Source organism: Pristiophorus japonicus, chromosome 1 (genome assembly GCF_044704955.1).
Source record: "Pristiophorus japonicus isolate sPriJap1 chromosome 1, sPriJap1.hap1, whole genome shotgun sequence".
In the NCBI taxonomy this organism is placed as follows: Eukaryota; Metazoa; Chordata; class Chondrichthyes; family Pristiophoridae; genus Pristiophorus; species Pristiophorus japonicus.
In genome coordinates this window covers 480699059-480843237 of record NC_091977.1, presented here as the reverse complement: position 1 = coordinate 480843237, position 144179 = coordinate 480699059, and the positions used below count along the sequence as shown (strand labels likewise).

Genomic DNA, 144179 nt, shown 5'->3' with positions numbered 1-144179 from the left:
AGGAACCCATGTACCTCTGCCCAGTCACCTATGATGCGTGGAACAGACCACGTGTCATGATGGGGGTTGAGGGGGTCCGGGGGGAGTATCTGCTGGACACAGGAGCCTCGTGCATCCTGGTTCATGTAGATGACCCGACTACCTCACCCCAATCCAGTGAGATCCCCTACTGCCTAATCAGCTTCACTGGAGAAGAACGTGAGAGCTTCTTCTCCAAACCACTGCAGATACACATAGGCACCCTCCACACCATGTGGAAGTATGTCCTTCTGCCGTGGGAGGGAGTGGGTAAAGGCATCCTGGGGACAGATTTCCTCACTGGCCAGAAAATTCTGGTCGACCTGAGGAACCACTGTCTGTAGGGCACAGCTGACACCGGGGAGGGGGAAGGTACAGCAGTCATCCAGGGGAAGCAAGGGAAGGGTTCCCTCTGCACTGTAAAGCCGAAGGAGGGATATGACCTCGGCGCTCTGGTAGATGGCACCCCGATGATCTATCAGGCTTTTGTGCGGGCCAACCTGGCGACATTTGCCAGGCATAAGCACGACTGTGGACGGGTAAATGGGGTCGCGGTCAGAGTAGATGGGAACCCCATGTCTAAGCTCCAGAAGCAGTATAATTTTCCCAGGGAGGCTGAGGCAGACCTACACATCACATTGGGATCTCTAGTAAGACAGGGAATGTTGAGAGCAATAGCCACACATGTGAATTCTCCACTTTGGCCGGTTAGGAAAACGGACAATTCTTGGAGGGCCACGGTGGACTACCGAGTCCTCAATAAAAATATCCCTGCCTGTGTGCCCACAGTGGCAGCCGTAGCCGACCTAGTCACAGCCATCCCCGTGTCCGCAGCCATCTTTACGGTGCTGGACATCTCGAATGGGTTCTGGTCCATCTTGCTGCAGCGGGAGGACCAGTACAAATTTACCTTTACATTCAAAGGACAGCAGTATACCTGGAACTGTCTTCCCCAGGGCTTCCACAACAGTCCGAGCATTTTTCATCAGTGTATGGCCAACTGCCTGAAAGAGTTCAGCAGACCCAGACAGCTAGTCCAGTATGTGGATGACCTGCTGCTATTCTCCAATTCGGAGGAAGAGCACGGTCCCATGCTGGCAGAACTGTTGGGACTGCTGCACGAGGAGGGTTTTAAAGTAAACCCTAAGAAAGCACAGATCGGCCAGACAGAGGTAAAATTCCTGGGGCTGACTGTGCAGGCAGGGGAGAGAGCCATTGATGAGGCTAAGAGGAGGGCAGTTCAGGAGTTACTGGCCCCGACTACAGTTACAGGGGTGAGGTCGTTCCTGGGTCTGACCGGATACTTCAGGGACTTCATTGAGGATTACGCAGCCATTGCAGCCCCCCTACTCCGGCTCCTGCACAAAGGCATGGAGTGGGAGTGGGATGAGGACTGTGATGCAGCGTTTACCCGCATCAAGGGAGACCAGCAGAAAGCTCCGGCCCTGGGAGCGGTAGATGAGGGCAAGGAATTTTTCCTGGAGGTAGCAGCCAGCGGGGATCGCTTAAGTGCTGTGCTGATGCAACAGCGGCACGGCCAGCTGAGGCCGGTGGTCTACTCCTCCAGGGTCCTCACTGAGGTTGAGAGGGGTTACTCAAACTGTGAAAGGCATCTGCTGGCCACCCACTGGGCTGTGAAGCGGTGGCAGGTGTTTACAGGAGTGTCCCCAATCACCCTCCTCACTCATCACACCCCCACTCAGATGCTGCTGGATGGGAGAATTAAGGATGGGACAGTGAGCAGCACACGCATTGCTCGCTGGACCCTCCTGCTCTCACAGATGGATTTGAGAGTAAAAGGGATGTGTGAGCCCCGACTGGCAGCCAACATGCTGTACCCCGGGAAAGCCCACCGTTGCTCCATTGATGGGGTCTGGGATATAGACATAGGGCTCCGGGCGGGGATCCATCCCCACGGCCGGGAGATCTATGTTGACAGGTCCAGCACGGTGGTGGCGGGGGAAAGGCTCACAGGGTGCGGGATTTATGATCCCCAGACAGGCATTGCCAGGGCCATAAAGCTCCCAACCATCATGAGCGCCCTGCATGCTGAACTGTCGGCAGTCATGTATGTAGTCACCCACCCCGACGAATTCCCACGGCCCTATACCATCTGCTCAGATAGTATGTTCACCTGCAATGCCTGCATGGAGTACCTAGCCATCTGGTCCCGTCACGGGTACACATCTGCAGACGATAAGCCCCTGGCCATAAAACCCTTACTGCAGCACATCATGCAGGCAGTAGGGACCAGGGCAGACATTTGCATTCACAAAGTAAAGGCCCATAACAAGCATGATCCCAGGGCTGCAGGGAACCAAAAGGCAGATCAACTGGCCAAAGAGGGAGCCCGAACGGGAACCAAGTGGAACCCGCTCGAGGCAGTCCCCATAGCAGCTATCCGGGGTGGACAGGGGACACAAGGGAGCGCAGGGGTGGCTTTGGCCCCGGACCTCCAGCAGGTACAGGCGCGAGATCCCGTCCTCAAGTCCGTCATGGACAAGCTGACTGCAGGAGAAAAGGTCGAAGGACCGTCCGGAGGCACAGGCATCCATGTTAGGGAGAAGATGTTGTTTAAAGGAGAGCAGTGGATAGTGCCCCAGCAGCACCAGAGGGAGTTCCTTCAGCTGGCCCACGCAGGCCCTGGAGCTGGACACCCCAGACCGGAGGTCACCTGGCAATGGGTGGAACAGGTCGGGTGGTGGCCCCAGCTCCGGGAAGACACTCGTGAATTTTGCACGAACTGCCTTGTCTGTGCAACCAATAATCCAGATCCTTAGAAAAGAAAGGTGTCTCTAAGACACGCAAGGAGGGTAGAGGGACCATGGCAATCGATACAAATCGATTACATAGGGCCCCTACATGTGGCTAAGGGAGGGTACCGGTACTGCCTGGTTTTGGTGGACACTTTCACAAAGTGGGTTGAAGCCTTCCCTTGCCGAACAGCCACAGCAGCGGGGACCGCCAGGATATTGGTTAGGGAGGTGTTCTCCAGATGGGGGCTTCCACAGTATGTGGAGTCCGACCAGGGGAGCCACTTCACGGGACAGGTCATGCAGGCAACCCTTAAGGTGCTGGGGATTGAGGGGAAGTGGCACATCGCCTACAACCCCCAGTCCTCGGGCCTAGTGGAGCGTATGAATAGGACCTTGAAAGAAAAACTCAGGAAGGAGACTGGGGATTTCCCGCAGAGGTGGGTGGAGAGATTGCCCCTGGTTTTGATGGGGATCCGGGCCAACCAGCCTAAAAGCACGGGGTATTTCCCATACGAGCTCATGACTGGAAGAGCCATGCGAGCCCCCATCCATGTACTTGCCCCAGTCCTGACGGTAGCTCAGGTAATCGCGGTGAATAGGGACCGCTTTACCAGGAGTCTGTTGGAGCACCTCAAGCAGGTTCACTGGCATGCGGCCACTAACATGGGGAAGCAGCATCAGACCAACCGATTGCTGCTGGAACTGAGCAAACACCACAAGTGGCAGGTGGGGAACCAGGTCATGGTCTGCAACTTTTCCAGGGTGGGAGTCTTTGAGCCACTATACATGGGGCCTTACAGCATTGTCGCCAAGGCAAGCCCCATGGTAAACGCGGTCAAGGTGCCCCGCCGGGTTAAATGGTTTCACATTAACCAATGTAAACTGTTTAACCCCAACAAAGCAAAACCTCGTGGGAAAGGACAGCCCGGAGGGATAATCCCGATGGGAAGCCCAGGCGCCCAGGCCCCCAGCCCACCACTGCAGCCCCACCGATCCCACCACAAGGAGCAGTGAGTTGCTTCACAGGTACAAACTACCCACAGATTTGGGACCCACAGGAAGGGGGATTCCCACCCTACATATGGGACGAGGACTCACCTCCACCCGTTAGGAGATCCGCTCAGACTCCGCAGCCAAGGGTGCCACCATCCCTAGCAGCCTGTTTTACTTTCCCGAGAGGTACTAGGGGAAAAGGGCCGTGCAGGGCAGGCAGCCAGTCACTGGACGTGACCCTGCAGCCAAGGTCTCCTGACGGGGAAGGGGTTGGACCGGAGACAGGAGCCGCCGACAGTGAGGAGCCTGTCGGGGATAGCCTAGCCTACGGTGCGGACAGCCCAGAGCCTGCAAGCAAGATAGTGGCGGCGGGTCCCAGCAGTGAGTGGTCCCTGGAAGAACGAGAGTCTCCTGACAGGGAAGGGGTTTTACCGGAGGAAGGGGCCGCCGACAATGAGGAGCCTGTCGGGGCTAGCCTAGCCTTCGGTGCAGACAGCCCAGAGCCTGCAGGAGAGAGGGTGGGGGCGGGTCCCAGTAGTGAGTGGTCCCGAGAAGAACAGAGGAAACGCTGTGAGAGTATCAGCTGTGAGTGGTTTTGGGTGGAACCCTTGTACAACCCAAAACCCCCAGAGGATACGGGAGTCCCCGTCAGTGAGGAGCCTGCCAGGGGAATTTTCGTTGCTCCCAAGGGCAGTGAGCCATCCCTGGAGGGGGCGAGGGGCTGTACCAGCCCAGTAAGCACCACCCGAAGCTCGGGGGACACCTTGGCAGGGGAGACAGAGGGGCCGCGGAGGTCGGTCCGGCCCAAGAGGCCAAAGGAGAGGTGGTCTCCCCCCTACATTCCCCCGCATAAAAGGAAAACCAAGGAGCATCCCAGGGATTAGCACAGCCACCCGGGAAGGGTGGCAAGAAGGTTAAAAAGGAGAGCAGTAGGTGTGTACAGATATATATATATAAAGATTTCTCTAGTGTAGTGGGGCTCAGGTGGCCTCTGCAATATAAGGAGTATAACAGTGAGGTTTTTGGGCCAATGGGATGGGGGAGCCTGGAACCTCTTGACTCTTTCTCACTTCCTCTTTTTGTGTAAGGTTGTTTTTTTAAGGGTTTGTTGCGGTTTGCGGTTAGACCAATTAGTTGAAATGCCTTGACTTCCACAGCAAAAAAGGGAAAATGGGGGAGGGACGAGCCAGGGGGCTCTGGGTCTTTAAACCAAATGAGGTTTTTTCTTTCAGAAGAGGAACCGTAGATGAGGAAAATCCGGCTCATGTGCACCTACAACAGAATGTGCATCGGCTACCGGGGAAGAGACTGAAGAAGCCATTATTTTTGGGTGCTCAGTGGGGCAGGCACCGACCATCACCCACAGAGGAAGGTGGCCAGGGTGGATGGGGTCCAATTCCACTAGATACTCCAGCCACCCCGGGGTCACGTATGGGGAAGCATCAGTCTCCTGCCCCAGCATTGAGGTGACCACATCCCGGGTTAGGGTAGTGGTTGGGAAGAGGGTTCGCCTGACCTGTAAGGGGCACATCCCGGTGGGAAGGTGGTGATGGCTCAGGAAGCTGAGCAAGGACATGGGAAACCCAACAGCAGATTGGGAGAGACTGGACAACAGCACCTACCGGACCATCATGGGCACCCGGAGGGGGGGGAGTGAGTGTGTGTTGGGATAAATGGTGGGAGGCGGAGTTAGGAGTGTATGTGTGCAGGTGGGGATCAGAGAAGATATGCCCGGCAGGCATCTCCATAGCGTTCTCCCGACAGTGGCGGGATGAAGGGGAGGGGATGGGATGAGACCAGAGCATGGTCGCATGCATTGTAAGCCACCCCAGCTCCATCCACGCCACCGAGTTAAGCGCACACCCCAGGCAGCCCCTGCCCACAGCCCCGACCAAGCCAACTGACACGGACAGATGCCCTACCACCATCGAGGGACCAGGGAATGGTTTAGTTTTGGTTCCCATGGACAAGCTGCTATACCAGGGGGTCCACTACGCCGTGGCCTCCATCATCCTAAACCTTACCGAGATGCACCTACCTGAGTGGTGCCCAAAAGAGACAGAATGCCTCTACCAGGCTCTCCTTCGAGAAATGTTCAGGACATTCTACGAGCTCGATTTTGGCTATTTGAATAAGACTTTGCTGTACAGTCCACAACCCAGAGACAACATTAAATCGAAAAGACACAGAAGAGGGATCTGGAATGATGTTTCTACCGGTTTCAACACCGGGGCATCAATGATTTATAGCATGGACAATTATGTAGCACATTTCAGATACCACATTACATTTTTTTTACCAGAGCACCTGACAGATCTGTTCAAAGCAGTACAAAATCCCAGAAACATTACTTCACCCTACAACAACAAAAAACAGTGTAATACTATGATGTGTGATATTATGTGCTATTATGATTTTGGTGAAGGGTATTGGTTGAGATTTTACATTTTCAGTATTGTATTGATTCCAAATGTATGAATACCATTGGTGTATTTTAATGTTTATCGTGGGTTTAGGTATGATTTGGGGAAGATTGGCTCTGTGAGAGGGAAAAGGTTTTGCTCCATGTTCTGAAAACTCCCTGAGACAGAGTGTTTTAATGGGGGAGTGTAAGGTTCGAAAATCCACGGCCGCATTTGAAACACCGTAAGGACAAGAAAGCTAACATGGGATCGTTCCATACACTAAATGAACATTTTTGGCCAAGTAAAAGCAGGCTGGGAAAACGTGTGGGCGGATACAGACATTATGGAGTCTGGGCTCACAAGCGACACCGAGGCACTGGCCAATGGGGGAAAAGTGCATTCTGGCAGGCCAATCAGGGGTCGAGTCGGGCCTGAAGTGGGGAAATCTTCAACCAATAAGGACTCCTCGGCCCAGTTTGAAAATGACTTCTCCCCCCACTCCCCGCCCAAATCAAACTACGAATGTGGCCCATTATCTACCTAATTAATATGGACAATAGCTCTGAATCAAAACTACGAATCACTGCAGGAATGGCCCACTGACTCCCAGGACTATAACAAAGGACCCACAGATGTTCAGGCACCTATGTGCACTGAAACAATACCCTGGTCCTCACACCTGTGTGTACCTGTGACATCTTCTGATTAAATATTCAAAGCTATCTCCCCGCCCAAACTTACACAATGGACCACCCACTGAGCGCGAAAAGACCAGAACTGAATTGAATACAAATATAGGACACAGAACCACCAGAAAGACTGTTGTGGAGAAAACAGTTGTGGAGAAAGACAGTTATGGAGAAAAGGAGTTGTGGAAAAAGGGAGTTGTGGACCAAAAAGGAGCTGAGAGAGTTTTGCAAACTTTGATTTTGGTCGAGACTAAAAACCCACGCGCCAACCTCCTGGTTAGTAAGTGACAGCAGGTGCTGCTGTTAGCCCTGAACACACTGGACAGGGTGAGAATAGCCGAAGCATCAGGCTGGGGCACGCAGAGCTGTGCAGACCTGGACACCTGGTTCAATAACCGGGATCCACAGCTGTAGTCTGACGATAACCGAGAGGCAGATAGAAGAAACCGACACAACTTTGAAGAGGAAAACCGAACAACAACATAAAACCCACCCCAGAGGGACCCCGAGCTGAAATAAGTGCCCCCCAGAACCCCGGAGTTGATAGGATTGTGAGTGTAGCCCAAACCCCCTCACAGACTCAATTTAGGATAGGAATTGGTAAGAAGGGTGGGAGTGGGAGGTGTGGTTGTGTGTGAGTGGAATGTTTTAACCTCTTGTTTTCCCCTTCCCTGTTGTGAGATTTTTCGGGTTGTTGAATGAGATTTTGCCATTACTGCCATTTTATGACCTCTTCCTATGCCTTCTATCTTTGTGTTTGCTATTCTAAATAAACAACATTAGCCATTTTGTACTCTTACCCACTGTGTCTGGTGCCTCATTACTCACCCACCCTCATAAATCGCAGGTATAGAACCCAAGGAGAGTGTGAATTCGAACCCACACCCCAAGCTCCCCTTCGATTGATCACTGGACGCAGTGAGACACTTAAAGAGGCCAATCATGATCATGCCTCAAACTTACGCAAATTCATGCAGAGATGCTGAGAGCGAAACATCAAACTTAACTTTGATAAGTTTGAATACAAGAGCTCCCAAGTGAAATACATACTGTCTAGTGATGGACTCAAAGCCAACCCAAGCAAAGTGGTCACAATCAACAAAATGCAGAAATAGCAGGATTTCACAGGTGTACAACGATTTGTCGGCATGACAAAATACCTCGCAAAATGCTTGCCAGATCTTTAGACCTCAGCGAGCCGCTGCGACGACTTACTAATAAAGACACAGCCTGGAAATGGACTGAAGAACAAGATAAAATGTTTGAAGCTATCAAACAACACGTGACAGATTCTCCAGTGCTCAGGTACTTTGACCATAAACTTGCAACCGAAGGTCAAGGAGATGCTTCGAGCAAGGGTCTTGGGTTCATCCTTCTGCAATAGGGACAACCAAGATGAGCGCTCACTCCAGCAGAAACGCGATACTCTTAAATCGAAAAGGAGCTGCTTGCTCAGTCTTCAGAATGGAACGAAACCATCAATATGTATACGATCACAAGATCACACTATGACAGACCATAAGCCTTTGGTTGCTATACAATGCAAGCCGTTATCTACAGCATCCAAGTGACGACAACGTCTGCTCATTTGGCTCAACCAATATGACGTCGAAATAAAGTATCAACCATGAAAAGAAATGTACCTAACAGACACCTTCTCACGCGCATACCTTGAAAACGTGGAGAGATCACCGACAGAAATTGCAGTGGAATGCATCCACATGGTGGACTTTCTCCCACTCTCCAAACAAGGACTGACTACCATACAATGCGCAACTGCAAGCGACTCCACACTACAACTGGTCATACAACAAATCACAACGGGATGGCCAGAAACGACACATGAATGCCCGCCTGAAACGTATGCATACTTCTACGTTCATGACAAACTCACAACACAGGATGGCATAGTCTTCAAAGGCTATTGCTGTGTCATACCAAAATTCCTGAGATCCGACATTGGTCAGCGACATCATGCTGCTCACACTGGCGTCGAGAGCACTCTTCAATGTGCCAGAGAATCCGTTTACTGGTCAGGACTGAACAGTGACATAAAAGACCATGTTTCAAAGTGTGAAACATGTAACACCTATCAATCGAGCCAACCAAAAGAACCATTAATAAGTCACGACCTCCCTCAGAGACCTTGGGAAAAGATTGGTTGTGATATATTCACACTCGATGGCAAAGACTACTTACGCACAGTGAACTTCTACTAGGATTATTTCGAGAGAGACAATCTGCATGGAAAGAAAGATGCCACTGTCATCATCAAATTCCTCAAGAAACACTTCTCTAACCACGGTATTCCAGACAAGGTTCAATCCGACACTGGACCACACTTCAACTCACAATAGTTCACAGAATATGGATTCGATCACACAACAAGCTCACCAGAATATCCACAAAGCAACGGAAAGGTTGAGAACGCAGTTAATCTTGCAAAGTGGTTAATCAAGAAGACAAAGAAAGACTGTGGTGACTTCTACATGAACCTTCTCATCTGGCGAAACACACCAACTGAAGGCCTTGATAGTTCGCCAGCACAACGCTTGCTCGGTCACCTCACAAAGACAAACATCCCAATCGCAAATGAACTACTGAAACCAAGAATCATACACATCATCAGCAACAAAGAAAGGAACCATGCCAAACAAGCACACTACTACAACAGAGGTGCTACACTGCAGGAAGGAGAAACAGTGAGACTCAAACAAACGCGAGAAAGCAAAGAATGGCAAAAAGATCAGGTTGAGAAATAAGTCAGCATTCGTTCATATCAGTTCATTACAGAAGATGGCCGTGAGTATCGCAGAAATAGGAAACATTTGAGAAAGAGCATTGAGACATTCATCGAAACTCCAGCGATCTCAGTGACACCCACAGACTGCCAACACAGCCAACTAACACGCGAAACAATACTTCAACAACAATGTGTGAAAACAGGGATATGTTGCCTGATATTTCTCCTCAGAGCACTGATAAAGGGACTAAAGCGATCAGTGCACAGAACACCACTGAAACAACCAGTTTGAGGCGAAGGAACAGAATCTGCACAACACCAAAATACCTGGAGCATTATACACAGAAATAAAATATCAAGGACACTGGACACTTGGATAAATAATTAATAAGACAAGAGTTTTATATAGAAACATAGAAAATAGGTGCAGGAGCAGGCGATTCGGCCCTTCGAGCCTGCACCACCATCGCAGGAATCGACGAATAGCTCAGATGAATACGTGGCTTGAGGAGTGGTGCAGAAGGGAGGGATTCAAATTCCTGGGACACTGAAACCGGTCCTGGGGAAGGTGGGACCAATACAAACCGGACGGTCTGCACCTGGGCAGGGCCAGAAACAATGTCCTAGGAAGAGTGTTTGCTAGTGCTGTTGGGGAGGAGTTAAACTAATATGGCAGGGGGATGGGAACCTATGCAGGGAGACAAAGGGAAATAAAATGGAGGCAGAAGCAAAAGATAGAAAGGAGAATAGTAAAAGTGGAGGGCAGAGAAACTCAAGGCAAAAAACAAAAAGGGCCACATTACAGCAAAATTCTAAAGGGGCAAAGTGTGTTAAAAAGGCAAACCTGAAGGCTCTGTGCCTCAATGCGAGAAGTATTTGGAATAAGATGGACGAATTAACTGCGCAGGTAGCAGTTAACGGACATGATGTAATTGGCATCACGGAGACATGACTCCAGGGTGACCAAGGCTGGGAACTCAAAATCCAGGGGTATTCAACCTTTAGGAAGAATAGACAGAAAGGAAAAGGAGATGGGGTGGCGTTGCTGGTTAAAGAAGAAATTAACGCAATAGTAAGGAGGGACATTAGCTTGGATGATGTGGAATCAGTATGGGTGGAGCTGCGGAATACCAAAGGGCAGAAAACGCTAGTGGGAGCTGTGTACAGACAAAGAAACAGTGGTAGTGAGGTTGGGGACAGCATCAAACAAGAAATGAGGGAGGTGTGCAATAAAGGTATAGCAGTTATCATGGGCGACTTTAATCTACATATTGATTGGGCTAACCAACTGGTAGCAATGCGGTGGAGGAGGATTTCCTGGAGCGTATTAGGGATAGTTTTCTAGTCAATGTGTCGAGGAACCAACTAGAGAGCTGGCCATCCTAGACTGGATGATGTGTAATGAGAAGGGGCTAATTAGCAATCTTGTTGTGCGAGGCTCCTTGGGGAAGAGTGACCATAATATGGTAGAATTCTTTATTAAGGTGGAGAGTGGCACTGTTAATTCAGAAACTAGGGTCCTGAACTTAAGGAAAGGAAACTTCGATGGTATGAGATGTGAATTGGCTAGATTAGACTGGCAAATGATACTTAAAGGGTTGACGGTGGATAGGCAATGGCAAACATTTAAAGATCACATGGATGAACTTCAACAATTGTACATCCCTGTCTGGAGGGTCGAGTGAGAAGGAGGAACTGAAGGATATCCTTATTAGACGGGAAATTGTGTTAGGGAAATTGATGGGATTGAAGGCCGATAAATCCCGGGGCCTGATAATCTGCATCCCAGAGTACTTAAGGAAGTGGCCCTAGAAATACTGGATGCATTGGGGAAGGTGGCTCAACCGTGGCTAACAAGGGAAATTAAGGATCGTATTAAATCCAACGAAGAGGCATATAAATTGGCCAGAAAAAGCAGCAAACCTGAGGACTGGGAGAAATTTAGAATTCAGCAGAAGATTAAGGGTTTAATTAAGAGGGGGAAAATAGAATATGAGAGGAAGCTTGCCGAGAACATAAAAACTGACTACAAAACCTTCTGTAGATATGTGAAGAGAAAAATATTAGTGAAGACAAATGTGGGTCCCTTGCAGTCAGATTCAGGTGAATTTATAATGGGGAACAAAGAAATGGCAGACCAATTGAACAAATACTTTGATTCTGTCTTCACGAAAGAAGACACAAATAAACTTCCGGATGTACTAGGGGACCGAGCGTCTAGTGAGAAGGAGGAACTGAAGGATATCCTTATTCGATGGGAAATTGTGTTAGGGAAATTGATGGGATTGAAGGACGATAAATCTTGGGGCCTGATATTCTGCTTCCCAGAGTACTTAAGGAAGTGGCCCTAGAGCTACTCTGGATGCATTGGTGATCATTTTCCAACAGTCTATCGACTCTGGATCAGTTCCCATGGACTGGAGAGAAGCTAATGTAACACTACTTTTTAAATAAGGAGGGGGAGAGAAAACGGATAATTATAGACCAGTTAGCCTGACATCAGTAGTGGGGAAAATGTTGGAATCAATTATTAAGGATGAAATAGCAGCGCATTTGGAAAGCAGTGACAGGATCAGTCCAAGGCAGCATGGATTTATGAAAGGGAAATCATGCTTGACGAATCTTCGAGAATTTTTTGAGGATGTAACTAGTAGAGTGGACAAGGGAGAACCAGTGGATGTGGTGTATTTGGACATTCAAAAGTCTTTTGACAAGGTCCCACACAAGAGATTGGCGTGCAAAATTAAAGCACATGCTATTGGGGGTAATGTACTGACTTGGATAGAGAACTGGTTGGCAGACAGGAAACAGAGAGTCGGGAGCTCTGAGCAGCACGAGTCCAGGGTCGGCGAGAGGCCTATAAAGGCCAGCGGGAGTCGAGCACTTCGAGCAGTCAGTCGAGGAGGCGGGAGCTCTGAGCAGCGCGAGTCCGGGGTTGGCGAGAGGCATACCGGTGCAGCTACAGGGAGAAGGCAAAAAAGAAGTAGAAAGAAACAGAAAGGTGACGTCACAGCCAAGGGGGTAAGTGATTGGCTGGATTGGTGAGTAGTTTTTCTTTTTTCTCTTCTATAACAGTGAGTAACTTTTAACATTGTTGTTGCCAATTTAAGTGTATCTAAGGGTTAAGTCATGGCAGGGGAGCTCGGTCACGTGATATGCTCCTCCTGTACCATGTGGGAACTCAGGGACGCTTCCGGTGTCCCTGACGATACATCTGCGGGAAGTGTATCCGCCTCCAGCTCCTGACGGACCGCGTTGCGGAATTGGTGCTGAGGGTGGATTCACTCTGGAGCATCCACGATGCTGAGAACGACGTGAGTAGCACGTGTAGCGAGTTGGTTTTACTGCAGGAGAGGATCCACAGCCAGCTAGGGAATGGAAGACCAACAGGAAGAGTAGTGCAAGGAAGGTAGTGCAGGGGTCCCCTGTGGTCATCCCCTACAAAACAGATACACTGCTTTGAGTGCTGTTGAGCGGGATGACTCATCAGGGGAGGGCAGCAGTAGCTAAGTTCATGGCATCGTGGCTGGCTCTGTTGCACAGAAGGGCAGGAAAAAGAGTGGGAGAGCGATAGTGATAGGGGATTCAATTGTGAGGGTAATAGATAGGTGTTTCTGCGGCCGCAATCGAGACTCCAGGATGGTATGTTGCCTCCCTGGTGTAAGGGTCAAGGATGTCTCGGAGCGGGTGCAGGACATTCTAAAAAGGGAGGGAGAACAGCCAGTTGTCGTGGTGCACATTGGTACCAACGACATAGGTAAAAAAAGGGATGAGGTCCTACGAAACGAATTTAAGGAGCTAGGAGCTAAATTAAAAAGTAGGACCTCAAAGTAGTAATCTCGGGATTGCTACCAGTGCCACGTGCTAGTCAGAATAGGAATCGCACGGTAGCGCAGATGAATACGTGGCTTGAGCAGTGGTGCAGCAGGGAGGAATTCAAATTCCTGGGGCATTGAAACCGGTTCTGGGGGAGGTGGGACCAGTACAAACGGACGGTCTGCACCTGGGCAGGACCGGAACCAATGTCCTAGGGGGAGTGTTTGCTAGTGCTGTTGGGGAGGAGTTAAACTAATATGGCAGGGGGATGGGAACCTATGCAGGGAGACAGAGGGAAACAAAAAGGAGACAAAAGCAAAAGACAGGAAGCAGATGAGGAAAAGTGGAGGGCAGAGAAACCCAAGAAAAAGAACAAAAAGGGCCACTGTACAGCAAAATTCTAAAGGGGCAAAGTGTGTTAAAAAAACAAGTCTGAAGGCTTTGTGTCTTAATGCAAGTAGTATCCGTAATAAGGTGGATGAATTAACTGTGCAAATAGATGTTAACAAATATGATGTGATTGGGATTACGGAGACGTGGCTCCAGGATGATCAGGGCTGGGAACTCAACATCCAGGGGTATTCAACATTCAGGAAGGATAGAATAAAAGGAAAAGGAGGTGGGGTAGCATTGCTGGTTAAAGAGGAGATTAATGCAATAGTTAGGAAGAACATTAGCTTGGATGATGTGGAATCTATATGGGTAGAGCTGCAGAACACCAAAGAGCAAAAAACGTTAGTGGGAGTTGTGTACAGACCTCCAAACAGTAGTAGTGATGTTGGGGAGGGCATCAAACAGGAAATTAGGGGTGCATGAAATAAAGGAGCAGCAGTTATAATGGGTGACTTTAATATGCACATAGATTGGGCTAGTCAAACTGGAAGCAATACGGTGGAGGAGGATTTCCTGGAGTGCATAAGGGATGGTTTTCTAGACCAATATGTCAAGGAACCAACTAGGGGGGAGGCCATCTTAGACTGGGTGTTGTGTAATGAGAGAGGATTAATTACCAATCTCATTGTGCGAGGCCCCTTGGGGAAGAGTGACCATAATATGGTGGAATTCTGCATTAGAATGGAGAATGAAACAGTTAATTCAGAGACCATGGTCCAGAACTTAAAGAAGGGTACCTTTGAAGGTATGAAGCGTGAATTGGCTAGGATAGATTGGCGAATGATACTTAAGGGGTTGACTGTGGATGGGCAATGGCAGACATTTAAAGACCGCATGGATGAACTACAACAATTGTACATTCCTGTCTGGCGTAAAAATAAAAAAGGGAAGGTGGCTCAACCGTGGCTATCAAGGGAAATCAGGGATAGTATTAAAGCCAAGGAAGTGGCATACAAATTGGCCAGAAATAGCAGCGAACCCGGGGACTGGGAGAAATTTAGAACTCAGCAGAGGAAGAGAAACGGTTTGATTAGGGCAGGGAAAATGGAGTACGAGAAGAAGCTTGCAGGGAACATTAAGACGGATTGCAAAAGTTTCGATAGATATGTAAAGAGAAAAAGGTTAGTAAAGACAAACGTAGGTCCCCTGCAGTCAGAATCAGGGGAAGTCATAACTGGGAACAAAGAAATGGCGGACCAATTGAACAAGTACTTTGGTTCGGTATTCACTAAGGAGGACACAAACAACCTTCCGGATGTAAAAGGGGTCAGAGGGTCTAGTCAGAAGGAGGAACTGAGGGAAATCCTTATTAGTCGGGAAATTGTGTTGGGGAAATTGATGGGATTGAAGGCCGATAAATTCCCAGGGCCTGATGGACTGCATCCCAGAGTACTTAAGGAGGTGGCCTTGGAAATAGTGGATGCATTGACAGTCATTTTCCAACATTCCTTTGACTCTGGATCAGTTCCTATCGAGTGGAGGGTAGCCAATGTAACCCCACTTTTTAAAAAAGGAGGGAGAGAGAAAACAGGGAATTATAGACTGGTCAGCCTGACCTCAGTAGTGGGTAAAATGATGGAATCAATTATTAAGGATGTCATCGCAGTGCATTTGGAAAGAGGTAATATGATAGGTCCAAGTCAGCATGGATTTGTGAAAGGGAAATCATGCTTGACAAATCTTCTTGAATTTTTTGAGGATGTTTCCAGTAGAGTGGACAAGGGAGAACCAGTGGATGTGGTGTATTTGGACATTCAAAAGTCTTTTGACAAGGTCCCACACAAGAGATTGGCGTGCAAAATTAAAGCACATGCTATTGGGGGTAATGTACTGACTTGGATAGAGAACTGGTTGGCAGACAGGAAACAGAGAGTCGGGAGCTCTGAGCAGTGCGAGTCCAGGGTCGGCGAGAGGCCTATAAAGGCCAGCGGGAGTCGAGCACTTCGAGCAGTCAGTCGAGGAGGCAGGAGCTCTGAGCAGCACGAGTCCGGGGTCAGCGAGAGGCCTATGAAGGCCAGCGGGAGTCGAGCACTTCGAGCAGTCAGTCGAGGAGGCGGGAGCTCTGAGCAGCGCGAGTCCGGGGTTGGCGAGAGGCATACCGGTGCAGCTACAGGGAGAAGGCAAAAAAGAAGTAGAAAGAAACAGAAAGGTGACGTCACAGCCAAGGGGGTAAGTGATTGGCTGGATTGGTGAGTAGTTTTTCTTTTTTCTCTTCTATAACAGTGAGTAACTTTTAACATTGTTGTTGCCAATTTAAGTGTATCTAAGGGTTAAGTCATGGCAGGGGAGCTCGGTCACGTGATATGCTCCTCCTGTACCATGTGGGAACTCAGGGACGCTTCCGGTGTCCCTGACGATACATCTGCGGGAAGTGTATCCGCCTCCAGCTCCTGACGGACCGCGTTGCGGAATTGGTGCTGAGGGTGGATTCACTCTGGAGCATCCACGATGCTGAGAACGACGTGAGTAGCACGTGTAGCGAGTTGGTTTTACTGCAGGAGAGGATCCACAGCCAGCTAGGGAATGGAAGACCAACAGGAAGAGTAGTGCAAGGAAGGTAGTGCAGGGGTCCCCTGTGGTCATCCCCTACAAAACAGATACACTGCTTTGAGTGCTGTTGAGCGGGATGACTCATCAGGGGAGGGCAGCAGCAGCTAAGTTCATGGCATCGTGGCTGGCTCTGTTGCACAGAAGGGCAGGAAAAAGAGTGGGAGAGCGATAGTGATAGGGGATTCAATTGTGAGGGTAATAGATAGGTGTTTCTGCGGCCGCAATCGAGACTCCAGGATGGTATGTTGCCTCCCTGGTGTAAGGGTCAAGGATGTCTCGGAGCGGGTGCAGGACATTCTAAAAAGGGAGGGAGAACAGCCAGTTGTCGTGGTGCACATTGGTACCAACGACATAGGTAAAAAAAGGGATGAGGTCCTACGAAACGAATTTAAGGAGCTAGGAGCTAAATTAAAAAGTAGGACCTCAAAGTAGTAATCTCGGGATTGCTACCAGTGCCACGTGCTAGTCAGAATAGGAATCGCACGGTAGCGCAGATGAATACGTGGCTTGAGCAGTGGTGCAGCAGGGAGGAATTCAAATTCCTGGGGCATTGAAACCGGTTCTGGGGGAGGTGGGACCAGTACAAACGGACGGTCTGCACCTGGGCAGGACCGGAACCAATGTCCTAGGGGGAGTGTTTGCTAGTGCTGTTGGGGAGGAGTTAAACTAATATGGCAGGGGGATGGGAACCTATGCAGGGAGACAGAGGGAAACAAAAAGGAGACAAAAGCAAAAGACAGGAAGCAGATGAGGAAAAGTGGAGGGCAGAGAAACCCAAGAAAAAGAACAAAAAGGGCCACTGTACAGCAAAATTCTAAAGGGGCAAAGTGTGTTAAAAAAACAAGTCTGAAGGCTTTGTGTCTTAATGCAAGTAGTATCCGTAATAAGGTGGATGAATTAACTGTGCAAATAGATGTTAACAAATATGATGTGATTGGGATTACGGAGACGTGGCTCCAGGATGATCAGGGCTGGGAACTCAACATCCAGGGGTATTCAACATTCAGGAAGGATAGAATAAAAGGAAAAGGAGGTGGGGTAGCATTGCTGGTTAAAGAGGAGATTAATGCAATAGTTAGGAAGAACATTAGCTTGGATGATGTGGAATCTATATGGGTAGAGCTGCAGAACACCAAAGAGCAAAAAACGTTAGTGGGAGTTGTGTACAGACCTCCAAACAGTAGTAGTGATGTTGGGGAGGGCATCAAACAGGAAATTAGGGGTGCATGAAATAAAGGAGCAGCAGTTATAATGTGTGACTTTAATATGCACATAGATTGGGCTAGTCAAACTGGAAGCAATACGGTGGAGGAGGATTTCCTGGAGTGCATAAGGGATGGTTTTCTAGACCAATATGTCAAGGAACCAACTAGGGGGGAGGCCATCTTAGACTGGGTGTTGTGTAATGAGAGAGGATTAATTACCAATCTCATTGTGCGAGGCCCCTTGGGGAAGAGTGACCATAATATGGTGGAATTCTGCATTAGAATGGAGAATGAAACAGTTAATTCAGAGACCATGGTCCAGAACTTAAAGAAGGGTACCTTTGAAGGTATGAAGCGTGAATTGGCTAGGATAGATTGGCGAATGATACTTAAGGGGTTGACTGTGGATGGGCAATGGCAGACATTTAAAGACCGCATGGATGAACTACAACAATTGTACATTCCTGTCTGGCGTAAAAATAAAAAAGGGAAGGTGGCTCAACCGTGGCTATCAAGGGAAATCAGGGATAGTATTAAAGCCAAGGAAGTGGCATACAAATTGGCCAGAAATAGCAGCGAACCCGGGGACTGGGAGAAATTTAGAACTCAGCAGAGGAAGAGAAACGGTTTGATTAGGGCAGGGAAAATGGAGTACGAGAAGAAGCTTGCAGGGAACATTAAGACGGATTGCAAAAGTTTCGATAGATATGTAAAGAGAAAAAGGTTAGTAAAGACAAACGTAGGTCCCCTGCAGTCAGAATCAGGGGAAGTCATAACTGGGAACAAAGAAATGGCGGACCAATTGAACAAGTACTTTGGTTCGGTATTCACTAAGGAGGACACAAACAACCTTCCGGATGTAAAAGGGGTCAGAGGGTCTAGTCAGAAGGAGGAACTGAGGGAAATCCTTATTAGTCGGGAAATTGTGTTGGGGAAATTGATGGGATTGAAGGCCGATAAATTCCCAGGGCCTGATGGACTGCATCCCAGAGTACTTAAGGAGGTGGCCTTGGAAATAGTGGATGCATTGACAGTCATTTTCCAACATTCCTTTGACTCTGGATCAGTTCCTATCGAGTGGAGGGTAGCCAATGTAACCCCACTTTTTAAAAAAGGAGGGAGAGAGAAAACAGGGAATTATAGACTGGTCAGCCTGACCTCAGTAGTGGGTAAAATGATGGAATCAATTATTAAGGATGTCATAGCAGCGCATTTGGAAAGAGGTGACATGATAGGTCCAAGTCAGCATGGATTTGTGAAAGGGAAATCATGCTTGACAAATCTTCTGGAATTTTTTGAGGATGTTTCCAGTAGAGTGGACAAGGGAGAACCAGTTGATGTGGTATATTTGGACTTTCAGAAGGCTTTCGACAAGGTCCCACACAAGAGATTAATGTGCAAAGTTAAAGCACATGGGATTAGGGGTAGTGTGCTGACATGGATTGAGAACTGGTTGTCAGACAGGAAGCAAAGAGTAGGAGTAAATGGGTACTTTTCTGAATGGCAGGCAGTGACTAGTGGGGTACCACAAGGTTCTGTGCTGGGGCCCCAGCTGTTTACACTGTAAATTAATGATTTAGACGAGGGGATTAAATGTAGTATCTCCAAATTTGCGGATGACACTAAGTTGGGTGGCAGTGTGAGCTGCGAAGAGGATGCTATGAGGCTGCAGAGTGACTTGGATAGGTTAGGTGAGTGGGAAAATGCATGGCAGATGAAGGATAATGTGAATAAATGTGAGGTTATCCACTTTGGTGGTAAAAACAGAGAGACAGACTATTATCTGAATGGTGACAGATTAGGAAAAGGGGAGGTGCAACGAGACCTGGGTGTCATGGTACATCAGTCATTGAAGGTTGGCATGCAGGTACAGCAGGCAGTTAAGAAAGCAAATGGAATGTTGGCCTTCATAGTGAAGGGATTTGAGTACAGGGGCAGATAGGTATTACTACAGTTGTACAGGGCCTTGGTGAGGCCACACCTGGAGTATTGTGTACAGTTTTGGTCTCTTAACTTGAGGAAGGACATTCTTGCTATTGAGGGAGTGCAGCGAAGATTCACCAGACTGATTCCCGGGATGGTGGGACTGACATATCAAAAAAGACTGGATCATCTGGGCTTGTATTCACTGGAGTTCAGAAGAATGAGAGGGGACCTCATAGAAACATTTAAAATTCTGACGGGTTGAGACAGGTTAGATGCAGGAAGAATGTTCCCAATGTTGGGGAAGTCCAGAACCAGGGGTCACAGTCAAAGGATAAGGGGTAAGCCAGTTAGGACCGAGATGAGGAGAAACTTCTTCACCCAGAGAGTGGTGAACCTGTGGAATTCTCTACCATAGAAAGTTGTTGAGGCCAATTCACTAAATATATTCAAAAAGAAGTTAGATGAAGTCCTTACTACTAGTGGGATCAAGGGGTATGGCGAGAAAGCAGGAATGGGGTACTGAAGTTGCATGTTCAGCCATGAACTCATTGAATGGCGGTGCAGGCTAGAAGGGCCGAATGGCCTACTCCTGCACCTATTTTCTATGTTTCTATGTTTCTATGAAACAAAGCCCAAACAGATACTGGTGTATCTTTCTAACCCCATTTACGCAGGCTAAAGCTTCTTTCTCTACCATGCCGTAGGCTCTTTCTGCTTTAGACATGCTGATCGACGCGTACGCAACAGGTTGTAGTTTGCCCGATTGTTGGAGTGTGGGAGCACGCAACCAACCCCATGTGATGAAGTGTCACAGGCCAATACTAAACGCTTGCACAGGTCATAATGCACCAGCAATTTGTTGGAACAAAGCAGATTTCTAGCCTTCTCGAAGGCCCTGTGTTGAGATACACCCCAAACTCAGTTGTTGCCTTTTCTGAGCAGCATGTGCAGTGGCTCTAATAATGTGCTCAATTTAGATAAGAAATTACTGAAGTAGTTGAGAAGACCAAGGAACGAACGCAGATCCGTCATATTCTGGGGTCTGGGTGCATTTTTGATGGCCTCTGTTTTCGAGTCCATAGGCCTGCTGCTGTCTGCAGCAATCTTCCTTCCCAGGAATTCAACTTCCAGTGCCATAAAGACACACTTTGAACGTTTCAGCCTGAGCCCCACTTTGTCCAGATGACGTAGAATCTCTTCCAGGTTGTGCAGGTGTTCAGCAGTGTCACGACCTGTGACCAGAATGTCGTCTTGGAACACCACGGTTCTAGGGACGGACTTCAATAAACTCTGCATGTTTCTCTGAAATATGGCTGCAGCCAAGTGAATTCCGAAAGGACACCTGTTGTAAATGTACAGCCCTTTATGCGTATTGATGCATGTAAGTTTCTTCAATGATTCGATCCTGTGTCAGATAGGCCGACATCAGATCCAATTTGGTGAACGACTTTACCCCGGCTAGTGTTGCAAACAGGTCATCAGCCTTTGGTAATGGGTACTGATCCTGTTTTGAAACTCAGTTGATTGTAACCTTGTAGTCTCCACAAAAACTGACAGTGCCATCACTCTTCAGCACAGGAACAATTCGACCGGTGAAATGACCCCTTCACTTTGGAGTCTGTCCAGTTCGATTTCGACCTTCTCACTCATCATGTACGGGACCACCCGGGCTTTGTGATGGACGGGTCTTGCATCTGAGTCCAGGTAGATCTGCACCTTGGCTCCCGTGAAGTTACCGATGCCCGGTTCAAATAGCGAGGGAAATTTGCTCAGCACTTGAGCACACGAAGCGTCATCCACCGATGACAAAGCTTTAATATCGTTCCAGTTCCACTTTATTTTTTCGAGCCAACTCCTGCCGAACAGCGTTGGACCATTGCCTGGAACGATCCACAGCGATAGATCATGAACCGCCCCATCGTATGACACCTTGACTGCTGCACTGCCAATCACTGGTATGAGATCTTTGGTGTAGGTACGCAATTTTGCATTTACTGGACTCAGCTTGGGTTTCATGGCCTTGGTCTCCCACAGCTTTTCAAATGTCCTATGGCTCATAATTGACTCGCACTCGTGTCTAATTCCATAGATGCTGGCAAGCCGATCAATTTTACTTCAATCATTATCGGTTGGCTCTTTGTCAGGAACGAATGTACATTATATACTTACTCCTCGGGTATCTCAGATTGCATTGCCGGATTGCTCCTGATTGGTCATCATCTTCCACGTGGTGTGTCGCAGCACGCTTGCTGAGCTGAGGACACATCCACTAAAGGTTCCCCATTTTCACACAGCCTCTACAAATATATGCCTAAAACGGTACTGATGAGGACGATGATTGCCCCCACAACGCCAACAGGGTGAAATTGGATTCGTGCCCAATGGTGGACTTCGATCAGCTACAGGTTTCGCAAACACAGTCAGGTAGGCCCTGCCAGATGCAGCTCTGCCAGCCGACGACCACAATCTGGTGCACAGTACTTGTGGTGGAGTTCCGACCCTGCGAGGATATCTGCTTTGTACTATCGACCGTGGTCAAGCAAGCCTGGGCGATCGTGATGGCCTTGCTCAGATCCAGCGTCTCTGCAGCCAGCAGCTTCCGCAGGATCACCTCGTGGTTTATGCCTATTAAGACGTCACGCAGCATGTCTTCCAACGTGGTTCCAAACTTACACGGCCCAGCGAGACGTCTCGGGTTGGCAACAAATTCCGCCACGTCCTGGCCCTCAGAACGAACATGCTTGTAAAAGCGATATCTCGAGATAATGATGCCTTCTTTAGGTTTGAGATGGTCCCGAATCAGAGCACACAATACCTCATAGGTCTTTTCCATTGGACGTGCAGGTGAAAGCAGATTCTTTATGTGGCCATAGATTTTTGGACCACAAATCGTGAGGAAAACCACCCTGCACCTAACTGCGTCAGCGTTTTCATCCATCTTGTTGGCCATGAAGTACTGGTCGAGGCAATCTGTAAAATCCTCCCTGTCTTCTCCCTCCACGAATTGCTCCAGGATTCCAACAGTGCTCATTTTATTTTGTGCGTGAAAGTTCGTATTGTGCCTTGTCGCCAAATGTTGCGTATGCAATAACTCAATAGGCTAAGTATGGTGAATTCAATCAGGTGCGACCTGACTCTACTTTATTAGCTCTCAAAGTGAGGATTAAACATGGCGGCTTTCTTTATATACAAGGGCAGCACGTGTGTGTCTGTGGCCCAATGACCTCTGACGGTCTCCCCCCTGGTGGCAGGTAAACCCAGGCATACATACATTACAGTCTCAATCTTAGAGGCAAAGAAGTCCATTAGCTCCTCACATTTGTCGGAGGTGAGGATGGAGACTGGGGAGAGAGGTTTAAAAAGACGGTTAGCAGTGGAAAATAGAAGCCGGGGTTTATCTTTATATTCCAGAATGATTCTGGAATAGTGAGCAATTTTGGCAGACGAATTTGGTATTCAAATGCAAATTATATTTATTTCAGAAAATAACATTTAGGGATACAGTATAAGCATAATTTGAGATATGACATGTTAAATGTGTAGCTTGGGAAGAACAAGTGACTTTGGTCCTATGGTTCCCCAGCTCTCCAGCACTAGGGATTTCCTTGTGCTATTTCTGGGTCTGTTGTACATAAGAAACATAAGAAACATAAGAAATAGGAGCAGCAGTAGGCCATACAGCCCCTCGAGCCAGCTCAGCCATTTAATACAATCATGGCTGATCCGATCATGGACTCAGATCCACTTCCCTGCCTGCGCCCCATAACCCCTTATTCTCTTATCGATTAAGAAACTGTCCATCTCGGTCTTAAATTTATTCAATGTCCCAGCTTCTACAGCTCTCTGAGGAAGCGCATTCCACAGATTTACAAACCTCTGAGAGAAGAAATTCCTCCTCATCTCAGTTTTAAATGGGCGGCCCCTTATTCTATGATTATGCCCCCTAGTTCTAGTCTCCCCTATCAATGGCAACATCCTCTCTGCATCCACCTTGTCAAGCCCTCTCATAATCTTATAAGTTTCAATAAGATCACCTCTCATTCTTCTGAATTCCAATGAGTAGAGGCCCAACCGCCTCAACCCCCTCATCTCCAGAATCAACCTTGTGAACCTTCTCTGAACTGTCTCCAAAGCAAGTATATACTTTCGTAAATATGGAAACGAAAACTGCACGCAGTATTCCAGGTGTGGCCTCACCAATACCCTGTATAACTGTATCAAGACTTCCTTCCTTTTATACTCCATCCCCTTTGCAATAAAGGCCAAGATTCCATTGGCCTTCCTGATCACTTGCTGTACCTGCATACTAACCTTTTGTGTTTCATGCACAAGTACACCCAGGTCCCGCTGTACTGCAGCACTTTGCAATTTTTCTCCATTTAAATAATAACTTGCTCTTTGATTTTTTTCGCCAAAGCGCATGACCTCACACTTTCCAACATTATACTCCATCAGCCAAATTTTTGCCCACTCACTTAGCCTGTCTATGTCCTTTTGCAGATTTTTTGTTTCCTCCTCACACATTGCTTTTCCTCTCATCTTTGTATCGTCAGCAAACTTGGCTACGTTACACTCAGTCCCTTCTTCCAAGTCGTTAATATAGATTGCAAATAGTTGGAGTCCCAGCACTGATCCCTGCGGCACCCCACTAGTTATTGATTGCCAACCTGAGAATGAACCATTTATCCCGACTCTCTGTTTTCTGTTAGTTAGCCAATGCTAATATATTATTACCCTCAACCCCCTGAACTTTTATCTTGTGCAGTAACCTTTTATGTGGCACCTTGTCAAATGCCTTGTGGAAGTCCAAATACACCACATCCACTGGTTCCCCTTTATCCACCCTGTTCGTTACATCCTCAAAGAGTTCCAGCAAATTTGTCAAACATGACTTCCCCTTCATAAATCCATGCTGACTCTGTAGATTTATTGGTAAGAGATTGATTGCTATGATTAGTCAATAACTCTATTATCATTGTATCATGCAATTACCAGGATGTAGAGAAGTAGGGAGTTAGCCCAGTGTTATGACCAACATTTTCCCTTCAAAATAAAAACAGATTAATCTGCTCTTCACTTTATCCTTATTTATGGGATCTTGTTGTGTGCACAATGGCAGCCGCATTTAACGACATAACAACAGCTAGCCCACTTCAAAGGAATGCAATGTTTGTAACGAGCTGCAGAAGCCCGAGTCATCCTTTCAAAATGTTCCAAGCAAATGGAATCCAGGCAATTAACAGGTTAAACCCAATGTCAGATTTAGAGGAAAGATTATATTCATTTATATTAAAGACAGAGAGTAAAGAAAAAAGGAGGTTCTTTTTAAAATAAAAAATACAAGGTTTAAAAATAAATCTAATTGTATTTAATTGAGGGTTTTTTTTAGCTCCTCCCCATGCATACCTCATGTGATATGGATGAGCTGGAACCTGGTGCAGTATAAAAGAGCAGCGAACAAGGTAAGGAATATATCCATAATTGCTGATTGTTGTAACACAAGAGGGGGTTGTGTTCAAATGTAAGATTTGTTGGTGAATTCATTGCAAGAATATGGTTTTGATTTTTCTTTCTATAATGTGCTGTGCTTTTTTTTTCCCCTCTCTCTGCAGTGATTTCTAGCAGGTTCTGAGCCATGGGGGATGATGAGATTGCAGCTCTGGTTGTGGATAATGGATCTGGGATGTGCAAGGCTGGGTTTGCAGGGGATGATGCTCCCAGGGCTGTATTTCCCTCCATTGTGGGGAGGCCTCGACACCAGGTAAAAGTGTCTGTTTTTTTTAAACTAGCTGTTCAAACTAAAATATTTTAAAAGTAGAATTAAAATTTTGGTTTATGCTTCAGAGATGTGAGTTGAAGGTCAAAGGATTTGAGCATAATTGGTCTCCCTTTCCTTTCTGATACATGAAGGATATGGTTGTTACTAGTTCAGCAATTCTGATGCCTGGACTAATCCAGAGAACCTGTGTTCAAATCTCACTGGCAATTTAAATTCACTTTTTTTTTAAATACAGAAATCAGTTTCTAGGTTTTTTGATCATTAAGTGGTTTAATTATTAAAAACCCAACTGGCTCACTGTTTTTTTTTAAGAAGGAAACCTGCTGTCCTTGCCCAGTCTGGCCAATATTCAAATTTAGTTTCTCACCCACCCAATATGGATGACTCCAGGTCACTCTGTAGTGACCTATCAAGCCCCTTGGTTGTATCAAACATCTGGAATGGGCCTTACCAGTAACATGTGTCCTGTCCTGAGGGAGGAGGAAAGGAAAATAAGGTGGGTGTGTGAAATGGTAAATTGGGCTCTGTGGACTGCAATTGGGTTGCTAGGTGACCAAATCACTAAGCTGTACCATGATTAGCTCCACACTGCTGGAACATAAGCATCCAGGAGCAAAATAGATTCTTAAAGGGACACTATCTTTTTTTTTTAAGGAGGGTGGTGAAGCAAGAATAGAGGCAGAAGAAGGAACTCTTCAAAATAAAAGCAATGCTTCTACCCTGATGCTTGCATAAATATATAAAATGAATGATGCAATCAGCCATTTTAACAAGTGATTTTGAATTACACTAGCTCAAAATTGTCTCTGCTGTAAAACAAATGTGGGTTTTCCTTTATTTCTGGGAGGGCTATAAAGAGACTTTTTTGGGGAAATTTCTATTGGTTGGCCAGGATACCTAAATTGTGAACTTCACTACTGATCTACAAATCAATTTATCTGAAATGAGAATTCTTGGCACCTACTCAGTAGTTTTAATTCCATTCTGTATATTTTCTTAGCTATTTGCTTGAAAGCATTCTGTCTGATAAATGATGTGATACACGTTTCTGCCTGCTACCTGTTCTCTCGAGCTCAAGGAAGCTCACAATGTGACCTCTGCTGAAGTGGTGGTGTAGTGGCTTTGTGACTGGACTAGTAATTCAGTTGCTGGGGGGTGGGGGGGAGGGGAGAGAGGAGAAAGAAAGAGAAGCTGGTATTTGTAAAAGTGGCCATGAAATTGTTAATTTTTAAAACTTCATAGTTTACAAATTATTTTTTTTTTTCAGGGAAAGAAACCCTGATCTGGCTTGTGTGACTCCAGTCCCATTCTGACTTGGTTGGCTCTTAACTGACCTTGTGACTTAGCCAGCAATTCAGTATCAAGAAGGCCTACCACCTTTTTTCTCTGGCTAACTATATATGGATAGGTAATCCTTGCCAGCAATGCCCAAATCCTGAGAATGAATTGTTTTTTTTAATGCCAATGCAAGTATGTGAAACTCTGAGGCTATGCTCATTAGAGCAGCCCCTCTTCCTGCCACATCACTCCAAACAGACATTGCCACTCACTGTGACTGGACAAGAGCCTCCAGTGCCATTACCACTTTATTCCTTGCTTACCAAGCCATTAGAAGCAGCTCATTTTTATTTCCTTGCAACAATTAAGGGTTCTACAGGTGAATTGGGTAGGTGGGGAAAAATGTTGTTCAATAGTAGCACTCTTGCTTGAGTCTCAAGGTAGTGGATTCAAGCCCCACTCCAGATTTAAGAACACTTTGCTGCACTGTTGCAGATGTTTCCCTTTGGATGAGACAAACTGAGGCCCCTGTTGCCCCCTTGGGTGGACATAAGATCACCTGGCACTATTTGAAGAGCAGGGGAGTTCTCCTGGTGTACTAGGCAACCAACAACTAAGCCAGTGTCTGGTCACTTTTGTGGTGGTGGAATTTTGTCTTGTTTTGCTACTTGCCATTCAGCATCACACCCAGATTCCATTAACTTTTTAAAATTATGCCCTTGCTCACTAGCCATTTTTTTTCTAACTCCAGGGTGTCATGGTGGGAATGGGTCAGAAAGACAGTTATGTTGGTGATGAAGCCCAGAGCAAGAGAGGGATTCTGACCCTGAAGTACCCAATCGAACATGGGATTGTGACCAACTGGGATGACATGGAGAAGATTTGGCACCACACCTTCTACAATGAGCTGCGAGTTGCCCCAGAAGAGCATCCGGTTCTCCTCACAGAGGCACCTCTGAACCCCAAAGCCAACCGGGAGAAGATGACCCAGATTATGTTTGAGACATTTAACACACCAGCCATGTATGTCTCCATTCAAGCTGTGCTGTCCTTGTATGCCTCTGGCCGCACTACAGGTATTGTAATGGACTCTGGTGACGGTGTTACCCACACTGTGCCCATCTATGAGGGGTATGCCTTGCCCCATGCCATCCTGAGGCTAGATCTGGCTGGCAGGGACCTCACTGACTACCTGATGAAGATCATGACTGAACGTGGGTACTCATTCACTACCACAGCAGAGAGGGAGATTGTGCGTGATGTTAAGGAGAAGTTGTGCTATGTGGCTCTTGACTTTGAGACTGAGATGGCCATGGCTGCCTCCTCCTCCTCCCTAGAAAAAAGCTATGAGCTTCCTGATGGTCAAGTCATCACCATTGGCAATGAGCGTTTCAGATGCCCAGAAGCTCTCTTCCAACCTTCCTTCCTAGGAATGGAGACAACTGGGATCCATGAGACCACCTTCAACAGCATCATGAAATGTGACATAGACATCAGGAAGGATCTGTACGCCAACACCGTCTTGTCTGGTGGATCCACCATGTACCCAGGTATTGCTGACCGAATGCAGAAGGAAATCACTGCTTTGGCTCCGAGCACAATGAAGATTAAGATCATTGCTCCACCTGAGAGGAAATATTCAGTGTGGATCGGTGGCTCCATCTTGGCTTCTCTCTCCACTTTCCAGCAAATGTGGATCACAAAGCAGGAGTATGATGAGTCAGGGCCCTCCATCGTCCATCGCAAGTGCTTCTGATCTGGGATTGTTCTGAAATGTGCAGGAGTCCAGGCCATTGTCTAAGTAGAATATTGCCTTAAAGCACCTTTTTTAACTCTTGCCATTTTTCTTTTAGGTATGTTAACATATGCATTCCTGTTGATCCTATTGGCAAGTTGTTCCAGTAATTATATGCCTGGGAGTTTCCTAGTTTAAAATCTTAGTGCCCTAGCAGGAAGTCAAATGTAATTTTACCAAATCTGCTTTCCCTTCCTTGTACTGTCCTCCTCCCCCACACCCCCCCACTATCTTTGACACAGTTGATCATTTTAAATCCCATCCAGCATTCCCTGATTCAGTAATGTCACAACTCATAACTCCAATATACTGTACCTGAGGAATAAAATATACCAGTGCACTTGATTCACCCTGAGGTGACTAACATTGGCTTGAAAACTGATCAAGGTGCCTGTGTATTGACTCAGATCTGACTTAAAATGTAAATTATACTGGGACTCTCTACATAAATGTATCCCATATAGTGGTCCTAGTTTAGCTGGAATTATATAAAAGTAACTGCCACATGCTATATTTTAAAAGTCCATTTCTTTACTCTTCCTATTTCATACCTTTTCTGACCCCCCCCCCCCCCCCCCCCCACCCCATGCATGCAGCTTGTTCCCTCAAGCAGTGCTCATTGTATCCTTCCTCCTTGAAGAGGTTTGGTTAGCTTTGGAAGTAGTTCAGTGACCAGCCCTGGCTGTGCGTAGTGTCTAAAGTGGCACAAAGACTTGTTCCTGATTCACCCTCTGGGATTACCAATGAACTGTTCTAGGGATCTTGCAACTGATTATTCTGTTCTAATGCACACTCCTGATCAAAGGATGTCTTAAAACAATAAATGAGGAGAAATCAAAAATTAAAATGGGAAGAAGCAACTTTGGTTGTAATGTTTAAGCTTCCAAATGCATTCATTCCAAATGAATACTGGCCTCTTGGTATTGCTGCTCTGATAGGATGAGGAATGTTCAATTTCAGAATAACCAGCTTCAAGAACACCCTAAAATGTCAGTAGCTGAAGTTTTTGTGGGGTGTCTGCATCTGAAGTGACATATTTTGCAATCCCTCTGATTTGGAGATGAGATTTGTCCATGCCAAGTCTTTTGGTTGCACTGACCCAAGTGACTATTGCCACTGGATGTTACAGGTGCTGCACTTTTCCTTTTTCTTTCTCCCACCCCTAACCCAACTGACTGCTCCTCGTAAAAAATCTACTGGGGACTTTACATTTTTTTAAATCAATCCATTTAAACAATGGCCCAACTAAATTCATTTTGGCCTCCAATCTGCATGTCTTGAGTCTTGCCAAAGCTTCAGGACCAGAAATTGATTTCTGCTTTACATCAACTGGTTCTTGCTGTTCATTGCCAATGAATACAGTGCTCTATCTAATGTTTGTGCAATTTGTGTTGTACCAGCATAGGAAAGCAAAATTCCCTTCTCCCTTTTCCCTATGTCACCATCTGTGTTAATGGGCAAATGACTATGCCTTAATGGTTTGGAGTGGGTGTGTCTAGCTGCAATCTGTATGATCTGTCCCTATGGAGCATATAACTGTATATAAAGACAGTAAATAAACCTTAAATATGATGTGATTTATGCTTTTGGTTTATTTACTTCAAAGCACTACATGCTATTTTTCTTCTCAGGACTGAGGATCCCATGCCACTATTGAAAAGGGAAGGTATTCTCCCATTGTTTCTCATTCTCTCATCTGTTACCCAAAATGAAATGAACTGGACAGTCATCCTGTTGCACAATGGCTGCCAAGTTTGCCTGCACAAATTTCAACACTCCAGCCCACTAATTGCTGTGAGACCTGCTTCTACAACCAGCAGTGCCTCTGTGAATGGGCATTATTGGCTGTCCACTTCTTGCTCCAGCTCCTCTCTTAGTTGACTTTAAATGACTGCATTGTAAATCTACTCCTGTAGCACAATCTGAGACACCAGACTGCCTACAATAAAAGCTGTTGTAGCAACTTAATCCATCAGGTACAAGGGAGATGTTCACTCAGCCTGTGACTCCTTGTGGTCAAATCCTGTGTTGTTCCCAGTGCAAGACTTATTTAAATTTGCAGATCAATCTCCAAGTCGCTTCTTCTTTAAAGAAAGCTTCTTATGTAACTGCATCCTTTTGCAACCACAGGATGTCCCAAAGCGCTTCATGGTCAGTAAGTGTAATCACTAGCGTAGGGAAATGTGCAGCCGATTTACGCACCGGTCACATAACAATGACACGAATGGCCAGATAATCAGTTTTAGGTGTTGGTTAGGACAACTTTCACTTATCATCTTCCAATAATGCCATTGTATCTTTTACATCCACCTGAGAGGGCAGACAAGTCTCATCTGAAAGATGGCACCTCCAACAGTGTAGCACTCCCTCAGTAATGCACTGAACTGCCAGCCTAGATTATGTGGGCAAGTCTCGAGTGGGCTTGAATCTATGAGCTTCTGATGCGGCTGAGTGCTACCACTAAGCCAAGGTTGGAACCTAAAAGAAATCCTTTTTTTCTTATTGGAATTTGTGGCCCTTGCTTGATACTGTCTTCCATAACCTTCACTTTAGAACATCCTTGAGACGTTTCATTTTTTGAGAAAATCAATGAAAGAAAAATAGTTCTAAATTCTGCAGACTGGTTTTTGTGTGTGTGTGTGCCCAAGGAGATGGCAAATATGTCAAAAATGAATTGGTCTTTTTTGACAAAAGTGATTCAGCCAATCAATAAAGGGTGTAGGGGAGGACAGTCTCTCTGCACAGCCTGAAGAACCACAGTGGTGTATTTTCAGTCCTTTATATTCCTAAGTCCAATATTAAAATCCAGTTGGATACAAAAGGGTTGGGGTTTTTTTTCACTAGTGAGCTCCTGGTATAGACAAACAAATGAAAATGACAGCAAGTAAAATACCTTCTGGTCCTCCAGTTTGTGATGCCTGAAGGATCATGATTAGACAGCCCCTACTCACCAGCAGCTGTGCTCTCGCCGGGGAGAAGTTTTTTTTAAGTTTAAAAATCCAAGACCAATTAGGGAAAAATTCCTCTCTGACCCCCTTAGGTGATCAAAACTAGTCTAATAGCCAACATTGGCCATGCTTATGTTACTTGGTATTTCAAAAACATTAATTACCACCCCAGCCAGGAAGTAGAGCAGCGCTCGTTTGAAGGCAGGGAGAGTCAACACTTGATGCACGAGCCAGCAACTTGTTCCACAGGGGTACTATCTTTTGGGAGAAGGAGAACTGCCTAACATCTGACCTAGCCCTACCCTTGTGTAACTCATCCACATGACCCCATGGAGCCTTGCTACCCAAGAGTAAATGTTGGAGAATCGTTTGCACAACCTGGCTATGGATGCAAAAATCGCAAGCACTGAACCTCATGAGCTGTGCTCCGGGATGGTGAGGCTTTGCATCGGGGCACACAAGCATAAAATCTACTCTGTATTGTTCCTGTAAGCAAGCCAAGACCTGGGCCTGGAAAGGGTTCATGTGGCACAGTGGCAAGTTGCCTGGACCTACAAAGAGTTAACCATGTATTTCATTGATTGGCCTCCATGCTTGGGGTTTAGGGCAGATTGAAACAGTGCCAGGTGAGAGGAGGGGGGTGATGAGGCAGGGGCGGAGTAAGTCCCTTCAATATAGTGAACAGAAGCCGATGTTTCCAGTACCATGGTGCCCTCCCACTGAACCCTCAAAGTTTGCAAGGGGTCAGCATTGAAGGACACTGTTGGCGGCGAACTTGTCATAACTGGTAGGAGTGAAACTCAGGGAATTTTGGAGCCTGTTTTTCTAATTAAAAAAAAAGCCTTTTTGTGAAGTGAAAAAACACAAGAGAAGAAGGCGTGAGCAGGCTGCTTGTATTATGCTGAGTAATCTGGCCTGGCAGGGCCTTGGTCCTGGCAAGCTGTCTCTTCGATGTAAATTAAATCATGTTGGGAATCAGTCAGCACTTTCTGATGGCATAAGGCCCCAGGATCAATAGTCTGCTCACCATCTGCTTCATGGTAATTCAACCCACGGAGGCTATTTTGGGCATTGCAGTACGAATAATTTAGTCGATGATTTCTGCTCTTTCATTTTGTTCCTGTATATTACTGCAGTGCAAAGTCATTGCGAGGTCCTTTGAAAATCAAACAAACTTAATGTGTTGTATTTTTTTATCTCTTCTCGGCAGCTGACAATGGAAATCTATTATTTCACAAGTGACTACACTTTCTCTCCCGAGATAAAGACAGATGCATAATCCACTCAGCCTTGAAGTTTACTAATCTTTTTTTAATTTGTTCTTGTGATTTGGGTGGCACTGGCAAGGTTGCATTTATTACCCATCCCTTGTAGCTTTGAGGGCATAAAGAGTCAACCATGGAGCCATGTATAGGCCAGGCCTGTTAGAGGTGACAAGTTCCATTCCCTGAAGAACATTAGTGAATCAGTTGGGTTTTTAGGACAATCTGGCACTACCCCGCCAGACCCTGTGGACGGACTGTCCAAAGTTTCTCAATGTAAATCAAGTAAAGCTCAAGATAACTTTACATTCTAGATTATTTGTCCTTCATCAGATAGGGTAGGCTCATGTACTGGTTATGGTACTGGATAGGCAGCCCAGTTAGAGTTCAAATCTCACCATAGCAGGTTGTGAAAATGAATTCAATAAATCCAGAGGAAGAAAAATGACCATGACGTTGCTTGATTGTTGGAAAAACCCAACTGGTTCACTAATATCCATCAGAGAAAGGATTTGGTTACCCCATACCTCATCTGGCCTACATGTGACTCCAGTCCCAAACTATATGATGGTCTCTTAATGCCCTCTATTCAGTTGCAAAAATCAGTTCATATAGTGACTTAGTCAGGTAGTCGAGATGAGAGGCTTTTCACATTGAGGTGACATGGATCTGGGCCTATGTGGACTGTTTGACATTGACCCTGAAAAGAACTTCATACGAGCAACTGCAACCAGCTGCTACGTAAATGGAAGATGGAGGATAGGTTGATGTGCAACTGTGGAGAGGCTATCCAAATCATGGAGCATCCTGTGAAGCTACAATTCTTCCCTGTTGGAATAACTTTGATGCACTCCGTATCACCAAAGGCCATAGAATGGATGGCCAACTTGGATGTCAACATTTAGTGTTGCTTTTCAAGTTGCATGCAAGAGACGTGTGTAAATAAATTGCTATGGATCACAATTAGAAGGCCCACCACCAACTTCTCAAGAGGCAATAAATGTAGCCTTACCAGCTTTAATAAATAAAAAATCCCATGATATTTCCAAGGTCATTAGCAGCTTAGTAGCTATCATAACATATTAGTTGGTCAGCTCTATCTGTATTTATCCTAAGTTGCTCTTTTCTCTTTTTTCCCTAACCCTGGTCCAGTTTTCTCCCCTCGTTTCCTTGAGGTGCTGAGTCATGTTGGGTAGGTGTCCCTTGTTCTAAAAGCATATGAGAACATTTGCAGGCTGTTTGTGGAGGAACATGTCTTCATCCACCATGCCCACATAGCCTTTTCCAGCAGGAATCACTGGATGGTGCTCAGATATTGAACCTGAGGCCAGTTGTAGCAACCTAATGCCTCCGCGGTTGAGAGCAATTAACTCCGTGAAGACTGCTTTCCAGTAATCTATTCCACATCTCCCTGATTCCATTGACTCCATGGCCACAAATTCTGTTCGAGCTTTGATATTTTTATACTGGCATCTAGCACTCTCCGAGCTGAATTGATGGTAGGCTACAGCCGACTTCAAGCTCCGATCTGCCATGAGAGAGTATAGCACCATCAACCATATAAAACATTAGTTAGGCCACAGCTAGAGTACTGAGTGCAATTCTGGTCACCACATTACAGAAAAGATGTGATTGCACTCGAGAAGGAACAGAGGAGATTTATGAGGATGTTGCCTGAACTGGAGAATATTAGCTAGGAGGAAAGACTGGATAGGCTGGGGTTGTTTTCTTTGGAACAAAGGAGGCTGAGAGGAGACCTTATTGAGGTGTATAAAATTATGAGGGGCCCAGAGAGTGGATAGGAAGGACCTATTTCCCTTAGCAGAGGGGTCAACAACCAGGGGGCATAGATTTAAAATAATTGGTAGGAGGGTTAGAGGGGATTTCAGGGGAAATGTTTTCACCCAGAGGGTGGTGGGGGTCTGGAACTCACTGCCTGAAAGGGTGGCAGAGGCAGAAACCCTCACCCCATTTAAAAAGTACTTGGGTGTGTACTTAGGGCCATAACCTACAGGGCTACGGACCAAGAGCTGGAAAGTGGGATTAGGCTGGATAGTTTTGTCAGCCGGCGCAGACACGATGGGCCGAAATGGCTTCTTTCGGTGCTATAAATTTCTATGATTCTATGAGGGTTGAGAGTGGGGCACGGAAGAGGCCAGGTAGTTGGAACAAGCCGCTAAATTGGCAGCAGTTGCTGGTGCAAGATCCCAAGGTGACACCATCACAACCTACTTTGGAATCGGCTATGTCATCAGTAAATTTAGGCAAAAAGTAATCTGCATGTTCGTAAAAACCATTGTTCCACACAAAAACAGCAAACTCTAATAAATCCAAACCTTACAACTGCAAATGGGTTGATAAAATAACAAACTAATATCAGTGCCAATTAAAAACTGTAAAAAAAAAGGCTGCATGGTGCCACATATGGACTAATTAGTAGGAACATAGGAACAGGAGTAGGCCATTCAGCCTCTCAAGCCTGCTCCAGTACAGTTGATACACAGATCAGCCATGATCTAATTGAATGGCAGAGCAGGCTAGAGAGCCTTAATGTTCTGTACTCCTGTTCCTAGTTTTCTTACGAAGTTGGAAAGGTGTTTGTAAGAGGTTTTCCGAAGGATAGCAAAGTGGTTTTCGTTGTTCCTAGGGAATAATAATGCTTTTCCTGTACAGTTTTTCTTGGAAAGAGCATAAATAAATATGTTTATATTGTCTCACTATCCAGAACAGTAAATAAACTCATGGCTGGTTGCATCAAAATACAATGTCTGGCTCAAAACAACCACCTTGTGGGGAAGAGGGGAAAAAAGTCATCTGAAACACGGAACACAGAATTTTTATTTAGCAACTCAACATTTTTTTAAATATCTGAATTTTTTTTTCTCAGTGCTTTGCCTTTGGTCATATAAATGTTGTAGTTGGGTGCCAGAATGTTCTAGATGTAGCTAGCAAATCACACAATTGTTCTCAAATTGTATAAACAAAAGAAAGTATGGCTGTTATAATCACTCGCCTTCCCTTACACCCACCTCCTCTCAAAAACAGGTTTGATGTGAAAATTCTAGCGAAATTCATCTACCAAATTGTTTTCAAATTATTTGAAAAATCAAAGCCACTCACAAATACTGTTGCACAATGAGGAATGACACACTTTGACCTTTGTACGAGTAAAGCAAATACTATTTTTATATAAACAATCATGGCTTTCAAGCTCTCAGTATAAATAAAAACACAGGTACTGTGATCATCCCCTTTGTTGTATGTGTGTGTCTCTCTCTTGATCCAAGCTTGTCTTTGAAGTAAAAATTAAGCATTTAATAGCTTAAAAATAAAACTTTACTTGATTTATGTAAAAAAAAATAATCGTCAATTTATTTTCAAATCATTTGAAAAAACAATGTCAGAATCCCTGTTGAAGCATAAGCACTTCCAGTTATACACAGAGAATCATAGGATTCCATGCTGGGAATATTTCATACCACATCCCTCAGTATGACATCAGGAGGGAGTGATAGGACAAGAGACAAAAGAATCAGCATGGTGACATCCCTACTGAAGGAAAAAGTAGAACATCTAGAAATCAAAAATATAATAATGTATAGTCAGCATGGATTTCAAAAAGGTAAAGTCGCTTGACCAACCTCATTGAATTTTTTTGAGAGATAACAAAGAGAGTAGACAATAGTAATGCAGTGGATGTAAATTATCTAGATTTTCAAAAGGCCTTCGATAAGATACCCCATAATAGACTGATGAACAAGGTCAGAGAATATAGAGTCAAAATGGATAGCTAATACAAAAGCAAAATACTGCAGATGCTGGAATCTGAAATAAACACAAAAATGCTGGAATTTTCAGGTCAGGCAGCATCTGTGGAGAGAAACAGAGTTAATGTTTCGGGTCTGTGACCCTTCGTCAGAACTGGAGAAGTTCGAGTTGTGACAGATTCAAGGAAGTGCTGGGGCACTGAAAGGGGAGGGGAGGAAAGAACAAAAGGGTAGGTCTGTTATAGGGTGGAAGGCAGGAGAGATTTAAGAGCTAAAAGGGATGGATATAGCTAGCTGGCTTCAAGACAAAATGCAGAGATAGGGGTAAAAGGTAGCTATTCACAGTGGCAGAAGGTGGGTAGTGGTGTTCCACAAGGATCAGTGCTGGGACCACTGCTATTATCAATTTATATTAACAATTTAGACTTTGGAATCAAAAACATAATTTCTAAATTTGTGGATGATACCAAATTGTCAATACCAAGGAGGACTGCAACAACTTACAGGAGGACATTAATAAACTTGCAGAATGGGCATATCATTGGCAAATGAAGTTCAACACAGATAATTGTGAGGTATTACATTTTGGTAGGAAGAATAGGGAGATCACTTATTACTTGAAGGTGCGAGTCTAGGTGGGGTAGAGGAACAAAGGGATCTCGGAGTACAAATACACAAATCACTAAAAGTTGCGACACAGGTTAGCAAGGCCATTAAAAAAAAAAGCAAACCAAGCACTAGGGTTTATTTCTAAAGGTATAGAATTGAAAAGTCGAGAAGTCATGTGAAACATATATTGAACCTTAGTTAGACCACACTTGTTAGTACTGCGTACAGTTCTGGTTGCCTTATTATAAAAAGGATATAGAAGCACTGGAGAGGGTGCAGAGATACCAGAAATGCGAGGGTATACATATCAGGAAAGCATGAACAGGCTGGGTCTCTTTTCTCTTGAAAAAAGGCTGAGGAATGATCTAATAGAGGTCTTTAAAATTATGAAAGGTTTTGATAGAGTGGATACAGAGAGAATGTTTCCACTTGTGGGGAGAGCATAACTAGAGACCATCAATATAAGTTAGTCACCAAGAAATCCAATAGGGAATTCAGAAGAAACTTCTTCACTCAAAAAGTGGAGAGAATGTGGAACTTGCTACCACAGGGAGTGGTTGAAGCAAACAGTATGGATGCATTTAAGGGGCGGCTAGACAAGTATATGAGGGAGAAGGGAATAGAGGGTTATGCTGATACATTTAGATGAAGACGGAAGGAGGCTCGAGTGGAGCATAAACGCCGTCATGGACTTGTTGGGCCGAATGGCCGGTTTCTGTGCCATATATCCTATGTAATCCTACATAATCACCAAAACATTGCCGACCTAGAAATAGTAGGTTCTTTACTCTGCACCGCCATGGGAGACCTCTCCGGGAGGCGCTAATTCTCTATGGGGAATCGTTCCATCTCACCCAAATGCCCATTACTCATGGGTGAACCTTGATAGTGAATGTTTGCAGGCTATTCCTCCATGGGGGGGGGGGGGGGGAGGAGGGGAGAAACGGGAGGAGTATCACAGCTTACCCCAAAGCTGTCTTAACCAACACAAATTAGGGTTCAAATCTGAGACCAACCTGTATCTATGGCTTAACTCGCTGGATGATCTCAGTGAGCCATTAGGAGCAGCTGAGACAGCAGGTTTTGCCAGATCATTCAACCACGGAGGGCGTCACAGCCGATTGCAACTCTGTCTCCCACCCAAACATACAACAGCTTGCATATCACTTTGGAAAGACGTGCCAGAGTCCATTGCAGATCCAGGAATGAATTGACACGGAAGGAAAGAACTAACTTGCATTTATATAGCACCTTTCACGATCTCAGAACATCCCAAAGTGCTTTACAACCAAAAAAAGTATTTCTAAAGTGTAACTTTTGTAGTGTTAGAAATGTGGGAGCCAAATTGCAGACAGCAGGGTCCCACAAACGGCAATGAGATAATGACCAGATAATCTGTTTTAGTGATGTTGATTGAGGGGTAAATATGGGCCAGGACATCGGGAAGAATTCTCCTGCTCTTCTTCCAATAGTGCCGACGGATCTCTACGTTCACCTGAGGGAAGATGTTTTAACATTTCATCCGAAAAACACCTCCGACAGTGCAACATCCCCTCAGTATTGCAATGAAGTATCAGCCTGGATTATGTGCTCGAGTCTCTGGAGTGGGGCTTGAACCCATGAAAACCCTCATCTCTCACTCTCACTTTCCCCTTGTTCTTTCAAACAAATACAAGCAAGCTCTGGTTTGGTTTCCATAGGCTGAGTTTATTAGTGGTATAACAGATGCAAACTTGTATGATTTACAGTTTGGTTATAGTTTATAATGTTGATAATATCCAGTGAATATATATAGAAATAGATCTTCTTTTTTGCGGTTTACATTGTTAATTCCTAGACGGGACAAAAAGAGAGAATATTTAAACAGTTGCAGTCATGATAGAGCTTGAGGCCTACCTCCTCTTCACTGATGGCCCTCAGCTGATTGTCTAGTCCATGTGATTCCAGGGGTTGATTTTAACCCTACCCACCCAGCAGGAACTATGATAAGTAGGCAGCTAAAATCAACTTTATCTGCTGATATCTGGCCTGGATCCTTCTGTGTCCAATTATAATCTGCCCTCTGAGCATGCAGCAAAGACACCGGCAGGGTCCTTCATTAAATATGCAGATCAGTTTTACCTCTGGCCAGAGCAAGGAAGACGCTGTAGCTTTCCTGCCAGGAGAGGGCCCGTCAGAAGAGGATCGGAAGCAGAAGAGGCCATTTAAGGCAAATTTCTTACATTCCTTTTTCGGACCAGGAGGAGGAAGACTGTTACTCCAGGCACCACAAGGAAAATTTAAGCGTCTCCCAGCCCTGGACTCATTGCCGTCTCATCCCCTCCCCACCACCCCGCCGTACCACTAGACCCCTGTGAGCTGGCGGCATTTCCGCCGATGGTTAAAATACACCTAGAGTTACTGTTTATTGCCCGCCTGCCCAGCTGTGGAATGATATTCTTGGGTTGTGGCTGATGCAGACAAGGCCTCATCTATTGCCAAGCCCTGGAAAACTATTTGGTCATAAAACTGAATGACCTGAGGGGGCATTAAAAGTCAACCAGGTAGTGTGGGACTGGAGTCACATGTAGGCCCAGACTGGGTGGGTGTAGCAGTTCTCTTCCCTGAGGAAGATGAGTGAGTCAGTTGAGTCTCTCACAACAATCCAACTGCTTTCAAGGTCATTTTTTTCTGCTGCTGAGCGTTTCTGTTTTTATTTAAGATTTACATCATCTGCAATATTTTTCTTTTGGTTCAGGGGGTGGAACGAGATGGTCCCAGACTCATCTGCCTCGAGACCTGTACCGCCGACCATGACAGGAGACTTTCAACTCATCAGGCTGAGCCAAACAACAACAACACGTATTTATATAACGCCTTTAACGTAGCAAAATGTCCCAAGGCGCTTCACAGGAGTATTATGAGACTAAAAATTTGACAAATTAGGGCAGGTGACCAAAAGCTTGGTCAAAGAGGTAGGTTTTAAGGAGTATCCTAAAGGAAGAAAGAAGTAGAGAAGCAGAGAGATTTAGACAGGGAATTCCAGAGCTTATGGCCTAGGCAACAGAAGGCACAGCCACCAATGGTTGAGCAATTATAATCAGCGATGCTCAAGAGGGCAGAATTTGAAGAGCGCAGAAATATCGGGGGGAATTGTGGGGCTGAAGGAGATTACAGATAGGGAGGGGCGAGGCCCTGGAGGGATTTGAAAATAAGGAGAAGAATTTTAACCACAAACCAATGTAGGTCAGCGAACACAGGGGTGATGGGTGAGCGGAACTTGGTGCGTTAGGACACGGGCAGCCGAGTTTTGGATCACCAAGTTTACGTGGGGTAGAATGTGTGAGGCCAGCCAGGAGTGTGTTGGAATAATCAAGTCTAGAGGTAACAAAGGCATGGTTGAGGGTTTCAGCAGCGGATGAGCTGAGGCAAAGGCGGAGACAGGCGATGTTACGGAGGTGGAAATAGGCGGTCTTAGTTATATTGTGGATATGTGGTCAAAAGCTCATTTCAGGGTCAAATATAACACCAAGGTTGCAGACAGCATGATTCAGCCTCAGACAGAAGTTGGAGAAAGGGATGGGCTAGGGAACGGAGTTTGTGGCGGGGATCAAAAACAATGGCTTCGGTCTTCCCAATATTTAACTGGGAGAAACTTTCTGCTCATCCAGAACTGGATGTCTGTCAATTTAGAGACCGTGGAGGGGTCGACGGAAGTGGTAGTGAGGTAGAGCTGGGTGTTGTCAACGTACATGTGAAAGTTGTGTTTTTGGATGATGTCGCCAAGGGGCAACATGTAGATGAGAAATAGGAAGGGGCCAAGAATAGATCCTTGGGGAACACCAGAGGTGCGGGAGCGGGAAGAGTTGCAGGTGATTCTCTGGCTACGATTAGATAGATAAGAATGGAACCAGGCACGTGCAGTCCCACCCAGATGGACGATGGTGGAGAGGCGTTGGAGATGGATGGAGTGGTCACCCATGTCAAAGGCTACAGTCAAATCAAGAAGGGCGAGGAGGGCTAGTTTGCTTTTGTCACAGTCACAAAGCATCTCATTTGTGACTTTGATGAGAGCTGTTTTGGTACTGTGGCAGGCGTGGAAACCGGATTCAGGGCCCAGACGTAAAGGGTCAGGCCAGTGTTCAAACCCACTTTACCATCCAATCCATCTTCTCCAAACAAATGTCACATTAACCATGTCATGTCATTTTTTTTCTGAAAAGAGAGTAAACACAGAGGCAAATATAAAACAAAAATGGCGGAAAGCTCCGGAGCATCTTACCATTATAGCGTTGACAATATCGTTCTTGTTGTGCCTGAGTGCTCGCACAGCTTTCCCTCTCGAGACGTTTGCCTGGGCCATCACCAGCTCAATGTCTCTCGCTTCGAGTCCCGCTTCATCCAGCTGGAAAATAAACACGTGCAGAACATTTAAATGAGCCAGTCCTCATTACCCTTGAAACCTCTCTAACAAGGACACTGTGCTTTACTGTCCCATGCTGGATTAAGCACCATTGCTTATCTCCCAATGAGCCTCTTGGCTCAGCTTGGTTTTCTTTTTCAGTGAAGATATTGTGGTGTGCCATCCATACTGGGCCAGTAGAGGCCCCCGTCTCTCTCTCTCTCTCTCTCTCTCTCTCTCGCCCTCAGCACTGGGAATCCAATCAGCCCTAGAGTTGATGCCAGGAAAGTGATATTGAGGAAGCAGTGGCGTCTGTTGAGCACTGTATGAAGGAATATGAGCAATTTACGGGATGTGGGCATTGTTGGCAAGCTCATCCCTAGTTGCCCTGAGCAGGTGGTGGTGGACCTTCTCGAAGCTTAAATTATATAAATTAGGTTAAGAGAAGTGAGGTAATTGTGTCATAGGGAGACAAGAAATTATAGGAATGTAAAGGCTATTAGGCCCATATCATCTCTTTTGAATCAATCTCCTACTAACCAACTACCTGAATTCTACAAACATAGCTAATTGCCTCAACCCTACTTATACAATCTATTTCAAAGTCCTCCCCTAGGTAACTTGCCCAACAACCGTATTGCCCCTTTAGGTGAAAAGGATGCTCCCCAGACTTCATTTTTTTTTTAAACTTGTGTCCCTTGGGATTTGAACCAATCTCCATGGTGACCATATTAGAGATTAATCTCAAGAGATAGTAAAGAAATCCATTTTGTACAAAAAAAATCCATTTATATTAAGTTCCATTTTATATGAGCTGTATAGTTAAAAATGTAAAACTAAAAACCTGCAAGGTAAGCTGCCAGGCAATATTTGTAGAATATCAAGAAATATGCAAGGCTGTAACTGTTGTCATATAAAATAGCCGTGGATAGTTCTAATCTTATGGATACATCTATATGTTTATTCTTTTTTGTACATATAAATAAATAAGGTAGTTTATGTTATGTCCTGAGATTGTGCTGTGGTGTTTTTTTTGAGTCTTGATATGTTAAGCTAATAATACCCAATTGGAAAACCTAGAATAAAGGTCATGGAGAAGCTGACGTCATGGTTTTTTAGCTGAGCTTAAAAAGAGATCAGGAGAGAGAGAGAGAGAGAGAGAGACATAGAAACATAGAAAATAGGTGCAGGAGTAGGCCATTCGGCCCTTCGAGTTTGCACCACCATTCAATAAGATCATGGCTGATCATTCCCTCAGTACCCCTTTCCTGCTTTCTCTCCATACCCCTTGATCCCTTTAGCCGTAAGGGCCATATCTAACTCCCTCTTGAATATATCCAATGAACTGGCATCAACAACTCTCTACGGCAGGGAATTCCACAGATTAACAACTCTCTGAGTGAAGAAGTTTCTCCTCATCTCAGTCCTAAATGGCCTATCCCTTATCCTAAGACTGTGTCTTCCCCAACATCGGGAACATTCTACCCACATCTAACCTGTCCCGTCCTGTCAGAATCTTAATATGTTTCTATGAGATCCCCTCTCATCTAAACTCCAATGTATAAAGGTCCAGTTGATCCAGTCTCTCCTCAGATGTCAGTCCTGCCATCCCGGGAATCAGTCTGGTGAACCTTCGCTGCACTCCCTCAATAGCAAGAAAGTCCTTCCTCAGATTAGGAGACCAAAACTGAACACAATATTCCAGGTGAGGCCTCACCAAGGCCCTGTACAACTGCAGTAAGACCTCCCTGTTCCTATACTCAAATCCCCTAGCTATGAAGGTCAACATACCATTTGCCTTCTTCACTGCCTGCTGTACCTGTATGGCAACTTTCAATGACTGATGAACCATGACACCCAGGTCTCGTTGTAGCTCCCCTTTTCCTAATCTGCCGCCATTCAGATAATATTCTGTTTTCGCGTTTTTCCCCCAAAGTGGATAACCTCACATTTATCCACATTATACTGCATCTGCCATGCATTTGCCCACTCACCTAACCTGTCCAAGTCACCCTGCAGCCTCCTAGCATCCCCCTCACAGCTCACACTGCCACCCAGTTTAGTGTCAACTGCAAACTTGGAGATATTACACTCAATTCCTTCATCTAAATCATTAATGTATATCGTAAATAGCTGGGGTCCCAGCACTGAGCCCTGCAGCACTCCACTAGTCACTGCCTGCTATTCTGAAAAGGACCCATTTATCCCGACTCTCTGCTTCCTGTCTGCCAACCAGTTCTCTATCCACGTCAGTACATTAACCCCAATACCATGTGCTTTGATTTTGCACATGTGCTTTGATTTTTGATAGGAGAAAAGGCTATAACATGCATTCTTCTGTGACAAACCATCTCTTGTAATCTCGGTTGTGACTGGCTGTGAGTATGTTAGTTCATTTAACCCTTAATAAACCTGCAAGTGTTTGACGCCGTGTTTCAAACTCATTCTTGACATACAAACACAGGAATAGTCTCTGTCTATATTATTACAAAAATATATTCCCAACAACCACACAGTGTCCGAATCCTTGTTTTCAGATCTCTTCCTTATCCTGAAATCGTCTATTAGTTTGTCTCTAAGCTCCATCTTCTCCAGAGAAAACACGCCCCCATCTTCCTGAACCTTTCCTCTAACCTTCAATTCCCGACACCCGATGCTTGGCTCCCTACTCCCTCAGGGGCACTGCATTCATTGCCATTGTCATTTCTTTGAGTTTTGTGCTAACCGCTTTTTTCCTTTTCATTTTGCATCTGTGGGTTTTCTTGTTTTTTTTCCAGAAAGGAAAGAAAAACATGAAACCCAGTGAATCGGCTATCCGTTGTTTTCTGCCTCATTCCAATATGGCCGCCTTGTGTTTCCTAGATCCCCAACTGGATGGTGAGTAGCACTGCCTCACTCCAATCATTGGAGCCATTCCATCCCTTCCATTGCTAGGTGTAGTCAGGAAAGCACATAGGGGAAATCGGGATACTATAAAAGAAACGCTGGGTGCACTGAAGGGGTTCCCCAATTATCTCCTCCTCCCCCTTTACAGACGACATGCGCCTGAAATGTTGCAAAGGCGATTTACCTCCTCTTCTTCACTCTCCTCCTTAATCGTCAGGGTCGGAGTTGTTTCAGGGATCAGTGTCGCGTGCTCAATGGGAACTTTGAACTTCTCAGCTGCTGCCTTGTGAGCCTGCTGGGACAGATCTTCAATCTGGAAATAAAGATAGAAAGACTTGCATTTATATAGCGCCCATTACGACCCCAAGACATCCAAAGCACTGACAGCAAAATTAATTACTTTTCAAGTGTAGGCACTGTTGTAATGTAGGAAACGCAGCAGCCAATATACACACAGCAAAATCCTTCAAAGAGCATAGAAACATAGAAAATGGGTGCAGGAGTAGGACATTTGGCCCTTCGAGCCTGCACCACCATTCAATAAGAATCATGGCTGATCATTCCCTCAGTATCCCTTTCCTGTTTTCTCTCCAAACCCCTTGATCCCTTTAACTGTAAGGGCCATATCTAACTCCCTCTTGAATATATCCAATGAACTGGCATCAACAACTCTCTGCGGTAGAGAATTCCACAGGTTAACAACTCTCTGAGTGAAGAAGTTTCTCCTCATCTCAGTCCTAAATGGCTTACCCCTTATCCTTAGACTGTGTCCCCTGGTTCTGGACTTCCCCAACATCGGGAACATTCTTTCTGCATCTAACCTGTCCAGTCCCGTCAGAATTTTATATATTTCTATGAGATCCCCTCTCATCCTTCTAAACTCCAGTGAATACAGGCCCAGTCGATCCAGTCTCTCCTCATATGTCAGTCCTGCCATCCCGGGAATCAGTCTGGTGAACCTTTGCTGCACTCCCTTAATAGCAAGAACGTCCTTCCTCAGATTAGGAGACCAAAACTGAACACCAAGGCCCTGTACAACTGCAGTAAGACTTCCCTCCTGCTATACTCAAATTCCCTAGCTATGAAGGCCAACATACCATCTGCCTTCTTCACCACCTGCTGTACCTGCATGCCAACTTTCAATGACTGATGTACCATGACACCCAGGTCTCGTTGCAGCTCCCCTTTTTCTAATCTGCCGCCATTCAGATAATATTCTGCCTTTGTGTTTTTGCCACAAAAATGGATAACCTCACATTTATCCATATTATACTGCATCTGCCATGCATTTGCCCACTCATTTAATCTGACCAAGTCACCCTGCAGCCTCTTAGCATCCTCCTCACAGCTCACACCACCAACCAGCTTAGTGTCATCTGCAAACTTGGAGATATTACACTCATGAGCAGAAGATCTGTTTTTGGTGAGGTTGGTTGAGGGATAAAAGTTAACCAGGACACCAGGAGAACTCCCCAGCTGCTGTTCTTCCAATAGTGCCCTGGGATCTTTTGCGTCCACCTGAGGGAGCAAGTGAGTCTCATCCAAAAAGACAGCACCTCCAACAGTGCAGCATTGGAGTGTCAGCCTGAATTATGGGCTCAAGTCTCTGAAGTGGTGTTTGAACCAATAACCTTCTGACTCAGAGGCAAGAGTGCTACCAACTGAGCTGTGACTGGGACCTATGACTGGGGGCACAGATAATTACTCTGGCCTTGCTCGTCTTTTCTCTGCCTTTTGCTAGGGGGTGGAGATCCACAGGAAGCGACCACCCTCCCAGCACTTTAACCAAATGGCTGTGCCTTGCGAGTGGGACAGAATGATATGGCTGGGATTTTCTGTGCTAGCAAATTCCAAGAATGAAGCTGGCATAACAGGTTTTGCACCACGGCTGCCCCCCACTACTCCCTGCCCAGGTTTCCCAAACTCTGTTGAGGACCGGATAGAAAGTGGAGATGGCAGGCCTCGGTTGATTCTCCCTTTATAACTGCGGCATGAGCCCATCCTTCGCCTGCACGATCGATCGGCCCTTGATCAATGGCTTGGCCTCAGGCGAAAACAATGGGGAGGATGTTATGGTTCAATTGTATGAAGCCTTAGTCAGACCCCATCTGGAGTACTGAGTTTAGTTTTGGACACCGCATCTCCGGAAGGATATATGGGGCTTGGAGGGGGTGCAGAGCACATTCACCCAAATTAAGCCGGGGCTAAAAGGGTTAAATTATGAGGACAGGTTGCCTAAACTTGGATTGTATTCACTTAAGAGAAGGTTGAGGGGTGATCCGATCAAGGTGTTTAGAATGTTAAAAGAATTTGATAGGGTAGATACAGAGAAGCTATTTCCAATGGTGGGGAAGTCCAGAACAAGGGCCACAATCTTAAAATTATAGCTAGGTCAGAAAGCATTTATTAAACACACAGGGTATTGGAAATCTGCAACTTACTCCCCAAAACGGCTGTGGGTTTTGGGTCAATTGAAACTTTCCAGATTGAGGCTGATAGATTTTTGTTGGGTGTTATCAAGGGATATAAAACAAAAGCAAGCAGAAGGAGTTGAGGTACAGATCAGCCATGATCTAATTGAATGACAAACAGGCTTGAGGGGCTGAATGGTCTACTCCTGTACTTACACTCCATTCTTTGCACTGTCCCATTAAACACTCCCTGGGCAGGTACGGCATGGGCTAGATACAGAGTAAAGCGCCCTCGACACTGCCCCAAACACTCCTAGGGCAGGTGGAGCACGGGTTAGATACAGAATAAAACTCGCTCTGCAATGCCCCATCAAACACCCCCAGGGTAGGTGCAGCATAGGTTGAATTCAGAATAAAGCTCTCTCTACACTGTCCCAAACACTCCCAGGTCAGGTGTAGCACGGGTTAGATACAGAGTAATGCTCCCTGTACACTGCTCCAACAAACTACAAATTTAGAACAGCCCCTCCAATGTATCCAGTCCTCATGTTTTCTTTAATCTTTAACAAGCCGGTATTGGTATTCAGTAATGCCCAACAAAGCCCAGTCATTCATTGGTTATCATGGTTACTAACAGACACTCACCTTTGCTTCTCCAAAGACGATGTAGATGTCGGACACCGGACTCTTGAAAACGTCTGGCTTCGTTATAACAAACAGGATGTTTTTAGACTTTCTGATTGTTATCCTCGTCACACCATGCACCTGGCGCAGCCCCAACTTGGACATAGCCTGGGACGGGGGGGAAAGAGGGACAGGGATAGAGACAGAGAGTGACAGAGAGAGACAGAGTGAAGGGGAGAGTGAGAGAAACAGAGAGAGCAAGAGGGGAAGATAGTGAGAGTGAAAGTGAGAGATAGAGAGGAAGGAAGGAGTGTTGGATTGAGTTAGATGGTGATGAAATAGAGGGGGAGAGGAAGAGTGTGAAAGGGGAATGGGGGGGGGGGGGGAGATGGAGTGAGAGAGATTGGGGACATGGAACAAGGAGGAGAGGGGGGGATAGAGCAGGGCGGAAATGGGGAGAGGAAGGGTGAGAGAAGGAGAGACCGAAAGGGAGAGGAGATAACCAGAGAGACATATAAAGAAGGAAAGACAGAGTGAGCAAAATAATGTGAGAGACAGTGAGAGGAAAACAGAGACACAGGGAGTGATAGACAGAGAGAGGGAGAGATAGATTGTGAGAGAGAAGGATCAGAAAAAGAGAGTGAGAGGGGGGAAGTAAGAGTGAGAATATTTGTTACAACATATTTTAAAATCTATATGGAGGAGTACTGGCTGTTGTATTTGTTGTTGGTTGGATGCCCTTCTCTCCTGAGATGCTGGGATTTATGCTAGGTGTGAGAAATGAGTGGGTGGGTTCAGCAGTCACTGAACATGGAGATCAACACGAAGCTTGGCTCTCCCATTGAATTATAGAGCTCCCTACATCGCTCAGTGTCTCTAGAGTCATTTATTCCCAGGAAAGATATAGACCGTCATCCAGTGCATTGAACTTGGTTGGGGACTCGGTTGGTGTCTGTGTATCTCGAGGTGTGGTGTGATGTGGTGTGGGTGTGTTCTTTTTGAACCGCTGGTCGTGGTTTGATACAACTGAGTAGCTTGCTAGACCACTTCAGAGGGCAGTTAAGAGTTAAGCACGTTGGTGTGGGACTGGAATTGTATATAGACTAGACAAACAGGATAAGGACAGCAAGTTTCCTTCGCTAAAGGACACTAGTGAACCAGTTGGGTTTATACAACAATATAACAGCTTCATGATCACGTTTACTGATGCCAGCATTTTAATATCCATGAATTTAAAGAGAATTTAAATTCTCAAACTGCCATAGTGAGATATGAGCTCAGGTTCTCTGGATTATTAGTCCAGTAACATAACCACTATACTGCTGTATCCATATTGTGTTATTGCATGTACGTGTCTGTATTTTTGAGAGTGTTTCTTGTAGACATAGGTGAGAGCACGTCTGTGTATGCGTGTGTGTGCACGTGTCTATGTGTATGTTTTGACTCACCTTTCGTGCCTTCTTTTCACTGCGGCTCTGCTTGGCTTTGCTGACAGGCTCATCACCAATCCCAACCGCTTGGGCCAACTCTGACTAAGTGATTTAAAAAAAAAGAAAAAGTTGTACTTAATATGCACCGACATCTGAGTAAACTGTTGACCTCATTGATGTGGAAAATAAGTGTTGGAGAGTACATTATGTTCCACTTTGCAAATGTCAGCATCAAACATTCGCTGTTCAGCTACAGCACGGGTTAGTTATAGAGTAAAGCTCTCTCTACACTGTCCCATCAAATACTTCCAGGACAGGTACAGCATGAGTTAGATACAGAGTAAAGCTCTCTCTACACTGTCCCATCAAACATTCCCAGGTCAGGTACAGCACAGGTTAGTTACAGAGTAAAGCTACCTCTACATTGTCCCATCAAACATTTCCAGGACAGGTACAGCACGGGTTAGATACAGAGTAAAGCTTCCTCTGCACTGCACCAATACTCCCAGGTCAAGAACAGTACCAGTTAGATACAGAGTAAAATGTCTTCTACATTGACCAATAAACACTACCAGCTTAGATATAACAACATTATCTTGCATTTATACAGCATCTTTAACGTAGTAAAACGTTCCATGGTGCTTCACTGGAGCGCAATCAGACAAAAATTGACACCAAGCCAAAGAAGGAGACATTAGAACAGGTGACCCAATGCTTGGTCAAAGAGGTAGGTTTTAAGGAAGCGAGATATATGGAGAGGCGGAGAGGAAATTCCAGAGCTTAGGACCTAGTCGGCTGAAGGTCCAGCCACCAATTGTAGGGCGAAGAGAGTGGGGGATATGCAAGAGGTCAGAGTTGAGGAAATTCAGAATTCTTGGATTTGTAGAGCTGGAGAGGTTACAGAGATAGAGAGGGGGGTGAGGCCATGGAGGGATTTGAGCACAAGGATGAGAATTTTAAAATCGAGGCGTTAATGCACTGGGAGCCAATCAGCGTGCACAGGGGTGATAGGCAAGCAGGACTTGATGTGGGGGTTAGGATATGGGCGGCAGTTTTGGATGAGCTCAAGTTTATGGAGGGTGAAAAATGGGAGGCTGGCCAGGAGAGCGTTGCAATATTGAAGACTAGGGGTAACAAAGGCACGGATGAGGGGGTTCAGCGGCAGATAAGCTGAGGCAGGAGTAGAGATGGGCGATATGCAGCTGGAAGTCGGTGGTCTTAGATAGGATATGGGTCGTAAGTTCAGGTCAGGATTAAATACAACACTGTGGTTGCAAACAGTCTGGTTCCGTTCAAGACAGTGGCCAGGGAGGGGGAGTAGAGTGGGTGGGTGGCGAGGGAACAGACTTTGTGACAGTGGTCTTCCCAATACTGAATTGGTGGAAATTGCAGCTCAGCCTCAGTCGGACAAGTAGCCCCACAACATAGAGGCAGTGGATTGGTTGAGAGAGGTGGTGGAGAGGTACAGTGGAGTGTCATTAGCATACATGTGGAATCTGACATAATGCCTTCGGATGATGTCGCCAAAGGGTAGCATGGCAATGAGAAATAGGAGAGGGTCAAGGATTAAGTCTTGGGGGACTCCAAAGGCAATGGTTTGGGAGCAGGGAGTGAAATCATTTCAGAAGATTGTCTGGCAATGACTGTATAGGAAAGAGTGGAAACAGGCGAGGGCAGTCCCACTCAGCTGGACAAGAGAGGAGAGAAGTTGGAGGAGGATGGTGTGGTCAACCATATCAAAGGCTGCAGATAAGGGACTTTTTTTGTGCTGTGTTATGAGTCGAAATCTGATTAGAGAGTTTCAAACATGGAGTTGTAGGAAAGCTAAGCACCAACTTGGGAGGCGACAGTATGTTTGAGGACGCGAGAGGATCTGGCGATGACTGCTTGAATCAGTTGTGCGCTATCTATTTTAAAGTTTGTGTCCCTTGGACTTAAGAGATGGGGGCCATACCACATGGAATAACCAGGTGGGAAAGAGCACGAGTTTTATTGGAGAGTATTAAAAGTAGAGGAGAGGGAGTGATTTGTCATGTATTCAACTATCATTGTAACCCATGTATAAGCTGACCCAAGTTGTACACCTTGAGAACATTGACCACAAGGGGGTGAATTTGTGGGAGACACCCCTAACCTGGACTTTCAGGTATAAAAGGGGAAGCTCCACCCACCTTCATCACTTGAGGTCTTGGTAATAAAGATAACTGGTCACAGAGTGACCTTCTCTCAAATATGGACCTCGTGTGCATTTATACTGTATAGTAAGGACATATCATTGGCGACGAGAAACTGGGATTCAAACCACGCGAGCATGGCCACGAGCAGCACAGAAGAGAGGTACTGTTTTGGTGATGATTGGGACGACTTTATTGAGAGACTACAGCAAAGTTTTGTCACTAAGGAATGGTTGGGACAGGATTCGACCGACAAAAGCAGGGCTCATTTCCTGACGGTTTGTGGATCCAGAATGTACTCCCTGATGAAGGCCCTTCTAGCGGCAGAGAAGCCGGCGGACAAGACGTTCGAAGAGCTCAGTAAGTTGATCGGGGAACACCTTAAACCGGCGAGCAACATGCACATGGCGAGACACCGGTTTTACACGCACCGGCGGCGAGAAGGGCAAAGCGTTCCTGACTTCATGACAGATCTCCGGTGACTGGCGAGCCTATATAAGTTCACAGATGCATGCAGAGCGGAGATGCTGCGAGACTTTTTTATTGAGGGCATCGTGCACACTGGGGTTTTCAGGAAACTGATTGAGACCAAAGATTTGACCTTGGAAGCGGCAGCTCTGATAGCCCAGACATTTAACTCAGGGGAGGAAGAGACCAAATTGATGTATGACAAAAATCTTGGCTCAAATGCAGTAAACGACCATGGAGTTAACATTGTTAACGCGGCATACAGTTCTCTAGGCAGACAAGGGCAATCGGACATGCCCCAGCATGCAGTCGAACCCAAAGGGGGAATTCAACAGAGACAATGGCTAGCTGAACGGCGATTCATGCCATCGCAATGGACAATGCGGCCAGTAATGGGGCCATCAACACCTGTTAACGGTGCGCTTAAGGACAGTTACAGAGACAATCGACTGGCAATGGACCTTTTGTTTCCAACAATGAGGCCTCCAGCTCATGCTGGAGGTGTGGAGGCAAACACCCAGCCAGAGCTTGCAGGTATCAGCAATATATCTGCAGAAACTGTAACGTCAGCGGTCACTTGACGCGTATGTGCAGGAAGCCTGCAGCCAGGTTGATATATGAGGAGGACGGGCCTGATGTAAGCCTTACGAGGCCAAATGAATACGCTGGAAGCTGAAGTTCAGCGAGTTCATGTAGAGCATATATACAGCTCATATACCAGGGTGCCACCGATAATGATGAAAGTGCTCCTCAATGGCATCCCAGTATTAATGGAGCTAGACATGGGGGCCAGCCAGTCCCTGATGAGTATCAAACAGTTCGAAAGGTTGTGGGTGTCCAAGGCCAGGAGGCCAAAATTATTGCCGATTGACGCACAGCTACGGACATATACAAAGGAGATCATTCCGGTGCTAGGTAGCGCCATGGTAGTCGTACCCACAAAGATTCGGAGAACAGGTTGCCACTCTGGATTGTCCCAGGGGATGGTCCCGCACTACTGGGGAGGAGTTGGCTTGCTGTCATGAACTGGAAATGGGGCGATGTCAATGCAATTTCTTCTGTCTAGTGAGTATCATGCTCACAGGTCCTGGAGAAATTTGACTCATTATTTCAACCCGGCATCGGCACTTTCATGGGGGCCAAGGTAGTGATTCACATAAACCCGGACACCAGGCCAGTACACCACAAGGCCAGAGGGGTGCCGTACGTAATGCGGGAAAAGGTAGAATGCGAATTGGACCGCCTGCTGAAGGAAGGCATCATCTCGCCAGTCAAATTCAGTGACTGGGCGAGCCCGATCGTGCCGGTGCTCAAGGCGGATGGGTCAGTCAGGATTTGTGCCGATTACAAGGCCACCATCCAAGACCAGTACCCGCTACCGAGAGCGGAGGACCTCTTTGCGACGCTATCCGGTGACAAACTTTTTCAAAATTGGACCTGACCTCAGCTTACATGACCAGGAGCTGGCGAGTGAGTCGAAGAAGCTGACCACCATCACGACACACAAGGGGTTGTTTGCATATAACAGATGTCCGTTCGGAATTCGTTCGGCCGCCGCGATCTTTCAGCGAAATATGGAAAGCCTCCTCAAGTCGATTCCAAGGACGGTGGTTTTTCAAGATGACATCCTCATCACGAGTCGCGATACTGAAGAACACCTCCACAACCTGGAGGAGGTGCTACGCAGACTGGCCCGGGTAGGGCTGCGACTGAAAAAGGCGAAGTGCGTCTTCTTAGCTCCAGAGGTAGAATTCCTGGGGAGGAGGGTAGCAGCAGACAGAATCAGACCCACTGCGTCCAAAACGGAACCCAGACCCCATAACACGACAGAGCTGCGTTCGTTCCTGGGGCTCCTGAACTATTTTGGTAACTTTCTTGCCAAATTGAGCACGCTGTTAGAGCCGCTACACATGCTTCTACGCAAAGGTCGCGATTGGGTCTGGGGGGGACAGCCAGGAAAGGGCTTTCAATAGAGCATGCAACTTGTTATGCTCCAACAAACTGTTAACATTATGACCCATGTAAGAAACTTGTTCTAACGTGCGATGCTTCATCCTATGGGGTCGGGTGTGTGTTGCACCATGTGAATGCCAGTGGTCAGTTACAGCCGGTAGCTTATGCCTCCAGAAGTCTGTCCCAGGCAGAAAGGAGCTACGGGATGGTACAAAAGGAAGTGCTAGCATGTGTATATGCAGTAACAAAAATGCACCAGTACCTGTTTGGCAGGAAATTTGAGCTGCAGACAGATCACAAACCCCTAACATCCCTTTTGGCCGACAACAAGGCCATAAATGCAAATGCATCGGCCCACTTACGTTAGCCGCCTATGACTACACAATTCGGCACAGACCGGGCACTGAAAACTGAGCCGGTGCACTCAGCAGGCTCCCACGACTAACCACTGAGGGGGCAACTGAGCATGATGCTGAGATGGTCATGGCTGTTGAAGCTTTCGAAAGCAAAGGCTCACCCGTGACAGCCCATCAGATTAAAGTCTGGACAAATAAAGACCCGCTACTGTCTTTAGTTAAGAAATGTGTCCTGAATGGGGACTGGGCAGCCATGTACGGGGCATGCCCTGAGAAATTTAAACCGTTTCATAGGCGCAAGGATGAACTCTCGATTCAGGCCGATTGCCTACTGTGGGGAAACTGAGTAGTCATGCCCCAGATGGGCAGAGAGGTGTTTATCAGAGAACTTCACAATGAGAACCCGGTCATTGTCATGATGAAGGCAATTGCCAGGTCACACATTTGGTGGCCAGGGATAGATGCAGACCTGGAACTTTGTGTTCGCAGGTGCAACGCGTGTGCTCAGCTGGGCAACGCATCCAGGGAATCCCCCCTTAGCCCCTGGTCCTGGCCCGCCAAGCCATGGTCATGCATCCATGTGGACTATGCAGGTCCTTTCATGGGAAAAATGTTTTTGGTTGTAGTAGACGCCTACTCCAAATGGATTGAGTGTGCCATTTTTAATTCAAGCACACCCTCTGCCACGGTAAAAAGTCTACAGGCAATGTTCGCCGCCCATGGTCTACCGGATGTCTTGGTCAGCGACAATGGCCCGTGCTTCACAAGCACTGAATTCTAGGACTTCATGGCAGGCAATGGAATCAACCATGTCAAATGGCACCGTTCAAGCCGGCCTCAAACGGCCAGGTGGAACGAGCAGTGCAGATAATCAAACAATGGATGCTCAGAATCCAAGGGGGTTCCCTACAAAGCCACTTATCACGCCTCCTGTTGGCCAATAGATCCCAACCACACTTGTTCACAGGGGTTCTACCCGCAGAGCTGCTAATGAAAAGGACGCTCAAAACCAGGTTATCCCTTATACACCCTACTATGAAAGAAATCGTTGAGAGCAGGCATCAGTCACAATGCGACTACCATGACAGGAATGCGAGGGCACGATGTATTGATGTCAATGACCCTGTTTTTGTCCTTAATTGTGTTGCAGGGCCCAAATGGCTTGCAGGCACTGTGATTGCCAAAGAGGGGAATAGGGTTTTGGTAGTTAAACTTACCAATGGACAAATCTGCCGCAAACACGTGGATGAAACTAAAAGGAGGTTCAGAAACCCCATAGAAGAAGCAAAGGAAGAATACGATGTAGAGTTTACTCCACCATAGGTGACCAAACACCGGAACCAAATGGAGGAGAGCCCAGTCACTGTGGGCAGTCTGGACAGGCCCGAGACACTGCAAACAGCAGACACTCAGGCCAGCGCCCAACAACCCCAACTCAGGCGCTCTACAAGGAAGCGTAACCCACCAGAGAGACTTAACCTGTGATCCCAATAAGACTTTGGGGGGGAGGTGATGTCATGTATTCAACTATCATTGTAACCCATGTATAAGCTGACCTAAGTTGTACATCTTGAGAACATTGACCACAAGGGGCGAACTTGTGGGAGACACTCCTAGCCTGGACTTTCAGGTATAAAAGGGGAAGCTCCACCCATCTTCATCACTTGAGGTCTTGGTAATAAAAGGTAACTGGTCACAGAGTGACCTCCTCTCAAGTATGAGCCTCGTGTGCATTTATACTGTATAGTAAGGACATATCATGATTGAGCAGATCATAGCTGCAGAAGTATTGTGATTAATAGAGGGCCAAAAGTTAACAATTGGGTGTTTGAAAGTGCCATTATAAGTGACTTTGGGGATAGTTTTTCTCGGGGCAGGTGCAGAAGGATGTGCAGTTGGAATGGGAATGCGAGTATTAAGGCATACAAGGAAGTGATCAGAAATTGCATAGAATGTACAGCGCAGAAACAGGTTATTGAGCTCAGCCAATCCATGCTGGCGTTTATGCTCGTCTTGTCTTGTCTGTTATTGAGAGGATGAAAATAGAGAGGCCACACGAGATGGCAAGTTTGAGGGAGTGGCCGTAAGTGGTAGTGGAGGGAGTGGGAGGAGAATTTATTTGAAGGGAGGACAGGAGGGAAGTGAACTCAGACGCAGGAGGGCAAGGTGAGTTGAAATGGAAGTTGAAATCTCCGAGGATGTGAAGTCACTCGGTACAAAGACTGAGGAAGGAAAGGAGTGAGGATATCTTGGTGAGAAACCTGGCTTGCGGCTTGGGTGGGCGGTAGAGAATGAGAATTTTAAAGGAGAGACGAGACGGGTGGAACAAGGTGAGATGCTCAAAGAGGGAGAAGGGGCCGAGAAGTAGGGGGACAGGCCAAGGTGAGATTTGGTGGTAAGGGCCTCACTGTTGCATCGCAGCAGGTTGGGCACAAGTACAGAGTAAAGGCTCCAAGTTACATCGAAACGTAGAGCTGTCATTACTTTGACTGCCACAGAGAGGTTTGTGCTGATTGAAGATTATCAATCTGGAGGTGACATATGTTGGATAGCCTGAGCCCACAGGTCAGTGACTACATCCCTGGACAGCCTTAGCCTTTGCACACACTGCTCCTCTGTCAGGGACAGGTCATTGATTCTTCGGCTGTGCACACGGCCCAGTAATAGTAGTAGTAGTAGTGAGTAGTCGTAGCTGCTGATATGAGAAACCTTCACCCCAATCTTCTCTCGGTCTCCTGCGATACAGGATGCCACATATTGCAGCCATAACAATATAAAGTAAATGGTGCAATTTTAAAAGGGGTGCAGGAACAGAGCGACCTGGGGGTTCACATACACAAGTCTTTGAAGGTAGCAGGACAAGTTGAGAAGGCCATTAAAAAGGCATATGGGTTCCTTGGTTTTATGAATAGAGGCACAGAGTACAAAAACACAAAAGTTATGCTAAACTTTTATAAATCACTGGTTGGGCTCCAGCTGGAATATTGTGGAACCACACTTTAGGAAGGATGTCAGGGCCTGAGAGAGGGTGCAGAGGAAATTTACTAGAATACCTGGGATAAAAGACTTCAGTTACGTTAAGAAAATATGGTTGTACTCATTAGAACCGAGAAAGTTAGGGAGAGATTTAATTAGGTGTTCAAAATTATGAAGGGTTTTGATAAAGTAAATAATGAGAAACTGTTTGCAGTGGCAGAAGGGTTTGGTAACCAGAGGACACAGATTCAAGGTAATTGACAAAACAACCAGAGGCGACACGAGATAATTTTTTTATTGCACAGCATGTTATGATGATCTGGAATGCACTACTTGAAAGGGCGGTTGGAAGAAGATTCAATAATAACTTTCAAAATGGAATTGGATAAATACTTGAAGGGGAAAAATTGTAAGGCTACAGGGAAAGAGCGGGACGAATTGGGTGACTCTTTCAAAGAGCCAGCACAGGCACGATGGGCTAAATGGCTTTCTTCTGTGCTGTATCATTCTATGATTCTATGGATGTGCGCTTTCAGTTATGTGGAGAGACTAGAGAAGCTCAAAGTGTTCTCCTTAGTGCAGAGAAAGTTAAGGGAGTGTTCAAAATTATGAAGGGTTTTGATAGACTAAATAAAGAGAAACTGTTCCCTCAGATGGGTGGGTCGGTAACCAGAGGACACAGATTTAAGATAATTGGCAAAAGAACCAGTGGGGAGATGAGTAAAAAAGTTATGTGCTAGAATGCACTGCCTGAAAGGTTATGGAACAGATTCAATAGTAATTTTCAAAAGGGAATTGGATATATACTAGGAAAGGAAACATTTGCAGGACTATGGGGAAAAAGCAGGGGAATGTGTCTAATTGGATAGCCTTTCAAAGAGCTGGCATAGGCATGGTTGGCCAATGGCCTCCTTTTGTGCTTAAGGTCCTATAAACACTCACCAGCATGGTAACCTGTCCTGGAGATACAAAAACTCCAAGTCAGGTTTGGAGCAACATAAACCAATGGAGTATTTATAGCACCAAATGAAAAATAGCCACAGCTGGATTGTGTAGTCTTCAACAAGCCCTTAATTGCTGTTTAACACTGATTGCCAAATAACACCAGAATATTAATTCTATAAAATCTTTTTTCACCGGGCAGAAAATTCAGAATTCTGCAACCGGTAGAAATTTCTTTGTGTGTTTACATCCACTTCAATTGCTAACTTCCATAATTATCTGTGGAAAATCTACCTTAATGTTATTAAGATTGTCAATTTAGTGCAAATATAAGGTGAGTGAGTTATGGGCACATGCACTGTAAGCCCACCTTCACGGGAAACTAGCTAGAGACTGCTACAACCTAGGACCTTTACAGCCAGCAGAGTGAGGAGATCGAATTGGGCTGGATTTGAACTCACATCCCAAGGGTCAAACAATTGTATCCGATTATAGTGTTCCTAGTGTTTCCTATTCACAAATGTCACAGTAGTAGATTGTCATGATGTTACACAACAGCAGCTAAGAGCAGCCATTTTGTGTACAATTCTCCAAAGAAGGTTTGCATACAAAATGGCTTCGACCCAGCAGTTCTAATGGCTGAGGAGCAAAACTCATCATGAGAGGAACCCATGTCATGGTGTAGGACTCCCATACTGTCGACAGTTAGGACTGTTCAGATAAAGCTTTCACATTAACTTCACTGTCACATACCTGTTCCTGTCCAGCTATCGGAACCGAGACCTCGGGCTCCTCAAGCTCAGGTACCGAGTCATCGCTATCTGATTCATTGCAAGACCCTGGTAACACAAAGCAGCAGCATTAGTGAGACAGAGTCACTTAGACACATATATGCTCGAGAAAAAGAAAGGCAATTTTAAATTGGAAGTACAATCCACTGACTTTCTCCATAAAAGGAAATATTAGTGCCTCATTCAATCTGTTTTGTAGTGTTCTGAAACCTAGAGTTGCTGGTTAGAGGAAGACAGGGAGTGGCCATTTTGTTTAGCACGCCTCTTGCACTGACATTATAACGGTCTTCTCTAGTATCATAAAGCTATTCTCTTTATTAACTCTAATCCCATTTCCCAGCTCTCTCTCTACTCTAAATATTTTTCTTCGCATGGTTCCCTCTTAACTGTTATGATCAACTCAGCTTGAATATCCAGACAGGATGCATCTAATGAGCTCTTGAATCAGGGGTGTCTGGAGAAAGGAGGAAACGTAGGAACAGGAGCCCCTCGAGCCCATTATGCCATTCAATTAGATCATGTCTGAGCAGTACCTCAACTCCATTTACGGTCTTTGCTTCACATCCCCCAATATCCTTATCCAACAAAAATCTATCAATTTCAGTCTTGAGAGATATGGGAAGAAGGTGGGTAGGTAGTGCTGAGACCAGTCAACTCGGGGCAGATTTGGGCCCTCATGCTCTTTTCGGCTTCCTAATGAAAAACATTGATGTGGTGAATGTCCGCAGGTGTTTTCTCTCTAGTCCGCTGTAACTATGGTGAGAGAGCCATGGAATTTAAGGGGAAGTTAGATATGTACATGAGGGAGAAAGGAATGAGCTGAAAGGGTTAGATAAAGTAGGGTAGGTGGAGGTCGTGCGGAGCATAAACACCGGCACAGACCTGTTGAGCTGAATGGCTTGTTTCTATGTTGCAAATTCGATGTAATTCTGTGTGAACCCCACAAAATTTGTCTCAACTTTCTGCTCTTCTGCTAAAGTTACAGCAGAAGCACGAGAACCCCGCCCCCCCCCATCTCCCCTGGAAATTAACCCATTAAATTTATTGATACGTCCTTACTATACAGTATAAATGCACACGAGGCCCATGCTTGAGAGGTCAGTCTGTGACCTGTCCTTTATTCCTTAGCACTCAAGTGATGGAAGTGGGTGGAGTCTCCCCTTTAATATCTGAAGGTCCAGGTTAGGAGTGTCTCCCACAAGTTCACCACCTAGTGGTCAGTGTTCTCACGGTGTACAACTTAGGTCAGATTATACATGGGTTACAATGCTGGTTGAATACAGGACATCACCTCCCCCCCAAAGTCTTATTGGGATCACAGGTTGAGTCTCTCTGGTGGTTTACGCTCTCTTGTAGAGCGCCTGAGTTGGGGCTCCAGTTGTTAGGCGCTGGCCTGAGTGTCTGCTGTTTGCAGTGCCTCAGGCCTGTCCAGACTGCCCACAGTGACTGGGCTCTCCTCCCTTTGGTTCCAGTGTTCGGTCACCTGTGGTGGAGCGAACTCTATATCGTGTTCTTCCTCTGCTTGTTCTATGGGGTTGCTGAACCTCCTTTTTGTTTGATCCACGTGTTTGCGGCAGATTTGTCCATTGGTAAGTTTAACTACCAGAATCCTATTTCCCTCTTTGGCAACCACAGTGCCTGCCGCCATTTGGGCCCTGCAGCGTAGTTGAGAACAAAAACATTGCCCGTAGACTTTCTACCGTGGCAAAGGATGTACTTGAATTTAAAATGTCACACTCGATCCATTTGGAGTAGGCGTCTACTACAACCAAAAACATTTTTCCCATGAAAGGACCTGCGTAATCCACATGGATGCGTGATCAAGGCTTGGCGGGCCATGGCCAGGGGCTAAGGGGGACTTCCCTGGGCGCATTGCTCAGCTGGGCACACGTTTTGCACCTGCGAACACAAAGTTCCAGATCTGCGTCTATCCCTGGCCACCAAATGTGTGACCTTGCAATTGCCTTCATCATGACAATGCCCAGGTGCTCATTGTGGAGTTCTCTGATGAACACCTCTCTGCCCATCTGGGGCATGACTACACGGTTTCCCCACAGTAGGCAATCGGCCTGAATCGAGAGTTCATCCCAGCGCCTGTGAAATGGTTTAAATTACTCAGGGCATGCCCTGTACATAGCTGCCCAGTCCCCATTCAGGACACATTTCTTGACTAGAGACAATAGCGGGTCTCTATTTGTCCAGACTTTAATCTGACGGGCTGTCACGAGTGAGCCTTCGCTTCCGAAAGCTTCAACAGCCATGACCATCTCAGCAGCTTGCTCGGTAGCCCCCTCGGTGGTGGCTAGTGGGAGCCTGCTGAGTGCATCGGCGCAGTTTTCAGTGCCCGGTCTGTGCCGAATTGTATAGTCATAGGCGGCTAACATGAGTGCCCACCTCTGTATGCGGGCCGATGCGTTTGTTAGGGGTTTGTGATCTGTCTCCAGCTCAAATTTCCTGCCAAACAGGTACTGGTGCATTTTCTTTACAGCATATACACATGCGAGCGCCTCCTTTTCTACCATCCCGTAGCCCCTTTCTGCCTGGGACAGACTTCTGGAGGCATAAGCTACCAGCTGTAACTGACCCATGGCATTGACATGCTGCAACACACACCCGACACCATAGGACGACGCATCGCACGTTAACACAAGTTTCTTACATGGGTCATATAGCGTTAACAGATTGTTGGAACATAACAAATTGCGTGCTCTATCAAAAGCCCTTTCCTGCTGTCCCCCCAGACCCATTCGCGACCTTTGCATAAGAGCATGTGTAGCGGCTCTAGCAGCGTGCTCAATTTGGGAAGAAAGTTACCAAAATAGTTCAGGAGGCCCAGGAACGAACGCAGCTCCATCGTGTTACAGGGTCTGGGTGCTCTCTGGATCGCTTCTGTCTTGGACGTAGTAGGGCTGATCCCGTCTGCTGCTACCCTCATCCCCAGGAATTCTACCTCTGGAGCTAAGAAGATGCACTTCGCCTTTTTCAGTCGCAGCCCTACCCGGTCCAGTCTGCGTAGCACCTCCTCCAGGTTGTGGAGGTGTTCTTCAGTATCGTAACCCGTGATGAGGATGTCGTCCTGAAAAATAACCGTCCCTGGAATCGACTTGAGGAGGCTTTCCATATTTCGTTGGAAGATCGCGGCGGCCGAGCGAATCCTGAACGGACATCTGTTGTACTCAAACAACCCCTTGTGTGTCGTGATGGTGGTCAGCTTCTTCGACTCACTCGCCAGCTCCTGGGTCATGTAAGCTGAGGTCAGGTCCAATTTTGAAAAAAGTTTGCCACCGGATAGCGTCGCAAAGAGGTCCTCCGCTCTCGGTAGCGGGTACTGGTCTTGGAGTGACACCGATTGATGGTGGCCTTGTAATCGCCACATATCCTGACTGACCCATCCACCTTGAGCACCGGCACAATCGGGCTCGCCCAGTCACTGAATTCGACTGGCGAGATGATGCCTTCCCTCAGCAGGCGGTCCAATTCGCCTTCTATCTTTTCCCGCATCACATACGGCACCGCTCTGGCCTTGTGGTGTACTGGCCTGGCGTCGGGTTTATGTGAATCACTACCTTGGCCCCCATGAAAGTGCCAATGCCGGGTTGAAATAATGAGTCAAATTTGTCCAGGATCTGTGAGCATGATACTCGCTCCACAGAGGAAATTGCATTGACATCGTCCCATTTCCAGTTCATGACAGCGAGCCAACTCGTCCCCAACAGTGCGGGACCGTCCCCCGGGACAACCCAGAGTGGCAACCTGTTCTCCGAATCTTTGTGGGTCATGACTACTGTGGCGCTGCCTAGCACCGGAATGATCTCCTTTGTGTATGTCCGTAGCTGTGCGTCAATCGGCGATAATTTTGGCCTCCTGGCCTTGGACGCCCACAACCTTTCGAACTGTTTGATACCCATCAGGGACTGCCTGGCCCCCATGTCGAGCTCCATTGATACTGGGATGCCATTGAAGAGCACTTTCATCATTATCGGTGGCGTCCTGGTGTATGAACTGTATACGTGCTCCACATGAACTTGCTGAACTTCAGCTTCCAGTGATTACCCCCAGCGTTCATTTCTGCAATTTCTGCAGGTATTTTGCTCATCTCTGCAAACTCCAGCTGAGTGTATGCCTCCCTGCCTCCAACATGAGCTGTTGTTGGAAATAAAAGGTCCCTTGCCAGTCGATCGTCCCTGACTGCCCCTGTTATTGTCTTTGAGTGCGCAATTAACAGGTGTTGATGGCCCCATTACTGGCCGCATTGTCCCTTGCAATGGCGTGAATCGCCGTTCAGCTTGCCATTGTCTCTGTCGAACTCCCCCTCTGGGTTCGACTACATGTTGGGGCATGCCCGATTGCCCTTGTCTGCCTAGAGAACTGTGTGCTGCGTTAACAATGTTGAATCTCTGTCCCAATCATTCCTTAACACTGTACCTCACGTCTGTTCTGCTAGTGGCCATGCTCGCGTGGTTGAAATCCCAGTTTCTCATCGCCACTGATACGTCCTTACTATACAGTATAAATGCACACGAGGCCCATGCTTGAGAGGTCAGTCTGTGACCTGTCCTTTATTCCTTAGCATTCAAGTGATGGAAGTGGGTGGAGCCTCCCCTTTTATATCTGAAGGTCCAGGTTAGGAATGTCTCCCACAAGTTCACCACCTAGTGGTCACTGTTCTCATTGTGTATAACTTAGGTCAGATTATACATGGCTGGTTGAATACATGACATTTATTTTGCAAGATCACAACATAAATCCAGGTGAGGTACGCAATCCCATTTTAGCTCATCCTATCTAGAAACCTTTCCAACTGTTGGGTTACTCTGCTTAAAACTCGTTCGGACATCTGTCCTGAACTGTATTAGACTGTGCTCCCTTATTCTAATGTCCTTGAAGAAGTGCTCTGGACTAACCTGATCAATGCCATTTAAATCTTACAGAAAGCACCCCATCAGTCACCTCCTTTCAAGGCTAAATAAGCCCAATTCTCTCCAGCCTCTCCTCATCTTGCAAACCTTTGAATCCAGAGATCAGCCTTGTGTCTCCTCTCTGCACTGCCTCCAGTGTCACCTTTTGTGCCTTGGTGACAACTGGGCATAGTATTGTAGGTGCAATCTGACCCAGAATACAGTTTTAAGCGTGACATCCTCAACTGACCTAGCAATATACTTCCTCTGTTGGTTGATGCTCCACAATGGTTTGATCTGTTAAGTGGCAAATCTAGTTTCATTCTCAGCTCTCTCTCTCTCCATCACACCACTGACTTTTAAAGAAGCTTCCTAAATATCAGGCTCTTGGCTTTGAGTGCCAAGATTCACAATATTGCACAGATCCCAGCTAACACTGACATAGCCTTTGCACACCTCACCATCACCAATTTTTCAATAGACATTAAAGCTGCACTCCCTCCCCCTGCTAATTTCCAAGGGCAGTTCGGTCCAGGCAGAATATGCCAGACCATACGTGGGTGGACATATGGTAATTAGATGCAGCTGAGGGATATGTAGCCTCCACTGTATTCTCCACATTTGCCAACGCTGGATGTCATGCCTGGCAACCACAGTTGAACGGACGGCAGAGGGTGGGGAGGACATAATAAAAGAGAGGCGCCTGTGAAAATGCTCACAGAGCACAGCCCCCATCAGCAAACAGAATTTCATTTTTTACAGGGGTGGGAAAAATGTTAAGAAACAGGCACGCACAGCAGCTCCCTCTTTCTTCCAGTAGGCCCAGAGGCCTGCGCAAGTAAATCTCCAACCCTGGTTTGGCACAACTCTCCGCTACTTATATGTAAATCACCCTGGAACTGGTAATATGGCCAGGGTCAGGCCAGGGTGCACTCTGGGGCAGAGATTCTCCCTAATCAGAAAGCCGAGGCCATTGTCCTTTTACATACTTCAAAAGGGAACCTCATTTGCATTACAGATAGGGAGTTTTTTTTTTAAAACGTTCTTGAGATGTGGGCATCGCAGGCAAGGTCGATATTTAATGTCCATTCCTAGTTACCGTGAGAAGATGCTGATACAACGGAGGGGCTTGCTAGGTACTTCAGAGGCCAGTTACGAGTTAACTACATTGGTATGGGACTGGAGTTACATATAGGTCAGACTGTGTAAGGACGGCAGGTTTCCTTCCCTAAAAAACATTAATTACCTCTGTTAATGGTGGTGGTCTCATGTATCCTTTGCCTCACTGGGATCTGGGCATCCCTAGATTCCGATTTAACAGGGTCATCCTGGGGAGAGCTCCTTCTCCGGACGTCTCTAAGTGGGATCGGGAATGGCAGCTCATTCTCACTGGAGGAACTTGAATCGGACGGACTAAAAGCATGACGTGTCTGACGGTCGGGCTCGATGTCCGAGGACCTGGCTTCAGCTTGGACGGAGTGCGGGTGCTCACCTCTACGGCACTGCGCGGAGATCTGCAGGGCTACAAAAATATGTCTTTTAAAGCTGTTGCGAGACAGAATATTTGTATTACGAGTTAGATTTCTTTACCTTTTAGTATTGAGAAACCAAGGTGAAGTGACACAGGCCATAGGACAAAGCACCGCCAAGGTTGAAAAGAGCAGGAGAAAAGGTAAATCAGCAAGTAGTGACGCCAAGCTTTGATTTTAGAAGTCAAGTCTGTGAGCTACTTGTGGCTTCCAAACCCTGGGAATCCAGCCCATGAATGTCCAGGGTCCTATGTGTGCTTATATGCCTTCATCGTTGGGTTTTGCTGTTTGAATGTTGTGGGCCCAGAGTTTTGGAAAGGGCTGTTCTTAGAGCTGTGGATAAATCCTGACTCAGAACACCAAGATATGTATCAGCAACTTGAGATCAATGCAAATTAATGAGAATGTGGATTTAAAGCTCAGCTACTCCTGCCTCGGAGTCAGAAAATCATGAGTTTAAGTCCCACTCTAGACGCTTCAGAACATGAATCTAGGCTGACACTCCAGTTCAGTACTGAGGAAATGCTGCACTGTCGGAGGTGTCACCTTTTGGAAGAGATGTTAAACCGAGGTCCCATTTGCCCTCTCAGGTGGAATTAAAAGATCCTGCGGCACTACTTTGAAGACCAGCCGAGATCCCCCACCGGTGTCCTTATCAATATTTATCCTTCACTCAACATCACTAAAACAGATTATTAACAGGTCATTTATCCCACGCGGTTTGTGGGATGTTGCTGTGCGCAGATTGGCTGCCGTGTTTTCCTACATTACAACAATGACTAGACTTCAAAAGTACTTCATTGACTGTAAGGCGCTTTGATATGTCCTGAAAGGTGCTGTATAAATGTAAAAACAAAATATTGCGTGTGCTGGAATCTGAAACAAAAACAGAAAATGCTGCAAATATTCAGCAAGTCAGGCAGCACCTGCGAAGAGAGAAACAAAGTTAACATTTCAGGTCGATGACCTATCGTCAGAACTCAAAATTACAGATTTTAAGCAAGTCATCATCATCATCATAGGCAGTCCCTTGGAATCAAGGAAGACTTGCTTCCACTCTTAGCATGAGTTCTTAGGTGACTGTACAGTCCAATACGAGAACCACAGTCTTTTGAAAGCCTTTTGAAAGTCCAAATACACCACATCCACTGGTTCTCCCTTGTCCACTCTACTAGTTACATCATCAAAAAATTCCAGAAGATTTGTCAAGCATGATTTTCCCTTGATAAATCCATGCTGACTTGGACCGATCCTGTCACTGCATTCCAAATGTCTGCTATTTCATCCTTAATAATTGATTCCAACATTTTCCCCACTACTGATGTCAGGCTAACCGGTCAATAATTACTCGCTTACTCTCTCCCTCCCTTTTTAAAAAGTGGTGTTACATTAGCTACTCTCCAGTGCATAGGAACTGATCCAGAGTCGATAGACTGTTGGAAAATGATCACCAATGTATCCACTATTTCTATGGCCACTTCCTTAAGTACTCTGGGATGCAGACTATCAGGCCCCGGGGATTTATCGGCCTTCAATCCCATCAATTTCCCTAACACAATTTCCCGCCTAATAAGGATATCCTTCAGTTCTTTCTTTTCACTAGACCCTCGGTCCCCTCGTATTTCCGGAGGTTATTTGTGTCTTCCTTCGTGAAGACAGAATCAAAGTATTTGATCAATACTTTGTCTGCCATTTCTGCCATTTCTTTGTTCCCCATTATAATTTCACCTGAATCAGACTGCAAGGGACCTTTGTTTGTCTTCACTAATCTTTTTCTCTTCACATATCTATAGAAGCTTGTGCAGTCAGTTTTTATGTTCCTGGCAAGCTTCTTCTCGTACTCTATTTTCCTCCTCTTAATTAAACCCTTTGTCCTCCTCTGCTGAATTCTAAATTTCTCCCAGTCCCCAGGTTTGTTGCTTTTTCTGGTCAATTTATATGCCTCTTCCTTGGATTTAACACTATCCTTAATTTCCCTTGTTAGCCATGGTTGAGCCACCTTCCGTTTTATTTTTACTCCAGACAGGGATGTACAATTGCTGAAGTTCATCCATGTGATCTTTAAATGTTTGCCATTGCCTATCCACCGTCAACCCTTTTAAGTATCATTTGCCAGTCTATTCTAGCCAATTCACGCCTCAAGCCATCAAAGTTACCTTTCCTTAAGTTCAGGACCCTAGTTTCTGAATTAACTGTGTCACTCTCCATCTTAATAAAGAATTCTACCATGTTATGGTCACTCTTCCCCAAGGGGCCTCGCACAACAAGATTGCTAATTAGTCCTTTCTTATTACACATCAGCCAGTCGAGGATGGCCAGCTCCCTAGTTGGTTCCTCGACATATTGGTTCCTCGACATATTGGTCTAGAAAACCATCCCTAATACATCAGGAAATCCTCCTCCACCGTGTTGCTACCAGTTTTTTAGCCCAATCAATATGTAGATTAAAGTCACCCATGATAACTGCTGTACCTTTATTGCATGCATCCCTAATTTCTTGTTTGATGCTGTCCCCAACCTCACTACTACTGTTTGGTGGTCTGTACACAACTCCCACTTGCATTTTCTGCCCCTTGGTATTCCGTAGCTCCACTCATACCGATTCCACCTCATCCAAGCTAATGTCCTTTCTTACTATTGCATTAACTTCATCTTTAATCAGCAATGCCACCCCACCTCCTTTTCCTTTCTGTCTATCCTTCCTAAATGTTGAATACCCCTGGATGTTGAGTTCCCAGCCTTGGTCACCCTGGAACCATGTCTCCGTGATGCCAATTACATCATACCCGTTAACTGCTATCTGCGCAGTTAATTCGTCCACCTTATTCCGAATACTCCTCGCATTGAGGCACAGAGCCTTCAGGCTTGTCTTTCTAACACATTTTGCCGCTTTAGAATTTTGCTGTAATGTGGCCCTTTTTGTTTTTTGTCTTGGGTTTCTCTGCTCTCCAATTTTACTATTCTCCTGTCTATATTTTGCTTCTGCCTCCTTTTTATTTCCCTCTGTCTCCCTGCATCAGTTCCCTTCCCCCTGCCATATTAGTTTAACTCCTCCCCAACAGCACTAGCAAACACTCACCCTAGGACATTGGTTCCCGTCCTGCCCACGTGCAGAACCGGTTCCAATGTCCCAGGAATTTGAATCCCCCCCTTCTGCACCACTCCTCAAGCCACATATTCATCTGAGCTATCCTGCGATTCCTACTCTGACTAGCACGTGGCACTGGTAGCAATCCTGAGATTACTACTTTTGAGGTCCTACTTTTTAATTTAGCTCCTAGCTCCCTAAATTCGTCTTGTAGGACCTCATCCCGTTTTTTACCTATATCGTTGGTACCTATATGCACCACGACAACTGGCTGTTCACCCTCCCTTTTCAGAATGTCCTGCACCTGCTCCGACAGGCCAACACAGTTCAACATAGAAACCGGTTGGGCTTTTACAACAGATCGATCTGATACCATCAATTTGTAACCCCGCCAAAGATGAAAGTTCTGCCTTATGGTTCTATATGTGAATTCACACACAATGTTGGAGGAATATTTATGGCTTTTTCCCCCTCAATCTGTATCAATTTAGATTTCCATATTTCCTGCTCTCATTAAGGCGCTAACCCTTGTTTGTGGGGGTCAGGGTGGGAAGGGCAGTTCTTTGATCTTTAAAACCCATCTGAACTGAGTGTAGGTTTAAAGTCTCATCGAAAGGTCGCCACCAACAGGTCAGCACTCCCTCAGTACTGCACTGTGAGTGTCAGCCTGCATTAAAATGGCAGAGTAGAGCCATGACCTTTTGATCCAGAGTTGCTTTCAACTTAGGCAAACTAGCACATAAAAAAGATTGACGGTGGTCTGATTGAAGTGTTTAAAATATTAAAAGGATTTGACACAGTTGATACAGAGAATCAAGAATAAGGGGGCATAATCTTAAAATTAGAACCAGGCCATTTAAGAAGTGTAATCCAGGCAAAGTGCAGTGGAAATCTGGAAATCCCTCCCCCAAAAGGCTGTGGATGCTGGGGTCAATTTTCAAGATTGAGATTGATAGATATTTTTTTGAATAAGGGTATCAAGGGATATGGAGCTAAAATATGTAAATGGAGTTGAGATACAGATCGGACATGGTCGAATTGAATGACAGAACAGTCTACTCCTGTTGCTATTTCTGTGCCCTTGCCAGTGTCCCTCACTCACCGCTTATTTTAGACACGTGAACTGATGGCTGGATAGACCTGAGGGGGTGGTGGGCAGTCATTTTATGCAATGCTCTCGCTGTGATACAATAATAATTCAGCCGCAAATAGCGCCTTTCACGACCTCAGGACATCCCACATCATTTTACAGCGAATTAAATACTTTTAAAGTGAAGTCACTGTTGTAATGTAGGAAAACACGTCAGCCAATTTTCACACAGCAGGATCTCACAAACAGCAATGAGATAAGTAAAATAGATCATCTGTTTTTTAATGTTTTGGTTGAGGGATAAATATTGGCCAGGTCACCGGGAAAACTTCCTTGCTCTTCTTCGATTCATGCCATAGGATCATTTACGTCCACATCAGGAGGGAAAACGGGGCCACGGTTTAATGTCTCATCCAAAGGCACCAACTCCAACAATGCAGCACTCCCTTCGGGCTGCACTGAAGCGTCAGCCGAGATTACATGCTCAAGTATCTAGAGTGGGGCTTGTACGCACAACTGCCCAACTCAGAGGCTGACACCTGAACTCATGAGAATCCATGATGCACTGCTACCCTTTTTTAGGCTATGGCCCATACCTGCCAAGGTCGAATTGCCTGTCGACATTCACCAAATGGATACACACAAGAAAAGTGGCTACTCAATTGAGATAGCAGACAGTTGCCAAGACAAGCAAAAATGAGGCAGAAATGAAACAGGAAAATTGGAAAAAATAACAATTAGAAACATAGAAACATAGGGCTCAAGTTTGCCCCCATGCTTAGAACGGTGCAACTCCATGAGTGGTGCTGACTTTTTAGAACAAAAACCGCACCTAAAACTTACCTCGGTATTCTCCCCGTTGCTAGAACGTTCCAGGCCCTTGGCGCAGCACAACACAAGCTGTGGGGGGCGGATCCAGGTCCCGGCGCTGAAAACAGTGCCGGGACCTCTGCACATGCGCGCTAGAGTGTGCGCGCATGTGCAGTAGCTCCAGGCTGCCGAGGCTGCGTGGGAGGGGCCCGAAGCACGCCGCCCCTAGCCCTGGCCGAATGAGGTCACTGGGGCGGCGAAGATTGGACTCGACCTCCCTCGTCTTGAGCTTCAGCTCCCGCTCCAGCTTCCCCACGCACCCCCCCCCCCCCCCCTATTCAGGTCCGCTGCCGCTCTCCTCCCCCCCCCCCACCCCCGTTCAGGTCCGCTGCCGCTCTCCTCCCCGCCCCCCCCCACCGGTTCAAGTCCGCTGCCTGCCGCTCCACCTCCCACCCCGTTCAGGTCCGCTCCCGCTCCGGCTCCCCCCCTCACTCCTCCCACCCCCCTCCTCCTCTCCTCCCTCCCCTCCTACTCTCCTCCCTCCCCTCCCCTCCCTCCTCTCCTCTCCCTCCCTCCTCTCCCCTCCCCTTCCCTCCCTCCCTCCTCTTCCCTTCCCTTCCCTTCCCCTCCTCTTCCCTCCCTCCCCCTTCCTCCCCCCATCCCTCGCTGTCAGAAATACAGAGAGACACTGACAGAGAGCGAGACACTAGGGTGGGGAGGGGGGGGGAAATCCCAGAACGCTGTTGGAGGGCTCCCGGTGCTGCAGTCGATGAGTAGAAACTTAATTTTTTAATTATCGATTTTTTTATTTTTTGGATTGATTTATTTATCATTTATTATTGATGATGGCTCTTTATTTGTAAAAGTGACATGTTTCATGTTTGTAAACTTCCCTCACCTCCCCCCAATCTCTCATTCCCTACGCCTGATTTCTAAGTGTAGGCAAGGTTATTCTGACCGTACAAAAATCTACACTTACTCCATTCTAAGTTAGTTTGGAGTAAGTTTTCACTGCCTAAACTTGTAAAACAGGTGTAAGTGGCCAGATACGCCCCCTTTTGAAAAAAAAAATCTGTTCTAAAATGAAACTGTTCTAACTCACTAGAACTGGAGCAAACTAAATGCTGAGAATTGCAATTTCTAAGATACTCCATTCTTAACTAGTTGCTGCAAAAAAATAGGAGCAACTCAGGCCGAAACTTGACCCCATAGAAATTTACAGCGCAGAAGGAGGCCATTTCGGTCCATCGTGTCCAATCCAGCCGACAAACAGCCACACGGCCCTTGGTCAGCAGCCCTAAAGGTTACATATAAACCTATGAACAATGACGGAAAGGCAAAGAGCACCTAGCCCAACCAGTCCGCCTCACCACAACTGCGACACCCCTTATACTAAAACATTCTACACTCCACCCCAACCGGAGCCATGTGGTATCCTGGACAATTACGGGACAATTCAATGGATTAACGGGTGGAAGTTACTGTTTGGCAAAGCTCAAGTAGGAGTCAGTCTCAGAATAAGGGGTCGGCCATTTAGAGCTGAGATGAGGAGAAATTTCTTCACTCAGAGGATTGTGAATCTTTGCAATTCTCTACTTCAGAGAGCTGTGATGCTCATTGAATATATTCAATACCGGGATCGATGGATTTTTAGGCACTAAGGGATTCAAGGAATATGGGGATAGTGCGGGAAAGTAGATTTGATGTAGTTCAGCCATGATCTTGCTGAATGGTCTATTACTCCATTTTTTTCAAACGGGTTTATAACTTAAATTAAAATAGCTGACAGAGGATTGTTATATAGTGAATTAAACGTTCTTCTATATATCAGCAAACTTTAGTCTCTATCCTTAAAAAAATATTAATTCGCTGGGAATTTCCTTTGGGTAAAAGGGTCACCATGTATGAGGCACAAACCATATTTACTACAACAACAACTTGTATTTATATAGCGCCTTTAGCATAGTGAAACGTCCCAAGGCGCTTCACAGGAGTATTATGAGATTAAAAAATTGACACCAAGCCACATAAGGAGAAATTAGCCCAGGTGACCAAAAACTTGGTCAAAGAAGTATGTTTTAAGGAGCATCTGGAAGGAGGAAAGAGAGGCGGAGAGGTTTAGGCAGGGAGTTCCAAGGCTTGGGCCCTAGGCAACAGAAGGCACAGCCACCAATGGTTGAGCGATTATAATTAGGGATGCTCAAGAGGGCAGAATAAGAGCAGCGCAGACATCTCTGGGGGGGGTTGTGGGGCTGGAGGAGATTACAGAGATAGGGAGAGGTGAGGCCATGGAGGGATTTGAAAACAAGGATGAGAATTTTGAAATCGAGGCATTGTTTAACCAGACGCCAATGCAGGTCAGCAAGTACAGGGGTGATGTGTGAGTGAGACTTGGTGTGAGTTAGGACACGGGCAGCCGAGTTTTGGATCATCTCTAGTTTATGTAGGATAGAATGTGGGAGGCTAGCCAGGAATGCATTGGAATATTCAAGTCTAGGAGGTAACAAAGGCATAGATGAGGGCTTCAGCATCAGATGAGCTGAATCAAGGGCGAAGATGGGCAATGTTACGAAGGTGGAAATTGGCGGTCTTCGTTATGCTGCGGATATGTGGTCGAAAGCGTATTTCAGGATCAAATATGACACCAAGGTTGTGAACAGTCTGGTTCAGATTCAGACAGAAGTTGGGGAGAGGGATGGAGTCAGTGGCTGGGGAACGGAGTTTGTGGCAGGGACCGAAAACAATGGCTTCGGTCTTCCCAATATTCAATTGGAGAAAATTTCTGCTCATCCTGAACTGCTCATCCAGAACTTACGCACCCATCCCTGATTTCTGTCAAAGTTATGGGGCTGAATGTCCGAGGAAATTCCTGAAGGTTCCCTCCCCCCCCCACCCCACTCCCCACCCTCACCCCCACCCACATGGAGTCTATGTTGCAAATCAAGTTGCATGTTTGCTGGCATTTTCTCATACAAAGGTAGTGGAAATCTGGAACTCTCTCCTCCAAAAGGTAGTAGATGTTGGATCATTTGAAATTTTGAAGATTAAGACTGATAGATTTTTGGGGGGTAAGGGCATCAAAGGATATGGAGCAAAGATGAGTAAATGGAGTTGAGTTACAGATCAGTCATGATCTCACTGAATGGTGAAACAGACTTGAGGGGCTGAACATCCTACTTCTGTTCCTATGATATGCCAGCTGAATTTGCCTACTTATGATTTTTCTCAATTCACGATCAGCTTCCTCATGAATATAAAATGTCTCACATCTGAGGGAGCAAAAAAGGACTTGTCATAAGTCTGATTCCATAAAAAGCATACATTTGAATAACAAAGTGATTTGTGGAAGAGTCTGTTGAAAGAAAGAATTTAGGTTGCACCTGATCACATCACTCAGAAATGTCTCAAAGTACTTCACATAAAATTAATAATTTTCAAGTTTTATGTAAGCAAACACAGCAGCAAGATATGACAAACAATAGTGAATGGCCAGTTAATCTGTTTTGGTTGAGAGAGGAATATTAACCAAGAACACTACCTGCTCTTCTTCAAACAATGCCAGGAGATATTTAACTCCCATCTGAGCAAGTAGCCAGATTCCAAGTTGTCTTATCTGAAGGACCACACTAATAATACAGCTCTCTCTCAGTACCGCACTGGAGTGCCAGGCTAGATTATAAGCTCAAGTCCTGGCGTAGCACTTGAACCCATAACCTTCTGACGTAAAGGCAGGAGTCAAGTGACACATTGAGATAAAAGAATCATGATGTGAGGGGGAGGAGAGAATAACCCTACGTGGCAAATGTACGATATTTAACAAATAATAATCCAAATAAATTAATTTTCATTCTCAAGTTTTTACAAAATGGAAACTCTTTACCTGTTGGTTTCTCATCCAAGTCCACTGCTTCTGACAGCTTAATCTCTTCTTGGCTTTTATCCCCTCCTGCTGGGCTTTCAGATGTAGTAGCATGCTTTGAGAAGGTTTCTCGGTCCTGATGTCCTAAAGTCAGTTTAAATGATGGGGAGGATGCAATAGCAGAAAAGCAGTCGTTAGCCAGTTCAGGACAGGTTGCGGAGGGAGATATATCTGGGGAGGAAATATCTACAACGGAACGGATGGGCGTAGGAGCAAAACCGAATTCTGTCATTGAAAATGCAGAAGGAATGTTACTCAATGTAGCATGAGGACATGCAAGAGATCTATCTGGAGCACTGCGAGATACATCGAGCAATGTGTTGAATGCTGGTGTCTCTGCCAGTGAATGACCAATGGTGGAGAGATGCTCGGAATGATGTGAATTACCCAATCTTTTATCCTGAGTGTTGTCACCACTCACATCAAGCGAAGCACGGTGAAAAGTGTCAACCTTTTCTTCTCCATCACTACCCACTAGGCAAGCAGGATTTTCATCTTGAGGTGGTGTCTCCAATGATGCACTATTGTCTTTTGTGTTATAATACAATCGTTCGTTATTCTGTGTAACCACAAAAGCATCAGGTACAGTCTGGTTTACATCTGAACTGGAATGAGAGTCCACTTCTAAATCAGGAACAGCTTGGGTACATGACGAACTCAATACTTCAGACTCATGGTGTTGACATGAATCCAACCTATGATTGGGTGGACATTTGCCTACCTTTCCTTCTTCCAAATCTGCAGACACCTTCATCGAGAAATCTCTCCGTACTACCTCACATTTTAAAGCAACCTCATCAGCCTTATAGTCCTGAATGGTATGTTGTGCTATTTGACAGACAGAAGGGATGGATGAAGCTATGCAAACTGGCTCTGATGAAAGGACTGGGTGATCACAGATCTCAACACCTTCTGACCTGGAACCACCTGATGTTAAGTTATTGGATTCATCAGTGGAAAGGTTATTGGATTCATCAGTAGAAAGATCAAGTCCAGCTTCTGGCGTGAACTCTGAAACTTTAGATGGTGACATTGTCTCATAAATCTCCACTTCTGATTCCATTTTCTCAGCTAAAATGTGGCTTCTTTCATCGCCTGGGCTTTCTGCTTCAAACTCTGACCCAGCTTGCGTTACAAACGTCACATTTTGTTGCACGACATCAGTGGTCCCTGTGTGATCATCAGTAGTTTCTTGTTTGAATAACTCTGTAACATCGTCAGTCAAGCTTTTTGAACCCTTCAGACACTCATCGGTTAATCCTTGTGTAGACTCTGACAATGCCGAGGTAGAAGGACTCAATCCTCTCGCAGAAACGGAGATCTCCAAATTGCAATAAAAAGATTTTGATTCCGTTTCACAAACTTCCTGTTGATGATCATTCACGGTTAAAGTTGGGTTTGGGAGTTCAGGTTGATTATTGATGTTTCTTTGTTCCAAGTATAAATCCTCCACTTGGCCAAAGCTGTGCCCTGGTGATTTCCCTGAGAGTTCTGTATGACAGGAATCAATACTTGGTACAGAGTCAAGGAGATTTAGTCGATCAGCATTACTGGTTTGGGGGATATTTGGAATCTTGTCACGCCCGCCTTCCACTTCTGATAGTAGGCTGATGACCTTCAACTGACAAGCATCATCTCTCAGCTGGGTATCAGGCAGTTTCGTTTCACCATCACTTGTTGATGGTGTCTTTGCAACTTCTAATGTACTTTTATCACCTCCTAGTGGAACACTGAAGGAATCTACTTGACCAGCATTATCTCTTGGATACTTATCCAAGTTCACTATTGTGCTTACATTGTTTCCTAGTGTTGAATCAGACATATTTAATTTCCCACCATCTGTAGCTTGTGAATCATCTAAAGCATTGTCTGTTGATGCACTATCTCCTAACATCGAGTCCACCATCTCAAGTTTATAAGCATCACCTTCAGATGAGCTGTTAGAGAACTCTACTTCATCAGTAGAATTATGTGGTATGATATATGACACATTCAATATGCCTGCATCACTACTTTGTGACACATCGGTGAGTTTGTCTTCTTCATCTTCATCTAGGTTATCATTATCTTCTTCTGACGTAACAGCTATGATCTCCAAATTATAAGGCGCATCACCCGACAGAACATCGGGGACTTCTGTTTGATCCCTATCATTTCCTGGTACTGTATCCATGACCTCTGATTTACAAGCATCATCTCCTGATAATATATTAGAGAGCTTGGTTTGATCCACATCTGTTACTTCACTAGAATCATGTTGCAATAGACTACCAGACTTCTCCATCTGGGAACCATGATCTCCTGAAATCTCTGATGCCCCAGTAGATTTTCTTAGGAGGGTATCTGAATATTGAGCAGCATCGCTGATCTGTGAATCATCTAGCAGCTTATCTTGACATATCACTGTACCATTAGCCTCTGATTTACATGCATCATCTCCTGGTAGAGTGTCACAGACCTTCACTTGACTAGCCTCCACTATTGGCAGAGTGTCCATATCTTCAAACTTGCTAGTTTCATCTCCTAGTAGGATGTCACAGACCTTCACTTGACTAATCTCCTCTACTGGCAGAGCATCCAGATCTTCAGATTTGTCAGCATCATCTCCTGGCAGGATGTTGAAGAACTCCACTTGTTCATCAACATCTACAGCCATGTCTACCATCGCTGCTTTGTAATCATTATCTTCTGGTAAAATGACTTCAACTGCACTGTCACCCATTATTGTACTGAGAACTTCTAACTTGTCAATATTGCTTCCTGAGTAGCAGTTCAAAGGTTCCACCTGTTCACTAACATTGCTTATCGTCATGTCTGTGGCCTCTGATTTACAAGCATACCCATCTGGTAAAGTATCAGATATTTCTACTTGATTGCCGTCATCTTCTAGCATTATTATAGCAATCCCTAATTGGCTAGCATCATCTCCTGGTCGGCTGTTGGAGAGCTTCAATTGATCATCATAATCTCCTTGCTGCTTGTCTAAGGCCACTAATGTAGGAACTCTACATCCTGAGGTGATACCTGAAATGTCTAAATTGTCTGCATCATCACCTTCTGAAGCATCTCCTGATACTGTATGTATGGTCTTTATTTGAAAAGAATCATCTTCGGATACAATATTCAAGACTTCCATTTGTCCGCCCGCATATGCTGCTGCCAAATCTATGACAGTAGCTTTACAAACATCATCTTCTGGTAAGATGGGAGAAACTTCTACTTGATTATCATCTCCTGTCACTTTGACTTCACTTTCTAATTTGCCAGCATCATCTCCAGGTTGGATATTGGTTAGTTCCAACAGTCCACCAAAATCTCCAACCAACATATCTGGGATCTCTGACTTTAAAGCATGATCTTCTGGTAATGCATTTGACACCTCCGATTTCCTACCGTCATCTCTAAATATTGTGTCTATAGCCCTTGACTTAACAGAATAATCTTCTGACTTACTGCTAGAGAGCTCTATTTGATAACTACCATCTTTTAGCATTTGGTTTAAGAATTTATCGACAGTATTCCCTGGTGATAATTCTAAAAGACTCAATTGGTTGGTGTCATTGTCCGGTAAGCCATTTAAGGGCTCTGCTTGATCATTACTCTCTTTTGGTAGTGCATCTAAATCCTCTAACTTACCAGCATCAGAGAATTCCACCTTCCCATCAGTATCTTCAATTAGTGTACCTGGAAGTTCAATCTGATTATCACCCTCTTCTGGTAGAGCTTGTGTGTGTGTTAAAGGATGAGTGTCAGCTTGCAAAATGGAGCTCAAGACCTTTAATTGGCTAGCAGCATTTCCAGTCTGAATGTCCAAAGGCTCTGTAGGATCAAAGCATTCTTGTGACAAGGGGACCGAACACTTCACATGATCATTCCTTGATAAAGAGTCTGAACTTAACTCAGAACCTGACAAGTTAGATTGATCAATGCCAACTTTTGGTTTAGCATCAATATGTTCTTGGCTGACAACAGGATAAACTCTATGGTCTCTTGTTCCATCTTCATCCTGTTGAATTCCAAATTTTTGATTTGATTTGTCCAGCAATGGTTCTGAGTAGCTAGACTCAGACCTGCTGACCAGTTGCTGAGATGATCCTGAAGACCTGTCACTCAGTGTATCTTCCAATGAGGTCATGTCCTGTTGAGAACTCGCATGTAGAGAAGGGCTGGTTTCACCAATAGGATTATAAATCTCAAAGACATCTGTAGATTCAGGACCTTGAACTGAGGGCATGTGTTCAGGCAAGTCTGGTTCACTGCTCATGTCATAATCTTCTGTTTCTGATGAGGAAGAACTCTTCCATGATAGTGGTATTGGTCTACTTGTACAAACTTGCAACTCTTCACATGCCGAGCCCCCCTTCTCTGAAGCGTCTGCCGGAACTATGTTCATCATCTCCTTCTGTTCAATGTTGAGAGGTTCACTATGTTGCTCCTCCAAATTATTTTCTTCAGGGTTTCTTTTCGGTGCTCCAACTGTTTGTTCAGTACTTGTTAAATGTGAAAGGTTATTGAGCCCAGGACTTGTTTCAGACTGGCATGTTACAGGCAAGGAGCAAGATACTTTCTCGTTTGCCGCAACGTTTTCATCCAAGCTCTCGGTACTGGTTCCATAATGAGGCAGTGGCATGTCCCTGAAACCCAATGCAATTACATTTTTACTTCCCATAGCTGGTCTAATTTCAGGTAATGTTTCCAGGAACTCTTGAGCTTTTTGTGCATAAGGAGAGACACCATGCTCTTGGACAATATTTTCCTCCGCAGGAACTAATTTAGAACAAGGAGCCCTTGATGTGAGACCTGCTCCATGAATATCTATAATTTGTGATCCACAGAGAGAGGACGCCCCAGCAGTGTTTACGTTGGCTGAATCCGATTGGAAAGGATTGATGCAGGGAAATGTTTTTGCGTCTTCAAGTTTTGGGTCAACACAAGTAGGCTGATTGTCAGTTTTCACACAGGCTGACACCAAATCCTTGCTGATATTGTTACTGATGTTGGTAGAATCTGTAGCTTTCTCAATGGCATATTGACCACCATCACATGGTTTTTGTGTGCTGAAGATGAAGTTGTTGCTTTCGGAATTTGATTCACTTGAGCTGATATTGGGAGCATCAGCATCACTGGCCAGATCAACAGGCAAATTCAAGGGCATCTCAGAATTGGGCCCTTTGCTCTTACCATCTTTGGGCCATGCACTGACCATTCGATAGTGGTAATCATCAAATTTATTCATCCCTTCAGGTAAATCAGAAGCCAATTCAAAGTCAAGTTCGTCTCTATTGTGATCCTCAGTGGGATTGGTATTTTCCAACTGGGAAGTGAGGTTTGTTTTATTTGATTCTGTTGGGGAGAGCTCCTTTGCAACCAGAGATGCGGTCATTGTCTCACCACAGCTATCTGATTGGATCTGTCCAAAGTTGGGGAGTGATTCCAGCTCTGGTAATTGCCTTTCACATGATGCCAGTTCATGCGTCATTTCTTCGAAGGCTGACAATCCAGATGACAGATCTTCACTGTCTGAATCAGTTGAACATGTCTCACTCTCTTCAACCTCTACCATCTCTGAAAGACTATTTTTTGTAGACTCAATCAATGATGTTTGTTGAGACTCATCTGGCACACTGAGGAAAGGCAGTGAAATGCATTTATCTTCCGACAATGCATCAGTTTGTAAACTATATGTCTGTAATGGAGAAGCTGTAATGCAAGTTGAAGCTTGCTGTTGTACGACTTCCGCAATGAATGATTGTGCTTCATCTTTACTGTCAACAGCTGTGCCCTTTGGTTCTTTCCTCCAATTCTTTTGAGTTTCCATTCCAGCACTAGGTGGTTCTTCTTCATTACCAACAGAGTTGGATTTCCCTGTCTGCAATGATGCTATGTTACACGATGTCATACTTGTAGCACAGTAGGCCACATGTGCTCCAGAGTCTGACGAGGAGGCTGACGAAGACATTTCCATCTCACTCTCACTCCCCGAATCTACGGATTCACCCTTTGGTCCTTCGATGTGTACTTCAGTAACTCCAGAGAACAGGACGTAGTGCTCTGCAGCAATTTTTTCATCCTCTCCATCAAGAGATGCGGAAGTAGAAGATTCTGAAGTGGTATCTTGAAATGCAAAGGATTCATCAACTCCTGCAGTGATAGAGGTCTCAGACAGTGAATAAAGAAATGACACAGAACTGTCTTCATCTTCATCTCCAACATCATCAGCATGATCACGGTCATTGGTATCACCACTGTCATCACCACTCTCAACGTTTTCCTGTTCTGTTGCAGTTTGGGGCACTACAGACAATGAAGTAACTTCAATAGACTCTGCCTCGAAAATAATGCTGCCTCTAAAAGATAGCAATGACGCAGGCACCATTCTCTCATTATCAAGACCCATACCAACAACTTCATATGGAGATTGGAGCAACAGCGCAGTCCCCATTTCAGGACTGCTTGCTGTGTCTGACACTTCAGATGAACAGGCAACTTGTATGGAGCTGTACATCCCACTGGATGGTTGACCACTTGGAATGCAAGCTGCAGAAGCTCGTGGCACAGATCCTTCATGCTCACCTTCTGCTACAAGGAAACCATCATAATCAGGACTGATAAGAGCATTGGAAATTTCCTTGAATGATTCATCCAACAACAGATCGAGTCGGCAGGAGATTGAAGTTTCAAGTTTCATATCAGATTCCTTCTCTGTATTTAGTTCCATGCTCCTTTCTTCATTGAAAGAATCAGCATAATCTTCAGCCAGCTCCTCAGAAGAAGCAAGAGGAGCATAAGTAGTGCAATCGTCACAATGTTTGCTATAAGCATATTGGTCCTTGACTGTCTCAGTGGTGAGCAAATAGTTATGTGTTGCGCAAATTGTGCTATCGCCTGAGTCATTTGACCCATGATTGATACCCATGTCTACCTTTGATACATATTTGAACTCTGAAGTCAGGTTCCTATTTTTTGTTTCGTAACAAGTAATATTGTCAAGTGATTCAATTGGTATTGTGCTTTCTTCCTCCATCTGATCTCGAATGGGTTCAGCCTCATGCTGCCCAGTACCTTCATCAACCTCTGTGCTTACTTTGGACATACCTAACCCTATTAGATCATCTTCATTACTAGGCACAATAACTATTTCTCTTGGGCCTTTTTCAGCATTTTCACAATTTGATTCACCACCATTGGATGATCTGTATTCCCTACTATATTTTGACTCTGAATTATCTTCCACCTGAGGAATAAATATTGGATGGAAGGCCTCTTCAGGTTTTCCATCTGAAGTGATTGTACCGCACTTGTCCTCGGTTGTTGCATTTTGTGTCATTGTTTGTGAGCTCCACAATTCTTTACTAATGTCACAATCTGTAATGTATGTTTGTTGATTCATATCATTTCCCTCAATGAACCCTGGTCCTACACTGGAAATGTCCTGATCTTTAAGATTTATATATTCCTGTCCATTTTCATCATCATCCTCTTCATTGGTTTCAGGATTTTCATTATCAAATGCTAAAGAAGCAAGGTCATCCTGCGTTTCAGTAAGGCATCTTTCAGTTGACTCTTCCATAGAGGTCCAAGTCTCCTCATCCATTATGCCAAAAGGAGCATCAGCAAGAGGCAGCACTTGGTCGGACTGCTCTTCATTGAGTTCCTCTGCAAAAGCGGACAATGATTCTACGTAACAGGCAGACACTTCCATCGTTTCAACTTCCGCCAGTAAGTTTGGGGAGCATGATGGGGAAGTGTTCGGGGTGCCTGATGATGTCCAGCTACTTCCGTCTGCAGTTCTGTAAGATCCTGAGGGAGAGGTCGGTGGAGAACAGATGCTTTCGCTGCCCTCACTCTCCAGGGCTTCAATGGGCTCCTCGTGTAAGCCAGTTTTCAAATAAGAAAAATATTTCTGTGCACTGCATACCGTCTTTACTGGAGTCGATGGTGCGGTGAAGAAAAGATCTGGATCGGTACCACACACGTGGTCCACCGCACTGGGAGACATGAGCAATTCTTTGGTGGGTTCCGAATAACACAAAGGCATATCGCTGTGTCCAATGGTTGTAACTTGATCCTGAGTTTCTGAAGATTCAGTCTTCGCGTTTTCAGCCCTTGATTTCACAGTCGGCAAGTGGAGAGGACCAATAACTGCAGGCAGGTCGGCCCCTGCGGCTGAAATGGCCTGGAATTGCAGTGTTAGTGAGGCCTCGGTGCCATTGGGAGGGAGGCCGGCAGAGCAGAGTGTTTCTACAAGAGGGGTTGGGTTTTCATTGTCTGCTTGAGGTGAACCTCGGCCCATTTCTACACCGGCAATGGCCTGCTCAGTGAAGGGCAACTCAACCGGGGTGTCCGTTTCGGAGTCGGACTGATCCTGCTCCCCCTCCCTCTCCAAACCGACCATCTCTGCCTCGGGGTCTACTTTGGTATCCATTAGTTGCGTGTCTCCATCTGGCTCCTCCCTGGATCTGGTGTGCCTCTCCGAAATGGCGCTCACCTCCGCCTCCCGCAGCGCCACGCTTGCACCGGGCTCCCAGCTGGCCCGGGTTGTGTCTGCGGCAGAGTCGGCGGTGGCTGCCGGACCGTCCACCGGGTGCCTACTTCTTACCACAGCTTCCAGCTTGGCTCTCCCCGAGCCAGCGTCGGCACCGAGAAGTTGTGCGTCATCAACGGTGCTTAGTGCAAACGTGTCCGCCCTCTCTCCATCCACGTACTCTCTGTGCTTGGCCACCTGGCCTTGGTTTTCCGACTGGCTTTCCTGGGCGCCAGGCGCCACGGAAGGCGACTCGGGGTACGAGTTATCGGTGTCCGTGTCGCAACTTGCTCCTTCGGGCTGAGGTCGGGCGCCCTCGTCAGCCGGACCTTTCCCGCCCAAGTTTTCGGCCGCTTCCCTGCCGCGATCCAACGCGGGGCTGGCGGTCGGCAGCTCGCTCTGCTCGATCCCCGTAGACCACGGCGAGCCGCCGGCGAGCGGCATCAGGTACGAGGAGTCAGCTGTTGGGGAGGCTTGGGGTGAAGCTGGCTCTTTAGGGGTGAGCATGCTGCGAGAAGAGCCACAGGAAGCATCAGGGGAAATGTCTGCAGATTTAACAAAAAGAAAAAGCAGATGGATTGCAAATAGAGCAGAAATGGGAAAAAAAGGGAAAAAGGTGGAGAGCAAAATAGTCAAGAATTAGTATTCTCATTAGATTTTAAGTTCACTTCATAGAATCTTGCATTACAGGAGTCCATTCATCCCATCATATCTGTGCCAGCTCTTTAAAAGAGTTATCTAAGTAGTCCCACTCCTCCTGGTTCACTAGGTTGATTTCTGGAGATGAGGGGGTTGACTTATGAAGATAGGTTGAGTAGGTTGGGCCAATACATATTAGAGTTCAGAAGAGTGGGAGTTGATCTTATCGAAACATATAAGATAATGAGGGCTGGACAAGATGGATGCAGTGAGTATATTTCTACTCATGGGGGAAACTAAAACTAGGGGGCATAGTCTCAGAATAAGGGGCCATCCATTTAAAACTGAGATAAGGCAAAATTTCTTCTGAGGGTTGTACATCTGTGCAATTCACTGCCCCAGCAAGCTGTGGAGGCTGGGTCTTTGAATTTATTTAAGGCTAGGATAGACAGATTTTTGCACGATAAGGGAATAAGGGGTTATGGGGAGTGGGCAGGGAAGTGGAACGGAGTCCATGATCAGATCAGCCATGATCATCTTAAATAGCAGAGCAGGCCCGAGAGGTCAAATGGCCTACTCCTGCTCCTATTTCTTGTGCTCTTTCCCCATAGCCCTGCAATTATTTTCCTTTTTAGATATATATCTAATTCCCTTTTGAAAGTTATTATTGAATCTGCTTCCACTATGCATTTTTAACCTTGGTTTTGAGAGTCGTCTCTCACACTTTGTATGGAGCAGCAACAAGTCATGATTGGTTCTCTTTCTATAAGGTGTTCAGTCATTTCCTGTTGTTTTGTTTGATAATCTGCCCTCTCCCCAAGGAGGGGAGTCAAGCAGCAGCCAATGTGGAAAAACTTCCAACAATGGTAATTAGCCTCTAAATTTGCTCAGGATGTGAATAATTAGACTAATTCACAATAGGGAGGAGCTCAGCAATGGCCTTAAAGGGGCAAGCCAGGTTAGTAACTAAGCAGATAACCAGTGAGCAATGCCATGTGACACTGGATAGTTTCCTATTAAAAGCACTTTAATAGTGTAAAATCATACAGCACAGAAGGAGGCCATTTGGCCCATCGTGCCTATGCTGGCTTTTTGACAGAGCTATCCAATTAGTTCCATGCTAGCCCTGCAAATTTTTGCTTTTCAACAACATATTATATAGCGCCTTTAACGTAATAAAACGTCCCAAGGCACTTCACAGGAGGAGTGTTATTAAAAAAATTGACACCGAGCCATATAAGGTGGTGTTAGGGCAGATGACCAAAAGTTGGTTCTCTTTCTATAAAGGCATGGATGAGGGTTTCAGCAGCAGATAAGTTGAGGTAAGGGCAGAGACGGGCAATGTTACAGAGTTGGAAATGGGCGGTCTTAGTGGTGGAACAGATACGAGGTAGGAAGCTCAAATCATGGTGAAATATGACACCAAGGTTGTGAACAGACTTATAACATAAGAACATAAGAATTAGGAACAGGAGTAGGCCATCTAGCCCCTCGAGCCTGCTCCGCCATTCAACAAGATCACGGTTGATCTGCCCGTGGACTCAGCTCCACTTACCCGCCCGCTCCCCGTAACCCTTAATTGCCTTATTGGTTAAAAATCTATCTATCTGTGATTTGAATACTTTCAATGAGCTAGCCTCAACTACTTCCTTGGGCAGAGAATTCCGCAGATTCGCAACCCTCTCGGAGAAGAAATTCCTTCTCAACTCGGTTTTAAATTGGCTCCCCCGTATTTTGAGGCTGTGCCCCCTAGTTCTAGTCTCCCCGTCAGACTTGGTCAGCCTTAGTAAGTTGCCGGGGAGAGAAATCAAATCAGTGGAAAGGGAATGGAGTTTGTGCCGTGAACCGAAGATAATGGCTTCAGTCTTCCTGATATTTAGTTGGAGGAGATTTCTACTCATCCGGACAAGCAGTCTGATAGTATAGAGACATTGAAGGGTTCGAGAGAGGGGGAGGACAGGTAGAGCTGGGTATCATCAGCATACATGTGAAAACTCATGTCGTGTTGCCAGATGATGCCATCAAAGGGCAGCATGTAAATGAGAAATAGGAGGGGACCAAGGACAGATCTTGGGGGACACCAGAGGTAACAGTACGGGATCAAGAGAAGCCATTGAAGGTGAATTTACAGTTAATTCTGGAAAGATGGAAATGAATCCCGGTGGGTGCAGTCCCATCCAGCTGGACGACGGTGCAGAATCGTTGAAGCAGAATTTTGTGGTCAACTGTGTCAAAGGCTGCAGGCAAGTCGAGAAGGGATAGATTACCTTTGTCGCAGTCAATTAGGATGTAATTTGTGACCTTGGTAAGTGCAGTTTCAGTACTGTGGCAGGGGCGGAAGCCTGATAAGAACGTAAGAAATAGGAGCAGGAGTTTGGTCCCTCGAGCCTGCTCCGCCATTCAATAAGATCATGGCTGATCTGATCCTGGCCTCAACTCCACTTCCCTGCCCGCTCCCCATAGCCCTTGACTCCCTGATCATACAAAAATCTGTCTATCTCCATCTTGAATATATTCAAAGACCAGCCTCCACAGCTCTCTGGGGTAGAGAATTCCAAAGATTCACGACCCTCTGAGAGAAGAAATTCCTCCTCATTTCTGTTTTAAATGGGCGACCCTTTATTCTGAAACTATGGCCCTAGTTTTAGATTCCCCTATGAGGGTAAACATCCTCTCTGCATCTACCCTGTCAAGCCCCCTCAGAATCTTGTATGTTTCATTAAGATCTTCTAAACTCCAAGGACTATAGGCTCAACCTTTCTTCATATGACAACCCCTTCATCTCAGAAATCAACCTCGTGAACCTTCTTGGAACTGCCTACAATGCAAGTATATCCTTCCTTAAACAAGGAGACCCAAACAGTACGCAGTACTCTAGGGGCACGACTTTGGTGGACTGCCCAATTCTCAGCGGTCTCGCGGTGGTCGGTCAATCTTCACCGCCCGGTACCACTGGGGCGGAGTGTTGGCAACATTGCTCCAGGTGGTCCTGAGCGGTGTGACAGCAGAGTGCGATGGACGGTCTGCTCCAGCGGTGCAGGGTAAGTTGTCTGGGACTCTGGACTCTTCGGGTCTCGAGTTCTGCGCACGTTCCATTGACATCCGTTCCCCGCCCACCCCTCCACCCCCGAGAAGAGCAGTCCGGAGGCCAGAGAATGCCGATGTCAGATCGCAGGTATGTGTCTCCAGGTAAGTTTAGATTTTAATTATTTTGTGCAGTGTTTTTGATTTATTTATTACACTTATATTTATTTATTTTTGCGTTTTTCGGGGGGGGGGGGCGTGTAGAATACATCTCTTGGGGTGGGATTAGATCTCTTTGGGGGGTGGGGGTGATTAGATCTCTCTGCGGGGTGGAGGTGATTAGATCTCTCTTGGGGGGGCGGCATTTAATCTCTGGGGGGGGGCTGGATCTCATGGAGGGGGAATTAGATCTCTGGGGGGGCTGGATCTGTTGGGGGGGGATTCAATCTCTGGGGGGAGGACTAGATCACTGGGGTGGTGGGGGAGAGAAATAGATCGCTGGGGGGATGAATAGATTGCTGCGGGGGGGCGGTGGGGAGGAACATTGTAGTTTACATACCATCGGCATAAAACCACCTCTTTTTAGACAGTGTGCAGCTCTGGTGGTATGTCGGCAGTATGCTACCAATGTTGAACTGTTGGGCAGTCTGCAGGGTGCTCCATGTGGGCGGACGGTATGCATACCGCTCGGTGGTATGTCGCTGATAAATTTCTCGCTGGGCGGTATGTAGGTATTTTTTGATCAATTTCACAATTTTGGGCAGTATGTTAGCGGTCCACAGGCAGTATGCGATGGTATGTCCACCAATTTCGGCCCCTAGATGTGGTCTTACCAATGCGCTGTACTTTTATACTCCATTCCCCTACTTTTAAACTCCATCCCCTTGCAATAAAGGCCAACATTCCATTTGCCTTCCTGATTACTTGCTGTACCTGCATGTTAACTTTTTGTGTCTCATGTACAAGAACCCCCAGATCCCTCTGTACTACAGCATTTTGTAATCGCTCCCTTTTTAAATAATAATTTGCTTTTTTATTTCTCCTACCAAAGTAGACAATCTCACATTTTCCCACATTATAGTCCATCTGCCAAATTTTTGCCCACTCACTTAGCCTATCTATATCCCTTTGTAGAGTCTTTGTGTCCTCCTCACAACTTGCTTTCCCATCTATCTTTCTATCATCAGCAAATTTGGTTACGTTACACTCAGTCCCTTCATCTAAGTCATTTACTATAAATTGTAAATAGTTGAGGCCCCAGCACTGATCCCTGTGACACCCCAGTAGTTACAGTTTGCAAACTTGAAAATGATCCATTTATCCCGACTCTGTTAGCCAATCCTCGATCCACACTATTATAATGGCCCTAAAATTCCGATGTCTCGGGTCCGTAAGAAGTTCCTATGGTCCCAAGAAGGCATCGGAAAAGCCGGTTTTCAGCGCGCAATGCGCATGCGCTGGAAACCGACATTTCCGGTCTGTCAAGTTTTTGGTCTTGACAGATGGCCGCATCTCGGGAGCTAGAACACTTGCAGGGTAAGATTTCCGATATTTACAAATATCTTGCCCTGCAAATGTCCTTTAAAATCCTGTGCCTGAAAGAGCAGGCGTATAGCCTACTTTTACAGGCGCAAGTGGTTAAAAATGCACATACAAATAAAAAATAAAGTTACAAAAGCACTTTTTATGTTTAAAAACCCTCCCCACTACAGTAAGTTTATTTTAAGTGTTAATAAAAAAAAAATTTTTTTAAGTCAGATAACTTTTTTTTTTATACCAACTTTAATTTAAATGGATGTTAATTGTGTACTTTATTTTCAATTTTTTATTGGTTTTTAAGTGTTTGGAGGGGGGGTGGGTGTTTCTCATTCATAGCAATAGGAGTTCCATACTTACGGAACTCCTATTACTATGAATGAGAAACTATACTGTACCTGATTGGCTGCTGTCACTAGATCCCGACCTGGGCACGTCCCCACATGCACGAGCTGCGTGCGAAGTCATCGCTAGGCCTCAGGCTCGGAATTTCGGACAGTCGCAGCAGCAGCAGGTAAGTGAGTATCTTTTTGCTTTTTTTAGGTCGTTTCCCCGCGGGAAGAGGTCGAGCGGAATTTCAGGGCCAATATCCCCCACTTATCTTGTGCAGTAATTTTTGTGTGGCACCTTATTGAATGCCTTCTGGAACTCCAAATATACGACATCAGCTGGTTCTCCTTCAACCACTCTGCTCGTTACATCCTCAAAGAACTCCAGCAAATTTGTCAAACATGATTTCCCTTTCATAGACCCATGCTGACTCTGCTCAATTGCATTATGATTTTCTAAATGTCCTACTATTACTTCCTTAATGATGGACTCCAGCATTTTCCCAATGACAGATGTTAGGCTAACTGGTCTATAGTTTCCGGCTTTCTGTCTCCCTCCTTTCTTAAATAGGGGTGTAACATTTGCGGTTTTCCAGTCCACTGGGACCTCTCCAGAATTCAGGGAATTTTCGTAGATTACAACCAATGCATCCACTATCCCCACAGCCACTTCTTTTAAGACCCGAGGATGCAGGTCCAGGGGACTTGTCCACCTTTAGTCCCATTAGTTTGCCTAGTGTTTTATCTCCAGTGATAGTTATTGTTTTAAGTTCTGCCCCGTCCGACCCCCCCCCCCCACCTGCAATAGTTCCTTAATTATCAATTATTGGGATATTTTGAGTGTCTTCAACCATGAAGACCAATACAAAATATTTTTTCAAACTATCTGCCATTTTCCTGTTTCCCATTATTAATTCTCCAGTTTCATCCTCTAAGGGATGGAGGGATTCAATCAAGGAGTTCGGGGAAAGATGGGCACGGATTTAAGAGGCGATAACACATTCAAGAACTATGGAAAGGAAAGGGAGGTTGGAGATTAGGCAATAGTTTGCAAGACGGAAGGGTCAAGGGTTGTTTTGAGGAGAGGGCTGATGACTGCTGGTTTGAAGGAACATAAGAAATAGGAACAGGAGTAGGCCATGCGGCCCCTCGAGCCTGCTCCGCCAGTTAATGCGATCATGGCTGATTTGATCATGGACTCAGGTCCACTTCCCTGCCCACTTCCCATAACCCCTTATCCCCTAATCGTTTAAGAAACTGTCTATTTCTGTCTTAAATTTATTCAATGTCCCGGCTTCCACAGCTCTCTGAGGCAGCGAATTCCACAGATTTACAACCCTCTGAGAGAAGAAATTTCTCCTCATCTCAGTATTAAATGGGCGGCCCCTTATTTTAAGATTATGCCCTCTAGTTCTAGTCTCCCCCATCTGTGGAAACATCCTCTCTGCATCCACCTTGTCAAGCCCCCTCATAATCTTATATGTTTTGATAAGATCACCTCTCATTCTTCTGAATTCCAATGAGTAGAGGCCCAACTTACTCAACCTTTCCTCATAAGTCAACCCCCTCATCTCCAGAATCAAACTAGTGAACCTTCTCTGAACTGCCTCCAAAGCAAGTATATCCTTTTGGAAATATGGGAACCAAAACTGCATGCAGTATTCCAGGTGTGGCCTCACCAATACCCCGTATAGCTATAGCAAGACTTCCCTGCTTTTATACTCCATACTCTTTGCAATAAAGACCAAGATTCCATTGGCCTTCCTGATCACTTGCTGCACCTGCATACTATCCTTTTGTGTTTCATGCACAAGTACCCCCAGGTCCCGCTGTACTGCAGCACTTTGCAATCTTTCTCCATTTAAATAATAACTTGCTCTTGATTTTTTTCTGCCAAAGTGCATGACCTCACACTTTCCAACAGTATATTCCATCTTTTAGCCCACTCACTTGGCCTGTCTATGTCCTTTTGCAGATTTTTTGTGTCCTCCTCACACATTGCTTTTCCTCCCATCTTTCAGAAAAGGAAAGGGGGACAATACCTGAAGAGAGAGAACCATTAACAATATCTGCTAACAAGGGAGCCAGGAAGCAAAGTTGGGTTGTCAACAATTTGGTAGGAATGGGATCAAGAGAGCAGGAGGTCATCATTGATAAATGAGCTTTGAAAGGGCAAGAGGGGAGATAGGAGCGAAATTAGAGAAAAATGCAAACTTAGGGTTAGGGCAGGGGGAAACCGAGAGGAAGTAAGGTCTGGTGAGTTAGGAGAAGGGAGGGAATTTAAAGCAGAAGCAGCTGAACGGATGTTGTCGATCTTTTTAACAAAGAAGTCAATGAGCTCCTCACATTTATTGTTGGATAGTTGGGAATTAGAAAGTGCAGTGGTAAAGGACTTCAGGGAGAGTTTCTTCCTGGGGTGGATATGAAAAGAAGTGTATTTAGGAGGGGGAAGGGGAATATGGGTAGAGAGTGATACAATAAAATGGTCAGAAATTGCCTTATCAGTGATGGTTACACAGGGGATAGCGAAGCCACATGATATGATAAGATTGAGGAGGTGGCCGTGCATATGGGTGGGGAAGTTGACATGCATGTAGAAATTAAGGGAGGAAAGGAGGGCAGTGAACTCAGAGGAGATGGAGCAAGACAAGTTGTGATGGAAGTTGAAATCACCGAGGATGAGAAGTCGCTTGGTACAGAGGCAGAGGGAGGAAAGCAGAGAAGATATCTCATTGAGAAAATTGGTGGTATTTGGGTGGGTGGTACAGAATAAGGAGGCAGCATGGGCCAGCCCACACTGTGATATGTGTGGCGCATTAGGTCCGTGCAGCAGAGCAGGTCTCCAGTCGTCTTGGGTAATCCTTGCCACTGGACCAGGACCAAGACCTAGCTCTGTCAAGCCCGTGTGGTGGCTGGTGTGCAACGGCCATCACACGTTAAAAAAATCCACACACTGGCATCTTCCACCCTTCAGGATGTAGTTCAGGACCTGGAATATTAGGTCCTTCATTGGAACACCCTGTGAACTTATCCTCTTTTGGCGTGGAAGCAAGTCATCCTCGATACGATGGACTGCCTATGATGATGACAGAACAAGGATTTTAAAAGAGAGGCGTGAGGGGTGGAACAAGATGAGATGCTCAATATATATTTCAAGTATATATCCTTTCGAAAGTTACTATTGAATTTGCTTCAGGCAGTGCAATCCAAATCATAACAACTCACTGTATTAAAGAAATTCTTCTCATCTCCCTCTCCTAATTTTACCAATTATCTTAAATTTGTGTCCTCTGTTTATCAGCCCTTCTGCCACTGGAAACAGTTTCTCCCTATCTACTCTATCAAAAGCTTTCATGAGTTTCAACACTTCTATTATATCTCCCTTTAACCTCTCTGCTCCAGGGTGAACAATCTCAGCATCTCTAGTCTCGCCACATAATTGAAATCCTTCATCTCTAGTATCATTCTGGTAAATCTCTTCTGCACCCTTTTCATTTCAACTGCAATCATGTACCCGACTGTAAATACTGTATTATATCATAGAATCTTACAACACAGAAGATCATTCGGCCCATTGTGCCAAAGAGTTAGTAGCACTAAAAATATTATTTTTAATTAAGAAACCTAGATGAATAATAGCTATTGCCCACAATACAACATCACCAGCATCTAGGGGATTCAATTGTAAGGGGAAGATTTAGGCTTTTCTGCGGCCGCAACCGAGACTCCAGGATGATATGTTGCCTCCCTGGTGCAAGGGTCAAGGATGTCTCAGAGCGGGTGCAGGACATTTTGAAAAGGGAGGGTGAACAGCCAGTTGTCGTGGTACATATAGGTACCAATGACATAGGTAAAAAACGGGATGAGGTCCTACGAGGCAAATTTAGGGAGCTAGGAGCTAAATTTAAAAAGTAGGACCTCAAAAGTAGTAATCTCAGGATTGCTACTAGTGCCATGTGCTAGTCAGAGTAGGAATCGCATGATAGCTCAGATGAATACGTGGCTTGAGCAGTGGTGCAGAAGGGAGGGATTCAAATTCCTGGGACATTGGAACCGGTTCTGGGGGAGGTGGGACCAGTACAAACCGGACGGTCTGCAACTGGGCAGGACTGGAACCAATGTCCTAGGGTGAGTGTTTGCTAGTGCTGTTGGGGAGGAGTTAAACTAATATGGCAGGGGGAAGGGAACCGATGCAGGGAGACAGAGGGAAATAAAAAGGAGGCAGAAGCAAAATATAGAAAGGAGAATAGTAAAATTGGAGAGCAGTGAAACCCAAGGCAAAAAACAAAAAGGGCCACATTACAGCAAAATTCTAAAGGGGCAAAGTGTGTTAAAAAAACAAGCCTGAAGGCTCTGTGCCTCAATGTGAGGAGTATTCGGAATAAGGTGGGTGAATTAACTGCAGCTAGCAGTTAATGGATACGATGTGATTGGCATCACGGAGACATGGCTCCAGGGGGACCAAGGCTGGGAACTCAACATTCAAGGATATTCAGCATTTAGGAAGGATAGACAGAAAGGAAAAGGAGGCGGGGTGGCGTTGCTCGTTAAAGATGAAATCAATGCAATAGTAAGGAAGGACATTAACCTGGATAATGTGGAATCGGTATGGGTGGAGCTGCGGAATTCCAAAGGGCAAAAAACGCTAGTGGGTGTTGTGTATAGACCACCAAATAGTAGTAGTGAGGTTGGGGATAGCATCAAACAAGAAATAAGGGATGTGTGCAATAAAAGTACAGCAGTAATCATGGGTGACTTTAATCTACACATTGAATGGGCTAACCTATCTGTAGCAATGCGCTGGAGGAGGATTTCCTGGAGTGTATTAGGGATGGATTTCTAGAACAATATGTCGAGGAACCAACTAGAGGGCTGGCCATCCTAGACTGGGTGATGTGTAATGAAAAAGGACTAATTAGCAATCTTGTTGTGCGAGGCCCCTTGGGGAAAGAGTGACCATAATATGGTAGAATTCTTTATTAAGATGGAGAGTGACAAAGTTAATTCGGAAACTAGGGTCCTGAACTTAAGGAAAGGTTACTTCGATGATATGAGGCGTGAATTGGCTAGAATAGACTGGCAAACGATATTAAAAGGGTTGACGGTGGATAAGCAATGGCAAACATTTAAAGATCACATGGATGAACTTCAGCAAATGTACATCCCTGTCTGGAGTAAAAATAAAACTGGGAAGGTGGCTCAACCATGGCTAACAAAGGAAATTAAGGATAGTGTTAAAGCCAAGGAAGAGGCATATAAATTGGCTAGAAAAAGCAATAAACCTGAGGACTAGGAGAAATTTAGAATTCAACAGAGGAGGACTAAGGGTTTAATTCAGAGGGGGAAAATAGAGTACGAGAGGAAGCTTGCAGGGAATATAAAAACTGACTGCAAAAGCTTCTATAAATATGTGAAGAGAAAAAGATTAGTAAAGACAAACATAGGCCCCTTGCAGTCAGAGTCAGGTGAAATTATAATGGGGAACAAAGAAATGGCAGACCAATTGTACCAATACTTCGGTTCTGTCTTCACGAAGGAAGATACAAATAACCTTCCGAAGGTACTAGGGGATAGTGGTTCTAGTGAGAAGGAGGAACTGAAGGATATCCTTATCAGGCGGGAAATTGTGTTAGGGAAATTGATGGGATTGAAGGCCGATAAATCCCCGGGGCCTGATAGTCTGCATCCCAGAGTGCTCAAGGAAGTGACCCTAGAAATAGTGGATGCATTGGTGATCATTTTCCAACAGTCTATCGACTCTGGATCAGTTCCCATGGACTGGAGGGTAGCTAATGTAACACCACTTTTTAAAAAAGGAGGGAGAGAGAAAACAGGTAAATATAGACCGGTTAGCTTGACATCAGTAGTGGGGAAAATGTTGGAATCGATCATGAAGGACGAAATAGCAGCCTAATCCCACCTTCCAGTACTAGGTCCGTAGCCCTGTAGGTCACGGCTCTTTAAGTACTTTTTAAATTTGATGAGGGTTTCTGTCTCTGCTACCCTTTCAGGCAGTGAGTTCCAGATCCCTCCCCCACCCTCTGGGTGAAAATTGTTTTCCTCATCTCCCCTACTTTAAATCTATGCCCCTCTGCTAATGGAAATAAGTCTCCCTATCCACTCTATTAAGGGCCCTCATAATTTTATACACCCCATCTCAATTAAATCTTCCCTCAGCCTCCTCTGTTCCAAAGAAAACACCTGCCTATCCAATCTTTCCTCACAACTAAAATGTTCCAGTCCTGTGGTATTTTGTGGTATATATCAATGACTTGGACTTGAATGTTGGGGGTATGATTAAGAAGTTTGCAGATGACACTAAAATAGACTGTGGTTGATAATGAAGAAGAAAGCTGCGGACTGCAGGAAGATATCAATGTACTAGTGGTGGGCATAACAGTGGCAAATGGAATTCAATCCGGATAAGTGTGAGGTAATGCATTTGAGGAAGTCTTAACAAGGCAAGGGAATATACATTAAATGGTACGACACTGAAAAGTGCAGAGGAACAAAGGGATCTTGGAGTGCAGGTCCACAGATCCCTGAAGGTAGCAGGCCAGGTAGATAAGGCATTTGGAATACTTGCCTTTATTAGTCGAGGCATGGAATACAAGAGCAAGGATGCTATGCTTGAACTGTATAAAACACTGGTTAAGCTGCAGCTGGAGTACTGTGTACAGTTCTGGTCACCCATCACAGGAAAGATGTGATTGCACTGGAAAGGGTGCAGAGGAGCTTTACAAGCATGTTCCCTGAACTGGAGAATTTTGGCTATGAGGAAAGATTGAAGATGCTGGGTATGTTTTCTTTGGAACAGAGGAGCCTGAGGGGAGACCTGATTGAGGTGTATAAAATTATAAGGGGCCTGGATAGAGTGGATAGGAAGGACCTGTTTCTCTTGGCAGAGGAGTCCACAACCAGGGGACATAGATTTAAAGTAATTGGGGGGAGGTATAGAGGAGCTATGAGGGGAAATTTCTTTGCAGAGAGGGTGGTGGGGGTCTGGAACTCATTGCCTGAAAGGGTGGCAGAGACAGAGATTTTTAAAATACTTGGATGTGTACTTAGTGCCGTACCCTACAGGGCTACGGGCCAAGAGATGGAAAGTGGGATTACGCTGGATAGCTCTTGGTCGGCCGGTGCAGACACGATGGGCCGAAATGGCCTCCTTCCATGCTATAAATTTCTATGATTCTATGAACACCCTCGTAAATCTTCTCTGTACCCTTTCTAGTGCAATCACATCCTTCCTGTAATGTGATGATCAGAACTGTACCAGTATTCAAGCTGTGGCCTAACTAGTGTTGTATACAGTTCTTGCATAACTTCCCTGCTCTTGTATTCTATTCCTCGGCTAATAAAGGAAAGCATTCCGTATGCCTTTTTAACTACCTTATCGACCTGACCTGCATCACAGGGTATTAAAAGAGATGGCAGAAGTTATAGCAGATGCATTCATTATAATCTACCAAAATTCTCTGGACTCTGGGGAGGTACCAGTGGATTGGAAAGCAGCTAATGTAACGCCTCTGTTTAAAAAAGGGGGCAGACAAAAGGTAGGTAACTATAGGCCGGTTAGTTTAACATCTGTAGTGGGGAAAATGCTTGAAACTATCATTAAGGAAGAAATAGTGGGACATCTAGATAGGAATAGTGCAATCAAGCAGACGCAACATGGATTCATGAAGGGGAAATCATGTTTAACTAATTTACTGGAATTCTTTGAGGATATAATGAGCATGGTGGATAGAGGTGTACCGATGGATGTGGTGTATTTAGATTTCCAAAAGGCATTCGATAAAGTGCCACACAAAAGGTTACTGCAGAAGATAAAGGTACGCGGAGTCAGAGGAAATGTATTAGCATGGATAGAGAATTGGCTGGCTAACAGAAAACAGAGAGTCGGGATAAATGGATCCTTTTCGGGTTGGAAATCAGTGGTTAGTGGTGTGCCACAGGGATCGGTGCTGGGACCACAACTGTTTACAATATACATAGATGACCTGGAAGAGGGGACAGAGTGTAGTGTAACAAAATTTGCAGATGACACAAAGATTAGTGGGAAAGCGGGTTGTGTAGAGGACACAGAGAGGCTGCAAAGAGATTTAGATAGGTTAAGCGAATGGGCTAAGGTTTGGCAGATGGAATACAATGTCGGAAAGTGTGAGGTCATCCACCTTGGGAAAAAAAACAGTAAAAGGGAATATTATTTGAATGGGGAGAAATTACAACATGCTGTGGTGCAGAGGGACCTGGGGGTCCTTGTGCATGAAACTCTTTTTGGAGTTTATCTGCAAAACAAAAAACATTAAACCGTGCCACCCGCCCTGGATGACACAGCAGACATTTACAAGGCCCCCTTTTTTTTTTCTTTTTTTTGTGTTTTTTTTGGTGTTTTTCTTTTTTTGGGGTTTTTTTTTTGGGCGCTAAAATCACATTTTTTCCAGTGCCCCCTATAAAAGGGGAGGGGGACACAAAGCACCGGCAATTAAAACAAATTAAACTTTAAAACGTAAAATCAAATTAAAATTTGGTTGCCGGGCGTGATGATGCACTCCAGTCCCTCCGGTGCCCACCTCTCGTGGAAGGCCGCGAGCGTACCGGTGGACACCGCGTGCTCCATCTCCAAGGACACCCTGGACCGGATGTAAGAGCGGAAGAGAGGCAGGCAGTCAGGTTGAACGACCCCCTCGACCGCCCGCTGCCTGGACCGGCTGATGGCACCCTTGGCCGTGCCCAGGAGCAGTCCTACGAGGTCCTTGTGCATGAAACTCTGCATGAAACTCTTTTTGGAGTTCATCTGCAAAACAAAAAAACATTAAATGGTGCCACCCGACCTGGGTGACACTCCAGACATTTACAAGACCCTTTTTTTTTCCCCCTCTTTTTTTGTTTTTTTTTTGTTTTTCTTTTTTTGGTTTTTTTTTGGGCACTAAAATCACAATTTTCCCCAGTGCCCCCTATAAAAGGGAAGGGGGACACTAAAAGCACCGGCAATTAAAACAAATTAAACTTAAAAACGTAAAATCAAATTAAAATTTGGTTGCCGGGCGTGATGATGCACTCCAGTCCCTCCGGTGCCCACCTCTCGCGGAAGGCCGCGAGCGTACCGGTGGACACCGCGTGCTCCATCTCCAAGGACACCCTGGACCAGATGTAAGAGCGGAAGAGAGGCAGGCAGTCAGGTTGAACGACCCCCTCGACCGCCCGCTGCCTGGACCGGCTGATGGCACCCTTGGCCGTGCCCAGGAGCAGTCCTACGAGGTCCTTGTGCATGAAACTCTGCATGAAACTCTTTTGAGTTAAACTGCAAAAACATAAAACATGTATCCGTGCCACCCGACCTGGATGACACACACAAGACATTTACAAGGCCCCTTTTTTATTTATTTTTTTTTGTGGTTTTTTTTTTTGGGGCACTAAAATCAAATTTTTCCTTTTTCCAGTGCCCCCTATAAAAGGAGAGGGGGACACTAAAAGCACCGGCAATTAAAACAAATTAAACTTTAAAACGTAAAATCAAATTAAAATTTGGTTGCCGGGCGTGATGATGCACTCCAGTCCCTCCGGTGCCCACCTCTCGCGGAAGGCCGCGAGCGTACCGGTGGACACCGCGTGCTCCATCTCCAAGGACACCCTGGACCGGATGTAAGAGCGGAAGAGAGGCAGGCAGTCAGGTTGAACGACCCCCTCGACCGCCCGCTGCCTGGACCGGCTGATGGCACCCTTGGCCGTGCCCAGGAGCAGTCCTACGAGGTCCTTGTGCATGAAACTCTGCATGAATCCCAAAAAGCTAGTTTGCAGGTGCAGCAGGTAATCAGGAAGGCGAATGGAATGTTGGCCTTCATTGCGAGAGGGATGGAGTACAAAAGCAGGGAGGTCCTGCTGCAACTGTATAGGGTATTGGTGAGGCTCCACCTGGAGTACTGCGTGCAGTTTTTGTCACCTTACTTAAGGAAGGATATACTAGCTTTCGAGGGGGTACAGAGACGATTCACTAGGCTGATTCCGGAGATGAGGGGGTTACCTTATGATGATAGATTGAGTAGACTGGGTCTTTACTCGTTGGAGTTCGAAGGATGAGGGGTGATCTTATCGAAACATTTAAAATAATGAAAGGGATAGACAAGATAGAGGCAGAAAGGTTGTTTCCACTGGTCGGGGAGACTAGAACTAGGGGGCACAGCCTCAAATTACGGGGGAGCCAATTTAAAATCGAGTTGAGAAGGAATTTCTTCTCCCAGAGGGTTGCGAATCTGTGGAATTCTCTGCCCAAGGAAGCAGTTGAGGCGAGCTCATTGAATGTATTCAAGTCACAGATAGATAGATTTTTAACCAATAAGGGAATTAAGGGTTACGGGGAGCGGGCGGGTAAGTGGAGCTGAGTCCACGGCCAGATCAGCCATGATCTTGTTGAATGGCGGAGCAGACTCGAGGGGCTAGATGGCCTACTCCTGTTCCTAATTCTTATGTTCTTATGTTCTGCTACTTTTAAGGATACCTTCAAGGTCCTTCTGTTCCTCCACACCTCTCAGTATTCTCCCACTTATTGTGTATTCCCTTGCCTTGTTACACCTCCTCAAATACATTACCTCATACTTCTCCAGCTTGAATTCCATTCTCCACTTTTCTGCCCAATTGAGCAGTCGATCGATATCTTCCTGCAGTCTAAAGCTTTCCAATACTTTTTAAAAAAGGAGGGAGAGAGAAAACAGGGAATTATAGACCGGTCAGCCTGACATCGGTAGTGGGTAAGATGATGGAATCAATTATTAAGGATGTCATAGCAGTGCATTTGGAAAGAGGTGACATTATAGGTCCAAGTCAGCATGGATTTGTGAAAGGGAAATCATGCTTGACAAATCATCTGGAATTTTTTGAGGATGTTTCCAGTAGAGTGGACAAGGGAGAACCAGTTGATGTGGTATATTTGGACTTTCAGAAGGCGTTCGACAAGGTCCCACACAAGAGATTGATGTGCAAAGTTAGAGCACATGGGATTGGGGGTAGTGTGCTGACATGGATTGAGAACTGGTTGTCAGACAGGAAGCAAAGAGTAGGAGTAAATGGGTACTTATCAGAATGGCAGACAGTGACTAGTGGGGTACTGCAAGGTTCTGTGCTGGGGCCCCAGCTGTTTACATTGTACATTAATGATTTAGATGAGGGGATTAAATGTAGTATCTCCAAATTTGCGGATGACACTAAGTTGGGTGGCAGTGTGAGCTGCGAGGAGGATGCTGTGAGGCTGCAGAACGACTTGGATAGGTTAGGTGAGTGGGCAAATGCATGGCAGATGAAGTATAATGTGGATAAATGTGAGGTTATCCACTTTGGTGGTAAAAACAGAGAGACAGACTATTATCTGAATGGTGACAGATTAGGAAAAGGGGAGGTGCAAAGAGACCTGGGTGTCGTGGTACATCAGTCATTGAAGGTTGGCATGCAGGTGCAGCAGGCGGTTAAGAAAGCAAATGGCATGTTGGCCTTCATAGCAAGGGGATTTGAGTACAGGGGCAGGGAGGTGTTGCTACAGTTGTACAGGGCATTGATGAGGCCACACCTGGAGTATTGTGTACAGTTTTGGTCTCCTAACCTGAGGAAGGACATTCTTGCTATTGAGGGAGTGCAGCGAAGGTTCACCAGACTGATTCCCGGGATGGCGGGACTGACCTATCAAGAAAGACTGGATCAACTGGGCTTGTATTCACTGGAGTTCAGAAGAATGAGAGGGGACCTCATAGAAACATTTAAAATTCTGACGGGGTTAGACAGGTTAGATGCAGGAAGAATGTTCCCAATGTTGGGGAAGTCCAGAACCAGAGGTCACAGTCTAAGGATAAGGGGTAAGCCATTTAGGACCGAGATGCGGAGGAACTTCTTCACCCAGAGAGTGGTGAACCTGTGGCATTCTCTACCACAGCAAGTTGTTGAGGCCAATTCACTAAATATATTCAAAAAGGAGTTAGATGAGGTCCTTACTACTCGGGGGATCAAGGGGTATGGCGAGAAAGCAGGAATGGGGTACTGAAGATGAATGTTCAGCCATGAACTCATTGAATGGCTGTGCAGGCTAGAAGGGCCGAATGGCCTACTCCTGCACCTATTTTCTATGTTTCCTCACTGTCAACCACATGGCCAACTTGAGTATCATCTGCAAACTTCTTTATCATGCCTCCTTCAAATCTAAATCATTAGTACAGGTATATATACCTGTATTACAAAAGCAAGGGACCAAGTACTGAGCCCTGTGTATCCCCATTGGAAACAGCTTCCCAGTCGCAAAAACACCGGTCTACCATTACCCTTCTGTTCCTGCCACTGAGTCAATTTTGGATCCAATGTGCCACTCTCCCTTAGATCCCATGGGCTTTTACTTTTTTGATCAGCCTACCATGTGTGGACCTTGTCAAAAGCCTTGCTAAAATCCATGTAAACTACATCAAAAGGACTGCCCTCATTGACCCTCCTTCTTGTTTCCTCAAAAAATTCAATCAAGTTAGTCAGACACAACCTTCCCTTAACAAATCCATGCTGACTGTCCTTGATTAATCTGTGTCTTTCTAAACGAAGGTTTATACTGTCCCTCAGAATTGATTCCAATAATTTTCCCACCACCGAGGTTAAACTAACTGGCCTATAATTACTCGATTTATCCCTTCCTCCCTTTTTGAACACTGGTACAATGTTAGCAGTTCTCTAATCCTCTGGCACAACCTGTAGCCAGGGAGGATTGGAAAATGATGGTCAGAGCCTCTGCAATTTCTTCCCTTGCTTCTTTTAATAGTCTAGGATATATTTCATCCGGTCCTGGCGAATTATCTACTTTCAAAGATGCTAAATCCCTTAATACTTCCTCTCTTACTATGTTTATCCCATCCAATATTTCACTCTCTTTCTCCTTAACTTCAACGTCTGCATCGTCCTTCTCTTTTGTGAAAACACCTGCAAAGTATTCATTAAGTACCTTACCCACTTCCTCCGCTTCCACACATAGTTCACCATGTTGGTCCCAAATAGGCCCTGCTCTTTCCTTAGTTATCCACTTGCTCTTTATGTAATTGTAAAACATATTTGGATTTTTGAATTTACATGCCAGCATTTTTTCTTGCCCTCTTTGTTTTCCTAATTTACTGTTTAATTTCACCCCTGCACTTTCTATACTCTTCTAGGCTTTCTGCAGTATTGAGCTCCGTTGTCTGATATAAGCTTCCCTTTTTTGCCTTATCTTACCCTGTATGCACCTTGTCATCCAGGGGGCTCTAAATTTGGCAGTTCTACCCTTTTTCTTTGTGGGAACATGTTTACCTTGAATTCCATGTACCTCCCTTTTGAATGCCTCCCACTGCTCTGACACTGATTTACCTTCAAGTAACTGTTCCCAGTCTACGTTTGCTACATCAGTTCTCAACTTAGTAAAATTGGCCTTCCCCCAATTTAGAACCTTAACTCCTGTTTTAGAAACATAGAAAATAGGTGCAGGAGCAGGACATTCGGCCCTTCGAGCCTGCACCACCATTCAATATGATCATGGCTGATCATTTTTGCAACTTTAGTACCCCATTCGTGCTTTCTCTCCATAACCCTTGATCCCTTTAGCCGTAAGGGCCACATCTAACTCCTTTTTGAATATATCTAATGAACTAGCCTCAACAACTTTCTGTGGTAGAGAATTCCACAGCTTCACAATTCTCTGAGTGAAGAAGTTTCTCCTCATCTCGGTCCTAAATGGCTTATCTCTTATCCTTAGAGTGTGATCCCTAGTTCTGGACTTCCCGAACATCGGGTACATTCTTCCTGCATCTAACCTGTCCAATCCTGTCAGAATTTTATATGTTTTTATGAGATCCCCTCTCATTCTTCTAAATTCCAGTGAATATAAGCCTAGTCGATCCAGTCTTTCTTCATATGTCAGTCTTGCTATCCCGGGAATCAGTCTGGTGAACCTTCGCTGCACTCCCTCAATAGCAAGAATGTCATTCCTCAGATTAGATCATCAAAACTGTACACAATATTCAAGGTGTGGCCTCACCAAGGCTCTGTACAACTGCAGTAAGACCTCCTTGCTCCTATACTCAAATCCTCTAGTTATGAAGGCCAACATGCCATTTGCCTTCTTCACCGCCTGCTGTACCTGCATGCCAACTTTGATGTACCATGACACCCAGGTCTCGTTGCACCTCCCCTTTTACTAATCTGTCACCATTCAGATAATATTCTGCCTTCCTGTTTTTGCCACCAAAGTGGATAACCTCACATGTATCTACATTATCCTGCATCTTACATGCATTTGCCCATTCACCTAACCTGTCCAAGTCACCGTGCAGCCTCTTAGCATCCTCCTCACAGCTCACACTGCCACCCAGCTTAGTGTCATCTGCAAACTTGGAGATATTACATTCAATTCCTTTGTCTAAATCATTAATGTATATTGTAAATAGCTGGGGTCCCAGCACTGAACCTGTGCTACCCCACTAGTCACTGCCTGCCATCCTGAAAAGGACCCGTTTATTCCTACTCTTTGCTTCCTGTCTGCCAATCAGTTCTCTATCCACGTAAATACATTACCCCCAATACCATGTGCTTTAATTTTGCACACTAATCTCTTGTGTGGGACCTTGTCAAAAGCCTTTTGGAAGTCCAAATACACCACATCCACTGGTTTTCCCTTGACCACTCTACTACATCCTCAAAAAATTCCAGAAGATTTGTCAAGCATGATTTCCCTTTCATAAATCCATGCTGACTTGGACCAATCCTGTCACTGCTTTCCAAATGCACAGCTATTACAGCTATCTTTCTTATATAGCACTTTTCGTGACCTCAGGATATCCCAAAGCGCTTTACACCCAATTCAGTACTTTTTGAAGTCCCTGTTGTAATGTAGGAAACTCAGCAGCCAATCTGCACACAGCTGTATCCAATGGGATTCTTCAGGGCTCAGTGCTGGGTCCCTTGCTTTTTGTGGTTGTATATATCAATGACTTAGACTTGAATGTTGGGGGTTTGATTAAGAAGTTTGCAGATGACACTAAAATAGGCCGTGCGGTTGATAATGAAGAAAAAAGCAGCGGACTGCAGGAAGATATCAATGTACTGGTCAGGTGGGCAGAACAGTGGCAAATGGAATTTAATCCGGATAAGTGTGAGGTAGTGCATTTGAGGAGGTCTGAACAAGGCAAGGGAATACATGGTAAATGGTACGACACTGAAAAGTGCAGAGGAACAAAGGGACCTTGGAGTGCAGGTCCACAGATCCCTAAAGGTTGCAGGCCAGATAGATAAGGTGGTTAAGAAGGCATATGGAATACTTGCCTTTATTAGTCGAGGCATGGAATACAAGAGCAAGGATGCTATGCTTGAACTGTATAAAACACTGGTTAGGCTGCAGCTGGAGTACTGTGTGCAGTTCTGGTCACCACATTACAAGAAATATGTGATTGCACTGGAAAGGGTGCAGAGGAGATTTACAAGGATGTTGCCTGGACTGGAGAATTTTGACTATGTGGAAAGATTGGAGATGCTGGGTCTGTTTTCTTTGGAACAGAGGAGGCTGAGGGGAGACCTGATTGAGGTGTATAAAATTATGAGGGACTTGGATAGAGTGGATAGGAAGGACCTGTTTCCCTTGGCAGAAGGGTCCACAACCAGGGGACATCGATTTAAAGTAATTGGGGGGAGGTATAGAGGAGCTATGACGGGAAGCGTCTTCACCCAGAGGGTGTTGGGGGTCTGGAACTCACTGCCTGAAAGGGTGGTAGAGGCAGGAACCCTCACCACATTTTTAAAATACTTGGATGTGCACTTAAAGTGCCATAACCTACATGGTTACGGAACAAGGGCTGGATAGCTCTTGGTCGGCCAGCCCGGATACAATGGGCCAAAATGACTACATAGAAACATAGAAATCTACAGCGCAGATCGTGTCCGCGTCAGCCGACAAAGAGCCGCACGGCCCTTGGTCAGCAGCCCTAAAGGTTACATATAAACCTATGAACAATGACAGAAAGGCAAAGAGCACCCAGCCCAACCAGTCCGCCCCACACAACTGCGACACCCCTTATACTGAAAACATCTACACTCCACCCCAACCGGAGCCATGTGATCTCCTGGGAGAGGCAAAAACCAGATTAAAAACCCAGGCCAATTTAGGGAGAAAAAAATCTGGGAAAATACCTCTCCGACCCATCCAGGCAATCGAAACTAGTCCAGGAGATCACCCTGGCCATATTCTATTCCCTGCAGTACTTACCATTATATCTGCTCCGTCCAACAAAAGGTCGTCTAATCCCAATTACCAGCTCGAGGTCCGTAACTCTGCAGCTTACGGCACTTCAAGTGACCATCCAACCAGCTCTTAAAAGTGGTGAGGGTTTCTGCATCCACCACTCTTCCAGGCAGCGAGTTCCAGATTCCCACAACCCTCTATGTAAAGAAGTACTCCCTCAAATCCCCTCTAAACCTTCCACTAACCACCTTAAAATTGTGCCCCCTCGTAATAGACCCCTCCACCAATGGAAATAGACCTTTACTACCCACTATGTCCAGGCCCCTCAATATTTTGTACACCTCAATGAAGTCTCCTCTCAACCTCCTCTGTTCCAATGAGAACAAACACAGCCTATCCAATCTGTCCTCATAACTAAGATTCTCCATTCCAGGCAGCATCCTAGTAAATCTCCTCTGCACCCTCTTCAGTACAATCACGTCCTTCCCATAATACGCTAACCAGAACTGCACGCAGTACTCCAGCTGTGGCCTAACCAAAGTATTATACAATTTAAGCATAACCTCCCTGCTCTTGTATTCTGTGCCTCAGCCAATAAAGGCAAGCATTCCGTATGCCTTCTTAACCACCCTATCCACCTGGCCGCCTACTTTCAGGGATCTGTGGACAAGCACTCCAAGGTCCTTTGTACATCTACACTATTAATGGCATACCGCTTAATGTGTTTACCCTTTCCTTATTAGCCCTCCCAAAGTGCATCAGCTCACACTTCTCTGAATTAAATTCCATTCGCCACTGCTTTGCCCACCTGACCAGTAGTTTGATATCCTCCTGCAGCCCATGACTTTCCTCTTCATTATGAACCTTAGCCAATTTTAGTGTCATCTGCAAATTTCTTAATCATACTTCCTATATTCAATCGTTAATACATACCACAAAAAGCAAGGGTTCCAGTACTGAGCCCTACGGAACCCCCACTGGAAATATTCTTCCAGTCACAAAAACATCCATCAATCATTACCCTTTTCTTCCTACCTCCAAGCCAATTTTGGATCCAATTTGACACTTTGCCCTTTATCCCATGGGCTTTAACCTTCATGACGAGTCTACCATGTGGGACCTTATCAAAAGTTTTCCTAAAGTCCATATTATACTACACCGTATTCACTACCCTCATCGACCCTCTTGGTTACCTCCTCAAAAAATTCAATCAGGTTAGTCAGACACGATCTTCCCTTAGCAAATCTATGCTGACTGTTCCTAATTAATCCTTGCCTTTCCAAATGCAGATTTGCCTGTCTTTCAGGATTTTTTCCAACTGAGGTTAGGCTGACAGGCCTGCAATTACTCAGCCTATCCCTTTCCCTCTTCTTAAACATTAGCAGTCCTCCAATCCTCCAGCACCATGCCCAGATCCAAAGAGGACTGGAAAATGATGGTCAAGGCCTCTGCTGTTTCCTCTTTTACTTCGCTCAACACCCTGAGATGCATTTTATCCAGGCCTGGGGACTTGTCTACTTTCAAAGCTGCTCAACCCCTTAATACTTCCTCTCTCACTATATTTATTTCATCCAGAATATCACACTCCTCGATAACAGTATCTGCATTGTCCCTTTGTGAAAACAGATGCAAAATATTCGTTAATAACCCTCTCAACATCTTCCACCTCCACACAAAGATCTCTTACTCTTAATATATTTATGCAACATCTTAGGGTTTTCCTTAATTTTACTGGCCAAGAATTTCTCGTGCTCTCTCTTTGCATTCCTAATATCTTTTTCATTTTGCCTCTTAACTTTCTATATTCCTCTAAAGATTCTAAAGTATTTAGCCGTTGGTATATGACATAAGCGTCCCTTTTTTTCTTAATTCCTCCCCTGTAAGTCCCTAGACATCCAGGGGGCTCTAGAATTATTTTTCCCAGCCTTTTTCTTTAAGGGCACAATTTTGGCCTGAGCATTCTGGATCTCCTCCTTGAATGCCTCCCACTGTTCCGACATTGATTTACCCACAAGTAGCTGTTTCCAGTCCACTATGGCCAAATCATTCCTTAACTTAGCAAAATTAGCTTTTCCCCAATTCAGAAATTTTATTCCAGGCCTATTCTTGTCCTTATCCATAACCAACTTGAATCTGACTGAATTATGGTCACTGGCACCCAAGTGCTCCCCTTCAACCTGCCCAGCTTCATTCCCCAAAACTAAATCCAAGACCGCCCCCTCTCATGCTGGGCGTACGACATACTGACTCACAAAATTCTCTTGAATGCATCTCAAGAATTCCGCACCCTCTATACCCTTCATACTAAATTTGTCCCAATCAATATTTGGATAGTTAAAATCCCCTACTATTACTATCCTATGGTTTTTAGACTTTACAGCAATTTGCCTATATATTTGCTCCTCTATCTCCCTCCCATTGTTTGGGGGTTTATAGTACACGTCCAGCAGTGTGATCGCCCCTTTTTTATTTTTCAATTCAACCCATATGGCCACATTTGGTGATCCCGCTAACATATCATTCCTCCTCACCGCTGTAATTGTTTCTTTAATCAGTACCGCAACACCCCCGCCCCCCCCCCCCCCCCACACACACACACTTTTTACCCCCCTCTCTATCTTGTCTAAAAATCCTGTAACCAGGAATATTGATCTGCCAAACCTGCCCCTCTTTTAACCATGTTTCTGTAATGGCTATAATGTCATACTCCCAAGTGTCTACCTGTGCTCTTAGCTCATCCGTCTTATTCGCTATAATCCTTGCATTAAAGTATATACCATTCAGCACAGGAAGATCTCCTTGCTTACTACACACTTAGCCCTGTTTCCTCTGTCTTACAGATTCACTTTCTAGGTTCTTGCTATCCAACTTCTGCTTTACTTCCCTCCCTTTTGAATTCATTCTCGGGTTCCCAGCCCCCTGCCAAGCTAGTTTAAACTCTCCCCAACAGCACTAGCAAAACTCTCCGCGAGGATATTGGTCCCGGTGCTTCCTTCCGTGCTGTAAATTTCTATGATTCTATGAGCAAGGTCCCACAAAAAGAACGAGATAATAACCAGATCATTTGTTTTGGTGATGTTGTTTGAGGGCCAAAGTTTGGAAGTGACTTTTGGTAGAACTCCCCAACTCTTATAGTTAGCAATAAAGCCACGAGATCTTTTACATCCATCGGAGCCCGCAGCCGGAGTCTCGCTTTCACGTCTCAACCAAAAGACGGCACCTCTGACAGTGTAGCACTCCCTTAATACTGCACTGGGAATGTCTGCCTGGATTATATGTTCAGGTCTCTGGAGTGGGACTTGGCCCATAGCCACTGAGCCAGTCGAGTTTTTAAAATAACAATCTGCCAGCTTTGATCATCATTTTTCTGGTGCTAACCCATAGATTTAGTGAATTTAATTTCATAATTCTTATTACTGGTTCCAATACCATAATCACAACACTAGTGTACCAGTCTTACAAAAAACAACTTTGCTATTACCTCGTCACCGTGTCAGGGATTACCTCATCTTCTCTTCAACACTTCAATCTTGGATCTATGGATCTCAAAGCCTTCTACCATCCTGGTAGTTGCATGATACAATGATAATGAAGTTGTTGACTAATCATAGCAATCAATATCTTATCAATTAGTCTGCAACAGACCCAGACATAACGCATGGAAAATCCCAGTCGTGCGGAGTTTTCAAACCACAAGTCCAAAGTCACCTGTTCCTCCCAATCTACCACGCAATATCTCAAATTACACATATACTGTATCCCAAAATATCACTTTCTGAACTAAATCTATCTAATTTGCATTTGATTGAATCAATACTATTTTCTTCCATCTTCTCCCTAGGGAGCAAGTTCCATAGATTGACCACTCCCTCACTGAAATATTTTTTCAGTAGATTAGTTTTGAATTTACCTCCTTCAAATGCAGGCCGTATCCTCTGGTCCTACTCTTCTGGACAAGGTGAAATAACTTGTCACGGTTTACATTACAGGAAGCAAGCAGTGAAACTCCAAGGAAGTATCACTGGAATTCCCTATCCCTCATTGTACAACCCCATCCACTACCTCCCCCTTACTATATTTTAGAATTGATGCACACCCTCTACCCTTCCCCCTCCGGCAACAAGGACAGATGGCCAGTTAATTGCAGGGAGAGGGTGGTGGAGTTGGGGAATGCTATCGACTTACCCACTCGAATAACACAGCACTGCCAGTTTTGTTCAGCAGTCTGGTTTTAGAAATGGTTGCTGCAGTGGGTTGGCTGCAGCACGGGAAGGGTGGGGGAGGGGCTCCAGATGGCACAGCCATAATAGACAGGCTACAGGGTATGAGCAGATGGTATCGCCCCTGCTGTCGGCCCCTGCAATTGTCTGGGTACCGATTTTAAACAATGCACCAATGTATTCATCGGCTGACAAAGAGCCATTTAGAAACCTGCCAATGTCTCCCAAGTATTGAATAAACTGTAAAATAACAATTTGGTGGGAAAAAAACAAACGGGTAGTGATGAACCAGGGAAATGCTGTTTCCCTTCACAACAACAAATCATTCTGTGTTTTTTAACTCCCTTTTTCACAGCTAATTTTCTCCCTTTACTCTCAGGATGTGGGCTACACTGGCAAAGTTATGTTTATTGCCCAAACTTTGTTATAGAGGTGGGCTTTTTTCAGCACACAGGTTGTCTTACAACTGAGTGATTTGCTCTGCCAGTTCAGTGGGCAGCAAGGGTCAACCACATAGTACAGGACTGGAGTCACGTGCAAACTTAGGAGGAATGGCAGTCCCCTTCGCTGAAGGACATTAGTGCCCTAGTTGCATTTTTACAACAATCCGGCAGCTTCATAATTATTTTTCTGGTGTCAGCTCATAAATTACTAGATTTGTTGAATTCACAGCACAGAAACAGGCCATTTGGCCCAACTGATCTATGGCAGTGTTTATACTCCATTCAAGATGACTCCCTGTCTAATTACCTCTATCCCACCCTGCCCGCAAATCCTTAAATTCCCTTCTCCTCATGTATGCACCAAGCCTCCTCTTAAATGCATCGATGCTGTCGGCTCAACCACTCCAGGTGGCAGCAAGTTCCATATTCTCACCACTCTCTATAGAGAAATTTCCTCTTAAATTCTTTATTTGATCCGTTCGTGGCTATCTGATATTTATGCCCCCTTCTTCTGACCTATTTAAGAAAGAAGGGAGACAGAAAGCAGGAGACTATAGACCAGTTAGCCTAACATCTGTCATTGGGAAAATGTTGGAGTCCATTATTAAGGAAGTAGTAGCAGGACATTTAGAAAATCATATTGCAGTCAAGCAGAGTCAACATAGTTTTATAAAAGGGAAATCATATTTGACAAATTTGCTAGAGTTCTTTGAGAATGTAGTGAGCAGGGTGGATAAAGGGGAACCAGTGGATGTGTATTTGGATTTCCAGAAGACATTCGATAAGGCGCCACATAAAAGGTTACTGCATAAGATAAGAGCTCACGGGATTGGGGGTAATATATTAGCATGGATGGAGGATTGGCTAACTAACAGAAAAGAGAGAGTCGGGATAAATGGGTTATTTTCAGGTTGGCAAACTATAACTAATGGGGTGCCACAGCGATCAGTGCTGGGGCCTCAACTATTTACAATCTATATTAATGACTTGGAAAGGGACTGAGTGTAATGTAGCCAAATTTGCTGATGATACAAAGATGGGTGGGAAAGCAAGTTGTGAGGAGGACACACAGAATCTGCAAAGGCAGATGGAGTACAATGTGGGAAAATGTGAAGTTAGCCACTTTGGTAGGAAAATTAATAAAGCAAATTATTTAAATAGGGAGAGATTACAAAATGCTGAGGTACAGCAGGATCTGTGGGTCCTTGCACATGAAACACAACAAGTTAGCATGCAGTTACAGCAAATAATTAGGAAGGCAAATGGAATGTTGGTCTTTATTGCAAAGGGGATGGAGTATAAAAGTAGAGAAGTCCTGCTACAACTGTACAGGGCATTGGTGAGACCACACCTGGAGTACTGCGTACAGTTTTGGTCTCCTTATTTAAGGAGGGATATACTTGCATTGGAGGCAGTGCAGAGAAGGTTCATGAGGTTGATCTTTGAGATGAAGGATTTGTCATATGAAGAAAGGTTGAGCAGGTTGGGCCTATACTCATTGGAGTTTAGAAGAATGAGAGATGATGTTATTGAAACATAGAAGATTCTGACAGGGTAGATGCAGAGAGGATGTTTCCACTCGTGGGGCAATCTAGAACTAGACAGCATAGTTTCAGAAGGGGTCGGCCCTTTAAAACAAAAATGAGGAGGAATTTCTTCTGAGGGTCATGAATCTTTGGAATTCTCTACCTCAGAGAGCTGTGGAGGCTGGGTCATTGAATATATTTAAGGTGGAAATAGACAGATTTTTGAATGGTAAGGGAGTGAAGGGTTATGGGGAGCGGGCGGGGAAGCAGAGTCAAGATCAGATCAGCCATGATCTTATTGAATGGCGGAGCAGACCCTAGGGACCAAATGGCCGCCTACTGCTCCTATTTCTTATGTTCTTATGACTCACCCACAAGTGGAAACAGTTTCTCAATGTCCAATTCTACCATGGTGAGATTTGGACTCATAATCTCTAGGCTGCTAGTCTAGTTCCATAGCCAACAACAACAACTTGTATTTATATAGCGCCTTTTAACGTAGTGAAATGTCCCAAGGTGCTTCACAGGAGTATTATGAGATTAAAAAATTGATACCAAGCCCCATAAGTAGAAATTAGCACAGGTGACCAAAAACTTGGTCAAAGAGGTATGTTTTAAGGAGTATCTTGAAGGAGGAAAGCGAGGTGGAGAGGTATAGGCAGGGACTTGCAGATCTTGGGGCCTAGGCAACAGAAGGCATGGCCACCAATGGTTGAGCATTTATAATCAGGGATGGTCAAGAGGGCAGAATTAGAGGAGCGCAGATATCTTGGGGGATGTGGGGCTGGAGGAGATTACAGAGATAGGGAGGAGCAAGGCCATGGAGGGATTTGAAAATAAGGATGAGAATTTTGAAATCGAGGCTTTGCTTAACCAGAAGCCAATGTAGGTCAGCGAGCACAGGAGTGATGGGTGAGTGGGACTTGGTGCGAGTTAGGACACGGACAGCCGAGTTTTGAATCACCTCTAGTTTACATCGGGTAGAATGTGGGAGGCCAGCCAGGAGTGCGTTGTAATAGTCAAGTCTAGAGGTAACAAAGGCATAGATGAGGGCTTCAGCAGAGGATGAGCTGAGGCAAGGGCGGAGACGGGTGATGTTACGGAGATGGAAATAGGCCGTCTTAGTTACACTGTGGATACGTGGTCGAAGGCTCATTTCAGAGTCAAATATGACATCGAGGTTGCGAACAGTCTGGTTCAGACTCAGACAGAAGTTGGGGAGAGGGATGGAGACAATGGCTAGGGAACGGAGTTTGTGGCAGGGACCGAAAACAATGGCTTTGGTCTTCCCAATATTCAATTGGAGAAAATTTCTGCTCATCCAGAACTGGATGTTGGACAAGCAGTCTGACAATTTAGAGACTGTGGAGGGGTCGAGTAGGCTATTGCACCTGTAATCCTCCATTGCTACACCTACTGAGGTTTCTACAAACCTGTAATGCTTTGTGTAAGTGAGACTTGTATGTGAGACTACAGAGGGAGTTTGCAATCATCACTACAGAGACTATCTGCAATCATCACTGCCATAGCCTGATCGTGATCTGATGTCAAAGTATGAACATGCACATGCACACTTTGCTAAAGAGGCCTCTATATACTATCCATGGGCATGTACCCTGGCTGATTTTTTTTTCTCCCTCCCAAGCCCAGCAATATTGAGACTAATTATGGTATCTGCCTTGGGTCAATGTTAGCACTCTCATCTCTGAGTCAGAAGGTATGGGCTCAAGCCCCACTCCAGAAACGAGCACATAATGCAGGCTGACACTTCAGTGCCGTACTGAAGGAGTGCTGCACTGTCAGAGGTGCTGTTTATTGACTCTCTTAAATGCCAATTAGGATGACTATGTCATCAATCAACATCAATTTAGCAAAAGCACCCACAAAAAAATCCTAAAATTATAATATAAACAAAGAAAACTTATCAAATCATAACACAGTTTTCTGTATCCACGATGCAATTCAGTCCCTCTAGTGCCCACTGGTCATGAAAGGACTCAAGTGTACTGGCGGACACCGCGCGCTCCTTCTCCAGGGCCACCTGGGCACAGACATAACCATCGAAGAAAGACAGGCAGTCAGAGCATACAACATGGCTGGTACCCTAATAGGAAAAATAATTCCTTCTTTGGAATCTTTCAATCCCCTCCCACCACCCGCCATCCGATCTGTTTAGGGATTTGCACGCTTTTCAACCCCCTAAAAATCAAGTAGATTGTCTTTTTTTAATTTATAAATGGTGATGAGGTGCCCAGGCCGAGGGTGAAGGGCCTAGGCCCTCGGTCAGGGACACCATCCCAGGGTGAAGGGACTGGGCCCATGGTCAGGGACACCATCCCAGGGTGAAGGGTCTAGGCCCTCGGTCAGAGACACCATCCCAGGGTGAAGGGACTGGGCCCATGGTCAGGGTCACCATCCCAGGGTGAAGAGCCTAGGCCTTCGGTCAGGGTCACCATCCCAGGGTGAAGGGCCTAGGCCTTCGGTCAGGGTCACCATCCCAGGGTGAAGGACCTGGGCCCACGGTCAGGGACACCATCCCAGGGTGAAGGGCCTAGGCCTTCGGTCAGGGTCACCATCCAAGGGTGAAGGACCTGGGCCCACGGTCAGGGACACCATCCCAGGGTGAAGGGCCTGGGCTCAGGGTGAGACACCATCCCAGGGTGAAGGGCCTAGGCCTTCGGTCAGGGTCACCATCCTAGGGTGAAGGACCTGGGCCCACGGTCAGGGACACCATCCCAGGGTGAAGGGCCTGGGCTCAGGGTGAGAGATACCATCCCAGGGTGAAGGACCTGGGCCCACGGTCAGGGACACCATCCCAGAGTGAAGGGCCTGGGCCCACGGTCAGGGACACCATCCCAGGGTGAAGGGCCTGGGCCCACGGTCACCATCCCAGGGTGAAGGACCTGGGCCCACGGTCAGGGACACCATCCCAGGGTGAAGGGCCTGGGCTCAGGGTGAGACACCATCCCAGGGTGAAGGGCCTAGGCCCTCGGTCAGGGTCACCATCCCAGGGTGAAGGGCCTGGGCCCATGGTCAGGGACACCATCCCAGGTGAAGGGCCTGGGCCCACGGTCACCATCCCAGGGTGAAGGGCCTGGGCCCATGGTCAGGGACACCATCCCAGGATGAAGGGCCTGGGCTCACGGTCAGGGACACCATCCCAGGGTGAAGGGCCTGGGCTTAGGGTGAGAGACACCATCCCAGGGTGAAGAACCTAGGCCCATGGTCAGGGACACCATCCCAGGGTGAAGGGTGAAGACTGACTGAGGGAGACACCATCCAATAGTGAAAATAGTAAGATAAAGGACAAAGTAAATCAGGATTACAGCGAGGACCAGAATGAAGAGAATCACAAGTTTCACTATCCCCCGATGATACTAACCAGCTGCAGGTACCGGTCTGTCTGTATCAGCACTTAGTCTACGGGAGGAGACAGCAGCGATCGATAAAAGCCAGCAATTCATTTTCGTTGTGAAACAAAGGATGAAAAGTGATCTGATTCTGGTGTGTGAGCAGAGATCTGCCTAACAACCCACTCGAAGAATCGATTTTAAAACTGCCCGCAAGCGCATCGATAGCTCGAGTGTGTGTCGCAGCATTTGATGGTGCCCCAATCTCATTAAAAAGCATTTGGCCACCTCTCAGAGATTTAATTAGCTCTCCGTGCTCTTGCCCAAAGAACATTCTGGAACATTCACTATAACAACGAGAACTCCCGGATCAAGTCATAATGGCTTTAGACCTTTTCGCTCGCCTGCATTTCCATGGGAACAAACGAAAGCCAGGAGCAGAAGGAAGACCAGTGGAAGCTCTGCTGGAACGGGATTGGAGATACTGCGCGGCAGATGTTTGCGGCGCGGCAGATGTTTTCGGCACAGTCATCAGTCTTCCAGTCAATGCAACATTCAGTCAGGGCACAGTGCAGGACAACAAAATGTAAAATCAACATTTACAATATTTCCGCTCTTGATTCCTAACCAGTGATTTGTTCATTTTTACCTGGTGTGTACTGTACATGTACAGGAGCTCATAGTTAGACACACATAAACCGTACAGTACCAGACAGCAGTGAATCGTTCCTTTTTTCCCCACTGTACTGTAACTGTACAGGAGGTTAGCACTGAGACACACCTGAGCCATACATTACCAGACGGGAGTGAATCGTTCCTTTTAGCCGCTGTGTACTGTACACGTATAGGAGCTGACACTGAGACACACACTGGACGGGAGTCACTTTGCTTTTCTCCAGTATGTGATCAAAACTTTGAATCTACAGAAGCCTCATGGTGAAATAGCAACCTTTCTATTGATTTAGTGAAGAGCATTAAGCTTTCCTCTCCACTCAGACATGAAAAGCTTTTAACCCAATTACTGACACTGCCTCCATGTGCTGATCTCACTGCTATTTCTGTCCATGATTACTGAAGGCACAAAAATCATCCTGAGGCAAAAGACGGCTTCTCAACGGAAGGCAGATTTTTTCATAGAATCATGGAGTCATACAGCATAGAAGGAAAAGAAAGACTTGTATTTATATAGCGCATTTCACAACCTTGGGACATCCTACAATGCTTTACAACCAATGAAGTACTTTTTGGAATATAGTTACTGTTGTAAAGTAGGAAATGCGGCAGCCAATTTGCATCCGTAAGCTCCCACAAACAGCAATGCGATAACGACCAGATAATCTGTTTTCGTGATGTTGGTTTAGGGACAAACATTGGCCAGGACACCGGAGATACCTCCCTTGCTCTTCTTCGAAATAGTACCATAGGATCTTTTATCTCCACCTGAGAGAGCAGATGGTATCTTGTTTTAACATCTCATCTAAAAGACAGCACCTCTGACAGAGCAGCATTCCCTCAGTATTGCACTGAAGTGTCAGCCTAGATTTTTGTACTTAAGCATCTGGAGTGAGACTTGAACCAACAACCTCAGAGGCAAGAGTGCTACCAATTGAGCCACGGCTGACACCATTCAGTCCATTCTGCTGTGCTGTTTCTTTGAAAGCTATCCAATTAGTCTGACTCCTCTGTTCTTTCCCCATAGCCCTGCAATTTTTTCCTTTACTTGAAATTTACTATTGAATCTGCTTCCACCATCCTTTCAAGCAGTGCATTCCAGATCATAACAACTCTCTGTGTAAAATGTTCTCTTCTCCCTTCTGACCGTTTTGCCAAACATCTTAAATCTGTATTACCGACCCTCCTGCCAGTTTCTTCTTCTTTACTGTCTCAAAACCCTTCATTGAAAGTTGGCATGCAGGTACAGCAGGCAATGAAGAAGGCAAATGGTATGTTGGCCTTCATAGCTAGGGGATTTGAGTATAGGAGCAGGGAGGTCTTACTGCAGTTGTACAGGGCCTTGGCGAGACCTCACCTGGAATATTGTGTTCAGTTTTGGTCTCCTAATCTGAGGAAGGACGTTCTTGCTATTGAGGGAGTGCAGCAAAGGTTCACCAGACTGATTCCAGGGATGGCTGGACTGACATATGAGGAGATACTGGATCAACTGGGCCTTTATACACTAGAGTTTAGAAGGATGAGAGGGGATCTCATAGAAACGTATAAGATTCTGACAGGACTGGACAGGTTAGATGTGGGAAGAATGTTCCCACTGTTGGGAAAGTCCAGAACCAGGGGATACAGTCTTAGGATAAGGGGTAGGCCATTTAGAACTGAGATGAGGAGTACTTTTCAGAATGGCAGGCAGTGACTAGTGGGGTACCGCAAGGTTCTGTGCTGGGGCCCCAGCTGCTTACATTGTACATTAATGATTTAGACGAGGGGATTAAATGTAGTATCTCCAAATTTGCGGATGACACTAAGTTGGGTGGCAGTGTGAGCTGCGAGGAGGATACTATGAGGCTGTATAGTGACTTGGACTAGGTTAGGTGAGTGGGCAAATGCATGGCAGATGAAGTATAATGTGGATAAATGTGAGGTTATCCACTTTGGTGGTAAGAACAGAGAGACAGACTATTATCTGAATGGTGACAGATTAGGAAAAGGGGAGGTGCAACGAGACCTGGGTGTCATGGTACATTAGTCATTGAAGGTTGGCATGCAGGTACTGCAGGCGGTTAAGAAAGCAAATGGCATGTTGGCCTTCATAGCGAGGGGATTCGAGTACGGGGCAGGGAGGTTTTACTATAGTTGTACAGGGCCTTGGTGAGGCCACACCTGGAGTATTGTGCACAGTTTTGGTCTCCTAACTTGAAGGACATTCTTGCTATTGAGGGAGTGCAGCGAAGGTTCACCAGACTGATTCCCGGGATGGCGGGACTGACATATCAAGAAAGACTGGATCAGCTGGGCTTCTATTCACTGGAGTTCAGAAGAATGAGAGGGGATCTCATAGAAACGTTTAAAATTCTGGCGGGTTTAGACAGGTGAGATGCAGGAAGAATGTTCCCAATGTTGGGGAAGTCCAGAACCAGGGGTCACAGTCTAAGGATAAGGGGTAAGCCATTTAGGACCGAGATGAGGAGAAACTTCTTCACCCAGAGAGTGGTGAACCTGTGGAATTCTCTACCACAGAAAGTTGTTGAGGCCAATTCGCTAAATATATTCAAAAAGGAGTTAGATGTAGTCCTTACTACTAGGGGGATCAAGGGGTATGGCGAGAAAGCAGGAAGGGGGTACTGAAGTTGCATGTTCAGCCATGAACTCATTGAATGGCGGTGCAGGCTCGAAGGGCCGAATGGCTTACTCCTGCACCTATTTTCTATGTTTCGATGTTTCTAAACTTCTTCACTCAGAAAGTTGTTAGCCTGTGGAATTCCCTGCCGCAGAGAGTTGTTGATGCCAGTTCATTAGATATATTCAAGAGGGAGTTGGATATGGCCCTTACAGCTAAAAGGATCAAGGGGTATGGAGAGAAAGCAGGAAAGGGGTACTGAAGGAATGATCAGCCATGATCATATTGAATGGTGGTGCAGGCTCGAAGGGCCGAATGGCCTACACCTGCACCTATTTTCTATGTTTCTATAATGTTGAACACCTCTATTCTATCTCCTCTGCTCTAAAGAGAACAATTCCAGTTTCTCTACTCTCTCCACATAATAGAAATCCCTTATCCCAGGTATCATTCTGGTAAATCTCTTCTCCGCCCTCTCCAAGACCATGACATCCTTATTCTCTCAGTTTGAAAGGTGGAACTCTCTTACTGTCCTCCTTGCCTCTCCTGAAGTTGCCGTCCCCTTGCTTTGGGCTCACAGATATCATCAGGTCTCTGGTACCTCTCATGAAGGGGCCATTCTTCATGTGTGAGCCTAAGGAGTGAGCATCGGTGGGAGAACATCATCATCAGGACCTCTTTAAAAGTGGGAGCTTCACCATCAGGACCCCCTTAAAAGAGGGAGCCTCAACATTGAGCCCCCTCAGTAATGGTGACCATGAAACAACCAGATTGTTGTAAAACCCATCTGGCTCATTAATGTCCTTTAAGAAAGGAAATCTGCTATAATTACCCAGTCTAGTCTTTATATGACCCCAGGCCCACTGCAATGTGGTTGACTCTGGGATAACCTCTGGAAATGTCTTTGGTGTTGCTATGTCATAGCAGCGGTGAGAAATTGCAGAGTGATATGATCAGGGCCCAGGATAGGCGTGAGTTTGGAGCCCAGAAGAGGAGTGGACCCAGGGGCAGCATAGGCTAACCCACAGTGTGATACGTGTGCACACTAGGTCCATGCAGCAGAGCTGGTCTCCAGTCATCTTGGTTAACCCTTGCACCTGGACCAAGACCTAGCTCTGTCAAGCCCATGTCGTGGCTGATGTGCAACGGCCACCACACGTTAAAAAATCCACACACAGGCATCTACCACCCTTCAATATGCAGTTCGGGACCTGGAATATCAGGTCCTTCATTAAAATACCTATGAACTCATTGAACACATCCTTTTATAGTGCGGAAGCAAGTCATCCTCGATTCAAGGCACCGCCGAAGAAGGAGAAGAAAAAGTCATGACAGCAGCATCCAAAGCAGCAGATGGCAGTCTGCCTTGGAGGGAATCGGTTAGAGGGCAGTACGCTGAGCTACTAAGAAGGTCCCAGGTCAATATCAGACCTATGTTGTGTTCACTGATCTCAACAAGGGCAGCAGTAGGGGCTTAGCAATTGAGACTGAGTCATGGAGCAGCAGGCCAGTGACATGATCATCATCATAGGCAGTCCCCCGAAATCGAGGAAGACTTGCTTCCACTCAAAAAATGAGTTCTTAGGTGACTGAACAGTCCAATACAGGAATTACAGTCTCTGTCACAGGTGGAACAGACAGTCGTTGAAGGAAAGGGTGAGTGGGACTGGATTGCCGCACGCTCCTTCCGCTGCCTGCGCCTGGTTTCTGCATGCTCTCGGCGACGAGACTCGAGGTGCTCAGCGCCCTCCCGGATGCACTTCCTCCACTAAGGGCGGTCTTTGGCTAGGGACTCCCAGGTGTCAGTGGGGATGTTGCACATTATCAAGGAGGCTTTGAGGGTGTCCTTGAAACGTTTACTCTGCCCACCTTGGGCTCGCCTGCCGTGTAGGAGTTCCAAGTCGAGCGCTTGCTTTGGGAGTCTTGTGACAGGCATGTGAACAACGTGGCCAGCCCAGCAGAGCTGGTCGAGTGTGGTCAGTGCTTCAATGCTGGGGATGCCCCGTCACACAATACGACCCCCCAGTAATCGAGATCCACGGTGTGGCTCTGGATAACGTGGACCACTTCCCATACCTCGGGAGCCTGTTATCAACAAGGGCAGACATCGATGATGAGATTCAACACCGCCTCCAGTATGCCAGCGCAGCCTTCAGCCGCCTGAGGAAAAGAGTGTTCTAAGATCAGGCCCTCAAATCTGCCACCAAGCTTATGGTCTACAGGGCTGTTGTGATACCCGCCCTTTTGTATGGCTCAGAGACGTGGACCATATACAGTAGACACCTCAAATCACTGGAGAAATACCATCAACGATGTCTCCGCAATATCCTGCAAATTCCCTGGGAGGACAGACGCACAAACGTTAGCCTCCTCAACCAGGCCAACATCCCCAGCATTGAAGCACTGACCGGTGGGCGGGCCACAGTGACATGAAGCAGGCTATGTGGCCCGCCCCAGTTTGTACTCTTCATTTACTGGAGCTCTCTTTCAGACTAACAGAAATTTCACCTCAAGTTCCAGATGGAAGACTAGCTCATCCATCCAGAAGAAGCCTCGTTTCCCCCAGCACTGCATTTCCTTCATCACTGCATTCAACTGTAATTTCAAAGTTTTAGTCTCCAATGTCTTTCTTGGGAGAGAATTGTGAAGTCTATTTAACATTTTCAATTCATTGCCCTTCCCTGCTCCATATCACTACCAAATATTGCCTGCAGTTTCCCCTAGATTATTTTAAGACTTTTTAAAATCCCGATTTCACAGTTAATTCTTTGTCAGCCTATTTGTAAATAAATTACAAAACAAGCGTATTCTGGCTGTTTCTTTTATTCTTTCTGCTGTCAGTTAGCAACAAGCTCCGGCAACATGGCCTCAGAGCCATCCTAAGTAATCAGCTTGATCGCTGTTCTATTTGTGGTCCTATCTAATCATCCTATTCAAAAGTCTGAATGGATTGTATATCTCTGGGAGTTAATACTTTGTAAGCTGAATATCAATAATGTAACATAACAAAGCAAAAAACTAAAATCTATCCCTGGCCAAATAGGTAAAAATTCCAAATGTTACACACCCCTTTTGATGTCCCAGAATTTTCAGCTGCTCTTCTCAAAATCAGACTGCCTGAAATAAAACCTCGTCCACTGGATTAGTGATGTCAAGCTGGGGTTTAGAAGCCTTAATATTGTAGGGGGAATGGCAATCCAAGAAGGATCTGCATATTTTTCACATGTATGTAAAACCCTGCATCTCCAGTAGCAACTAGGACCCTGGACATGTCATGTCAAGCAAGACTAGCAGCTGTAGGTTACATAATGAAGGAGATATGGTTAGATATTCTGGCAGTCTCCCTCCCGATGGGGTAGTGAGTAACTGCACCCTCTCTTATGACACTAAGCAGTGCAGGCTGGAAGGCCCTGGGTTCTGTTCCTGGTCTGGTCACCACCACTTCTGTCTCTGAATTGTAAGATTTTTGTCTGACATCCCGTACTGGATGAGTAGAAATTTCCTCTAATTAAATATGGGAAGACCAAAGCCATTGGGGTTGAAATTTGGTCCCGTTATTTTTAAGGCGGTGACACCAGCTGAGTGCTGATTTTAACTCCAGGCGGTAGGTGCTGCCTCAAATTGCAAAATTCAGTTTTCCCACCCAACGATGAGAGAGCATAAGAACATAAGAAATAGGAGCAGGTGTAGGCCATTTGGTCCCTCGAGCCTGCTCTGCCATTCAATAAGATAATGGCTGATCTGATCATGGACTCAGCTCCACTTCCCTGCCCGCTCCCCATAACCCTTTACTCCCTTATCGCTCAAAAATCTGCCGATCTCCTCCTTAAATATATTCAATGACCCTGCCTCCATAGTTCTCTGGGGCAGAGAATTCCATAAATTTACAACCCTCTGAGAGAAGAAATTCCTCCTCCATCTCCTCCTCATCTCCATTTTAAATGGGTGGCCCCTTATTCTAAGACTATGTCCCCTAGTTTTAGTTTCCCCTATGAGTGGAGAGAGCAGAGCTAAAAGTGGCGTTGCACATTCATCTTCGAGCACCAATGGAGCGGCATCTCAGGAGGACTGTCGGCATGTGAGATGAAGAAAAATGTTTCCAACAATTTCCCTTACCCACACCCACACTTCTCCACTGGTCCCATTAATACATAAATGCTAAAAAAAATAAACATAACCACTTACCTCGATCCTTGGACATTACTGCCTTGGGATTCCCGATGTCCCTCCACCTTTTCCAGGCTGTACGAGCGCCTGTCGGTAAGGCCACCGTACTTACCTAATTTTGCAGCCACGGCGGCAAGGGGGTGTTGCACGCTCGATGACGAACCACATGGGTGGCGGCAGAGCGCACAGTGGTACGTCTTGGCAACCGCCCCCCCCCCCCCCAACTAAATTTATCGTGAGCCGAGGAACCCGGTCACCGCCGACGGTAAGTAGTTAGCCGCCCTTTCCGGCTGTAACAGGTGGCGTTAGAAACTGAATTTGGTCCCTGCCACAAACTCTGTTCCCGAACCACCACTCCATCCCTCTCCATAGCATCTGTCTGAGGCTGAACCAGACTGTTCACAACCTTGGTGTCATATTTGACTCTGAAATGCGCTTCCAACCACATATCCGCGCCATAACTAAGACCGCCTTTTTCCACCTCCCTAACATCGGGTGAGGGGATTTAAGGGGAATTTTTTTCAACCAGAGGGTGGTGGGGGTCTGGAACTCTCTGCCTGAAATGGTGGTAGAGGCAGAAACCATCACCACATTTTAAAACGTACTTGGATATGCACTTGAAGTGCCGTAACCTGCAAGGCTATGGACCAAGAGCTGGGAAGTGGGTTTAGGCTGGCGTGGACACAATGGGCCGAAATGGCCTCCTTCTGTGATGTAAATTTCTATGATTCTATGAACATCGCCTGCCTCCATAATTGCCTCAGCTCATCTGTCGCTGAAACCTCATCTATTCATTTATTACCTCTAGACTTGACTATTCCAATGCACTCCGGCCTGGCCTCCCACCTTCTACCTTCTGTAAAGTTGAGCTCATCCAAACCCTGGCTGCCCATGTCCTAACTCGCAGCAAGTCCTGTTCACGCATCACCCCTGCGCTCACTGACCTATATTGGCTCCCAGTTAAGCAACACCTCGATTTTAAAATTCTCATCCTTGTTTTCAAATTCCTCCATGGCCTCACCCCTCTGTAATCTCCTCCAGCCCCACAACCCCCTGAGATGTCTACGCTCTTCTAATTCTGCCCTCTTGAGCATCCCTGATTATAATCGCTCAACCATTGGTGACCGTGCATTCAGCTGCCTAGGCCCTAAGCCCTGGAATTCCCTCCCTAAACCCCTCCACCTATCTTTCCTCCTTTAAGATGCTACTTATAATCTACCTCTTTGACCAAGCATTTGGTCATCTGCTATAATTTCTCCTTCTGTGGCTCGGTGTCAAATTTTATTTTATTACACTCCTGTGAAGTGCCTTGGGACGTTTTACTACGTTAAAGGTGCTATATAAATACAAGTTGTTGTAGTTGTGCTGAGTTGGCTGATAGCAGCCAAGGCAGTGGTTGGAGTATGACACTTGGCCTCAGCACCTCTTAGGCAGAGAAGAAGAAAAAAATCACCCAAGATTCCTTCTCCTGCTTACTATCCAGTCATCCTTACTGGAACTTACTGAATCATAGAATGTTCCAGAACAGAGACAGGGCAGCTTCAGTGTTTTTTCCCACTCTCCTGTTCACTCCCCATACACTTTAATTATGCTGTGGGACAGGGAGCCACTGGAGATCAATTGAAGACAAGGGAGGCATAGAGTTAGTATGGATGGGAGTTTTTGACAAGAGTTGAGGAGCAGAGGAACCTTGGTGTACAGATACAAAGGTGGCAGTGTCAATGATAAAGTATTGAACTGGTGGGAGGCAAATAAGATTCTCTACCACAGTGGAATTCTCTACCACAGAAAGTTGTTGAGGCCAATTCACTAAATATATTCAAAAAGGAGTGAGATGTAGTCCTTACTACTAGGGGAATCAAGGGGTATGGCGAGAAAGCAGGAATGGGGTACTGAAGTTGCATGTTCAGCCATGAACTCATTGAATGGCGGTGCAGGCTCGAAGGACTGAATGGCCTACTCCTGCACCTATTTTCTATGTTTCTAAGATTGTTTTAGTCTTCTCCATGTTCAATTGTAGGAACTTCTAGTTTACCCACTGTTTGATGTCTGACAGAACTGAGGTGGTCATGGTGTGGAGAGTGGCTGTGGTGAGGTAGAGCTGGGTATCATAATCTCACATGAAGACATTGACCCCATGTCTAAGGTTGATGTTGCCATGGGTCAACAAGTAAAGGAAGAAAAGGAGCCCATGAATGGGATCTTGGGTACTCCAGTGGTGGGGAGAAGAGAAACCATTTCAGGAGATATGCCGGCTACATTAAGGTAGATGGGAATAGAACCACACAGGGGTGGTCCTGGGAGGAAATGAACCATGGAAGAGAGGCAGCTGAGGAGGAACATACATATAATGATGAACAGAAAAGACCCTCTAGTCCATCCAGCCTGTCCCACTCAAATGCACTGGCTTGTGAATCACAATATATCCACTCCCTGCCACACCCAAAAGCTATGTGATTTCCTGGAAGAAGTGAAAACCCAGGATGGAGTATTGAATGAAGCAGAAAGTCAAGGAAAATGAGAGGTACCATGGTCACATAGACTGTCATTGGTGACTCTAGCCCGTGGAGCCTCAGTACTATGGGCGGGGCTGAAAGCAGACTGAATGGATACAACGAGGGAATTGTAGAAGAGGTGAGTAAGGAGCTAGGTGGCCAATAACATATTCAGGGGCCTCAGTTAAGTAAAGTAGAAGACATAAAGAATGTTCACTTCAGCAAGGTACCAGAGGTCAGTCTCTGCCCATAGAATTGGGCTGCAGCAACAGTCAGTGCTTCCAAGAGGGGAGGGGTATGGTAGCCTAGTGGTTATGGTGCTGGACCCCACTGCTGAACTCTGGACCCCACTGCTGAACTCTGGACCCCACTGCTGAACTCTGGACCCCACTGCTTGCAAGCTACCACCCCATCTCCAACCTCCCTTCCCTCTCCAAAGTCCTTGAACGTGTTGTCGCCTCCAAAATCCATGCCCATCTTTCCCGGAACTCCATGTTTGATTCCCTTCAATCTGGTTTCCGCCACTGTACTAAAATAGTTCTCATCAAAGTCACAAATGACATCCTTTGTGACTGTGGCAAAGGTAAACGATCCCTCCTCGTCCTTCGCGACCTGTCTGCAGCCTTTGACATGGTTGACCACTCCATACTCCTCTAATGCCTCTCCACCACCTTCCAGTTGGGTGGGACTGCACTCGCCTGGTTCCATTCTTATCTATCTAATCGTAGCGAGAAAATCACCTGCAATCGCTACTCCCGCAGCGTTACCTCTGGTGTCCCTCAGGATCTATCTTGGGCCCCTCCTATTTCTCATCTACATGTTGCCCTTTGGCAATATCATCCGAAAACACGGAGTCAATTTCCACATGTACTACCTCACCACCACTTCTCTCGACCCCTCCATGGTCTCTAAATTGTCAGACTGCTTGTCCGACATCCAATATTGAATGAGCAGAAATGTTGGGAAGACCGAAGCCATTGTCTTTGGTCCCCGCCACAAACTGTGTTCCCTAGCTACTGACTCCATCCCTCTCGCTAGCTTCTGTCTGAAGTTGAACCAAACTGTTCGCAGCCTAGGTGTCATATTTGCCCCTGAAATAGCTTCCAGTCACATATCCACGGCATAATTAAAACCCCTATTGCCACCTCTGTAACATTGCCCGTCTCCGCCCCTGCCTCAGCTCATCTGCTGCTGAAACCCTTATCCATGCCTTTGTTACCTCTAGACTTGACTACTCCACTGCACTCCTGGATGGCCTCCCACATTCTACCCCATGTAAACTTGAGGTCATCCAAAACTCGGCAGCCCATGTCCTAACTCGTACCAAGTCCCGCTCACCTATCGCTCCTGTGCTCGCTGGCCTACATTGGCTTCCGGTTAAGCAACGCCTTGATTTCAAAATTCTCATCCTTGTTTACAAATCCCTCCATGGCCTCGCCCCTCCCTAACTCTGTAATCTCTTTCAGCCTCACAACCGCGCCCCCCACCCCCCCGAGATATCTCCTCAAATTCTGCCCTCTTGAGCATCCCTGATTATAACTGCTCAACCATCAATGGCCATGCCTTCAGCTACTTGGGCCCTAAGCTCTGGAACTATCTCCTTAAACCTCTCCGCTTCTCTACCTCTCTTTCCTCCTTTAAGACTCTCCTTAACACCTACCTCTTTGACCAAGCTTTTGTCATCTACCGTAATTTCTTCTTATGTGGCTCAGTATCAAATTTATTTATTTTTGTCTTATAACACTCCTGTGAAGCGCCTTGGGATGTTTTACTACGTTAAAGGCGCTATATAAATACAAGTTATTGTTGGACTAGGAACATTGAAGTTGTGAGTTCAAATCTCGCCACAGCAAGTTGTGAAAATAATTCTGGTAATAGTAAATCTGACAGACAGCAGAAAATGACTGAAATCTGCTAGATTGTTGTAAAATCCTAACTGGTTCACTAATGTCCTTCGGAGAAGAGAACCTGCCACCCCTACCAGGCTTGGGCCTATGTGTGACTCCAGTTTCACACTACATGGCTAAGGTAAATGCCCTCAGGCAACCTAGGGTGGGCAATAAATATATCCTTGCCAATGTTGGCCACATTTCAAGAGCAAAAAAAGAGAAAATTCTCTCATTTCTTTTTACATGTGTGGCCCTGAAAGGGTCAGAGGTCTGGTGAGAGTCAGCACCTTTTGGAAGCCATTGCTAAGCACTGTCTGAATCATGTTTGCTGTCATATAATGCATTATCCTGCAGTGCATTACCACAGGATTTAAAATCAATCACATTAAAAAGCTTTTTAGATTGAGTTACCTGAAATGGAGATATCCTTACTGTTCTTAATTGGTGTATAAAATAAGATAGACATTTGGGAGGTGAAATTGCCCTGCGCCCTTTCTGGGTCGAGACTTTTAGCGCCCGGCACAGAAGTCCAGCCTCCACTGCAGAATTTCCCTTACTGCCCCTCTAAGGAAGCGGAGCGCAATCTTGCTGGCACCCTTCCATTCATGGAGTGCCCCGAGAGTGGATGTCTCAGGGTAATTTCACAACCCACAGGGTAATTTCCCCCGTAGAGCGGTAAGGGGTCGGCGCAGGGTAGTGGGGGGGTCACCGTGCACGCCAATGATGTCATCACCAGTTGCGCGGCGATGCAGGGCACACCTCCGCAAACTCGCGGGCAATTTCCCAGGAGCGGGTAGCGCCCCCCTCCCCGGACGAAAAGTGTCTTGGGGCTCCATTAGTGACCCCGTAGGCACTACAAAAAGGGGCAATTTAGCCCGCTTGGTCTCTTGTCACTCTCTCTCCACCACTCACTATTTTCCCCTCCCCATACTTTCTGGTTGCTCCTTGTAATTAGAGTGCAGTTGTACTGTACAAAGCACCATGGATAGAGTTGCAAAGATTGGTGTTATACTGCCACACTGTCCTCTCCAACTGTTTTTCTTTGAGATTCTGTGGCCATTTCTGGGCCCAAGGCAAGTGCAGACCGTCAGTTTACCTTATTGGTTTTCTTTGAGGGTGTGACAAAGGAGCTTGCGAGAGGTAAGGCAGTAGATGTGTTGTACATGGACTTCAATAAGACCTTTAATATTGTTTCTCTGGAAAGGCCTATACTGAAAATAACAAACACAGGAATCAGTGGAAATATTTACAATGGATATATAATTGGTTGACTGATAGAACCTAGAGGGTGGTGGTAGAGATTGTCATCAGCCTGGGAGATTGATTCAGTGGGGTCCCACAGGGGTCTACTTTGGGATCTCATTTATTTCATATCTTCATAAATGATCTGGAGCTAGGAATCTCAAGCACAGTTGTTAAATTTGCAGATGATACAAAGCTAATGAAGGTGGCAGAAACCAAAGCAGAACAGGTTAAGCTACAGGAGGCATTGAAGTTGCATGATCAGCCATGATCATGTTGAATGGTGATGCAGGCTCGAAGGGCCGAATGGCCTACTCCTGCACTTACTTTCCATGTTTCTATGAATATACTTGAGAATTGGGCAGACAGCTGGCAGATATAAATCAATATACACAAATGCAAAATACTTCACATGGAGACAAAAAATCCAGGAAGGGACTGTTACTCGTTGGAGTTCAGAAAGATGAGGGGTGATCTTATAGAAACATTTAAAATAATGAAAGGGATAGACAAGATAGAGGCAGAAAGGTTGTTTCCACTGGTCGGGAAGACTAGAACTAGGGGGCACAGCCTCAAAATATGGGGGAGCCAATTTAAAACCGAGTTGAGAAGGAATTTCTTCTCCCAGAGGGTTGTGAATCTGTGGAATTCTCTGCCCAAGGAAGCAGTTGAGACTAGCTCATTGAATGTATTCAAATCACAGATAGATAGATTTTTAACCAATAAGGGAATTAAGGGTTACGGGGAGCGGGCGGGTAAGTGGAGCTGAGTCCACGGCCAGATCAGCCATGATCTTGTTGAATGGCGGAGCAGGCTCGAGGGGCTAGATGGCCTATTCCTGTTCCTAATTCTTATGTTCTTATGTTTCTTATGTTACTTCGATGGAAAGAAAATAATGCACATGGAAAATGAAAGAAATCCAAGGGTCCCGATTGACATTATATTGAAGCTATTGCAACAATGCTCGGTGGCAGTGAGTAAAGCAAATCAGAATTTGGGATGTATTAAAAGGGGAATATTGAGCTGAAAGTGAGGTAATCCTGCCACTTTATAAATCATTGGCGTGGCCCCACTTAGAATACTGTGTACAGTTCTGGTCGCTTCAGTACTGGAAGGATACTGCAGCTATTGAAAGGATGCAGAGAGAGCAATGAGAATAATTGAGGAAATGGAGAAATTGGATTATGAGGAACGATTATGCAAATTGAGCATACTATCCACTGGAACTGAAAACCTTGATGGGTGATATGATTGTTGTTTTTAGGATTATAAAGGGACTAAATAATGTAGTCCATGACAAGCTATTTTACCTTATCCAAAAGACACGCTTGAAGGGGGTAAATTCAAAATTAATCTGTGGACATAATGGCCTCGATATTAACCCCCCTCCCCCCATGATGGCCTGGGGTGGAGGGGGGGGGGTTAATGACTTTAACGGGGAACGTGTCCCCAATGCATGCACCGTCTTCTCTTTACATCAGCAGATATCAGGGTGTCCAAGTGTCCCGCCACGGAGAGGCTTGGCGTGTAATTAACATATTTAAATCAGGATTCCACAATACAATTTGGATCCCGATTTGAAATTCACTGCGTGGGATTCCCAGGGGTCGGGAAACCTGGCAGTGAAATGGAGGCGGGAACCACTGGCTACATTAGGTAAGTGCATTTTTCACTACTCCTTGTGGGTCAGGAGGTGCAGAAGTGCTCCTCTAGCCCCTCCAGCCCCAATCACCAATCTCCCCACCCCAGCCTTCCCGACATCTTCAAATCTATGGAACAGGCTTCCTAGGGAGACAATGGAAACAGGTAGTATTGATTCATTCAATTGCAAATTAGATAGTATATGATTAATTTGTGACATGATATGTGGTAAGTGTAGCATGCTTGGGAGGAACAGATGATTTTGTATCAATGGTTCCCAAAGCTCTCCACCACTGGGGGTTAGCCATGTTTTTTGCCAGATCTGTTGCAAACTAATTGATGGTGATTGATTGCTATGATTAATCAACAACTCCATCAGCATTGTATCATGCGACGACCAGGATGATAGAAGGTGAACCAGATGGACCTTGGTCTTTTCCTATGTTCCTATGGAGGCAACCAATCAACAAACAATAACCAATAAACAATCTCAGTTTCTCCAGTCTCGCCACATAACTGAAGCCTCTCATCCCTGGTAAATCTCCCCTTAACCTTCTCTGCTCTAAGGAGAACATAGGAACAGGAGGAGGCCATTAAGCCCCTCAAGCAGGTTCCGCCATTCATCATCATCATCATCATAGGCAGTCTCTTGAAGCGAGGATGACTTGCTTCCACGCCAAAAAGGGATGAGTTCACAGATGTTTCAATGAAGGACCTAATATTCCAGATCCCAAACTACATCGTGAAGGGTGGAAGATGCCTGTGCTTGGATTTTTTTAACGTGTGGTGGCCGTTGCACACCAGCCACCACACGGGCTTGACAGAGCTAGGTCTTGGTCCAGTGGCAATTCAGTTAGATTATGGTTGATCAGTATCTTAACTCCATCTACATGGCTTAGTTCCATAACAAGAATCTATCGCTCTTGGTCCAGGTGGTGGTCCAAGCAGATGAGCAATTCCAAGTTAGGGAATGAGGGGGTTTGGGGGGCGGGGGACATAAACTTCTGTGGTTGTCACAGGGAAAGAGGGGATACTAATAACTCCTGCCACATTCCCTCGATTTGATTTTCTTATTCCAGCACTTAAAAATTTATTTTTTTGTGACAAATATATATTTTGTTTTATAAGATCTCCTGTTTTTCTAAAGTTCGAATTGTCTGTTTTTTCTTGGTCCAATTGCCGATGTTTACCACTGCCATCAAATGCCTCTCTGACTGCTCGGGAGAGAGAGAGGAACAATCAATTAAACAGCACTTGCTCAGGAAAAAAAATAACGTGGCATTGTGACATCACCATGGCATGATGCAACACATTCATCAGAAGGCTTTCTGTACAACCAACCCATGAGCAACAGAGTTATACTACAGCCTGTGTCTCTGTATCTGCGCTTTCTCTCATTGTCTTTTCTATATCTCTGTATGAACTCTTTCTCACTTTCTCTGCTGTATCTCTGTATCTGCTCTTTCTCTTGCTTTCTCTGCTTTATCTCCGTATAAACTATTTTTCTCATTTTCTCTGCTGTATCTGTAGCTGCTCTTTCTCATTCGTCACTGCTGTATAAGAACATAAGAAATAGGAGCAGGAGTAGGCTATTTCGCCCCTCGAGCCTGCTCCGCCATTTAATAAGATCATGGCTGATCTGATCATGGACTCAGCTCCACTTCTTCGCCCGCTTCACTTAACTTTTTATTCCCTTATCGTTCAAAAATCTGTCTATCTCTGCCTTAAATATAGTCAATGACCCAGCCTCCACAGCTCTCTGGGGCAGAGAAGAAATTCCTCTTCATCTCAGTTTTAAATGGGCGGCCCCTTATTCTGAAACTATGTCCCTTAGTCTTAGTTTCCCCTATGAGTGGAAATATCCTCTCTGCATCCACCTTGTCGCGACCCCTCATTATCTTATATGTTTTGATAAGATCACCTCATCCTTCTGAACTCCAATGAGTATAGGCCCAACCTACTGAACCTATCTTCATAAATCAACCCCCTCATCTGCGGAATCAACCTAGTGAACCTTCTCTGAACTGTCTCCAATGCAAGTATATCCTTCCTTAAATACAGAGACCAAAACTACCAGTACTCCAGGTGTGGTCTCACCAATACCATGTACAGTTGTAGCAGGATTTCTCTGCTTTTATACTCCATCCCCCTTAAAAGGCCAACCTTCCATTTGCCTTTGTGATGACTTGCTGTACCTGCATACTAACTTTTTGTGTTTCATACACAAGGACCCCAAGGCCCTCTGTACTGCAGCATTTTGCAATTTTTCTCCATTTAAATTATAATTTGCTTTTCTATTTTTTTCTGCCAAAGTGGATAACCTCACATTTTCCCACATTGTACTCTGTCTGCCAAATTTTTGACCACTCATTTAGCCTGTCTATATCCCTTTGCAGATTTTTTGTGTCCTCCTCACAATTTTCTTTCTCACCCATCTTTGTATCATCAACAAACTTGACTACATTACACTCAGTCCCTTCATCCAAATCATTAATATAGATTTTAAATAGTTGAGGCCCCAGCACCGATCCCTGTGGCACCCCACTAGTTACTATATGCCAACCAGAAAAAGACCCATTTATCCCAACTCTCTCTTTTCTGTTAGTTAGCCAATCCTCTATCCATGCTAATATATTACCCCCAACCCTGTGAACTTTTATCTTGTGCAGTAATCTTTTATGTGGCACCTTATCGAATGTTTTCTGGAAATACAAATACACCACATCCACTGGTTCCCCCTTATCCACCCGGCTCATTACATCCTCAAAGAACTCCAGCAAAATTATCAAACACTATTTCCTTTTCATAAAACCATACTGACTCTGCTTGATTGAATAATGCTTTTCCAAATGTCCTGCTACTGCTTCCTTAATAATGGACACCAGCATTTTCCCAACAACAGATGTTAAGCTAACCGGTCTATAGTTTTCTGCTTTCTGTCATCCTCCTTTTTTAAATAGGGACGTTACATTTGCGGTTTTCCAGTCTGCTGGGACCTCCCTAGAATCCAGGAAATTTTCGTAGATTACAACCAATGCATCCACTATCTCTGCACCCTAGGATGCAAGCCATCGGGTCCAGGGGACTAGTCTGCCTTTAGTCCCATTATTTTACCAAGTACTACTTCTTTAGTGATAGTGATTGTATTAAGTTCCTCCACTACTGGGATGTTTTTAGTGTCTTCTACCGTGAAGACCGATACAAAATATTTGTTCAAAGTCTCTGCCATTTCCCTGTTCTCCATTATTAATTCCCCAGTCTCATCCTCTGGGTGATCAACATTTACTTTAGCCACTCTTTTCCTTTTTATGTACCTGTAGAAACTCTTACTATCTGTTTTTATATTTCGTGCTAGTTTACTTTCATAATCTATCTTCCCTCTCTTTATTATTTTTTTAGTCGTTCTTTGCTGGCTTTTAGAAGTTTCCAAATCCTCTGGCCTCTCATTAGTCTTGGTCACATTGTATGCCCTTGTTTTCAATTTGATACCCTCCCTTATTTCCTTAGTTAGCCACGGATGGTTACCTCTTCTCTTACAGTCTTTCCTTTTCATTGGGATATATTTTTGTTGTGAGTTATGAAATATCTCCTTAAATGTCTGCCACTGCTCATCAACCGTCCTACACTTTAATCTATTTTCCAATTCCGCTTTATCTAACTCTGCCTTCATTCCTTTGTAGTCTTCTTTATTTAAGCTTAGGATCCAACTTTCTCACCCTCCAACTGAATTTGAAATTCAACCATGTTATGGTCACTCATTCCGAGAGGATCCATCACTAGGAGATCGTTTATTAATCCTGTCTGATTACACAGTACCAGATCTAAGATAGCCTGCTCCCTGGTTGGTTCCGCAACATACTATTCAAGGAAACTATCCCGGATACACTCTATGAACACTTCCTCAAGGCTACCCCGGCCAATTTGCTTTATCCAATCAATATGAAGGTTAAAATTGCCCATAATTATTGCCGTTCCTTTTTACAAGCCTCCATTATTTCTTGATTTATACTCCGTCCAACAGTGTAGCTACTGTTAGGGGGCCTATAGACTATGCTCACCAGCGACTTTTCCCTCTTATTATTCCATATCTCCACCCAAACTGATTCAACATCTTGATCTTCTGAACATCATTTCTCACGAAGGCACTGATTTCATCCTTTATTAACAGAGCTACCCCAACTCCTTTTCCTTTCTGTCTGTCCTTCCGAATTTTCAAGTACCCCTGAATATTTAGTTCCCAACCTTGCAACCATGTCTCTGTAATGGCTATCAGATCATACCCATTTGTATCTTTTTGTGCCGTCAACTCATCTATTTTGTTACAAATGCTGCGTGCATTCAGATAAAGAGCTTTTAAATGTTCTCAGTCTGCTTCTCTCTGTCTCTGGCTCTCTGTGCCTCTTTCCTGTCTGTGTCCTTGGTGTGTCTTTCTCCTTTGTCAGTGACTCGGTGTTCTCATTCTCCTTTCCCTCTGCTCTTTCTCTGTCTCCATTTTCTCAGTGTGCTTTCCTTTTCTGTATACGCATTCTCTCTCTAACTACTTTTCCTCGGCTGTTTTCATGACTCCTTATCCTCTCAAACTATCTCTCTTTTTCTACTTTCCCTGTGGAACTCATTCGAGATACCGACTATTCTCTATGAATCTTGTTCCAGACATCAACTATCCCCTTTTAACCTTGCTCTGGACACCAACTATAAATCAAACTCCAGATGCCCATTATCCTCTATGAAACTCACTCCAGACACTCACTATCCCCTATATAACTAACTCAAAACCTACTATCGTAACTTACTCCAGAAACTATCTCCTTTTTAACTCACTCCAGACACTCATGACCCATGAACCCTCAGCTTTTCGCCATATTTATTAATGCCGGATGAAGGAATAGGGAGTTGTATAGCCAAATGCGAATATAACACTAAATTAGGAGGGACAGTAAGTAGATGGGAGATTGATAGATTAAGTGAGTGCACAAAACTTTGGCCGATGGAGTTCAATGTGGCCAAGTGTGAGGTCATCCACTTTAGATCTAAGAAAGATAAACCAGAGTTTTTTTAAATGTTGGGAAACTAGGAACTGTAGAGGAGCAAAGAGACTGGGAAGTTCAAGGACACAAATCAATTAAAGCTAGCAGGCAGGTACAAAAAACAATCCAAAAGGCTAATGGAATGAAGGCCTTTATCTCAAGGGAGTATAATCGGGAGGAAGTGAGTTATCCCCTGTGTAACTCACTCCAAACACCCACAGAGCACACTTAATCTATTAAGTGAATCCTAATTGTTCCATTTTTATCTGCGGTCCCAAAATTACTGAGAAAGACAGAAACAATGCACAGACTTTCAAGCCAGAGAAATTAGTAGATCTCCAGTTCTCGAGAACCCCCCACTCAAGCCCCAATCAGCGACCAAAGTTCACCCTTTCAATATGTTGCTGGTTTTGACATGCTCCTCAATGTAACTCACTTCCAGCTCCAGGTATCTATTAGTACATACACATGCTCCTCCCTGTATCCTCAAGTGTTTACATTAAAGCTTATCGCACTCCCACTCTGACTTATTCTTTCCTGGCACCTTAAAACTATAGAACTCGTTACCTCACTCGATATTCCCTTTCCCTGATAATCTGCAGGATTTTAAATCCCAAGCATGGTGCCATCTAAACATTATTTCCTCTTTCAACCTAACCTTTCCTACTACTTTTTTCAACCATAGCAGTGGACAGCATTCTGGACCATGGCCCATCAGCTTAGCTGTTCATAACGTTTTGTGATGATATTCATGCTCACTGGCATACTGTATATTTGTCTTATATTTCTTATTTATATAGCAGCTCTTCATGCTGTCCACGCGTCCCAGTCCAGTGACTGATTGGGAAATACAGCGGCCATTTTGTGCCAGGAACACCCCACAAACACCATGGTATCTGGTTTTGTCCTCCCCTCTTTGAGGCATCTTTCTGTGCAAGAGGAGCGCTACAAAAATCTTCTTTGTTGCTCTGATGATTAACCTGATTTGGGTTTTTTGGTGATGTTGGTTGATTGCTAAATGTTCGAATAGTGCCACAGAATCTTTTAAGTCCACCTGATCAGGTAGACGGTGACGTGGCTTAATGTTTTGTTTGAAAGCTGGCACCTCTGACAATGTAGCATTTCCTAAGCACTGGGCTGGAATATCAGCCTAGATTATACCTGGTGTGGACTTCAAGCCCTTTGACCAAGAGACAAAGCTTCTACCCAACTGAGCCAAGTTGACACATTTCATTCAGTTATCTTTTAGATAAACTGTATGGCACACTTTGCTTTCCTGGCAGAAATAACTTGCATTTGTATAGCGTCTTTCATGACATCAAAACATCCCAAATCGCTTTCGGGCCAATGAAGTACTTAAAAAAAATGCAGCCACTGTTGTAACGTAGGAAATATGGCAGCCAATTTGTGCACAGTAAGATCCCACAAACAGCAATGAGATAAATGGCCAGATAATCTGTTTTGGTGGTGTTGGTTGAGAGATAAATGTTGGCTAGGACACCGGGAAAACTCCCCTGCTGTTCTTCGAAAAGTGCTGCGGGATATTTTACGTCCACATGAAAGGTCAAACAGGGGGGCCTCAGTTTCCAAAGGATGGAACCTCCGACAGTGCAGCACTCCCTCAGTACTGCACTGAAGTGTTGGCCTAGACTTTGTGCTCAAGTCTTGGGAGTGGAGCTTGAATCCACACCTGCCTGGCCCTGAGGCAAGTGTGCTACCACTGAGCCATGGCTGAAACAACACACTAAAAGACATCATCAAATTTTACCCACTTGGGAGCGGGATTCAGTCAGTTAGGTTTTAATTTGATGTATCTCTGTAACAACCCTGTGTGTTTGAAGGGTTAGTCATCAGCCTCACTCTGTTTTATCATAAATTTCACGAGGATTCCTGTCGGCTGTGGCAAAACAGCATTTCATTTTACTTAAGGTCCGAGGACAGTAATCGGCCTTAGCTTACATAAGGCTTCAGTACACTGTGGTTTATAACAAGGCACCCTTGAGTGTACTTGCTAAGCGTACCAGCTGTGTTATATAACCGTACACCACCTACCAGCCTTAATTTTTAAATTAGATCCCACAGATTAGCACAGTATAATCATAGACGCAAGCAGAGATTTAATTTTATTACAAAAATTGATATTAAGTCTGAACGTGGTAAGGCCCTGCATTCTGCAGTGTTATATCTGTTAATGAAGCTTTAAATGATGCATTCAGAACTCAAAAGCCGATTTCTGAGAATCATGACATTCTTCTGATTCGCCCCTCCCCCGCTATAAAATGTCTGTCACACATAGTCCCCATTACCAAAAATATTAGAATTTCTACATCAAGAAGCTGGGGAGGAGGCGAGGGGGAGTGCAACATTAAGATCGTTATACAACAATCCTCTGGAAAAAAAAAATCAAATATAAATTAAATAGATTAAATCCTACCATCCCCCCCCGACTCACCTGGGCTTCTTTGCTCAGGTTGGAACTCCTGATGTAGACTCGCAGCATCCTTCGCCGCATCCCCAGGCATTGTCGAGCTGGATCTCAGGATTAATGCTGCAGGTTCATTTAGGCAGAGCAGCCAGCTTGTGTTGTTTGGTATCCCTCCACCTCGTCCTCACCAATGCTGTAGAGTTGGGGGAAGGGGTGGGGATGGAGGGGGGGGGGTGGGGGGCGGGGGGTGAGAGAGCAAACGTGTGCTGCGTGTGTGTTTGTGTGCGTGCTTGGGACTGAGAGTGCGCTGCACCAGCATCCCTTCTGACAGTGCACTGTACTGTACTTAGCTGTGTCATGCTAGATGATGTCAGCAGAATTCAGGAGAAAATCAGGGTGTGTACCAGGCACTGCAGAGCGAGAGAGAGAGAGAAATGGAGAGAGAGAGAGAGAGAGAGATCGCCTCTAATCAATACTGCAGAAAATAAGACCACTTTTCCAGCGCCTGTGCTTTATTGCATCACCCAGTCCTCTTTTTTTTTCCACTTAAAGATAAACCATATTTTGCTCTGATTTCTACAAGCCCACTTCAGTCTTTGTTAGACGTTCCGACTTCACCCTTCATTAAATATTCATTTAGATTCAAGCAGTGTCTTTTTAATACATCAGCAGGGGAGTCACCAGCAATAATCACCAAGGCACAAAGACCATCAATGAGACAGCTGGGAAGGGGGGAGGAGAGACGGGGGCAGGGGGTGGGGGGGCAGTGGGCCTTCTCTTTTTAAAGTGAAAAAATATATAATGAATCCCTGCACGGGTAATAAATGAAGGAGATGATTTAATTGGAAAGGAAACTGCGAACGTCAGAAATCGGAAATAAAATATTTTGAAATGCTGGAAATACACAGCAAGGCTGCCAGCAACTGGGAGGAGGCAAGCTGGGTTAATGTTTCAGGGAGGCATCCTTCGCCTGACACACACTCAAAAAATTCATCCGCCTTTTTCAGGCTCTGTATATTCTTAGCACTTTTTTAAAATTAGAAAGCTATGGGACAGAATTTCGAGTATAGTGAATGCAAGACATGTAGGACAATACACGAAGGACAGGGCCCCCTGTGTCAACAGCGGACAGTGGGTTCTTTCTGTTCCATTCAAACCCTCATGAGAAAATGTTAACAATAATCTTCTTAGGCAGTCCCTTGTATCAAGGATGACTTGCTTCCACCAAAAAGGGATGAGTTCACAGGTGTTTCAATGAAGGACCTGATATTCCAGGTCCCGAACTATATGTTGAAGGATGGAAGATGCCTGTGCGTGGATTTTTTTAATGTGTGCACACTAGCCACTACACGGGCTTGACAGAGGTCTTGTTCCAGTGGCAAAGATTAACTATGACGACTGGAGACCAGCTCTGCTGTATGGACTCAGTGCGCACACATATCGCAGTGTGGGCTGGCCCATGCTGCCCCGTGCTGCCCCTGGGCCCTCGCCTCTCCTGGGCCCCAAACTCACGCCTCTGCTGGGCCCCGAACATGTCCCTCTGCAGTTTCCCGCCACTTCTTCGCCGCTACCTCGCCGCTCCTGCTGTACCTTGATTTTGGTGACGTCCAATCCAGTCGCCCTCTTCACAGCCATCTCCCTCCCGGGACGGCTCGCGCTGTACCTTGCCCGACCTGCCATGACGTCCTGACCTGCGAGGATCCATCTGCAGCAGATCGGGGCCATAAAAGGAGCAGCGTGCGGTGGCTGTGGAGCAGCGTGGCAGCCTGACCTATTCAGGGGCCAAAGACAATGGGTTTGCTTTTCCCAATGTATAATTGGAGGAAATTGCAACTCATGAAAGACCGGATGTCGGACCAGCAGCCTGACAACACAGAGGCAGTGAAACATAGAAACATCGAAACATAGAAAATAGGTGCAGCAATAGGCCATTAGACCCTTCGAGCCTGCACCACCATTCAATAAGATCATGGCTAATCATTACCTCAGTACACCTTTCCTGCTTTCTCTCCATACCCCTTGATCCCTTTAGCCGTAAGGGCCATATCTAACTCCCTCTTGAATATATCCAATGAACTGGCATCAACAACTCTCTACAGCAGGGAATTCCACAGGTTAACAACTCACTGAGTGAAGAAATTTCTCCTCATCTCAGTCCTAAATGGCCTACCTCTTATCGTAAGACTGTGTCCCCTGGTTCTGGACTTCCCCAACATCGGGAACATTCTACCCGCATCTAACCTGTCCCGTCCCGTCAGAATCTTATATGTTTCTATGAGTTCCCCTCTCATCCTTCTAAACTCCAATGTATAAAGGCCCAGTTGATCCAGTCTCTCCTCATATGACAGTCCAGCCATCCCGGGAATCAGTCTGGTGAACCTTCACTGCACTCCATCAATAGCAAGAATGTCCTTCCTCAGATTAGGAGACCAAAACTGAACACAATATTCCAGGTGAGGCTTCACCAAGGCCCTGTACAACTGCAGTAAGACCTCCCTGCTCCTATACTCAAATCCCCTAGCTATGAAGGCCAACATACCATTTACCTTCTTCACTGCCTGCAGTACCTGTATGCCAGCTTTCAATGACTGATGAACCATGACACCCAGGTCTCGTTGCGCCTCCCCTTTTCCTAATCTGCCGCCATTCAGGTAATATTCTGTCTTCACGTTTTTGCCCCCAAAGTGGATAACCTCACATATATCTACATTATACTGCATCTGCCATGCATTTGCCCACTCACCAAACCTGTCCAAGTCACCCTGCAGCTTCCGAGCATCCTCCTCACAGCTCACACCGCCACGCAGTTTAGTGTCATCTGCAAACTTGGAGATATTACACTCAATTCCTTCATCCAAATCATTGATGTTGTCATGTATCTTACATTATTAAATATAACTGTATCCTAACATGCTATACATGACTGTAATAAGATATGACCTGTAACCACCAGCATACCTTACCACCAGGGGTGCACTTGCAAGAGACAGGTATATAAGGACAGGTCTCAGGCAAATGCAGCATTCCAGAGCTGTGAAATAAAGGTGCAGGTCCAGAGTGACCTTGACTTCACTACATTGCTCGTGTGAATCTGTACTGAGGGGACAGGACTTTACAGTGGCGACGAGTTACGGGATTACAGAATCCACAGAATGGCGAACAACGGATCAGATGAAAAGTACAATACGCGAGACAATTGGGAGGACTTTATAGAAAGGCTCCAGCAAAGCTTTGTAACCAAAGACTGGTTAGGCGACGATAAGGCAGGCAAGAGAAGAGCCCATCTCTTGACCAGCTGTGGCTCGAAAACATATGCTTTAATGAAGGATCTGTTGGCAAGCAAGAAACCAGCAAGCAAGTCGTTTGAAGAATTGAGCACACTGGTAAGAGACAACCTGAAGCCAGCGAGCAGCCTACACATGGCCAGACACAGGTTCTACAACTACAGACGCTGTGTGGGCCAGAGCATACCCGACTTCGTGGTGGAACTTCGGAGGTTGGCTAGTTTATGTGAGTTCTCCAATAACTGAGGAGAGAAATGCTGAGAGACTTTATCATTGAAGGAATAGGCCACGCAGGCATATTCCGAAAGCTCATAGAGACCAAGAACCTGACCTTAGAGGCAGCAGCACTGGTTGCACAGACATTCTTGGTAGGGGAAGAAGAAATGAGGTTGATTTACAATGCAGGTACGACAACTAATGAAATATTGGAACAAGAAGTTCACAGCACTAAACAAGCTGTTACCCCCACACACAGACAAAACCAGGAGAATAGGCTCTCGACATCAGGCAGAAGCCATCAAGGGCCACAGGAACGGCCGTTCACACCTCATCACAGCCAGACGCAGCTCATTCTTTGGGAACACTTTGAACAATGGAACAGGTCTGTGCTGGAGGTGTGGGGGTGGGCACTCGTCAAGGGGATGTCGATTTCAGCAGGCTGTTTGCAGAAATTGTGAAAATACAGGGCATTTGGCCCGCATGTGCAAAAAAACGGTAGCTCGGATGGTATATGAATCAGATGGGTCGGAAAGCGGACCAGAAGATGGTGGGGACAGTACCCGGAACACCGATGTACAACGGGTCAACACGATCAATGGCCGCTGCTCCTGCAACAGGATGCCTCCCATAATGATGAGGGTACTACTCAACGGGATATCTGTCAACATGAGCTGGATACAGGAGCGAGTCAATCTCTCATGGGCGCTCAACAATTTGAACAACTGTGGCAGCATAAAAGAGACAGACCAAAACCCACAAGGGTCGACACCAAACTAAGGACCTATACCAAAGAAATTGTACCAGTCCTCGGCAGCACCATGCTCTCTGTCACACACAAAGGGACAGTGAACCGACTTCCCCTGTGGATTGTCCCCAGAGGCCCCCCAGCACTGCTGGGGAGAAGCTGCTGGCAAAACTAAACTGGAAATGGGATGATGTCCATGCCATGTCATTAGAGGAACGGACCCCCTGCTCAACAGTTATAAAGCGATTTGAACATCTCTTTCAGCCAGGTGTGGGCACTTTTAAAGGGGCCAAAGTCAAAATCTACATCACACAGGATGCTAGACCGGTCCATCACAAGGTCAGAGCTGTACCCTACTTGATGAAGGAAAAGATTGAACATGAACTCGACAGGCTTCTGCGGGAAGGCATTATATCACATGTGGAATTTAGCGACTGGGCAAGTCCTATCGTCCCAGTCATGAAGCCTGATGGATCTGTACGAATCTGTGGGGACTACAAATCTACCATAAACAGAGTTTCCCTACAGGACCAGTACCCGCTGCCCAGAGTGGAGGACTTATTTGCCACATTGGCTGGAGGTAAACTTTTCTCAAAATTAGACCTCACATCTGCGTATATGACGCAAGAATTGACCGAGGAATCCAAGCTACTCACCACCATCAACACACATCGAGGTCTTTTCATGTACAATCGATGCCCATTCGGCATCAGGTCGGCAGCTGCCATATTCCAGCACAACATGGAGAGTCTGCTCAAGTCCATCCCGGGGACGGTTGTATTTCAAGGCGACATACTTATCACGGGCAGGGACACCGACTCCCATCTCCGTAATTTGGAGGAAGTACTAAAGCGGTTGGATCGGGTAGGCCTACGAGTCAAGAAATCCAAGTGCCTGTTTCTCGCACCCGAGGTTGAATTTTTGGGCAGAAGGATTGCCGCTGATGGAATCCGCCCAACAGAGTCCAAAACAGAAGCAATTCGCCTGGCACCCAGGCCCCGGAATGTCTCAGAACTGCGCGCCTTTCTCGGGCTACTCAATTACTTTGGGAACTTTATGCAGAACTTAAGCACGCTGCTGGAGCCTCTCCACATGCTACTCAGGAAGGGGTGCGATTGGTTTTGGGGGACACCCAGGAACGCGCCTTCAATAAGGCACGCAACCTTCTGTGTTCCAACAGTGTTTTGACTTTCTTTGATCCAGGTAAAAAGCTAGTTCTCACATGCGATGCGTATGGGGGTTGGGTGCATTTTGCAACATGTCAATAGTGCGGGCAAATTACAACCCATAGCTTATGCCTCCAGGTCACTTTCGCGGGCGGAGCGCGGGTACGGAATGGTAGAGAAGGAGGCGCTCGCGTGCGTGTACAGTGTCAAAAAGATGCACCAATACCTTTTCGGGGCCAAGTTCGCGTTAGAAACCGACCACAAGCCCCTCACGTCCCTCCTATCCGAGAGCAAGGCAATAAACGCCAACGTCTCGGCGCAAATTCAAAGGTGGGCACTCATGCTGGCGTCCTACGACTATACCATAAGGCACAGACCAGGCACAGACAACTGTGCCAATGCGCTCAGCAGGCTACCCCTGGTGACCACGGAAGGGTCTGACGAACAGGACTGCGAGATAGTCATGGAAATCAATGCCTTTGAGTCCACAGGTTCGCCCATGAGGGCTCGCCAAATCAGAGCCTGGACGGCCAGCGACCCCACGTTATCTTTAGTAAAAAGATGTGTCCTAACCGGTGACTGGGCAGAGGCTCGCGATGCCTGCCCCGAGGAATTAAAACCCTTTCACAGGCGCATGCATGAGCTATCACTACAAGCAGACTGCCTGATGTGGGGCAGCCGAGTAGTCATGCCTCTGCGAGGCAGAGAGGCATTTGTCCGGGAGCTCCACCGCGAGCACCAGGGGATCGTTCTCATGAAGGCCATAGCCAGATCCCACGTCTGGTGGCTTGGTCTTGACACGGACTTGGAGCTCTGCGTCCGAAGGTGCACCATTTGTGCCCAACTCAGCAATGCCCCCAGGGAGGCTCCACTGAGCCCCTGGCCTACCAAACCATGGTCGTGGGTGCACGTAGACTATGCGGGCCCATTCATGGGCAAAATGTTCCTCGTAGTTGTAGATGCATTTTCAAAGTGGATCGAATGCACCATTTTAACTCGAGCACAACCTCCACCATTGTAGAGAGCCTCGCAACCATGTTTGCAATGCACAGAATCCCTGAAATATTGGTCAGTGATCATGGTCCGTGCTTCACCAGCGCAGAACTCCAGGACCTTATAATTGACCATGACATAAATCACATCAAGACGGCACCGTTCAAGCCGGCCTCCAACGGCCAGGCGGAGAGAGCAGTGCAAATCATTAAACAAGGCATGCTTAAAATCCAAGGTCCCACGCTGCAGGGTCGCCTGTCGTGACTGCTGCTGGCATACAGATCTCGTCCACATTCATGACTGGGATCCCCCCGCGCAACTGTTGATGAAAAGGACTTTAAAAACAAGGCTCTCATTAATCCTCCCAGACATGCACGAAATCGTTGAGGCAAAGCGCCGTAAGCTGACTGAGTACCATGACAGAAATTCGAGGGGGAGATGGAATGAGATAGGGGACAAAGTGTTTGTACTAAACTATGGCAGGGGTCCCAAATGGCTTGCAGGGACAGTAACGGGCAAGGAAGGAAACAGGCTACTGGTAGTACAAATGGACAATGGCAAAACCTGCCGGAGGCATGTAGACCAAGTCAAAAGCAGATTTACCAACAACACTGCGGAACCAGAGGCAGACTACAATGTGGAACTTGCACCACACCTGGTGGACAGACAAAGGGAACAACCTGAGGAAAGGGCAATCCCAACAGACAGCCCAGGCAAGTCAACAACAATCACACCAATCGAAACAGACAGCCCAGGCGAGATACCAGAAACCACACCCAAAGAAAAACAGACACCAAGGCAAACAACTGAACCACAACTCAGACGCTCCACGCGAGAGCGTAGACCACCTGAGAGACTGAACCTATAAAGACAATAAGACCTTGGGGGAGGGTGACGGCATGTATCTTACATTATTATATATAGCTGTATCCTAACATGCTATACATGACTGCAATAAGATATGACCTGTAACCACCAGCATACCTTACCACCAGGGGTGCACTTGCAAGAAACAGGTATATAAGGACAGGTCTCAGGCAAGTGCAGCATTCCAGAGCTGTGAAATAAGGGTGCAGGTCCAGAGTGACCTTGACTTCACTGCATGCCTCGTGTGAATTTGTACTGAGGGGACAGGACTTTACAGATGTATATTGTAAAAAGCTGGGGTCCCAGCACTGAGCCTGTGGATATGTGAAAATGTATAAGCAATAAAGACAGTGAAGTGAACTGGATATATGAAAATGTATAAAGAAAGTGAAATTGAACAAAGAAATCATGGGAGAATAACTAAAAGAATGTCAGTCTGCAAATACTACAACATCAGCACAATTAACAGATTTGCAAGGTCTAAGTTACTAATCACACCAGTAAAATTGTAACATTTAGAAACAATGCCTGAGAAAGTTCTTTGAGCAAAGTGTGAGAAAGTTCTTTGGGAAAAACAGACCATACTGAAGTCGGCTTATGAGTGGACAAAGGGAAGGAGGGATCAAAAGGGATAGGCTGAACGAGGATGTCACTCTAAATTGTATCTTGTTATCTTGTATCGAAAATGTATAACCGTGGTGCCTTTACAATGTAACTTCGCTTGTCCGTAGGAAGTGTGTACGCTCTTTCACTGGAGTTCAGAAGAATGAGAGGGGACCTCATAGAAACATTTAAAATTCTGACGGGGTTAGACAGGTTAGATGCAGGAAGAATGTTCCCAATGTTGGGGAAGTCCAGAACCAGAGGTCACAGTCTAAGGATAAGGGGTAAGCCATTTAGGACCGAGATGCGGAGGAACTTCTTCACCCAGAGAGTGGTGAACCTGTGGAATTCTCTACCACAGAAAGTTGTTGAGGCCAATTCACTAAATATATTCAAAAAGGAGTTAGATGAGGTCCTTACTACTAGGGGGATCAAGGGGTATGGCGAGAAAGCAGGAATGGGGTACTGAAGTTGAATGTTCAGCCATGAACTCATTGAATGGCGGTGCAGGCTAGAAGGGCCGAATGGCCTACTCCTGCACCTATTTTCTATGTTTCTATCAAGAGAATAAACCTTCTGTCTGATAAGTCTCGGCCGGTGAAATAAAGACTGCTTTGTTTAAAGCACAATCGGTATTCGACTCAGTGATT

General features: G+C 45.7%; 2 protein-coding genes across 8 annotated transcripts; one reads left to right on the top strand and one right to left on the bottom strand.

The window, feature by feature from the left end:
• The first annotated feature begins 24910 nt into the window (after positions 1–24910).
• Positions 24911–28307, top strand: LOC139276818 (actin, cytoplasmic 2-like). 5 transcript variants are annotated; one of them, XM_070894826.1, is made up of 3 exons: positions 24911–24929; positions 25152–25255; positions 27303–28307. In XM_070894826.1, exons 1-3 carry the CDS (start codon positions 24911–24913, stop codon positions 28305–28307), a joined length of 1128 nt encoding a protein of 375 aa, XP_070750927.1. The 5 variants fall into 5 exon arrangements, with proteins under 5 accessions (XP_070750927.1, XP_070750934.1, XP_070750920.1 ...); XM_070894846.1 differs by lacking the exon at positions 24911–24929 and having other exon boundaries at positions 25163–25255; positions 27303–27787; positions 27980–28307; XM_070894833.1 differs by lacking the exon at positions 24911–24929 and having other exon boundaries at positions 25130–25255; positions 27432–28307.
• A 10321-nt stretch (positions 28308–38628) lies between these two features.
• Positions 38629–135968, bottom strand: LOC139276769 (NAC-alpha domain-containing protein 1-like). Of its 3 annotated transcripts, none has more exons than XM_070894790.1 (10): positions 135680–135968; positions 77295–82727; positions 73620–73742; positions 64469–64744; positions 58287–58372; positions 48683–48766; positions 47256–47402; positions 44384–44512; positions 41194–41316; positions 38629–38765 (listed from the first exon to the last, which is right to left on the bottom strand). In XM_070894790.1, the coding sequence occupies exons 1-10, from the start codon at positions 135747–135749 to the stop codon at positions 38751–38753; spliced, it is 6486 nt and encodes a 2161-aa protein (XP_070750891.1). In that variant the 5' UTR covers positions 135750–135968; the 3' UTR covers positions 38629–38750. The 3 variants fall into 3 exon arrangements, with proteins under 3 accessions (XP_070750891.1, XP_070750884.1, XP_070750878.1); XM_070894783.1 differs by adding an exon at positions 126414–126528 and having other exon boundaries at positions 73620–82727; positions 135680–135711; XM_070894777.1 differs by having other exon boundaries at positions 73620–82727.
• Positions 135969–144179: the final 8211 nt, after the last annotated feature.

Coding starts and splice junctions, on each gene's coding strand:
- LOC139276769 (XM_070894777.1), bottom strand. CDS start 135,749: ATGCCTGGGGATGCGGCGAAGGATGCTGCGAGTCTACATCAGGAGTTC. Junction 82,728..135,679: donor ACCTGAGCAAAGAAGCCCAG/GTGAGTCGGGGG, acceptor TTAAATCTGCAG/ACATTTCCCCTGATGCTTCC. Junction 64,745..73,619: donor CTTGGATGAGAAACCAACAG/GTAAAGAGTTTC, acceptor ATATTTTTGTAG/CCCTGCAGATCTCCGCGCAG.
- LOC139276818 (XM_070894819.1), top strand. CDS start 25,130: ATGGGGGATGATGAGATTGCAGCTCTGGTTGTGGATAATGGATCTGGG. Junction 25,256..27,302: donor TGGGGAGGCCTCGACACCAG/GTAAAAGTGTCT, acceptor TTCTAACTCCAG/GGTGTCATGGTGGGAATGGG.